Source organism: Centroberyx affinis, unplaced genomic scaffold (assembly GCF_046629955.1).
Source record: "Centroberyx affinis isolate AG114_WGS23_722 - 3 ecotype Tasmania unplaced genomic scaffold, CSIRO-AGI_Caff_v1 ptg003168l_1, whole genome shotgun sequence".
Taxonomy (NCBI): domain Eukaryota; kingdom Metazoa; phylum Chordata; class Actinopteri; order Beryciformes; family Berycidae; genus Centroberyx; species Centroberyx affinis.
The window spans coordinates 118,972-263,150 of NW_027281221.1; the positions used below are offsets into that span (position 1 = coordinate 118,972).

Here is a 144,179-nt window from a genome sequence, read left to right on the forward strand (position 1 = left end):
TGTTGGGTGTCAGACTTTACTGTACATGCAGCATCGATGTCTCTTTGTCAGCTACATACATTTAAGCTTTGATGTTTCACTGACGTGATTCATTGATGTTCCCATCCTGTTTCAGTTTGATTGATGGTAATTTATTGGACCAAAAATGATGCTTTTTTTAACCTCTATGACAATACATTGACTCTATTTACTCTCTATTTGTTTGTCTGTTGCCAATGCCAATTATAAGGGTGATTCACCAGTTTCAATTTTGCTTTGACTGTACAGAAACGTTATGCATTATTGAGTATATATAACAGACCAAAGAAACCCAATTTATAATCCCAAATCTTCCTCTGTTTTTGATTGAACAAGGTATACAGTATTGCAAGAAAGGAAAAAGGCAATTCACCAAAGTTTTCTTTTTCATTCCTAATTGCCTACCGTTAAAAGCATGCTGTAAACCCCCATGGATGTATCAATAAAATTACAGATGAGTTACGCAGGCAGCTGCTCTTGCAGACTTTTGTTGTTGGACTTGAATAGGTTTTATGCAGTAAAACCATATAACAAAGCTTCTGCTGTGTTCCTAGTTTTGCAGAAGTCTTAGATTGCATATAAAAATAATTCCATGGGCATAAATTCAAAGTTAAACATCCCTGAAGAGCCTACTAACTACAAATTTCCAATAACATGTGATAGAAGAACAACAATTTCCAAGGTTAAAGTTTGCTGCATTATTGGTGCTTGTTGTTATGAGAGGAATTGTTTGGTAAATTATAATTTTGTTCCATTTTCAGCCATCAGAAGGTGCAAAGAATGGTTCGGTAAAAAGTAGTTTGAAAGATTAGTTTTGTGTTACATGCCTGTTAACATTTTTTAGGCTACTGTGGCTGTTACAACACTAGTGAAGGACAGTTGCTGGATAAATACAGAAAGGGGGGCTTGTTTGATGGCTACCACTGTGCATATTTTTGTAAATAGACAATATTTTCCAATATGCAACACATGTTTGACTTGCAGAAAAAAACTGTTACATGGCTTTAATCTATTACCTTTCGTATATACTATGCACCATGCTTCAAACTATGTACTTTGTTGTCATATTTTGACATGTTGCTAATGCAACTGTTACTGAACTACAGCCTTAGGCTATCACCCACACAAGAGCAATTAAAAGTTATTTTTTTAAACAATGTTTCCATTGTCTTTGACAGTCAGACCTTACAGTGAATTTCTACAACTATAAATGATGGCTGGCTGAGTGACGGTGGGTTCTTTAAATTTGAGAAGTTTGAAGCAGATTAAGACATCAACTGACACACACACACACGCACCTACACACACACACACACACACACACACACACACACACAGTGCTACTCCATTAGGGATGTGATGGGCTAACTGTGAAAACTTGCGTGTTTGTCCCCTGTCGTTACTTAGAGGCAGAGCGCAACACTAGACAGACCTTGTTAGCTCCCCTTGCCTGGAGGTATTGATTTGATTTTACCTCTGGGGTCTCCCCCTCCTCTGCTCACAGCTCTTGTAGAGAGTAACCAGCTAGCCTAGCGCTGAAGGAGCTCTTGTAGTAAGTGATGTAGAAATTGTATAATGGAGAGAGTTTAATGAAGGCTCCCCACTGGGGTTCTCAGGCTAACGTCACTTAATTAAACAGACAGGGTGAGAGTGTCCACAGAGACAAAAGGAAATACAGGCAGAGAAATATGACAAACTGTAGGAGCTGTATGGGCAAAGGATCTGAAGTTCAGGAAGGATGCAGGTTAATGTACTGCTATTAAGTTACTTTCCAAAATATTTTGGGTGGAGAATACTCCACATTGTACTTCAAGCTGGTGAGTGCATACAAGACACAGTTAGTTTTAAACTAAGCATAACTTATATAAATATAGAGATAAATATAGACACTCTCCTACTACTCACAGTGCAAAAATATGTTGACACCAGGCTCTGCAGTAAAACTTTTCACTTTTCATGAGGGATTCTTCCAAATTTTTGGAAATCCCCATTCCATCCCCATTCACACACCCACCAATTTATTTTTTTCTAAGAAAATAATTAGAATTTATTCATGCAGTGAAGAAGTATCTTCAAGACAGGAAATGTGCAGTATTTATACTGGTAATTGGTCTTTCATATTGACTTTTGTGAAGTTGTGGGAGGCAGAGATTACAGGCTTAGCGAGGTCTCAAACCTTTCCAGGAGCACAGGGGATTACGAGGCAAAGATTCAGTCTTGTCTGAAATAAAAAATCACCTCCATACTTCCCATTTTTAAAGATCTTCAGAGTAAAATTCATTCCACTGTGGTTTCACTGGGCTTAATGAACGACCTGCACAGCAGCGTGGAACTGCCCTTCAATGATGTCAACCAAGTCTCAAATAATTGATGGTGGTCTAAAGCAATTTGATTGAAAGAACACAACCTTATAAGCACAAGCCAAACAACTGATAGTCTAATAAGAGGTTAAGTGAACCCAGAGGCGTCACTAGAGCCTGGGGGTCTCAGTTAATCTGATACGCGCCCGTGATATGAGTCTTACTGGTTAGATTGGAATTAATGTGATTTTCACCTCACACTCCACAGTGTAGTGTCGTTGTCACTCTGCACTGGCACACTTCAGAAAAGATGAAGGACAGCAGCAACAATGGAAGTCATCTTTATCTGCAGATGAAGCCTCAATCAACCTCCACTGCAGATATTCCTTAAAACTGACGTTTCATTTTCACCAACTCCCGTGATTTACTGTGTCACTGTGTGATGTAATTTGTTGTTTTTTATTTGCACATGCATGTGGAGGTCCGGTTATACTGATGTCAGATATGGGTCACGTTTCAAACGTGAATGAGAACAGGTAGGACGAAAAAATTGGATCTGAGCAATAAATCGGACTTGAGCATTAAGGCCTGTAATGTGAACATCTGACTGTGGTCTTGCCAATGGTGAGATGGGAGACTGACCAAAAGCTGGGTTAGAACAACTGACAACAGGCAGTGGGTCCATCCTATTACTTTACTGACCTATCATATGATCAATATTTCCACTAAAAATAACTCTGCAAAAGACTCGAAAAGAATAGACCCAGCAATTGGGCCTTTCATATACTGTGAACTATTAATGCTTACACCTACAGTTTGTTTTCTTTGGTTTGAACCATAATTGAAAAGTTTACTTTGTGACATTTTTGTATGTGGTTTGTTTAGGTTCATGGCACTGGCGAGTTTAGACTCTTTTTAGGGGTGCTCAAGCACACCTAAATTTCATCTCAGCACCCCTAAAAAATAATAATAATTAAGCCCGACGGACCCGCCGGTACCGGGTCCACGGCGCAGTCCGTGTTTGACGAGCTCTTGCAAGCTCAGTTTTTAAGCTAGAGCGGAGCTTCATATTAGCGGAAACTAGACATCCAGACGAATAAGTAGGTACCAGCCATGTTATGCTAGCTCCAAACATAGCTCCAAAGTCGGCAAAGTTTTTGACAAAGGTAAATGGGCATGACTATTTTCCAGTCGTGGAAAGTAACTAAGTACATTTACTCAAGTACTGTACTTAAGTACAATTTTGAGATACTTTGTTGATACTTGTTACTTGAGTATTTCCATTTGATGCTACTTTATACTTCCACTCCACTACATTTCAGAGGGAAATATTGTACTTTCTACTCCACTAGATTTATTTGACAGCTTTAGTTACTTTTCAGATGGAGATTTGACACAATGGATAATATAACAAGCTTTTAAAATACAACACATTGTTAAAAATTAAACCAATGGTTTCCAACCTTTTTGGCTTTTGACGTCTTACAAAAAGCAGTATGTAGTCGGGTCACATTTCAGATGTCTATGAGTTGTTAACAGCTCCACCAAATAGTGATTTTTCCCTCTAAACCTCACATGGTTTCATTTCAATAAATGTTCAAATGATCCAATATTTCAGCAAAAATCAAAGATTAGAGAAAAAACTGAAAACAGATTTGTGTATCAGAACTTTGTTTTTTCTTCTTTCCTCTCCCATTAATCATCTCACGACCCCTCAGATTTATCTGGTGACCCTTTGGAGGGGCCCGACCCCTAGGTTGGGAACCACTGGACTAAACTAGCTAACTGTATATAAAGTAGTTCAAACTAGCTCCACCTCCAGCAGCTACAACAGTAACATGCTGCTTACACACTGATGCTTCAGTATTAATAATCTAATTATGTCATATATAATAAAATATCAGTCAGAGGGACCAAACCACTACTTTTACTTTAATACTTTAACTACATTTTGCTGCTAATACTTATGTACTTTTACTTCAGTAGGATTTTTCATGCAGGACTTTTACTTGTAATGGAGTATTTTTACATTGCTGTATTGGTACTTTTACTTAAGTAAAGGATCAGAGTACTTCCTCCACCACTGCTATTTTCAAACGGGTCCCTTAACATCTCACATCAAGATATCTGAATGAAATTGGGCTCATTAGAACCGAAAGAGTCTTAGCTTTACAGCCATGTCTGACATATGTCAGCTACATAGGGTATATGAGCTCCAGGGTCCTAAAGACACAGTGTTGTGCATGCAGTGAAAAGATGTTATTATTGCCTTTTTTTCTTTCCATATTTCTGCACACTGTGGTACCTAAACAGTCATGGAATTGTAGAAATTGATACAAAGCTGAGACATCCAAAGAGCCCAATTGCATTCATGTGTGATGAAATATGGCCTCATAGTAACCATTTCAATGTGATGACAGCATTTTTTAAAACTTGACCTTACTGTATAAAATTACCTATTGTGAGCTCTAGGATAATCACAGCCTCATGAAACTCTAGACCCAGAATCTAGACACCTAGACCATTCAGAAAATGCATGGGATGTCCAGGAACATTGAAGATAAGTGGGTTTTTCTGAGCCATTTTCAGAAAATAGTGCTTGTCATCCAATCGTCAAAATTGTCAAAATCGCACAAATCTCAAATTTTCAAAAGTTATTGATACTGCATCACAGCATTAAGTTTTCGAAAGTGTTTTTCAAGGTCATGAGGTCTTCAGGTGGTCTTTTGGGGAGATTTTAACTGATGCACTTTATTATTTTAGTTAAAGTAGTCACAATGTTTCTTATTCTGATAGAATTGGGCTTTATGGTATATTTACAGTACATTTATGGACAGTGAATTGAAGCATTGGAACAAACCCTCACTCATTGGAAATGTCTGTTTTTCCATAGATGGATATATGAGAAAACAGCCAGGTTCAGGTGAGAGAGTAAGGTCAAAATGACGTTACCTGACTGCATTGCCCACAGCAACCCAATATTCAATTAGAATAATGTTATAAATTGATATGGACCAATTTATACCTCTTATTAGATTATAAATACTCTGTTTGGTTGTTATATTTGCCTTTTGGTTGACAGCACAAAGAGGGAGAGAGGAGGATAGAGAAGGAGAGAGAGCAGGATGGAGTCGGCACAGAGAGAGAGAGAGAGAGCAAGAACCAGGTGAGAAAGTGGAGAGGTAGTCAAGACCACATAGTTATAATGCCAAGGCAGCTTCTGTTTTGCCCACATTCATTTATTGCTTGATGATATGGTGGACTGTCCCCATGTGGTTCAGAGACTGAAACAATGTTTTGTACATTTTCCTCATATCTGCTTTGCTATAACTTGATCTTTTACCTACTTTGGAAAGTTCTGGTCATTATGATTGAGTCTTTGCCTCAGGTTTTATTAACTAACTGAGGGTCCTCTCTAAAACAGATGTATTATATTGAAATCTGTGATTGTTCATTCTGAACCATTATTATTATACACTATAGACCAACCAACTAATTAGGTTGCTTCTGAAGGTAACATTGTGTACCTAATTGAATTGAGGTTTGCCAAAGTGAAAGGGGTTGAACACTTTTGCAAACAGCATATTCAATTTTCATTCTTCATTCAATCTTCATTTTCATTTTCTTAAAAAATATTCTGTGGTGTAAAACATTTACAGTAAGTATGTTTGTTGTTGGCTTTCAGTTAGTCATGTTTTATGTGCTGTGTTCAGAGGACTCACCTCAAACTGAAACATTAGAATGTAAATTGATAACCTACAGTTCTGTGTACTTACTGTAAATGTATTGCATTTAATTACCACCTATGATTCATAACAATACACATACTTTATTTGATTATAAGGGGGAAAAACATCATTCAACACATTATTTATTTAAGTTAGCAGGTATTTATAACTCCCTCCACTTATTTAAGACATTTAGCATTTTAATAGGCTTTTAACAATGGCAGGAGGGGCACAATACACAAGTAAAATTTACTTTCATGAATTGTTGCATTTTTTACTGACAGAATTAGACCATGTTGTGTACACCATCACTGATGAATACAAATCCAACAAAACAATAGCACAATGATTTATGATGAAGAATTCATTTTATGGGACCAGTATGAGCTACTGTACATGTGCGCTGTCCAAAGATTAACCATCTCTTCTATTCATCTAGTAAATTAAAAGACAGTGCTTAAATCCAAAACTAAATCAATGTACTCTTACACATTACACACAATACACATCTACTAGGTCCCTTAGATCCTCTGACTCAAACCTCTTGATTGTTCCTAAGGTCAGAACTAAAAGGCGCGGAGAGGCAGCCTTTGTTAATTACGCCCCAAAACTCTGGAGCAGTCTGCCTGAAAGTCTTAGGGGCTTTACATCTGTTGACACTTTCAAACGAAATCTTAAGATACATCTTTTTACCATTGCTTTCTCCTGAAATGTTTTTTACCTGATGGTTGTTTTATTTTGTCTTATCCTGCTTTTTAATTTAATTTAATTTAAAAAAAAATTGTTTTCCTTTTTTTTCCTTGTTTTTATTATTTTATCATAAATGTTATGATTATCTGCTTTTATGTTAAGCACTTTGTGTTGCATTTTATGCATGAATTGTGCTATATAAATAAAGTTTATTATTTATTATTATTATTATTATTATTATTATTACAGCATAATCAATAAAGTCATGCACACAACAAGACCACAAACACACATAAAAGTTTGACGGTGCATTTACTTTGAAAATCCCTGGGGCTAGTGAAGCGTTAACAGTTATGAATTATGTTCATTATTTAGGCTATTTGTTTATTTATTTAGTTTAGCTCTCCTTCAATTGACCGCTGCAGCCAACATGCTTCAAATCACGCAACTTTTACTTTGAAGGCGAGCTGTCTCTGTTTCCTGCTCTCAACTTCCTTGTTCAATTTTCATACAAGTTGGATAATGGAACAAGCTGACGCTTGGCGCGCTGAATTGCATTGCACGTCTTAGGACAATGAAATTAGGAAATACCCCGAAAAATGCAATTTTTCATTATACAACGTGAACAACTGCAAATGAATTATACTTCATGCACGGACCAATCACACATATTCCATTTTCATAATCAGGTTTTGAGGAAGTATTTCAGTGGTGTAGCCTAATCAGTATATTTGACTCGAAGTCAGTGCATCTACTGCAGAAGATGACGATAACATAAAGCTCGAAACCTCAATTATACCAGACAATGCCAGAAAGCAGGTCATGTACTGAACAGGATATGCAGATGAAATAATATACAATTTGAGTTGTTCACATGCTGAGTAGGAGGGTGATGGTACTCGCATTCAACAGTAAAATTGCTGGGCTGCTCAGGTAGCCGGACTTGCCCACTTAAAATCAGTGAATTGTGATGATATACTGCCTTTATCTTTACTGCATGCACAAACAACGCAGCAATCATTTTAGATATCGATACATTTTGCAGCATAATATGTTTTGTTTTCAATCCTATTTTACTTTGAGGGTAAAGACAAGTAACATGAGACTCACACCTTAGTCATCTACTGAACATACGACTCCTTTGCCTCAAAGGTCAAATGTAGATGTTCCCTAATACTGTAGTGGCTTTCTATAAAAATAGAAAAGTGCACATTTTTCAATAGACTTTAGTCAGTCCAGATATTCAGTGCTCAGTTCATAGTGTATAACATCGCCCAGGATCCCTCAAAATGACTATTTTGTATGTAATCATACTGCCCATACTGATGATAAAATCAGCCAGCTTAAATCAAGAGCTTATTAATTATAGTTTCTTGTGGAAGTACGGTGCTGTGTTAGATGGACAAATGTCACAAGGAGACTCAGATCCAGCGGAAGCTCTTTTGTACTGTGCAGTTATCACTCTGACATGGTAACCTTCTGCAGCTCACCACCCAGGGCCTGCTGCCCACAGACAGTGATTCATACTTGGCTGTTTCATCACTCACCATGTCCAAAAGCAACACTGTGTGTGGACCCACACTGTCACAGGAAATATCATGTGAAAGGAGAAGAGAGGGAGAAGGCAGGAATACTATTGTGCCCTTAATGCATTTCTTTGATAAGACAAGAAAAAAAAAAAAACTCCACAAATGCATTCCACGTCCCCGTAGGAACTGCTTAAAATTCAAAACAAGAGGACAAAAATAAGTTGAAAAGGGGTGAAGAGGAAAAACGCATAACCCAGGGTCAGAGACAGAAGACAGAGGTTTGTCCTCAAAGTCATTAATTGCCTATGTGGATGACTGGAACCTTCAAACACCCACCTCCTCTTCTTCCTCCCCTTGTCCCTTCTCGTTCTCACCCCTCCTTCCCTGAACGCTTTTAGCCAAAGGTTTGGCTAGAATCTAAAACTATTACAGCTGCGCGGCTTCAGTGACTAGCCAGACTAAAAAGAAGTGACAACACTGTCTCAAGGGAAGGTTGACAACAGAGGACAAAGAGAGAGAAAGGGAAAGAGAGAAAGAGTGTGTGTGAGAGAGAGAGAGAGAGAGAGAGAGTGGGAGAGAGAGAGAGAGAGAGACAGTGAGAGATAGAGAAAGAGCAGGAAAGCAGATGGAATGAGGCAACGGAAAAAGGGATCAAAGCTACATGAGAGAAGACTGCAGAAGCTAAGTGGAGGAGAAACAAAGATGGAAGTAGTAAATGAGGGACAGAGTCAGGAGTAGAGTAAGAGGGAGGGAGAACAGGCTAAGCAGAGACCTGTAACAGACTGAGAAGACTGCCAAATGGATGGTCACCTGCAAAAAAAAAAAGCTGATGAGATCTCCCTCATTTTGTCTCTATTCCCTCCATGTGATCGAGAGAGATAATTGGTACATCTCACCACTATCCCTGACAGCCTTTCAGGCCTCCCACCAGATTGCGAAAACGTATTCAAGTTATTAACTTTAAACCCAAATGTCAGAGTGTCTGTGAGCCCCGCTTTAGGAACATGCAACTCCCCTTTCCAAAAATCATTACAAACCTTACATACAAATGTTATTGCTCAAAGATGTGTCCAGATCAAAGTGCGTAGTGGTCTAGGAATTCTGTGGTGAGAAAACACTGATCTGATTTAGAGCTGTATTTTATGCACACATTCAGCCTTTTCTACAATAAATTGGTCTCCACTTAACTGTTTTTTCATCCTCACTTTCAGCATTGATGCAACTGTGCTGCATTTGACTGATGTTCTTTCACCAGCAAATTTCTGAAAAAGAGCTATGGTTCTTGTGTATTGTGAAACCTGTTTCTTTGAACCCTTTTCATAGTGACTATTGCTACAGATTGATTCTTGTATAGTGTGCAATTTATTTCTTTGACCCCTGTTCATCGTGACTATTGCTTTGATACATAGATTATCATACTGAGTTGTTCAGAGATCACTGGCTGTATTAAATGGAGAAGTATCAGTGCCTTGAAAATCTACAATTACTGTAATCTCCTTGATGTCTATGCATCATTTATTGGGTACTTGTGACAGAGTACCTCTATGAGAGCTGTGGTGTGTGTGTTCGTCAGCGCTGGCAGAGTCTGTGGGTGCATCTGTGTGAGGATGTACACACAGGATTAGTCCCAATGAGATGCTAGATTGCATTGAGATTGGACATGTGAGCATTTGATTATTATTGTTGCTCTATGCCACTCCAATAACGCATACCCTCCGAGCACCTATAAAGCGCTAGTGCACTTGAAAAATAACACACACTCCTGCACACTCGCACACACACACACACACACACATGCATGCATGCACGCCACCACGCAAACATGTTCACAAAGATCCCTGTACACGCATGGGCACACGCATCCAGACACACCGCTGGTTTGCTCGCCCTGCAGAGTAGCAGAGAGCTGATTACCATTGTCAGAGGACCGCAGACTCAACATTTTGTCACTTCCACAGTTAGTGCAGCTCTATTGGGCACTATGGATACTGGTTGTACTGTACTCTACCTGCTGTAAGCACATAAACTCAGAATGAATCTCACACTGAAAGAAACCAAAGGCTATATGGTCAACAACAGCAACAAACACAACAACAGAATTACCGAGCCAAACCACCCAAACCACACACAGGTTGTGCACACACATATACAGTACACACACAGAAAAAAAAAAAGTGCACTCGCGCTCCCTGTCTGAGACACATTCACCACAGTTACAACTGTAACACTGTGTACTGTATATGTGTATTGTTTGTATTTACATGCATGCACTGATTAATGTACATGACCTTGCCCTACAGACCGTAATTACAACAAAGATTAATGTAACCCACGGAAAAGACATATACAGTCTCAGGATGGATGACTTGAATCCTATCAATCATTCTTGAAAGCTGCGTGAAGGAGGAAGAGGTGTGTGAGATTGGCAGACAGCTAACCATGAAATTCACTTTCACTGACGTTTAGAGGGATGCGTTTTTCCAGAGGGATTGGAATGAAACCCTTACACTCACACATAAAGTATGTATGTGTGTATGTGTATGGAGAGAGGAGTGGGGATGCACAGACTTTTTCTCTCTTGTAATCCCTGTTTACAACAATTAATCAAGCACTGACTTCAACTTGGCATGAGTGCAATTTTACCCAAACAAATTTTCCTGTAATGCAATTTTGAGTGGATATTGTATTTACTATAAGAGCATGGATATGATCCACAGATCAAAACTGACATGTTGCCTACTCACACAGTTGCCCTGCATCATACATTAGAGCTAACCAATGTATTACTTTGTATGTCAGGTGAACAAAATGCAAATCTGACCCTTAGCATATTATGCCTCTCCACTATTTGACTCGGCAAATGGAAACATACTGCACTACTTACACTACTAATGAGTAAAATGTCTCACTGGCTCGTGGCAAACCTCAAGGCGGTAGATACACACTATGCTGTGGTAATAACAAGCCTTACAAAAGTCCATATCAAAACTTTTTTCTTTTTTTCTTTTATTCCCAATTAGGATATGTTTCCCGTTCCACCATAATGACTGTTGACACCCATTGCCTGAATCTGTGGCCCTTTCTCCTCTGCCAGGATGTTGGGGCATTTGCTGGTGTATATGGATATGTTTAGTAAATTATATGGATTTTCGTGGATATCTTCTGTGGGGGCCTGAGGGGTTCTGGTCCATCAGCCTGACTGGCGGTCAGAGAGAGGAGGAGTGGATCGGGTCACTGGCAGCCTGGAAGTAAACAGGGGATGTATCAGCGAGAGAGAACGAAAACAAAACTACCATGATAGGAGTGTGTTCAGTCAGTGATGGAGTTCGAGAAAGACAGAGAGTCGGAGAGAGAGAGAGAGTAATGATGTTAATACAACTGCTCTCTCACCCAATTCTGGATCCCCTGCAGCATGAATTAACATTTTATATTCAGAGCAGAATGTGAGCCGCTCTGGCTCCGCTGAGGGCTCAGTGAACTCTCATAAACTTGGCAAGCTCTGTAGGCTCCTACACTGGCATTTATAATTAGCCATCCACATCCACATACGGCCTGTGGGAGATATACTATACATTTTATAATTATTATAAACACAACAGAATCTACAGTGTCACCTCTAGTGCTAAATGTAAACAGCACTTTTTTTTTCCATGGGAAGACTTGACTATGATGTGTGATTGGCTTTGATGTAAAGAACTGCAAAAAAACTGTTCTGTTGAAACATACAGCATAATTGTTCATAATGTTTTGCTCAAAGTAGTAATCAACAAGAACTTCTTCAACGCTCACAGCAATAACAGTATGGTACAGAAATATCAACTCAGTAATGTGTCAGATTATATCAAATCAAACCATTTCATCTCAAAATACAGTACAAGCAGGGGCTTTTTTATTTCATTTAATTTTCATACAGCTAATTAGCGCTACAGTAGATTGTTTATATTACTCTATGATGGAGTTTATATTTTAAACATTGGTGCCGTTCTTTGCAACTGTGTCTGAAAAAATTATAGAAAATGATAAATGTTATTCATGTTGTTCTTTGCATTTGGTAACAGATTTCCCACAGGCTCCTTTTTATATCTTGCTCAGCCATACAGAATCATTAGCCATAATTATCATTTCTAGCATGTTACTTCTTTTGACTTATTAACTGATAAATGGACTTAATGGCTGTGTGTGCATGTGTGTATGTGCATGCAGATGTGCATACACGTGGGATCCTGCATACACATGAATACATGAATACATGCCTTCCTCTGTTTGTCTGAGCATGTGTCTAAGGTCGAGGTTGCAGTGGCTTTGTTCTGCTGAGCACTCTGCACAGGGCAGGGGGTGCAGAGGCTACGAAAGGGTGCGCTCCCCGATGGCATCCTTGCAGGGAAGGACTTAATGACACGCTCAATATCGCAAACAATGTCATTAGGAACAAACAAGGCCTGCCTCGCCCCTCATTGATGGGGAAGATAATTGTGGCCCAATTTGCATGAGAATTGCTGTTGAACCGATTGGGGTCTTGAGTAAATAAGCATGTGCATAATACCTCAGATGCGTAATTAAAGGTGAAGAGTTGCTGGTAATTAACCAATGACCTTAATAAATGCCAGTCAAAATGTTATCTTCTGATAACAGGGCAAAAGGGACAGAAGTGGAAGGCGGGAGTGAGAGAAAACAACAGAATCTACTACAGTACCTCCCTGCACTTTCTTGTTAGGAATTACATTACTCCCATATTCAATGATTAATACTATCATTGCTTGGCAGTAAAAAATATTTTAGTCCAGCGGCTTTCATGAATGCAGTTGAAATTCATGTTGGAATAGTAACCTCTGGAATACACATTTTGTGTCACCGCAAAGTAATGCAATTACAATCCATTATCGCCCAACAGGTCTCTGGGTTTGGGGGTCAACACGGGTTTGATCAAATTATCCGTAAAAAAAAACAGTGGAGCCCCTAGGTTTTTACCTCTGTTCAATTTCATGAACTCACCTTAATTGATTCAGGACTGCCTCTGCCCAGTTGGCGTCAATCCATCACCAGTGCTGCCTGTGTGGAATATAATACAGCCACCAGCCAGGCAGGCAGCATACCTGCTTCTGCTCCCTCTCCTCCACCCTCCTCCCCATGTCATTCCCTGTTTGAAAGACAGATTATATTGGCCCCCTCTCAACACACAAAACCCCACATCCCTCTGCCGTATCATAACAAGCTGTAAATGAACTCCTATAATGCTGCCGTCAACTGAGGAGCAAACCAGCAGTGGGCATGAGCACGTCCTTTCTCTTTTTTTACTTCTTATCTTTTTTCTACTTTTCTACTCCTTATGGGCCAGCAGTTGGATTTACTGTTTTAATAAAACTGCTGTAATTCTTCCTCCTCTATATCCTCCGAACCTTATATTTATGGTACTCTGAATTATTCCACCAAACATTGTGCCAGTAAGGCCAGAGTTATAGGGACATCACCTTGCATCACCACAGATGTATCCGCGCAATGAAAAATGACCACGGCCCCCGCGGTACAGTATGGCTCTGCCAGTTGGATAAACTATCGAAGGGGCTGACAGAGCAGAGAGAGCAGGAGGCTCCTTTTTTGCTTATTGCCGTACATGCTACATTCAGACATCAGTCATTGCTGCTGTAGATTTCCCGCTTCCAAAGACAGCAACAGGTCCTCAATCACAATAAATGCCCATAGCAGGTACTCCCGCACAGGCTCATCTCAAAAGTCAAGCGTGTTCTACTTCTCGTCAGCCCCAACAGGCCCTTTAAATCAAACCAAGTCAAGCAGAATAGTTTTGTTTCCGATTAAGTCACTGTCAAAATTCTAGACATCAGGAGCCCAAGGAGAAAGACATACGTTTTTAGAGGAATTTTCATGCATTTTTTTCTGCTGCAGTGAAATCCCAGACGTGGAGGGCTATTCCACATATCCTCTTTGATGTCAGTGTTTTTGACATGCACAATAAAATAAAAATGAGAGCTATTTATATAGTTACATGGTATCTTGTGGCGGAAACCTGCCTTGCCGACCACTAAAATCTGCTTTAGTACGATGTATTATACCTAAATCAGCTTTCCTAGCTGTTTTTATACAGTATAAACAACAAGATATAGGAGGAAGATAATTTAATTTGCGGAAACTATCCATTCAGTCCTGTGTCTTGTCATCACTATTTTTTTTAATACATTGTCACTGTTCGTTTCGATTTGCAAAAAAAGCAAAAAAGAAGTTAACCTTGCATTTTCTCCCGTACTCTGACTGCATTAATATTTTTCAGTCATGCACATATCCTTATGAATTATGAGGGTTTACGGCAGTTACAGTACTTCACTGAGCAAAGAGAAATTCGACACTATGTGAATATAATGAATGTAATCAAGGGGCATATGCAGAAGACGACACACCATAAGAACTGTACATGATGTTCCGAATCCACCTCTAAGCTGTTCGACATGCAGATGATCTGGAGCTACACGGGCCGGCAGAATGACCAGACAGCTGGCGGTTCTCTGTTCCCCCCGTGAACCGTTTCCGTCTCATCTTCCCTGGCTGTGGCATTTCTCCCAGCTGCTGCTCCTAACTCACTCCATCGTAATGCTAGACATGTCAATCAGAGCTCTGAGACAGAACACTCATCTCCCAAAGAGATTATATGTCATCAGAGGATGGAGGAACTTGCAAATCCCCCTTTCCTTTCCCCGCTCCTGTCGAGGGCTCCAGGAGTAGCCCATCTCCTTCTCGGTGATTAAAGTGGGAGATTGAGTGTGTTTGCTCAGTACGGGGAGAGGCTTATTACAATGCACTAGCATGTTGTTGGAAATAGCCCTGGCCAGGAGCTCTAATCCAGAATGTGCTTAATGAGGGGCCACCCAGCCTCTTCATGGGCCCAAGTAGTCGGTCAGACCTGGAGGGGAGAGAGAGAGAGAGAGGAAGGGAGAGAGAGAGAGAGAGAGAGAGAGAGAGAGAGAGAGAGAGAGAAGAGAGTGGAAAAGAGAGAAACAGGTTTCTCCGCCAACATATCAGTCTTCACAGTGATTGAAAAATTATAATAATAGAGCTCACCGGTGATATGTCTGCCTCTCTGTGTTGCACTGCCAGTGCTTTAACGAGACTCATATCAGACAGTTGGTGAAGGGAGAAAATGAGAAAGTATGGAGCGTGTTAAAAGAATGTGCCAGCAACTTATAAACAAAGATGACTGGCTTTGAGAAGGCCTGATGAGATGTTACGGTGATAATGTGATAACTGGAGAACCGATAAGTGTATCTTCTGTGTCAAGTACAACAGATGAAGTGGCTCTTTTAATTTCTTTATACTTCCTTTATACTTCCTTAAAAGACACTTTTGGATCCTTGACGCTCTAGCACAGTGGTTCTCAATCGTTTTGGCTCATGTTCCCATAAAACAAAGCAACATCCACTCGCAATCCCAGTCACAAGCGTGCATGCAGAGTTCAACCAAAGAATGATTTTCCCTTTTCAGGTTGTTTCATTTGATTCATTATCAGAGGAGGCCTCCAGGCTAAAAACTATTCAGTATTTCACAAAAAAAAAGGCAAAAATTTGACAAAATCAGAAAAGGACATGTTAATAAATTTGTATAGTAGAAATATGCTTTTTTCCTATCCCATAAATCATCTTGTAACCCCCCAAAATTATCCAGCAACACCCTGGGGAGTCCCGACCCCAACGTTGAGAACCACTGCTCTAGTGTGCAATACAGTACATGGCATTTCGAAAAAGGAGCAAATTATATTGATTCAAGTCCAGTGGCACTAACAGTAATGCAAAATGCTCTCAATGACTCTAGAGAACAGCTGATAAGTGCAGACATCTGTAATGAGAACCTCTGATCTTGCTCTTTTCTTTCTTATTGCTTTCCACCTTTGTTGTTGTGTTGTTGCTGTGAGCTTCATGTTGATGGCCACAACCAGCTCACTGCTGGCCACACCCATACAACACTCACCCACAGAAACTGGTATACGTCCCAAAAACATCCCCAAAATCATTGAAAAGACAATTTCAGGCAAATACACAGTCGCAGACAGACAAAGACTGATAATGACTAATATATCCCTTTTTTTTTTGTTATGTTATATGTAAAAAAAATTGCATATCGTAGCTTTACATTGCTGGAAATAAAATAATTGAAGCAGACTAAAGATAATTGGACAGTATGCTGTATTGTGCAATGTGATCGAACAAGACATAACAAGGAACTCATCATTATTACAATCCGTGTTGGGAAGGTTACATTCACAATTTAATAATTTACATATTCCTGATTATTGGCTTACTGCAATCAAAAAAATCATGCAATGCAAAACATCCATAGGAACAATTTATTTCATTATTTCAGTTTACATACTGTAATTTCATCATTATTTCAAGGTGTGATAAAATGTGTTTGTGTAACTTCCGTGTAATTGTGTAATTGTGTAAATGCCGTAACCCCCTCAAACATGTTTCTGCACAAGCCACCACCTATTTTGTAAATGTATCCATAACCTGATTACAGTGTATTTTACAGGAAAGCTTTTCAGCACAAAACATGATCACTGCATTATAATATCTATGCCTGTAAATTGTACACAGCAGAATAACATTGTCAGAAAACAAAAATGGAGTCAATTTGAAGAGATTCCACGTCCGAGTGAGTCCCAAGCTTCCGATGTTACATGAGACTGTCCGTGGAACAATAGCCTGATACATAATTGAAAGAAAATTAGTTTTTCTCCTCCTTGTTTTCTCAATACATCTTCCCGGAGGAGGGTCTCCATACATATCTCTCGCTCCCTTGTTTTTTGGGGGTCTTTTCAATTAATTTACTTAATATATTTTCATCCCCTGGATTTCTATCTAGTCAAAAGGAACTGCCTCGTTGTCGCTAGGAGACCAGCTCTATTATGAGAGTCATTCATCCTTGCTGCGCTCTCTTGGGTCAGTATGTGACTGGAGTACTGTGCACATAGCTTGTTGTGCAGTGAAATACAACTTGTCCTTTTCAAGTCCCAAATTAGCCAAACAATTACTCACACAACAAACAGTGTTTAGAACTAAATTAGAAAAGTCAGAGAGAAAAACACTATTGCAACTTATTTCAGGAAAGAGTGGAATGTAAACATTAAAGGCGCTGTGTGTATTTTAACCAGTAATCATTACCACATTAATTCTGAGACAATAATTACCGTAAACAAACGAGAACAGTGGCAGCCTCTAGCGGCCTCTATACTGCGTTTTACATTGTGTGCCAGCTGGTAGAAGTTTGAGGGAAAACTGCTGGTTGCTTTTGGAGATTGCTTTATGGCATGAAACAGGAGGAGGGAACCTGCTCTTCTTGTGCAAATGGAGTGAAAGCTTTCAGAGTTTCAACATCAAATACCCAAAGGTAAACAGGTAGCACACACAGATCTTCAGGACAAAGTTGACTAATCTCAATTTCACCAGTTCATTTTGGCCATGTCAACATGCATGATAACGTTTCTCGCAATATAGCGACTGAAAGGCCTATGAAAAATGTTTATCCTCTTCAGTATAATGAAAGGGAAAACATGCACATGGAGCAATGGCAGGAGGGGTGAGGGGGGACAAGTATCAACGTTGCCTTTGGGAAATGTTTTGACAAACACTAATAATACCACTGGAATGAGGTACAGGATACCAATCATCTCCACCATGGTTTTTATTTGTTTACTTATTTGTTTAGCTTATTTGTTGTATTTGTTGTTGTTGTAACTATACAAAGGTATCACAATTAATTTGACAATAATATACTGATTGTTAAATGTGCTTCATGTAGCACCTATAAGTGTGACAAGGCAGTTTGCCGATTAAAACAAAGAAAAAGACAGATTGTCAATGTCAATACAGAGCCAGAATTTCTTGCAAAGCACAATATACAATGTCTGTATCTGATTAGTCAGACACATTCTAACCATACGCATAATTCCCAGGAAGAGTCATGCTTCATCTGGTGGTTGCTGAAGGAGCATAATGAGAAATCTTGTTTACGAATGTGTTACAAACTTTTTGAGTCATAGAACACGCATGGCCAAACACTGCAGATCTGAAAACTTTATCAACACCATAACATCAAACAACATCTCATCAACCAGAAACTTCCCCCTTCTATGACCTCTTTAGAGACCCATTCCACAGTATAACAGAGTGCTTTTCAGAAATTGAGTGAAATTAGCTCTGCACCACAGAACCATAAAAACACAGAGAGGGAGGGAGGGATGGAGAGGCTGGTGGCCGGACGCCAGGTGAAGCTCTCCTGAGAAGGACTATGGGCACGGTGGCAGCAAGATCCGGCCAAAGAGCTTTGTTGTGATAAATCAGATTCACAACCCTATTTTTACTCGTCTATAAATCTCATTGGAAAAAAGCCAGAGAGCCAAGGAGCCATGGAGGCCTCGTATAGGCAGGAAATGAGCAAGTTACTTCCCTGTGCTGCGTTGGTTGAACACGCTCTAATGACCATTATTTATTTCTGCTGTCGCCCTGGTCCCAGATACTAATCTACAGCAGATCTATCCACCAAAATGAGAGGATCATTAGGGGAAGGAGTGATGGAGAGAAAGAGAAACAGAGAGGAGAGAGAGAGGAAGGGAAGAGAGAGGAGAGGCAATTACCTTGCTTTGTTAATTGCACTTATTTGCACTTATCATGGCAATTATGGGCCCTTGTGAATGCAAATGCAACAGTGGTGATTCTGAATGCTGGAGGTAATTTTTTGGTGTTCTGTTGTGGTAAAGATAGATTAGGCAATATTTTATATACCAGGGGATGCAATGCAATTATTCAAAGGATTTAATCTTGGCTATACCTTGGTTGTCATACTGCAATGAATTCCTGCTCTGCAGCAGATGATACCATCAGCAAACCATAAAGAAAGCCATTCACATTATAAAGCAACAGCTTCCCTTACAGTTTATGAGAACAGTAGTAAACTAGTGATGTATTGTCAGTGCATAAGTGGTCAGTAGACTACAAAGAATATAATTATAAGTAACATTTACAGAGCTCAAAGCGTGTTAGACTGAAAATCATAGGCCTCGGTTACTAGACTGTATGATATACAGAGAGACAGTTGATTATGATCATATATCTCTCCAGCAAGACATACTGTATGTGCTTCACCAGGCTAGATACGTGCATGCCGCGTTTCCCGATAGGTTGTAATAGGGTCATGTTAAATTAATGAAATGATATGGAGATGCTGGCTAATGAACCAAACATTTTATGGTAATGATTCCTCCTTGTCCATAATTTAACAGACCCCTCTGCTTTGACAAGCATGTTATCGATTCCCTATGCTGAATCTATGAGGTCCACTCAGTCTGAGTCAGGGTCTGTTCCCTGACATCTCTATCATGCGTCTCAATTCAGAACTGATCTGATCAACACAGATGGTGTCTTTACATCATATTACTGCATCTTACTGAACATTGATGCACATATTCGATTTTTACCTTTTTTGCAGACATCCGCTTCTTTTTTTTCTCTCTGGACATGGCAAGCTTAATGATCTGTTTATCCTTTTTAGCAGAGCATGGCGAGAATCATCTCACTCACACTTGCAGCTGGCTTTAATAAAAATTAATGATGTACAGACACTGATAATTAATTGTGTGGCAAATCTTTCTATCTCCTTTCCCGGACTGCCAGCTTACTCAGCAAAGGGCAAATATATACTGGCTGTGTGTATAATGAGTGTCTTATTTAATACAGGCTGGATTGAGGAGCACAAATAAAACATGTTAGTTCCAGATGTGTTTTTGATCCAACACAAGGAAGGGAGCAGTTAACATTTGGTCTTAGAATTTAAGAAAATAACATTCTGATAGTATTTTTAGAATCATACACAAAGCAAATTCTATGTTAAAAAGAATTAAAGAAAAAAAAAAAGATTTGTGTATCCTGAGCACCTTGCAAGACGTTATCTGAAGAGCAGTAAAATATTCTATTCATTATACTGGATTTGACCGCTGCCATTGGAACCGTGCCCTGCTGCTGGCTGTCGTCCCATCCCTTTATTATTCTCATTTCTCCCACAGCTTCAATGAAGGAAAACATACTTGTAAGACACAGACTGATCTAACTTTAATTTCACAATTCTGCATAAAGGTTGAAAGGGATAGATTAGATGTTTTCAAGAAGCCAGTTTGATTTATCATGATGTGAAAGAGTCCTTACAGTCATTATAGTAGAGATATTAGGAGCAGACGTTACATTGCTTAGCTGGGTCTACTCTTCTCTGAAAAATCATATGAAATTTAATTTCAAAATGAGATATCCACCATTTGAAGCACCTATAGGTAACACCTATTTTTATGAAATCAGCACAAAATGACATATAATAATGATTATTTTTGAAGGATAGTAGGTAACGTCCTACTATCCTTTTGACCCAACATTCATATCACTAAACTTATCATACCACTAAAATTAAAAAAAATTGTCTTTGTTGGGTAAATCAGTGATCACTCACCACAGTGTCCAGTAACTTTTGGAGCTAACATTTGAATACAGTTTTTGGCTTTTGCCTGTTGTTAAATTTTAAATAAAAAGTGCTCTCTTGTAACTTGAATTCTGCTGCACATAATGATGAATTACAAACCTGATCTGTTGTATAAGTGAGTAAGTCTTGAATTAACACAGAGTACCTGACTCTATACACAAAATAGCACTGACAACAGGTAGGTTCTAGGGTGGCATTTCTATTAAAAATGTGTATTAATTATTCTTAGCCAAAAAGTTAACTTTGGATACTACGTATACCCAAATGTATGGGTATGGGACAATGTACTGTGTGTTCATAAGACTTATTCACTTATACAACAGCTCAGGTTTGTAATTCATCATGATGTGCAGCAGAATTCAAATTACAAGACAGCACTTTTGTCTCTTTTTAATTCTAAGTGGGCGAAACATTTCCTGCTCAAGTGTCACACCACAGTTTCTGCTACTTGGGGAGCAGCAGTGTCTCTTAAGAGGTGGTACAAAAATGACAAAATGACAAAATTGTTACAGTAATTCTTACCATTTCACAGTCTGTTCACAGACACAACCGAATATGTAAATATAGACATAGCTAACATCACGATAGGTTAACAAAAATACAAAATAGATATTTAGATTTGTTTTACAGATGATCTGAAAATATATGATATATGGAATCAACTTGCACAGGTTTTGCCAGCTTCTGTATGAATCCATACTGTTCTCTCTAGTTCAGACTGCCGCTGACCCTGAGGCTTTGTCAGGCTGTACAAAAGTCAAACAAGCTCACAATAGCTACCGATACAGGATTTATAACATACATTTGATTCATAGAGGCCCTAACCTCTCAGGAAGCAGAAGACTGCACTTCTGCAAATGGGACTAGAAATCCCTGAGCAGAAAAGGTTGTCAAGTGAGAAGCAAGAAACGCGAGTCTGTAAGGTTTCTATCTGAAGCTGAAGCCACAAACACACAGCATGTGCCCCAGTCTGACGGGTCACTTGAATCGCATAGGTCGAAATGCCAAAACTAACCTCATATCAGTGACATTATGAAAACAGTTCCAAACAATTCAGCACAAGAGTGACAATATGGTGAGATAGATAGATAGACAGATAGACAGATAGATAGATAGATAGATAGATGCAGACAAATTCATGAAATAAATAATGTCAGATGCAAGTCTGCACTTATATCCAATTTACTAACTCATTATACACTAAAATACAAATCCTCCCACCGTCAATAGGATGTTGTTGGACCTCTCTTTGATGTATCACCAATGACATCCTCATTATTTTTCATACAAAAAGAGAATAGATCAAACAATGGAGAAAGAGGGATCGTACGGACATATGAGGATGAGTAATAACCTTGCCAGTGGCATTCACTGTCTGTGTGTGTGTGTGTGTGTGCGTGTGTGTGTGTGCGTGTGTGTGTGTGTGTGTGTGTGTGTGTGTCAGGGTAGGCATTTGGTTGGCGTGGGCATGGACTGGCTTGCTGAGACAGCTTGTACACACCCCAGCGTCTGTCCGGCCCCATACGGACACACTTAGACATTCTCTCACACACACACACACACACACACACACATTAAAACGTGCACACACACATGGCAAGGGTCCATGTGGAGAGAAACTGCAACCTTCCCACCATGGGGTCTGGCCTGTTGCCTTCATATCACTTAGCAAACTGCTTGATTGTGAACTCTGTGGTAATATTAATTACATTTGTCAAGGGTGTAGGGAGAAAATAACAGCAATTTAGAGCAAACTCCAGTGGCAAACATAGGGCTGTGTGTGTGTGTGTGTGTGTGTGTGTGTGTGTGTGTGTGTGTGTGTGTGTGTGTGTGTGTGTGTGTGGTGTGGTCTGCATGAAAAGAACATCAAAGCAATCTTTGGCTTTTCAAAAAAAAAAATCTACTTTTCACGAGAACTTTGGCATGGTAAATGGGAAAGTAAGCTTGAAAAAAAAAAAAAAAAATCATGTTTCATCCCATATATTGCTTTTGAAATATTTCTTGTCATGCTGGAGCAGCTGTATGAGTGGATCTGAGTACAGTATTATTTAAAATGTAAGATTTTAATAATTTTAATAATTTTAATAATTTTTATCATTATTTCCACATCAAAATTTCATAGACTTGAACTAAGTAGAACCTGCTATCTCGCTGTAAATATTACATGAGCCAGGTCATTGAGAAAGTAATTGGCTTTTAGAGTTGGCTGATACTGCTCCGCTATCTCCGCTGAGATTTATAATGTTGACTTACTGTACAAGACAGAGAGGATAATCACTGAGACAGTTTATCCCAAAGCTCCATCTGTCTCTCACCCCCCGACACTGGGCAAGGAGTGCAATTGTTTTAGGGCAAAACAGGTGTCAGCCTAAATCAACTTGGAATGCTTCATGGATGGAAGAGTGGGCAAAAAGAAAACGGGGGGGGTTTGATCTATTGAAATAAGGTCCAGGGAGAATCTAATGCTTCATTCCAAATGCATTTCTTTGTGTGTCCTTTTCATCTTTTTCTGCTTTATCTCTCCCTCTCTCTCTCTCTCTCTCTCAGTGTGTCTCTCTCACTTGCTCTCTTCAGGTTTTAGCTGAAATTAAATTGATTTACATAATGAAAGGAGATCAAATTTACTGTACAGGAGAAAAATAGAAATAAAAAGGACTTTCCTCTGAGGGCGGTTGGGGTATGAGCCACAAGAGGAAGAGAGAGGTGAAAGAAAGAAACAATAAAATGCAATTATACAGCCTCAATAAACCCATAATTCCAGCACATACAAATACCAAGATAGGCGGTTCACATTATTTCATTCGACAAAGCCATAAAGGCTCATTCAAAGCCGCACCGAGCCTTACAACACCACAATTTGTCTAATCGTTGGTGTTGAAAAAGTGAAATTACAATGTCGCTAACCCCAGTGACAGCCCCCACCTCCTAGGTGTTATTACTAATTACATTTCTATTATCATGCTAATGTCTGGCAAGCTTCGACAAAGAATCTCATCTAATTATTCTGTTATTTGTTATATCTCTGTTCCGGGTCCCATTCTGAGATGGGGGATCGCTTTTGATTCCGATACATCTGGGTCTAGTTCTCCAAAATGTTGCTCCAGATACGGGAGAGACGGGGAAGTGGGTAATGAATAAATGTGCTTTAGTGAATTCAGTCGAGGAAGTTAAATTCGTTTTGTTATAGGATATGAACTCTCTCTGCAGGATGTGTCACACACAGTGTAGGATCATTTCTGATTCTTATAAACATTGGCGTTGTATTACTCGAGTATTTGGTTGTGATCAGACCTCAAACAAAGACTATTGGAATTGGGCTATTGGAAGTTAATACAAAATACATTAATCAGATCATCAATGCAGAAGATCTGACAAATATATCAGAGATGTGTATGAGAAGAATTGTAATTATGACTTTTAGAAGAGAGACAATTATTTTTTTAATCCAATTTTGAATGGTTATCATTATAGATGCAAGGGCATTCCCTTTTCACTGCAAATGGAAAGACACTAATTCTGAAACAAAATTGCAGAAATTATGCTGTTGGCTTCAATTCATTCCAATAATTACTGGAGATATCTCAATCGAGTATTTTGCTCCATGCACAAACTTGTGAAGCAAAAAAAGCAGGGATTGAGCTGTAGGTGGCTGATCAATTCCTGCTGCAGGAATCAACGGATAGCGCACACAGTTCGTAGGTCATATTCTACATGAACAGTATCAGACTGCCATTTTGTTTCTCTATACTGTCTGTGAAATCCCCTTCAACTCACCACTCAACGAGAGAAGACATGAAAGCGTCTCGGAGGATTCCCGTCTACAGACCTGCTGCAGTTTCTCTCCATCAGGGTCTCTCCTCTCTGCTGCTGTGCAGTTAATAATGTATGAGGGCTAAGTCTTCACTTCTTCCTCTCTCCATGGCTGAAATGTCAGAGGTGAGTAGAGAGGAGGTGTGAACAGGGAACTTCCATATATATCACACCATTTGAAGCAGCGTTGCAAACTTCATAACCCCCCCCCCACACACACACACACACACACACACACATACAGTATATGCAAATGAGATAAGAGTTTTGTTCCATTCGTTCCAAAATTAGATATCCACCATTTCAAACAAATTACACCCACTCTCCCATGTAGACTGCTGGCAAAGTTAAGCACATTATGGGGTTATTGAAGTTAGAGGTAATCTTAATTCATTTGCTTATAAGATAGTTCATTTTTTGACTGAATAATTCATGTTTTTCCAAATATTTCAAATATATAAGTTTTTCCAAAATGGATGTACATGTATAGCATTTTGGAATGAAATCCATCATATGTATACTTAATGTATACATCACTTCCACCACGAGTCTGATTGATAGGCTCAGAGATGGCCTTGACATATCGCGTAGTCATGGCTCCCTGTCTACTCCCATAATTCCATCTGCTTCCACTCCAGTTACTTCTGTGTGCCCATTATGGATGTACACTCACTGTGCCATATCCATCAGATTCTTCCTCCCATCCCAAAAATGAGAAAAGTCTATTATATTACTGTTTATTTTAATTAAAACAGCATTTGGCCACTGGAGTGACTACGCCTGGATTAGCTTGTCTGTAATTAATGCAGGCACATATGATTTCTAATCAAAGAGTGAGGATATGTCAGATCATGACTCTCTTGAGTTCAAAGTGGTCAAGAAGCCTCTTCAGACAAACCCAGGCCAGGTCATTCAAGATGGCCTCATACAGCTTGTGCTCACAAAAAGCAATGAATTCTAACAGCAGTGATGACATTTCTATCCATTTACTAAGCCATGGCAATTTTTAGACAACACATTGCACATTTATGTGCAACACAAAAGTAGTCCAGGTAGTCCAGAGCATCTTTCAACCTCAGTCTTTCCACAATGTATATACATCAACCTTTCTTTATCTTCACAGCATCTGTTGTGCCAAATGCAATTTTATTGCCAATTTGTTTAGGCCTGAGTGTGAAAACGATGTGTTGGCAAGCATATCCATTTGGCAGTACAAGCCCGTTTATCACTAATCGGTTATTATTCACTGGAGTATCTCTAGCATTGTGATGGCATATTGAATGCCAGCTCGAATGATTGGTCATTGTTGTTTGGTAGCTCAGCTCTGAAGGACAACTCTAAATATTTGAATAGTCAATCATGAGGGAAAGAGCATAAAAGCTCATTCCATACTCCTCCACAAGGTGCATCATAACCTAAAAGTTGAGTCCAACACAACAAAACAAGATAATTTAGAGAGTGATTTGTCAGAAAGAAGTGACATGCACGACACACTTTTAGAAACAGAATAAGACAGCTTTACTCCTGTCCTCGACAGGTTTGGTACTCTGTCAACTCCAAGCTGAATTACGATCTCCATTTAGAGGACAATTGATCGAACCAAGGCAAGCCAATGTGGTGGATAGTGGGAGAGCACTTCTGCATGCAGGCTGCACCCTTGATATATGCTCTATCTGTGTCTGCCTACTATGACATAGGGGCTAATACAGTATGGCTTGAGGCTAGAAAGGCTCCTTTTACCTCCCTGTGTGAAAATAAGCTCATGCTTATAACACATCCCAGTGGAGCGATCAGCTGCCTGGACACCCATTAATTCCACCATGAATCTTGAATGTGAACGCTACTGATGAAGTGATGCATTTTCCCTAGGCAATACCACCTAGACAACTTTTGACAGGTAAGTATGAACCTATATGTCTCCTTGACTAAGCCTTCTCAAGGTGTTGGTTAAATGGCTGGATTAAGAGTTGGTATCAGTATGCGCCTTGTGTTGCAGGCAGATTATGCAGGACAAGACCTCCTAACTGCTGCATGGTGCTTGAAGGGCAAACAAAACTACCTCTGTCTTTTGTTGCATGCACATATGATGACATCAAAAAGGAATGTCTATGGCTTTTCGAATGTGGCTTTTTTATTTTTCATTTTTGTAAAGGCTGGTGCCTCGAGGGAGCTCCTGCTAAGTGACAGCTGAAATTTCCTAAAACATTCAGAATAGATGGGATGACGGCTGATGTCAGCTCAGATGGAGCGATGGCCTTAGGGGGGGGAGGCATCATCTAACAGCTCTGGTGGAGCCCAAGATAGTGCAAGCCCACAGAAATAGGGTCTCAAGGGCATCTACAAAGAGACATGCGAGTGGATCAAGCTACCTTTCAACTGTGTAAACTAGCTAGTTAGATTGTCAGCTTTTCTCCTCAGCAGAGCGAGGGATTTTGCTGGTTTGCCAGAAATGAGGAAGAGAAAATGTGAGGAGAGAAGGCGGGCTGCATGCACCTTACAGCTGAAAAAAAAAAGGCCCACAGCGTTAAATGGAGAGGTTTGTTGTTCTGTAACCAAGAGGTCCAGCTTGAATTTCATGTTCAAAATCAATGCTATTCAACATGTAATACATTTTTGTTATGTTGTTATCACAGTATGGTAACAGAAACCAGGAAGGAAAAGATTAATTTCTCATTAAAATCCCTGACAAATATTAATATACCACAATAAATATGAAGAAATCTTGATCTTACTGTCATATTTATACTACCAGTGTGTTCTGTGCCATCATTAGACACCAGTTTTTATAGATTTTATTTCACTTTTCTTTTTTCCCCCGTTTTCAGTGAACATCCCAGTAAACATCTCTGCTGCAGGCAAACACCTCTATAGGGTTTTTATTTATTTTATTTTATTTTATTTTTTACTTTGGGTGTCAGGGGTGGGGGTGTGAAACAGATCATCCTTTCATCTCTCCTATTAGAATTTTTCAATGTGAAGATTGAAGTTGAAAAAGCTCTCTCTCTCTCTCTCTCTCTCTCTCTCTCTCTCTCTCTCTCTCTCTCTCTCTCCCTCTCTCTCTCTCTCTCCTGGTCTCTCTATCTCTCACACATGATGAGCTATGAAATAAGAACAGCATGGAGCAAATAATGTACTTCACAGTCCAGACAAAAGCTGCAGGTCGAAAGACTGCACTAATGCTCTCTACATTGTACATCGGGGGCTTGGTGTTGCACAGATGTCCTTCTTTATTTAAAGTGACAGAGATGCTGTAGAGGCAGACTCAAACCTAGTAACAGAGAGACAGCGTCAAATCAATTGTCTGTTACGTGGCCAATGTGCAATGAGTTATAGAGGAGTCAACATTGACCTCTAAATGTGGTCTAGACATTTTACTTGAGTGCTACAAAAGCAAGAGCAGAGGTCCAGCCATGAATGAACAATCTGAATCTCTCCATCCAAATATAAGAGGGTCCCAGGTTGGATCCCTTAGAGTGATGTTGAACTTTGGTAGTACCTTGGGTTGTGTAGCTTCCCGGACATGATATAAACCACAAAATCGGAGATTATCTGTGTTCTAGATAGGTAGAGATGATTGTATAATTGTGTTTTTTCTCTCTCCACTGACTGACATTATATGGCGAAACAGGTCTCAAAATCATACTTCTAGCACACAAACTAATGCGAACAAAGCAGATTCTGACAATATACAACAAAAATAATCATTCTGCACATTCTTCTTATTTTTTTTTAAGTGAATCACTTTCGTTATGTTTTTGAACCAACAAATGTAACACCAAAATCCGGTCTGAAGAATTTCAGTGTTACACTTGTTCAAATTGAAAGGTTTAATAACATAAATAAAGTGATTTGTTTATGTACTGTGATTTCAGACCTGTTTCGCCATATTTAGATACTGTATTTGCTCAAGGTAGGCCGCTTTGTATAGTTTTATACTATATACTATGTTTTATACTTTATCTTTTATTATACAAACTGATTTTTATTTATGTGATAAATGCTGGTCTTTTTATTGATGTATTAATGTGAAAAATGCTGATTTATTGATGTGATATCTATGTTGATAGGCTAATGTGTTGATTGACAATTGTCCTGCACCTGTTGTCAATGACGACTTAACCTATAAGTAGCCTACAAGTGGTACAATTTCCATGTTTGATGCTTTGAAAAAGGTCTATATGACCGAAATGTTACAATAAATTGAGATTTGCAAGTAGATGGTGTGTGTGAGCCTCATATACTTATCATGTCCAGAAAGCTTCACAACCCAAGGTACTACCAAAGGTCAACATCACTTAAAATTATTTCCTTGTCACCAAACCCCTTAATTGAAGTGCTCGGAAATTCCTAGATAAAATCTTTCTATCATTTTTTAATTTCCATTTTTTTGCCTTAGATCTCCTCCTTACATTCTCTACTGTAGAGAGATGATTTTAACCTTGGGAGAGTAGCTGCAGAGGTAAGGAGGGTTTTGCAGGCCTTACATGTTCAGAAACCTGTACAAAACCTGTTTGGCCACAGAGCAGCTGTCATATATCCCGTCTGTTGTGCCATCATTTCCCATGTAGTAATAGGAGGTTGGAGGAAGCGGAGGAGGTGGAGAATAAAGCTCACAAAATATTTGTTTTCCATGTTTCCTGTAAGAGACAATTCAATCTAGAGCAGGCTTGTATGGCCACCAAACATTCGTGTAAGTGGCCTTATTGACAATGTCAAGAACCTCTCTACGAACCTGATATCTAAAAGGACTACTACAGTAAAGAAAGTTCAGACATTCAAACACAAAGTCGTTATGGTATATGCTCCAATCCACAATGTAACATCAATCATGCTGCTCTATACATGTGAATTGTGTAGGTGTTAGATTTCAGGCACACTTGTCAGTCAAACTAACGACGAAGAAGTAAAAATACCATTTGCGTCTGTATCACGTTTGGAAAACAGAACCTTACATTCATCCATGTCTGAACATTTTTTTATTTTTTGATGTTGAATCCAGTTTTGATGAGAGTTGTGCAGCCTTGCTTCCTTCAGCTGAGACACATTTGTAAAATCAGACCTTTTTTTATCATTTAGTAATTTGAAGAAAGTGGTTCATGCTTTTATTTCTCCACGTTTAGGCTCTTCCGTGTAACTCTCTTTATTCTGGTATCAATCAAAAGTCTATTTCAGGTCTCCAGCTTGTACAAAACGCAGTAACTTGGATTTTAACTGGTACAAACAGGCAAAATCACATCACTCCATTTCTGGCATCTGTTCGCTGTTTGCCTACTAGGTTTAGATTTGATTTTAAGATTTTACTGATCACTTTTAAAGCACAGTTAGGTCTGGCCCCAGGCTATATCGCAGTCATGTTAATCCTCTATGAGCCGGTGTGCAGCCTCTGATCCTCAGGCAGGGCCCTTCTGGCTGTTCCAAAATCTATAGGCGTAAAACTAGGGCTGGCCGAGCTTTTGCCATCAGGACCCCGAGGCTTTGGACGAGCTGCTGGAGGAGCTCAGGCTGGAAGAATCAGTGTCATCTTTTAAATCACTTCTTAAAAACTATTTTTATAGACTTGCTTTTATGTGACGTCTTTATCAGATTAATTTTTTTATCATATTCTATCTTGTGGTGCCTTTATTTACATTTTATCTTGTTTTTACTTTTATAATTATGCTGTTCTATTTCATTTGATTAAGCACTTTGAAAACTGTGTTTAAAAAAACGTTTTATACAAATAACGTTAAATATATATTTATTATATGTTACATTTAATAGTGTATATGAACTAATATTCTCACGCCAAAATCAAGTACTGTCACAGAATATAGAATAAACATTATCCTTAGTATTCATGCTTTGAGTGAAGTGCTTCTCTGTTTTGTGGAAAAAGGAAAAAAAAAAAAACATTCACTCAATACTCTTCCTGAGTGCAATTTCTGTACAGACTCAATGGCCATCAAACAGTAATAGTCATCTCACTTTATAAATTCAGCTTGTCAGAGAACTAGATTTGCATTTGTTGTGGCAAAATCTGATTTGCTTATGCAGTGTGCTTTAAGTAAATGGATTTGTTGTTCCCCTGGTGAAGGTGAAAGCTTTGTGTTTGAGCATGTCTGAAAACTAAATAACTAATGCTATTCAGCCATTAGGCTATATGTGATTGATATTTTCTGCAGTGTACATTCATATTTCCCCCAATGTTTAATCAATTGTCATTATCCAGCCAAGTACAGAGAGAGGAGAAGGGGATATTTAATGTGCAGACGGCTATCCCCCCAGAGAACTGTCAATCACCAAACATCTATCTGCATAACAAATGAAGGGCCTCGCGTTGCCCTTGGAGTTGGGGGGAGAATGTTCTGATTTATGGCAAGACATTAATATGTTCACATGTACAGGCTATCACTGAGGAATGGTTTTTGCTCTGACAATAAAGGAAGATGAATAAAGGCTCGTTTGCAGGGAAAAGAGGAGTGGAGTGACCAAGGGAGCTTTCTCCCCTGAAGAGGTATTTACTCTTTAACCTCAACTTTCATAGGATTAGCCACACAGGTCCATCTTGATGACATCTTCTTGATCAGGACTTCTTTAAAGATGCGCGCGCACACACACACACACACACACACACACACACACACACACACACACACACTCCGAACCCTCCTTGTATGCCCGGGACTATGGAGCTCTTGTTGACGTACATTCATGTATGCATCCAGGCCATCACATTCGTTTGTCAATTAGCAAACATGGGTTAAGGCCATGATTAATAATAGACAGCCAGGCATCCTGTACTGTGACTTTGCTTCTCAAATCACTCCTTACCATAGATATACAACTGAATACATACACTGTAGCAGTATGGGGAAATACAGTATAATAATAGAGTACATATGGATGAATGCAGTTCTGAAAAGTACGATTCAAACTATCAAATCAAGTCATATGTTCAAACTTCAGCTTAACTTAATTTCACTTAACGTTTCCCCTTTCCCCTAGTGGCCTTGAGGATAAGAAAAACGTCATCCATATATGTGGTGAATTATACAGATGTTTTAGCCTATTCAAATTTCCTTGTCAGCTAGCATGACATATTTGAAACCTTGTCTTGTTCATTCATTTAAAATTTAGTGTTGCGGTGTGTGTTAACTCCTGCGCAGTGTTAACTCCTTCACCTGTATAGATAGGAATAGACAGCTCAAAGGGTTAGTGCTTCTTTAAGTTGCTGTCACACATTTCAACTACCCAACAGAACACTATGGCCAATATTCATAAAACTCAGCAATAACAGCGTTGTGCAGCACAAAAGCTGCGGCGCAGTAATTTAAGGTGATTCATAAAGTTACCATGGTGATGGCTACCGCTGCAGAGACACTACTGTGGCATTATTGTCCATGGTGGCCCAGGTGAAAGCCAATGAAAATCAATATGTAAATGAAGTGCTGAATATTAAACACCCCCTGATTAACCATGCACATGCACAGGCATAATGGATCACAAACTAGATATGTCAGAAAGGCAAAGAAAGACATTCTCAGAATATGTTATATATTAAGAGAAGAAGTTGTCATTTCTTTTTTTTTTTTATCAACCACTAACACCTGTCTCCAAGGACAGCAGTGGAACTATACCGCCTTGCCAGGGCAAATAGTAGTTTTTGCGCAGCGGTATGTTTTTATGAACCACTTACAGGACATGCAAATAATCAGAAGCGGGCGCTGGTGCCAAAATAGTGCAAGCGTTAAAACTGAGGCGGTAAACTCTGTTTATGAATAGGCAAAATGCCGCCTGCCACGCTCTTTCCCACTGCTGCGTCGTTAACCCTGCTGGTGAGTTTTATGAATATGGGCCTATGTGTGGTGAAACCTTCTTTTTGTATGGCAGTGGTGCATTTTTGTCTTTCAAACACAATCCAATGATGCCTCTCAGGAGGCAATCAGCTGATAAAATACTACTGACCAACAAAAACAAACAAGCTGACATTTTCTTTGAAACCCAATCCGCAAGCAAACGAATGTGAATCCCAGCCAGTGTCTGACTGGCCATTTTAGCAGCAGACCATAAAGATGAAAGCGACTTCATATGCCTCAGTATCCTCTGGTGGCTAGGACAATTACAGTCGTTTGGCAGGAGGCAGTCAGAAGGGACTCAAACTGAGAGGATCTTCTTTGTTTGGTTCTGGCCTGTCACATGGTCTGTTTGTTTCAGTCTAGGCCTATTCTCCGACGCTACCCCTGGTGTAAACACGAGCTAGCTACACAATTATTCATAATTCAAGAGACATCCTCAGCAAACAAGTGGCAAACAATAATTAGGAATACAGACGTTCTATTTACTTTATCACTGTGGTCTGATTTACTCTGTTACTGAGTAATTTAGTTTACTGCAGGCAGCGAGAAATAGGCTTTTTACCAAAAAAACTTAAATATTTATTGATTTGAATTTTTTAATTTTCCATACATTTGCAAGTTAAGGTCAACATTGAATAGGTTGTGGATGTTGGGTGGAAGTGACCAGTCCACTTATCATCTGTTACCCCTGTACCTCTCCCTCATCATCCGACAGAACCGTCTCTTTTGTCACAAGCTTCCCCCCTCTCCACCCTGACAAAATATCAAAAACAAAATCAAATGTCTCAGGATAGAAAATGAATTGAACGAATTGTACACATTCACACACAAATCTGGAATGAACATCGGTTCCTGGTGGGACAAAGCTGGCCACCAGCCAACTCCATGAAACAGTCATTTTGTTTAGTCTTAAATCACTCGTGCGGTTTGTGCCTTATTGCCTTATAATTGGCTGTGGAGAGCATAAGAAAGGAAATTGTTAACACACAACTGTTCTCAGGATGTGACCTCCAAAAACCCCTTTATAAATCAGCAAAATACAGGAAAAGTATGTCAGTCCGACCACTCTTAGACTAAATTGGCACCTCTTTTCTCTCTCTTTCTCTCCATCTGTTCTCTCTTTGTATTTTTCTTTGCTTTTCGTCGACCAGTCTTAAGTTGGTTATTTTACAAAAGTGTTCATAGAAAATAAATACAAATATTTCCAAGACTGTAATTTGATGTGACCCAAATATCACCTTTGTGTGTTGTCTAGAGTCCTCTGCCCCCCACAGTCCTCCATTCATCCTCAATCTCTTTCATTTCCATGTTCACTCTCACTCCGTTTTTATTGTCCTCCTCCCCTCACTTTTTTTTTTAGCACTTCAGTAAAGTCCAATGTTGCAATTACTATAGTGATCATGGTGTAAATAAATAAATAAATACATAGAAATGAATAAATACATAAATATTTCCTCATTAAATAAATACATATTTTTCAGATAGTTTGCCTTGGCATGGTAAAACCCTAACCTCCCCCTGCTGGGTTCTGCAGTGTTGATACTTTGAACTCTGAAAACAGTCTCACAGCTAAAAAAAAAATGTTCTCATCTATGATTTGAGAGAGAGCAAATCCTGCCTTGAGACATACTGTATTTAAATGGTAATGTTGCTGCCTATAGTGGGCCAGCAGTATCCTCCTGCGAGATTTACTCCCAAGGTTTGCTTGTTAAGGGAATGGTGATTCTTTCCTGTTTCTCATATCATGACCAGAGCTTTCATGCTGAAGTTTGAAAACTCAAGAACTCTCACAAAAACCGAACATGTGAACACAAAAGTTGTTTTTTTTTAAGTAGAAAGTTGAGTTCAAAGTCTGACACTGGGATTTTTTTTTTTCAGAAAGAGAAAGAGGTGGTTCTCTGTCCTTAAGGAGTACACAGTGCTGACTCTGATGATCTCAATCGAGTGCCAGAGGGTGAGAAGAGGAGGCAGAGGAGGAGATGGAGGAGGAGGAGGAGGAGGACAGAGGGGAGTTTAAAGGTCTCTGTAGACGAGCTGTGCTAGGACCCCTCCTCCTCAGGGTTTCCTGGAGCGTAGTAACCCGCCAGCTGCCTGAAACGTGGTCCCCAGTCGCTGAGGTAGGAGAAATCCTGCTCGGATGTGGTGGACAGCGTGTGGATGGAGCTGAGCGAAAGCGCTGGTGAACTGGTGCCCTCAAAGGCGTACGTCTGGAAGGAGTCATAGGGTGGCACCGACAGGTCCGCGTCGGCCTGCTCCACCTTCTTATGGATGTAGCCTTTGAATAGGGAGAAGTCTGCTGCTGCCCCGCCTCCCTCCGCGCCACCCACCCGGCTAGCCTGTATCCACTGGGGCAGTGAGCGGATCTCCGGGCCAGAGTCGGAGCTCTTGGCCTCGGGGAAGTCATAGAGGTTCCTCAGGGCGCTCATGTCGTACGCCTGAGTGTCCTGCTCCCCTCCACCCTCGTCATTGTACTTGATGACGTTGTCCCTCATGTCCTCCTCATCCTCCGCCATCCTCTGGCCCTTCCTGTGGCGTTTGAGGGTCAGGATCAGCAGAACGAGGACTGATGGAGAGACAGAAAGAGAGAGAGAGAGACGAATAAGATCATTGCACAGAGATGTCAAACGTGGATAGGTTAATGTAAAGAGTTTACAAAAGAAACCTTGATACTCTTAGTGCTTATGTTGGGGGAAAAAAGAAGAAGAAATTCAGGGCACTCTCCTCTGTATGAAGTTAAAGAGCCTTTATTATCCTCGGCTATTTCATGTTAAAATGTTAGAAAACGCACCAGCGCATTGCGGCCCCACCCGGTTTTCTTCAGGGTGCAAACAACAATGAAACATACCAACATGAGCAACCCTCCTAAGTGCTTGTTGGGACCAACATGCTGCACATACATGTATGTACAGCATAGGACAAAGACCACTGGATGAATTCATCAAAGTTGTTGAATCAGATCAGTGTGAGCAGATGACAAACGGGTTCACAGCTAAGGGATTTGAACTGTTTTGAAATCCTTGACTTTAACAAGGTCTGGAGCTGCATCGTGGATATGGATTAAGAGTTGTCAGGCTGAAAGTTTAAAGAGCTTGAATGCAAGAAAGGAATTCCACTTCACCGCGCTAAAAGTAACGGAAATAATGACATGCCTTCCACAAAGACTTGTTCAAGAGTTGGAATGTGCAAATTGTATTGATGCACATACTGTCTAAACTTACATTTCTGGAGGCTATAATCACATATTTTCCACAACAAAGTTTCCAACTATCCAGCTCATGTAAGTTTTGTAACTTTGATTCCACCTCTAAGGACAAAGACACAGCAGGGAAAGATAATATATTATCAAGTTTTATATTTCAAATGCATGAGCATTGATTTTCCACAATTCTGATTGCCTTGCCCAGAAATATGATTCAAAAGGCTTAATGGAGTCCAATTTGTATATCAATACTTATCCAAGTCCTATGCAAGTAAAACTTTGAGGTTACATCACTACTGAACACCAGAGGCATGCAACCACCTACAATGGAGAAAGAAATGGCCAGGAAAATTAAGTCTGGATTAAAAAGGAAAAACAATTGAGATGGATCACGTAATAGACTAATGAGACGAGAGGAAAACAAAGGCTGTATGCATCTAGATAAATCAATGAGGCTTTAATCTCAGCTTAGTTATTTTAATTACTGCCTACATTTGTGATTAGACAAGTCTCACTTAGTTCAGACATCCACCCCCTGACTTCATCATTCCTCCTCAGGCTGCTCCAATTCCCTCTGAAACTTCAACAAGATCTGTCTGAGACTTGCAACCACATCAAATGTCACTTTCGGTGATGATAATAAAAACATATTACAGCCAATTATGACTGAATTATGTACACTGAGGAAGATGAGAAAGATAATACGCAATTCTGTTTACTATAGTGTGAAGGATAAACGGCAATCAAGAATCATTTTGATCAACTACTGAATAAGCAAAGAAGAAAGTGGACTGGGATAGATGTATAAAACATACATTATTTAGTCAGTAAATTGTTGCTGTCATGTGACAGCAACAATACTCCAATACTCATAACTCCAATTTTGGGGGTTTTCATGTTTCACTTCAACTGAAAAAAGCTGCTCTATGGGATGAGGCAATTCTACAACCCTTGGGTTGATGAAACCTTTTCAAAACCAATTAAATGAACTCAACAATGTATGGTGGTCAGGCTAAAAACAAGCTAAGAACAAGGGTGTTTTTCTTAGTTGTTGAAATGTTGAGATTTTGGAGATACATGGTTTTCCCCAGTGATATGGTAAAAATACGAACATGTAACAAAAATAATAGCTGACTGCTATTATCATAATATTATTGTCACTTATAAGATAGAGTAAAACTTCATTTCATCATTTACACCACAGTTTTGGAGCAGTTGGGGATTCCCTGCTCAAGAATCAAACCAGTTTCCTTCTAGCTGCAAACATACTTCTCTACCCATTATACCCCATGATACTGTGTCATGACTGGTTTGAATGCTTTATGCTCTTTTGAATTATGTGATCACAGCCAGCATGGGGGTATTTCACATCTTCGCTACTCTATGATGAGTAATTGTTCATGGTTCATTGTTCAGAGGCAGAATGGTTATTCTGCCTCTTCCAATTTGCAGTATCAACTGAATTGGTAGTAATAGGTGTGGTATGGTATGCTATGTGGTATGGTACATGTGCACACATTCTTTTGCACAATTCTACAAAAATACATGTGGAGGATTATTGATTTGTGGATCTGTCTGATTAGAAATGACATTGTCCTCAGATGAAGAGATGGACAGATGAGTAAATTTGCACTGAGTTGCTGAAGTGAAGTTAAAGTGTTGATCTGCTTCCTGGCTACAGAATGTAATTACTGTATTTAACTGAGGAGAGGTCCGGCCTGGATATATGCACATCCTTCATTTTTACTGAGAATCCCCACTTCTGTCGTTCTCTTTTCAGCAGGGACAATGAGCAAATACAACAAAGGGATGTCAGTGAAGGGACATTTAGATAGATCATTAACCAGTAGGCACCATGCATCTTCTGGAACAGATAGCCTGTTGCCTAAAACAAATGCCTAGAAGCCCACAATACTAAAAAGACCATCTATTATGGGGACTGTGCTGTCTAGGATGGCACAGAATGTTTGATGTTCTAAACCCACATGAGTACACCCATACATTGTGAAAATGAAATATGGCCAGATCCTTTAACACTCAAACTAGATGGATGGTAGTAGTTTATGTGCTGTGTACAGGAAATTCACATATTTTAAAGCAGTAGTATGCTTAGCATGAAACAAAGCCTACATACAAATCCATCCTCTTCCAAAGTGACCTTTGATGTCAGGGTTTGACTCTAAAACACTGTTTCACCTTCGTTTTTCCTCTCTTGTCCTTTCTTTTCCTATTTGTGCGCAAAGCACAAAGAGCAATAGTTACAAGCATATTAATCTCTACAAATGACAGGTCCCGGTAATTGTCTTCATTTGGTGTAAAAGGCCTGAAATATAACTTGCGGAGAGCTCTGTGCGTTGCTTGCCTGAAGAGCTGTGCTTGAGCGGAGAGAGAGCCTTGCTGATCTTCTATGGGGCTTTTATGCAATTTCTCCGACTGATAATGTCCAATCTCTCCTCTTACATTGTTTGGTGAGCTCCATTGGGAAACCAGCATCCGTAGCCATTGTGTTCATTCTTCTCCTCCATGAATGGGGCAAGTTAATTGCTACGGGGTTGAGGAAACAGTCTTGGTTTGTGGTAAACTCCTGCGCACACCTCCATGCATGCAAAGCAAGCACTAAGACAATTACTCTCAATTCACACTAATGAGGAGAGTAATGGGAGGTGGAAACCTTGATGTTGTGAACTCTTTCGTACATACAGATCAGCTACTTCTTGTATAAATAGTATGTTGTGTCCAATTTATGATGTAGAACAGTAATCTAATCGTAGGTGGAGTAAAGTCTCTTTGGGTTACGGTTGGCATTTCAGTAGGATTTTAGAATGTTGTTGTTTTGTTTTTGTTTTCTTGCTTTTAGTCTTGGGAAGTTTGTTATAAGTAATTTAATGCCATCTTGTAACCTTTTAAGCACTTTAGTTTGACTCAAAGACCATCAGATAACTTAACTTCTGACAAACGCTCCCTCACTGATACCATGCTAGTGTCACTACCTGTTACGCATATAAAGACTTGAACTGTAAGCCATGGAAAACCCACTTAGCTTGGCAATAGGCACACCCTGCAGCACCACATACAGAATCCACCTTTGTAGCAACCATATGTACCTGTGTACAGCTACATCCTACACATACAAAGCTGGTCCCCATGTGTACAGATGTTTCGATAAGCGTTCCTGACAAGACGGTTAATTTACCCTTGGGCTGCGCTGGTTGCCCCAGCCCAGGAGTTCATCACAGCAGATGGGAGGTAATTGGAACGGATGCGTGCAGATGCTGCGATGCAGTGGAATGGATTCATCACACCAGGCCTATAAATGAACTGATGGAGGGACTGTTTGTTTGTAGGGTAATTAGGCAGAAATTTGTTTTCATTTTTCTCATCATCCAACAATTGATGTAATAGGGGTGGTCCAGCCTCTAGAGAGAGAAAGGGCTGGCTGGCTGGTTAGCGAGTCGGTGTGTGTGTGTGCATGTGTGTGTGTGTGTGTGTGTGTGTGTGTGTGTGGTGGTGGTGGTGGTGGGGTGCTCCCTCATTACTCACAATAAATGTACTGTATGGAGAGAGAATCGATTGCTTTGTAGTTATCGGGTGAGAAGTGCTTTGTTTGTATGTGTGCGTGTGGATGTGTGCCAATGTTGCACGAGCAGACATAAACCACAAACATATATGTGTACATAAGTAAAGAGGGAACAGGGAAGCATCGGGCAATGTGCCGTCGATATCGTTGCTGCCACATGCCTCGCTCCAGTCTGTTTCCTCTATTAACACCACAAGATAGCTGTTAACACACTGCTCGTCCCCCTGGTCCCAGCCCCTGCAGCTCAGAGATATTACTGTCCACATGATGACTGGCACAACCCGGGTGCTCCTACTTAGCCTGTCCTTCAATGCTTTGACGAGGTGCTTTCCGTCCATTTTCTACCAATCAATATCAATCACTCAAATCGGTATTGACTTCTTAGCACCAATTAATGTCACTGACATCACTGGAATCAAAATGGGTCAAACATCACATCATACCACAATAGGTGAAAAAGGGGACTGTTCTGTTTTCCATCAAATCACCAAGACTGCGATGAGAAAATCACACTTCAGGCATTTGTACCATGCAACACATTCTTCTTTGTACACAGCATCTTACGGGAAAGTTTAAAGGCCAGAGAAATGTCTTCAACTCAGGTTTGCATGGATATGTCATCTTGCCCAGAACACCAAAACCACAATACTCTGTGAACACAGTTTTTTATAGCCAGCGGTTGCCTTCCTCAGATTTGTACATAGCATTTTTGGTGAGGCTTTTAAAATCGAGATGAATAAATGATGCTCTGCTTTTGGAGTTCACCCCAGTATATGTTTTGGTTAATGGAGACACAGCTTTAACGACCCTTATTATAAAAGCTCTTAAAAGAAATAGATAGCAATGTTATTCAAAGTTAAAGCCGCCTGGTGTCAGATCATCCATCATTCACTGCCTGAACAATGCGAAACGTGTAAGAGACGTGAGCGGGGGAGACAAAACATCGTGACAGCGTTGTCGTTTCTATCACTGAGGAGTGGGATGCTAAGACGTACAGCGTGGGGAGAGCGAGAAGCCAACTCATAAAACTTTCAGAGATGACAATACCAACCCTCTTTGGTCTACTCTTCCTCTGGGATGGCGTGCGTGTGCATGTGTGTGTATGTTTGGGTGTGCATGTGTGTAAGTGTATGTGCATGCGAGGTGTGTGTGTTTAAGTATCAGAGAATGTCTGGAAAGCCTTGTCTATTTACAGCCTGCTGTTCCAGAGGGATACAAGTGCTGAGGCAGCTCCTTTCCCTGTTTGCTCCCCGCCCCCCCAACTTCCCTCCCATTCATTCCATCTCCTTCAGTGTTCCATGGAGCAAAGTGGCTTGATATCATTCATAAACCCAACCATCATCTGTACCTCTGCTTGAACAAAAGCTTTCTCCTCATAAAAGCAACAACAAAGTGTCCAGCAGGAAAGTCACTCACGAAGGCAAGATGAAATATTGATCTCCTTTTTATGTCATTCGTCCTTGTTTTTCTGCCACTGCACATGTGATTTCAATCTTGAAATATAGATAACTTCCAAAAGTGGTCAGTCCATTAAAGGAAACATGCTTGGTTGCATGATTTGCTGAGCGGAAGAGATGGAGTCATGTGTTTTGATGCAGTTTACAGTCTACACGTGCTGTAGTATATTGCCTTGGATTTTCAGTGCTACAGTCCCCTGCTGAACGTGATGCTCTTGATGTTGCTGCTGTAGTGATTGAACTTGGCAATGACCCTAAAAAAGGCAAATGACTCATATATTTATCCGTCTGTCCATCCATCCAAACACTTACCTATGAGGATGAGCATGCAGACCAGTAGTGCTATAAGTGCCCCGGGGCTGAGAGCAGCACTCATCACATACGCTGTAGCGTTGCAGGATTGGATGGCTCCGTCTGTGTCGCAAAAGAAAAACAAGCATTCACTGTAGAGATTCAGCAACAGTTATGGATTGATTCCACGGTCAAGGATTAAGCATGGCTCTGTTTATTTTTTAACATTATATATGATATTTTTTCCCCAGCTGAAATCTCTGTTAAGGGGACCATTTGTCTGCAAGATCGTGCGATAAAAAAAGCTGATAAGGAATGCAGACAAACAATGGCATGCAGACGCCCTTTATACTGCTACTGCTGCTGCTTCTGATGATGGAGACAATGATGATAATTGTGATAATAATGATGTTAGTAATGACATAGCTCTTTGCTCTCACCTGTGTCGCAGCCACAGACGTGGATGGTCAGGGTGCCTGTGGAGCTGAGGGAGGGAGGCCCACTGTCAACCACCAGGATAGGCAGGAAGTAGACATTCTGCTCGTGGCGGTTAAAACCTGACCGCTGGGTCCGGATACCAGCTGTGTTGTCTGGGTGGGTAGGTTGGGAGGTCAGAGAGAGAGAGAGAGAGAGAGACAGAGAATGAGAATGAGAGAGAATGAGAGATGAAGCAGTGGAGGATTTTAAGAACAAAACCTCTTTCTCTACTCACAGACCTAGTTTCTATAAAGCGGCATTACTGATGAAACTCAGTCCAGTGAGTGCTGGTTATTACCCTCCTCTGTTCTCATTTGAACTCAGTGTGTTGATGAAGTGTAGCCCTAGTTTGGCACTACTAGAATGTCAGAAGAAATCACGTTGTCAACAACTGGATACTTGACAAGGTGAGAAAATGCTTTCCATTTGATTAAAATATAATAATGAAAGTAAGTCTTCAAGTAATGATCAGTGCTCAAGTGATAAACAAGGAGCCAGGCAGAAAAATGCCATCCTCAGTATACATAGTCTGAATAAATCATCTACCATAATGCACAATTCAAGGACTCTGGAACAAGGGTGTCAGAATTGTCAAGTTAAACTTGGGGTTGAATAAATCCAACAGCAAAGTGAATTGCCTGCACGCCATTAACATTTATCATGTTTTTTTTAGGCAAATAAAACCAGGGGAGAAAATGAGTGAGAGAGCCACTGTTTGAAATTAAACTCCACCGGTGTATGTATGCACTCTCTATGGGAGACAGAGACAAATGTAACACAGCATACGGGAGGAGGCTTTGACAAATATAGTTGGAGTAGCATAGACTTGCATGTAGGATACCAAGCAATCCATCTCCTAGAACATATATCACCGTCATCCATGTCGCCCTAGTGCTTCTCTGGCACATGTAGCACAATCTTCGTATTACCATTTATGTACGGGAACGTTACGCCCCTGAGTTTGTCCTTTTGACTTTTACACAGTATCCACTTCCATGCCTGTCTGCTTCAGAAAAAGATTCCCTCCAAGTCATATGGATGAATACAGATTAAGACATTTGGTGTAACTATTTTTGAGCAGACACCACTGAACTTAAGAATGCACCCATACACAAAGTTTTCTAAGAACAACCTGAAGACCAAGATCCCATGATGAATTAAGCACAATCAATAGTGTGACTGATGTAGCCTATGACTTAACACTCTAAATAAACCAAATGGTGTAGTTCAAGTAATGTGCTTTAAAGGTAAAAAAAAAAAAGGTCCTTTTTACACAGAGAAAAATCTCTTTTTACATATGCTTGGAATAAGACTAATTATAAAGTATTTCTTAAAGTCTTTCTTAATTATTTTTAGTTTGTTTATTTCACATGACTCACTCTTGGCTGACAAGACTCACCCACACTTCCTTTTAAGGATGAAGTGTGATGTTCTCAAGGCAACTGAATGACAATTTGTCATGTAAAAGCAAAGTTTCTCAGTAAAGGTGAGGTTTGCTTTACAGACTTACAGCAACAAATTTAAAGAGTTTAGCAACATGCCGAAAAATTTCTTTTCATTGTTGTGTGTCAAGGCTTGGAGAGAGAATGCAATGTGAGGCTGTGATGGAGAAAAGAAGTGACAGATTGAAAGTGACAGTTTGACAAATGTGTCCATGAAAAGAGACAGTAGAGTGGAAAAAAGTGGGGTGGGAGGATAAAAGGTCTGTGTGGGGTTCTGTTTGTCTTTCGACGAAATATATACCACTGGGTCTGCAGTAGTGTGAGTGTGTGTGCATGCGCGTGTGTGTGTGTTTGCGTGTGTGTGTGCAAGTGTGTGCATGTGGATGCAGAGCATGTGCATGTAAGCATGCATATAATATACGTGAGTATTTGTCATTTTCTTAAACACACACACCCATCCTTCCACGCGCCTATCTGTGCACACATACACATACACACACACCCATACCCACACCCACACACGCGCACACACACACACACACACAAAGAAACAGCCTGACAGAGATGATGAGGATAGAGAGTGAGGCGTGGAGACAGGGCATCTTCTACATTGTGTGTGAGTGTGGCTGACTGATTGGGTGGTTTGAGGAGTTAGCCTATGAATGATGGCCCATGTGTTCCGGTGGCAGAAACCCACGTGAGTGCAGCAGGAGCTGACCATCTGCGTGAGCTTGCAGTGTGTGTATGTATGCGTGTACGTGTGTGTATGTGCAGGAGAGAGAGAGAGAGAGAGAGAGAGAGAGAGAGAGAGAGAGAGAATCCTCTTTTCATACTTAGTTCTGCATAACTGTTTGCATGTGTGTGTGTGTGTGTGTGTGTATATGTGTGTGTACACTGCACAGTGCCAACGCTATCGTGTGGATGCATGCACATGCATGTGAGTGACCTCACTGCCTCTGCACAGTGACATTTCCCTAGCTCGGGCTGCTCCCCTGACATTTTCCTGGTGTCAGATCAATCTTGATTTAGCCAGATGTCACATTCACTTAGGTACACATCTCCAAAAGAGGGATCTGCAAGCATCTAATCCTGCTTGGCTCTGTGGGGGCAGCGTTTGCAAAAACACGGACAAGCATGAAAAAGTTGATCTCCAAAGCAAAGCGAAATCATCACTGGGGAGCGTGGCGGTCCTTATGTTGCCTTACATAATGCAGTTACATTTAAATGGTGTCTTTATACAGCATGCTAAATTCATGATGACACTTGAGGCAATTATGCAAGTTGTTGACATTCCATTAAAATGGAATGGGGAACAGAATATGTGCTAAACAAAGTACTTAAAGAAATAGGCCTACACATATTTCAAGGCTAATGACATTCATATAAAATTTGTATTACTCTAAAAAAATAAACTCTGTGTGGAGTTGCCGTTCAGACAGCAGAAGGAAACACGCTTTCGGTGTATAGATAAATAAAAACAAAAAACAAGATACAATTTGTACAAAACCTCCTTTTAACATGATACGGAGTCTCAGACATGGGTCAAATAATAGTTGCAAATAATACTTTGTATTTATATAACCTTGCTTAGAGGGCCAGAACAGGTGAGGTTAATTCTATCAGGGCAATCCTGATAGTGTCAGGTAAATGGCCAGTCACATTCACTTTCAAATTACTCTCCTGTGCTTGTCAAATTTAGATATTGTCCTATCTCTACCCATCCAGCACCTGAGTAGGATAAATAATCCATGAACATCAGTGCGAGTATTTGGTCTATGGAGTCCATACTACTCTTAAATTAAACCAATATCCCTTTAAGCCAGGTCTACATTTGCAGAATGCCCTCGAGAATTTCACATAACTCTCACATTGCCAATCACTGGGGGGAAATAATTGTGAGATAATATCCTTCACCTGAACCTTTCAATCTTTTTGATTTTCATTATGATGTTGAAGGTTTGGCAGTGAAAAACAATGGTGCCGCGCCTGTGCACATTTCAAATGCAAATCTAGGCTCACTCCCTGCTAATATATCCCAGACCACAGAAATCAAATTATGCTGGTCATCTGCTTTATTTCTTACATATTCCTCTATACCTATGACCCCAATCTATAGCGCCGGTGACCCTTGCCCTCTCACCTTTGACGTCCCAAAGAGTAAAGTGTCGATTGCTGGAGGCTTCAGGGGCCAGGGTGAAGTAGAAGCGATGTCCAGACTGGGGCTCATCTCTATCCACCACACTGATGGTGTGAATTAGCTGTAGAAAGAGAAGGAACCCAAGGAGAAAAAGGGAAAGGAACAAGAAAAGAAGAGTTAGGGCTTTAACAAAGATATGATTTCCTCTAAGATCCTTTCAGTGGCTATAGCAAAAAAAATCCACCAAAATAAGCATTTTTTCAGGCATAGACACTTAACATATCAAATGCCTCTTTCACGTTACGGGGTGGGTGGGGGAGGTGGGGTGGGGTTGGGGGCGAGGGGGCTGGGTGGGGCCTGGGGGATGGTGGGGGCTGCTTGGATGCAACTGACTCAAACGCTTCCCATAAAACTGCAGTTTAAAAGGGCTACAGTCTCAAAGAGGAAAAGTGTCCATTGTATCTAGTTTTTCTTTCTGCATAATGTTCACAGAGCAGTGAAAAAAGGAAAAACAGTCTTTTCAACGTTAGAGTGCAAAACTATCATAAAATGGCTCACTGAAGAGGTGGGGAGAACAGAAAAGGACTGAGATATTCTGTGAGAGCTGCCATATTTGCTTTACAGCAGAAAAGAAGACACAGTGATTGAGCAAAGGTGCAAAATTTGTATTTAAAGCAATAATGGTGATCCACATTCAAAGAGAAAACTCAACTGTGATCCAATTTGGCGAACTCTGTGTGGACACAATAAGGTGAGATAGGATTCACTGTGAGCTGAACAGACATCAAACACTTCCCAGAGATCCTTTCACGTTACCACAGGCCTCTCAGTGACAATTCATCCCCTCATCCTATTACTCTTCAGCTAGCATCAAACCACAAGCTGATAAATGAAATTTTCACATCAGTTGGCTCTGATTCCTCTGACCGCACAGAACATATGAGTCCACATATTTGTTATTATTTCAATTATTTCTTTAACCTTAATTTAACCTTACATGGGCTGCATTTTTGTGATGGTGGATGATGGGGCATTTTTGTTGGGTACACAGGTTTTTTTCTCATCTGTTTGGTGAGAAATAGTGGGAGGAGAGGCGCAGTAGGTTGTGTGTCAATAAAAATCAAGCAGTGCAGTTCAGTTTTGGTGTCAGGGATAATGTGGTTTTGCGCTTGTGTCACCTGGCACAGTCATGTTCCGTGTTTTTTTCGTGGCTTTACCAAGTGATGCACTCATGAACAGATCCTACTCAAAAACATACTCAGCTTGACTTTGATATGAATCTGTCAAGCAGGAAAAAATAAGAAACAACATTTTTCGTTCTAACAATACTCTGTGGTGTAACCATGACGCACGTGACAGAGTGGGGATTGTGGAGGCGGCTGCATCCTCTATAGATGTCAGGGACTGTCAGTGAGCCTTCTGTAGCCAAACTGTCCCTGAGGTTCCCCGCCAACTTCTATTTGGCTCATTAATATCATTGAACCGTTTCCTACATTGAGCAACGGCTGTGCTAGGACCAGAGCAACACGGTAACCAAAAGTGTTTTCTCCTCCCACACTAATTTAATTTAAGGTGCCGTATATTTGCTTGTACTGATTCTGCATCTCTTGTACAAGGACATCAGTGCTGTGTCACAGAGCGCACTGCTTTTAAAGGGAAGGAAAAGAGGAGAGTTGATTGGTCATCATTGGGCCCCTAACGCCCCTAACATACCCACTGATAATGTATTCTTCCTAATCCCACCCTGTTTCCAAGTGTGCTGCAGTTGTGCCGTGCGTCTCTGGCCACAAAGTTACCAAAAATCAGAAACCACACCCTCTGCACTTCCACCATGTTCCTTTGATTACGCTTTTTGCGGAGCGCCATTGATTCACAAAAATAGAGACCACACTGAGGTAAAGAATCTCCTTTTCAAGGGAGCTCTCGTCCAGAGAAAATTTACATGTAAAGGAAACGTAAAAAGGCAAAATTTACTACTTGTGCTCAAAAGGCAGCAGCCCAATAGCAGACCGGCAGGATCATGGGCCAAGTTAGAAACAGATGAGTCCACTTTGTCGAAGACCAGGAAAAGAGACAATACATTGAGGCAGGCAATCTCCCCAAAATCCACTGCTGGCTTTTCTCATTACTGTAGAGCCTTGTCAGAGGGCTCACAGAATTCATTTTGGTTTTGGAAGTCAGCAAAATACTAATGAGATTTTTTAACTGAATCTCCCAAGCAATGTTCTTTTTCCTGTTGTTAAGGTAGACAAGTTTTATCTTGCAGAAAGTCTGACTGAATTTTCGGGATACCTCTTTCTCTCTCTCTCTGCTAAACACACACACACATACACACACACACACACGCGCACACACACACCTACACACACAAACACAAACACACACACACACACACATACGAGGCACTGTTAGAAATCTGTAGAAACACACATGACAAACAACACCCAGAACTACTATTAACTGAGGCACTTCTCAAGATGATTAAAGCTGGATGTTCGATGGACATAATTTCCTTTGTCTGGTCTCACAAAAGCTTGGTATCGGATAAGAACTAAGGAAATACATCAAACTATTACTGGGCTGTTACAGTAGCTGTCTCCTCTTTAAGGGGCATGGCCTTTTTGAAATGCTAAACATAGCTTTGTTTACCAGAGTGATCCCTTCCCTCTGTCTATCTTTTCTCCTCCACCTCTCTGCCTCTTCTGCCTGCTCTCTCTATTCGTCACTGTGAGCCCCTCTTTCCGCCTTCCTTTGTCCTTTGCATTTATCTCCTCTAGAGTATCTCACTCTCTCATACCTTACCTTTCCAGAAAAATCTGTCCCTCATTCATCACTCGGCTGCAAATTGATTATTCAAACAATACATACGCATGGAATACTGTAGATATACAGCACACCTTTCTTGTACATAAAAAATATTTGTTTTATGGTGTGAATTTAAGCTCATGTTGCCTGTCTGTGCTAGACAGCCTCATTCATTTACAGCATTGCACACAAATCTGAATTATGAGCATAAGCCGAGGCTATGCATTACTGTGACTAAGCTACTGTTGAGCGCACTTCCGGGCCACAATTGTACCTTCAGCATACACAGCTCCTCATCACTGACGTAATCATCACAGACACAGAACAGGCTTAGTCATACCCACTGCTCAGTGTGGCTGTTTGGGCCTATGTGACCTGCTGTGTAATTACAAAAACGCTAGGGAACAATTTCAGGGTAAATTACACACCTTTTCCTTATTGCTCTGCAAAATCTGCACTTGAGAAACATGAGGAAATGAATTAGGAACTATTCCCGGTATTCCTCTGAAGGAGTTTAGAAGCCAAAGAATTAATAATATGCCGACTCAGCCATAGTCTGGATTGTGTCACGCAGTAGTTTCCATGTGTTTTTGTAAGAAAAAAAAAGCTTTTCTTTTTTTTCTTTTTTTTTGGATACATTACATTGTGTTGACGACAGACAGCCCTTGAAGAAATACAATCACACTCTATTACTGCTGTGTTGCAAATGTGTCAAAATGGATCTTCTCATGCTTCTTTTGTATGTTAATCAGAGTCAAAGTCAAATGACTAATCATGAATGAATAAAATGAATAAAAGGGAGTGATTGAGCTCACTCACCTCCGCTGTCTGTAGAGCCACTATATATAGTTCTCATTTTACAGAACTGAATATACTTTTTTGTTTTGTTTGGAAAGAGAAAGATAAGGAGGGTAGAGGCTAAATAAACTGTGTAGGAGCTAACAAACTCTCACTAAATAGTTATACTTCAAAGAAATACTGTATATACGTTCTTTTTAGAATTCAGTTATTTTGGACTGCATCTTGGTGCTTCCTGTACATGTCTGCGCATGCACACACACACACACGCACACACACCTACACACACACACACACACACACACACACACACACGCACACGCACACACACACACACACACACACACACACACACACACACACACACAGACAAAGCCGAGACAAGACATATAATGATGTAAACCACCTGCGGTGCGAAAGACAACTTCTCCTCCTCCCTAGCATACCACGTATTCAGTCAATCCACAGTGATATATTAAAAATACAGCTGAGTGTGCTGTATGCCAAAACAGCCAAGGCCCGACTGTATCTCCTCTCCACTCTTTGAACTAAGCCCTCTCCTGTTTTTTTTTCAGTCTGAAGGTAAAAGAGTAATGAGGAGAGAGGACACACTATAAACACCAGCTTTATTATCAGTCGAGGGATGAATCTACTCCTTTCTTTGAAGAAATATGAACGGCAGCGAGGATGTAGCGAGCAAGTCTTGATCTGCGTTCTGTGACTGTGCCCTCAGCAGGGAAACTCTCAGGCGGCGTCTCAGGGCGAGCGCAAACCACTGAGGGAGAGAAAGAGAGTGAAGCAAGAGAGGGAAATGAGAGAGGAGTGTGTGGGAGTTTATCGAGCAGCTAGCGAAGCTCCCTCAAGCACAATCACCTAATTAGATTTCTATCTAATGGTCCCCTTGTCTGACCCCCTTAAATCTCTAGCATCTCTGGAAAGCTGGAAGGGGAGACTTTCCCAAAAGTAGCCCATCTGCGGAAGAGGTGTTTGGCGGGTCAAGGTCGTGAGAGGGTGGCTGCTTTCTCTTTCGCAGCAGAAATCAACCACTTCACGAGGGTGGCGGGGAAGTTAAAAAAAACAGAACTCTTTAAAATGAGCTGAGAGAAGCTCGTCTCTAAAGCCACAAACACTGAAAGCATCACCAGTTTGACTTGGCAGCGTCAACTGAGGACCAGCAGGGATATTTATCTGGTTCTGGAGCCGTAGTGCAAAAGAAAAAAAAAAAAAAGGGGGCAATATTCTCAACTTATATTGTAATTATCTAAATAGGCATGTCTCTGTTATAATGCATATTTTTTTGATAAATTTCTAATTTGCAGTCATATATTACAGTGTGTTTTTGGATTTTTTAATTAGCACCCATAGCCAGCTCATCAAGTCGCCTAGTTTGTAAAGTCTTATTTAATAAAGAGACTGTATACCAGTTTATAGAATTTATATCACAATAAAATATATTACCCATAGCGGTGGCAAAGTGCAAATGGGAGATTTGCAGTACATCAGCGTCAAACGAGGTGCGTCAAATGATATGCGTCAAAAGTTGCATCCAGTGCATTTGGGCCTTCAGATTAAGCCATAAAAATGAATGCGAACAGGATTAAATGTTGAAAAATATTGGTGGAATAATTCAAGTCTGAGAAGAGCTCAAAAATGGAAGCACTGTTGGAGTGCCTGTATTCATCTACTTGTTTGTCTGTCTGATTCAGCATTAACATTGGAGAGACAAAAGGAAAGGGCATTTTGGTGACTAGAACAGATGAGTCACTCAGTCAGTCTCCTACACAACTCATCAAATATTGTCTGGCAAAACTGTGAGTCTGTCTGGGTTTAATGCCTCGGTTGTGTTGGCTCGCTCCAGTGTGTGCCTGTGCGCGCGTGCGTGCGTGTGTGTGTGTGTGTGTGTGTGTGTGTGTGTGTGTATGTGTGTGTTGGGGGGGCATGCACTTGTTTGTGTGAGTGTCTGTATGTGTGTATGCATGTGCATGGGGTGAGTAAGCGTGTTTATGTGTGTGTGTTTCAGACAGGCCTAACATTTAGCCATTTCAAATGGACTCCCAGGGGTTGGAGGTGGGTGGGGGGGTGGGGGTGGGGTGTCCAGGCTGAGGTGATCTGTCGCAGTGACCCACTCGGCCAGCTGTGAGACGGCACGGCAGAGCTGACAGGCCTCCGTTACCCCGGGCCATACTTAGTATTTGGCTTCCCACCCAGCCCTTTTTTCTGCACACACGGCACTATATGATATCTGTCCCTCCGCATCCAGTCAGATAAATACCACGGGGTGGGCGAGGAATGGGCTGAGAGGCTGAGATTGTGTTCACGTGTCTGTCAGAGAGGTGCAGCATATAGGAAAAATGGGCCAATCAGGACATGGATGCAGAACGACAGAAATCAAGAAGGGATTTGAGAGATTGCAAAGCTTGTGAACTATAATGATGTACAATAGTATAACTGGGGCCATGATTTGCGTTATTTTTGACATATCCAATACACAACTAAATGGTGGCAGTTAAGCTGAATTGCATCTGAAAACCTTTAAGGCGCAATCAGGAATTTGAGCATAGCTGTCCCTATGATGCCAGATCGCTCCGCTGCTGGTTTTGTATATGTAAATTAAATTGGAATAATACATTTTTACATTTGCATTTTATGCATTTACCTAACGCTGTTATCCAGAGTGACTTACAATAAATGCAATGGCAGAATATGTTAAAATCTTTAAATGTCCAACATTTTTTCTCGAACTGACAAAAGCCTTGATATAACGACAAAGATTGCATGACAGCTAAACATTATTTTTAAACTGTAGATGATTTCCTTAAATGTGTATGGTCTGTACACACTAGAATATGAAAGCTGTGGAAAGATAATTTTCCATTAACAATTCTACCCTTCAAGATAGATAGATAGATAAATAGATAGATAGATAGATAGATAGATAGGTAGATAAACCTGTAATTAATGCGCAAAAATAGATTAGGTGGGTGTTTGGCATACACCCACCTATTTGAGCATTAATGCATGGTTGTGCACATGTACTGTATGCTATCAGGTGTATATCCAAACTGCATTTTACCTCCTGCACTCTTTATTTTATTTCATTTTATCTCTCTATCTCTTTCTGTCTTTAAGTCACTCTGCTTTTCTTTTTTCTCCATCTCTAAAGGTCGACCTGCATGAGACCCCTAAAAGGCCCCCGTAAATAAAAGGTGAGAAGCTATTTGCCACTTTGTGTCATGCCCCTGGCTTGAACTGTGTCCCCGAGCCAAAGCTGCTTAGCCTGTGTCACCCGTTTTTTATTTACTTCTCAGCCACCCCCCCTCCCTCCCACCACATGCACTCTGCCTCTAAACACAAACAAAATACGTTGTGTTGCCAACTCTCAAATGGGATCAAACCCAACCACAGTTAAAAGGCTTAGGCTAATCTGATTTTCTCTGTGGTTCCACCAAAAACTAGACCTGAGCCAGGAAGCTGACACTCCATGAGCGAGACTGGCTGATAACACACAGCACACAACAGGAGACAATGGAGAGCTCCTCATTAGCTTGGAAAATGGGGGTTGATCTGACATATGTTAGAGTTTGACAGTGATCGGTGTGTGTTTGCGTGCGTGCATGAACACATATGTATGTATGTGTGTTTGCACGCATGTTTGCTTTTGTATGTCTGTGTTTGTGATGTATTTTGTGCAAAACAGAGCACGAGTGAGCTTGGTGTGAGGACAAAGCTGAAACTATAACCACAGAAAAAAAAGCCCTATGTAGTTTTCTCTGTGTCTTGAGATGATATATCCACACAAAACCAGCAACACTATATCAACATCAACCTCCACAGCTGTGGGTAAGAAAAGCACTATAGAGAGCCACCACATAACAAATAAACAACACCTCAGGAGTCGCTCAGACACACACACACACACACACACACACACACACACACACACACAAAACTGTTCATTAAGGGCTACTTCAATGGAGGAAAAAAACAAAAAACTTATATATATGCCTTGTTGCATCACTGACAGCTTGATTGAACGATTTAGGTATAAAATAAATTAGTGTTTGCTTATAATTAGCTATAATCAAGTACTGCTATCAATCATGTGATACTGATAATCCCCAGCGGGTGGGTTTTGGCTGATTTGCAATGGCAACATGGAACAGACAACCACTCTACTGTGTGATGTTTTGAATCTTGAGCCAAGCAATTTGACAGTTGATTCATTCGAAAAATAACAGGTGTTGGGTTGGGCTCTAATTAATTCTGCCACTGTAGGGGGCCTTTAAAGAAGGTGAAAAATGCTAGACATTTAACAAAGCAGTAATAGCCCTCTCTAACTTCACATTTTGTATTCATAGAGGCCAGACCAAGTGAGCAAAGTGCATGTTCTCTGGGTAGAGAAGCACATGCACAGGGCAAAATAGGGCAGCTAGCCAATGTTTGACTTCTATGCCAGGTGAAAGAAAAATGGAGGTAATTATGCCTATTTCCGAGAGCCGTTGCCCTGTCCAAGTTTCCAAATTGATTAACAGCATTCTGGGGAACTGAAACAAAATTGAAGCTCATTTTACACGCAAACATCTGCTGGCTGTTGCTTATACCTCTAGGCTCCTCCTATGGCAGTTTCATTTACTGAATAAATAAGTGCATTCTGGGAAGCAGTAGACATCAAAACACTTCAGCATATCAGACTATAGCCCTCAGCTGCTTGATATTATGAAGTTGACCCTGGCCTTTATATTCTATGGTAAGAGGACACCTTGGAAAAGCATGCAATAGTAGAGAGCCGTGTTTTACTTATGTCTATGGATTTCATAGCAATATCTATGCTTGAATAATTATGCTGCCTATTGAAATATCTTGCTTGTTGAAATTAATGTAGTTGTGCCTAGATCGTGTCATTGTGTTGCATCAATTGGATGAACAGAGAATGTGCAACAATAGGTAATGAATTTCACATGCAACCAAATCAAATGATGCTTGCTAATGGAAGGGCAAATCTCTGCAATAGTTTATTTGATAGAGAATCAAAGTAGGCAATGGGCCAACTGTAAATTTAAGTAATTGGCTGTTTTATATTAGTGATCAATGTACTGTCTTGTCTGACTGATGAAATAGGGCTCCGTTATTACATAGTGCATTCATTTGTATTTTATAAATCAACAGGTCAATATGCACGCACAGTGAATCCAAAATTGGTTCCAAAATACTAAAAGAAAATGATAGGCCACACAGCTTCCTCACTTATGCTGCTTTGAAGTGCTCCTTTTTCTGAGTCAGGAAGTCAGAAATATGACTTGACACGTATTCAAGTGCTTTGGTTGGAAATAATGGCAAAATCGACCCCATAACAAAAGCAGTATTTTTGTGGCTGTTTTAGTTCAGGAACCAAGTGGCACAGAGCTACTTCCTGCTGCAGAGGCAGAGTAAGGAGAAGTAAATGTGCATCAGGCATGATAATGATGTTTTAAGTAATTTATCAGCCAAAAGTTGCATTTGTGCAGTACTAATTATTTAATCAGTATGTAATCATTATTTATTCAAAGAAAGCCAAATAATAACATAAAACATTACTTTTACTATCAATTGTTGACATGGCTTCAATGCTCTAACCCTAACATCTCTGCAAGATATACAGTATATTACTGGGAAATTTCCACTTCCCAGTAATATTTACCACTTTATTGGGTCATTAATCTGTGCTCGTGATTACCATATTTCCATATATTGAAATGCAGCCTTTAGCTTGCTGGCTTGCCTGGGTAATGTTACAGGTGTAGCATTTTTGCTTAGTTAAAAATAATTTCAGAACACATTGTGCACAATGTGAACAACTTCCAGAATGTCAAACAGGGCTATAAATTGTGACAAAAGTGTTGTGACACTTGTTTTAAAAATCTTTTTCCAAGCTTATGGCCAATATGGATTATTATTAACCTGACAAATAATTATAAACTGGACATAGATTATTTTTTACCTGTGACAGTTTGCTGCTCTGTGTTTATTACATTTGGACAATGTGTGTATAGACTGTATTTGTGCCAAAGTAAAATGCATTTAGTTCTGGCTAAAACATCAGGTTACTGCAATTTGAACTCTAGTTAAGAGTACTAGCTTGAACGCGTGATTTGACCATACTGCACAGACAGTTTCCAAAGAACTTTTTTCCAAACAACTATCAAGAGAGACCAGGGCAAAGTGACAGCAGTTCAGATTTTCTTATGAATCAACATTTCAGAAAGTGGTAATACTGGAAAAAAGCGTGGCAAAATGTGACTAAAGAAACACTCTGGAGTCCTACTGGTATTAAGCTGACTTCTGGCAGCAAGGCAACTTTTTTTCATATAGCACTGTTTATGCGGCTGTGCGTCATTAACTAATCTTTTATTGGTCTCTTTCTATTGGAAGAATCTATCTCATCAAGCGCCAACGCATCTATATGGCATTTATATGAGTAATTCATTAATGAATTGATTCGCTGATTCATTTTTCCCTCCGGGTTTGAATCCATCAATAGAAAGGCTCTATCCCTGCTATAAAAAGTAGAACATACAGCTCTGAGGCACCAGGGCGGACACGGCAAATCCCTGGACCCAAATTATTGTTTTTTTTCACACCTCTCATTTCATTTTTTCAAAGGTAAAGATGCAGTGACTGACAACAAACAACAACAACTACTGAAAACCAGTTGTTGTTATATTATTCTGAAAAAAACATGGAGGAGAAAATTGTTTCTCACATGCCCCCCTGCGGTTACCCCTGGGGCTGAAAATGAACGTTAGAAAGCCTCTGACCCAAGGCTAACACATTTTCATTCAATCTCAGCAGTCAACTCCAACAGAACTCCCCAGAACAACACACAAAAAGAGACTGCAAGGAATAGAGAAAAAAAAAAAAAAATCACAGGTTGTATCTGAGATACAAAGAGAGCCAGAACAAATGAGAAGAGATAGATAGATAGATAGATAGATAGATAGACAGATAGACTGATAGATAGATAGATAGATAGATAGCAAAACTGATACAACTTCATATTCTCCTTTACAATATGTACCTTCAAATGACATCTCTCTCTTCCTTTGGACCATAATTACAGTGTGAAATATTTAACTGCATTTCTCTCTAATGAGAGCATTAAAGAACCTTTTCTTTTACAATGCTGGGAGCCAGCAATGATCTTTTGCTGGAAGACTAATCGTCTCTATGTGATTAGGAGTTGAAGGTTAATGTGGGCTCTTGCAGATGGAAGAGGGAGCGAGGTGGGAGTGAGCGAGATCAGACCAGACAATGTTCTAGAGAGGCGCAGGCGGGCCGTGTTGCAGAGGCACAGAGGGGCTATAAGTGGTTAAGAGTCTGTGGATCAAGGGGAGGGGAGGCCTCAGCCTCATTACACATGTAAATGCAGCTTCCAGCATGGAGGCCCACTTTAAAGCCTTGCTTTTTTAATTATTCCTTTGCTCTGCACATGATAATTGGGTCCAACTGAGCCCAGGGCCTGTTGACTGGGTAAGGAGAATAAAATACCCTAATGACTCTGTCCATTTTTAATGGTGATCAGTGGGAGGATCTGGTCTCGTATTGGATTGGAAACCACCATGGTATTGACTGTCTTGATTTTCCAGACAGCCTCCCACTGTTTGAATAGTGTTGGGTAATGGTGCACATAAAAGTCTAGAATTTAATTTTGCTCGTAGCTGTTGTTCCTTAGTTACACCAACTGTTCTCTTAGAGTTCACGACCTTGTGGTTTATGAATTTATAATTCAATCTGCAGTAATTATTGTATCACTGTATGCCTGATATGGTATAACAAAAAGGAAGTACAGAACCATCCCAGGTAGAACTAAATTTGTGTATACTGTAATTGTAGCCTATGTAACAGATGAAAGACTTGATGTCTTGCATGGCAAGCCCCTTGTGAAATGGCATGCAGAAAACCTTTTATCCTGAATCCATTCTTTAGTTTAACCAAACACATTGCTGACTTCTACAAAAATCCAACATTGAAATCAGCGAAGTATTCATCCAGCTGACTTTTAATCTGCATCCAGCATGAAGAAACAGAGAAAATCCATCTTTGGAAAAAATTTAGTTTCTTTCTGGCACCAACACTCTTTGGCAAATTGTACCTGTGTCCAAAAGCTGAGTTTATAAATTGCCTTTGGGACAAAGAGTCAGATATATCATGCTGTCCAATTGAAAATGGTCCAAACCAGAAATACAGCAATAATGAAACAGTTCTGACAAGAGAAGAAGGTGATTGGCTAGGGCAATAAGAAGAAAATAAACAAAAAAGAATAACAATGACAAGGTGATTGCTGGTTGTTCTACACAGATTTCAAGACCCCTCATGCTGCATGTACCCAAAGATTTCCTTGCACCTAATGGAATCAAATGTTGTTGTGTAAATCAAAGATAATGGGAAAAGAAGATACTAGTCCAGCCTACAGAAACCCTTTTATGGGCAGAAATATGTGTCACTAGAAACTGAAATTGAATTATTTATATTTGAATTTGTATTGTTAAACTTGAATAACTGCACTGAAAAACTGAATCTGAATAGCATAATTTGAAATTGAATTTATTAGTTTGAAACTGAATTCCAATAAACTTGAAACTGAATGTAATATTATGAAATTCAATTAATTTGCTCTGAAACTGTATTCAGTTCTCACAATTCAATTCAGTTCTTGCAATTCAATTTCAGTTTACTGAGACACACATCCTGGTCGTTGAGGAAGAGCAATCGAGTGCAGATTCACAGAACTCCTTTTCACGTTTTTGGCCCGAAAATTCCAGATCCCTTCAGTTCTCTGGACATGATACTCCGAGCTGAACAGCATCAGTTTTCAGCATGTCGAAGCATGACCAAAGGCTCGATTCACAGGTTTGTATAAACATATAATATATATAAGAAGAAGCTTTATGTATACAAGTGATAGCATAACTGTAGCTGTTGCCTCTCACAGAAACAAGGACGCAATTTGTGATAAGCTGCAACCAGCTTGGCCAGCCAAGATGTTTGGAGGGGAAATCCAGATCAGGTGGGGGGCGAGGGGCTAATAAAAGAATCTCCTATTCTCCTAGCCACCAAGCATTCTGCTTGATATTTGCCAACAAACTACATACATTCTCTCTCTCTCACACACAACAACAACACACACACATACAGTAAACTTAGATGTGATCAGATTTAGTAATTCTGATTTTATATTATGAAAAACGTACCTGACCAGGCTTGGCATCTTCGCATATAGAGGCTTCGTACGGTGTGGCCAGTTCAGGAGGGTTGTCATTTACATCCAGGATACGAATACTCACTGCTGAATGGGATGCCATGGTGTGGTTATCTGCAGGAGAAAAAGAAAGAAAACTTGTCTGCCAACTCTGTCTAGATACATTTTTATATGTTTTTGCTGCCAAGAACTATAAACCGACTTCCCAAAAAATCCATGAAAAACACAGCAGTGCCATTAAAACCAAGATTTGTTTTTAGAAAATGCAAGAGTTGACCACCATTATACCATGTTTTTATTGATGGCCATATCACACTAATGCATTTTGACATAAGCCTTCATCAGAATACATAGGTCCAATTAAGGAAAATATACTGTGTATATATACAGTATATACATTTATATACATGTATAGTTGTAAATGTTACTATCTGTCATGGTGTCATTTCACTGGTTTTTAATACTGCTACTTCATCTATAGCCACAATCACTACTATCACTGCATCACAGTACATACTCATTACACATTCATGAGAATAAACTGATTTTCACACAGTGTAAGGTGCCACACACTATCAAGCTATTTCCCTAGTGAGCCACAAAGAAGTTTGAAAGGTAAATGGTGTAAAGCAGACAGGACTGAGGGTCCTGATGGGATTTAATCTTTCACTGTGATATGAATGTTTCTGACTTTCAACTTCAATAAAATAACTATATAAGGACATTAAGGTATGGAAAACACTGAGTCACATGAGCCTCATATACTGGTATAAATTGCTCTAAAACAAGCCAGGGAAGTAAACTACTGAAATTGTCAATTTCAGTCCTCCAAGATGGTTCTTTTTGGTTATAACATGAGAAATAAAGGCTCATTTCACCATTCAGATGGATGTAATTTTCCACAATGAAGCAGACAGTTGCTTTGGCGATGTGGCTAAGTGCTGGAGGGTTTTAATCTAATGCCTCCTCAAATTACCCCCATTACCTGAATAACACTTCCTGGCACCAGTGAGTGACATGAAAATGGCACCAAAGAACCCATTTTCATTCCCAGGTCCTCACTATCCAATAATGAGGACTGTAGTATTGCTGTTTAATAGTTTGAGTGCAACAGGCACGTCTTGGTAAGATGATAATGACAAATAAATGCATTTGATAATATTGCAAATGTCATGCTGTAATTTAGTTCTTCATGTCATTTTTAACTAGATAAAACAAGTGGAATAATACCACACCAGACTCTCAAGACACTTTTCTTAATGGGCCAGAATGTAAACGTGGGAGGGAAGAAGATTATATAATTAGTACAATCAAAACCCACTTCAAATTAGCTCTACTTCTCCTTGAATCTTAATTCCCATTCTTAATCATATGATAATGTCTGAAGGAGTTTCCATTTTGCTCGTGAAACACCATGTATAGTACGGCAGGGAGCCTGGGGCCCCTAGTGAGAGAGAGAGAGAGAGAGAGAGAGAGAGAGAGAGAGAGAGAGAGAGAGAGAGAGAGAGAGAGAAAGAGAGAGAGAGAGAGAGAGAGCTCTTTCTCCTCTTTAAATGAGTGATCCAGTTACCTCAAGTGTTGGTTCCGTTATCCTGGTTAATTAGAGTACACAGCTTATAAATAAAACAGTATACATTCAACAGCTGTCGCCACCCAGTTAATGCACTTCACGCATTTTGAGTGCCACTTCACACAGAGAGAATAACAACATGCATCCATTGACATTTACCCAATACATACTATGCAATGTGTGTTTTCAACCTTAGGCAGTCTGGTCTGACTGACTCCAAAATACAGGCTGATACTAAAGAGACAAAACCAAAAAAACCGACACCAGAAAAACTGATCGCCAGAGAGACAAACACACAGAGAGACAGACAGACAGACAGACAGGCAAACCCAAGTGACAAAAAGACAGGCCAACAGACAGACAGAGGTTGATAACAGCCAGCCAGACAAAAGACTACTATCCAGCCAAACTGACACTAGAACACCAGACTGACCGAGAGTCCAGCTGACCATACGACAGATAGAACCATTGACAGCTGGCATACAAGTAGAGCAATAGACAGATTAAAAAAAAGACAGAAAAGACAGGCTGACCAGAGACAGCCAGACAAACCAATAATCGACAGACCAATGCGGGCAGATTCTCAAACACTCTCTCTCTCTATCTCGCTACAAAGTCCTGCCCAGCAGTGGCACAGCAGCTAATGAGAATGCTGGTCTCAACTAATAGCATAATCCTCACATCAATGCAGGGTTTTAATTGACTGCTTTTTGCCTGTGCAGCAAGAATATAAATGGACAGAGAGCTCCACCAGCTCTAGATATCTCCTCTCTTCTTCCTCATCTTCTAATTTAGTCCTCATATTATACTGCTGGCCCGGCCGCGCCGGAATGAAAACCAGCAATCATCAGATGTTATACATTTTACATTTCAATTCCCAGAATCGAAAACAGATGAAACAATATGGGAATGCACCCCCCCCTCCTCCTCCTCCCCAATACCCTCCCCAATCCCCTACTCGCTCCTTGGGGAAAGAGAGTTATCCAGTGAGACAGTTTCATTCAGCTGGCACAAGCGGCGCTGTTCTAAATCTGTCTTCAGATACAGAGGAAGAATAAAAGGATTTCAACAGATTATTGGCATGCTCTACATCTGTTCGACACTCACCAGCTGTTGGGAATCTTTCATAACCACGGTACAGTAGATCTCTCAGGCATTGAATTATCCTGACATAACTTCAGGGAAGACAGACAGAGAATGTGTGTGTGTGTGCATGTGTGCGTATCCGTGCATGAGCGCATGCATGCATGTGTGTGGGTGTGTGTCAGGGGTGTCATACCGCTTGTGACCAAATGGTTCAGCTTCTTTGCCGGAGGAAACAGTTTGTTTTAAAATGTCACTTTTGTCAGGAGGGAAATGAGGGTATGAATGTACTCTACTCTGTCTGCTTCTGGTCTCTCAACTGAGCCAGAGGCCCAGCAATGCGGGCACAGAGGTTACAAAGTATTACAATCATTTTTCTTCAGTGGTATAGTTTCAGTATTGCACAGACTCGCCAGTGTCCAGCCAGAATCTCTTAATTCCAATTTTGCTTTTTCGTTTGCTATGAAACTGACAGCTGAAAATGTCCCCCATATGTACAGTAGAGAACATTTCATGGTACTTTGAACACAGTAAAAACAGCAGTATACTGGAAAATGTGCCAAAGTGCATGGTTCTCAGTGGGAAGATAAACATTTATCTATACTTATGTTTTTTGGGGGCATATAAAAGGTTCACACAGGACACTGACAGATTAGAAATTAATTCAGATAAGATGCAATTTTTGATCCCCAAAATTGGGCCTTTACACCAACAAAGAATAGAAGCGTAGGTTGGAGAACAGAGTATAAAAAAAGGTAACGAAGAATAAAATAAAATATAAATTAAATAAAATTATATTAACAATAAAAATTCTTTCTCCACAATGGAAAAACAATACTTGCACTAGCACCATAGACTCAAAGACATTATGGGTGTAAACATGTATAGATGTCACACCCCCCACAAATGACAGAGTCCCCCTCTGGGCCAATCAATGTAATTTTAAAATCTGCAATTTTGACACAGTGGTGAGACACACCATTTCCTCAAGTTTCATCAAAATCCAATCAGTGGGTGATTGAGACATTGTGTGTGACACATGGATGAACAAGCAAACAATGTAGTTCCCCCCCTTGGGCTAATCAGTGTATTTGCTGGAAAGCAGTGGTGGGATGCATGATTTCCCCAAGTCTCGGTCAGTGGTGTCTTGAGATATCGCGTTCGATGTACGGATGACCGAGCAAACAAACAAACAAAACTGAAAGAGTCCAATCTTCCTCCTCCTCCTCAGCAACTACGCTGACAGTAAGGACATGTGAGTGATTACGTAATGACGGACGGCCCAGCAGAACGCATCAGCCAGGTCACCAGCTCTGCTCCGTCATTACACATCACTGTGTTTCCCCATCCATGTAAACAGACTCCCTCCACATTAGAATAGCATTACCACATTCATTCAAACACAGCCCTCTTCCCCGTCTGTGATCCTCACAAAATTCTTAAACACAAATCATCCCCTGTTCTGTGCTTTGTATAACAAATTTTATTTCTCATTTTGACTCTTCCCCACTTTAATGGCAGCCATGTATTGTTCTTTGCAAATGGGACCTGTCCTGCTCTCTTGATCCATTCTCCTTTCACATTTCTCCAACTTTGATTAAAAAGAGTCACTTATCTCCTTTCACGACATTGCAACAAGTCTGTGTGTGATTCATTTGGAGGCGGAGAGAAAAAAAAAATGTTCAAACACAGTAATAATCAAACAGTCTGCCTTTGTTTGCCAGGCAGCGAGGGAGAAAAGTTGCGCTGTAGAAAATGTCTCTTCCCTGCAACACTGCAACAGATAAAGACTTTCCAACTACTTCGGTATCTTTTTGCCCTCGGGGCGATGCTCTTTTTTCCACCTACCTGTCTGGGTAAAAAAGCAGTTTTGCAATGTGATATCATACTTGCTATCAGTTCTCGAAAATTATATGTCACTCTAACTTGCCCGATATGTTTCTATGGTGACAGAAGTCTGTTGGGTAGTAGGAGTACCCTGGCTAGTGACAGTGCAGTTAAATGCTACTCCTGGTACTCAGGAGGTTCTCTGTTCTCTGGCAGGGAGAGAAGTACTGTACAGAAGAGAGGCTGTTCCCTGCTCTTCAGCGACAATGTCTGCAGGAAGAGATGCTTGCAGTTGTTACTTTTAATTGGGTGAATTGTAGGACATGTTCCCTGTGTGCATGTAGGTGTGCAAGTGTGTACAGTATGACTGTGTGTGTGTTTGAGTGGTGGGATATCAGCGTGAATGTACGGTGCAGTCTGCCTGTACTTGTACTTGAACTAATACCTCTTTACTTTGTCCCTAGAGACGAATGCACTGATTGACATTTGGCATTTTTTCTTGCGGTTGCGTAGTCTGGGTCAATCCTAGGGCACAGACACCAAGCACTGTCATAAAGTCGTCATCACTTGTCCAATGCTGATACAGTAGCAACACAGTAGTTCAAAGGTCAGTAATGGACTGGGGGAATAATTAAGGATTGTGCCACAGAGCCCTGTAGTTTTAACAATGTCCTCAGACAAGTTGACCTTGTGCCTCTTCAGCTTTAATTAGCTGAGAGACCCAACAAAAAAAGTAGAACAAAACCATTATGGAGAAAATGAAGCCCTTTTTCCTCAAAATATTCTAGTTAGCTGCTTTGCTATTTGTCTCCCTCCCTCTTTCCCTGTCCATTTTTCTCTCTCCCTTTTTTTTCTTTCCGTTTCCTGTCTCTCTGTCTACAGCTCTCTACTTATAGCACAATCAGGACTCAATGAGCTAACAGGCGATAAAGGAACATTCTGGATGGGAATTCTGATGGGCTTGACCACTGACTCTGTTTGTCTGGGCGTTTCCTTGTAAGGCAATGTGAGAGGCTTTATCTGTCAAGTGCAGGCATGTGTTTATGTCTGATATTGGATGGGCTGCGGCTGCTTTAAATGTTCAATTAACATTAAAATGCGCCTATGACATAATGCCAAGCACAAAGAGGCAGAGCACAAAAGCATACAAATTGCCCTAAGAATTACAGTCTCAGAATATGGCCAAAGACTCCAAAACTCCAATTTAGTCTAAATGTTTGTGCTGGGGGAGATTGCTTGGTAGTCAATGTATGTAGTATTGATTATCGGAGAAATCCCAATCTTAGGCTATGGAGGAGGAGAACAAAGATCTCAAGACACTTGTAAACCAGCATTGTTGATGCGCAATAGCACGCTGTTTTCTTCCCTCTCATCTTGTGTGGGCAGCTTGATATTACTAGCCACATGCAGAATGCAATCTCTTCTGCCTTCAATACAGTCCCAAAATCACTTCATCTGTGTGAGATTGAAAAAAGTGGGGAATACCAGGCCTCCTATTTTCTCAAGTTTACTTCTAATGGTATAGTAATAACTTCTCAGCTTCTCTAAGTTATTACATTCTTCATTTTCTTTGCTATGACAAAGGCACCCAGCGAGATGAAATAATGTAAGATGTACTCTTCCTTCATTTCCAATGATGTGTTTGTCAGCTGTAAGACGTGAGATGAAATGATTTTCTTCCGTCTCGTATCAGAAAGATGACGGTGCATTGATGCCTGCCATCGAATACTACCAAAATAGTTCCTGATGTCCCTGATGTAGCACTAATGCATGCTACAGCACCTAAACCTCCACCTCACACAAATGCATACTATTATTATATAGTATATATTATATATTATATGCAGGATATTGTAAATGTGTCATTACTGCTGATGAGATGGCGTGTCATCATCCTATAGTACTTATTATATCATATTGGAATGGGCATGCATACAGTGAGTGTTCTTGGAGGATAAAGTTGTTTATGATAAAATCCTTTGACCATTCTAGTGATTATATTACAATTCTCCCCTATTTCCTGTCCTTCTCAAAGCTAAAAGCTTGGTGCTGAAAATCTGCCAAAAAGCTTTGGTAGCCAATGATCAGAAGCAGTTTGAGGTTGTCTGTCGCCCCTTATCTCCCCTGATGGGAGCCAGAAAGTGTTGGACAGCTGATTCAAAATGTACAATTGCCATCATTGGCAGTCACTTAGTTCTAGACAGAGCTTTTTTGACTTTACTAAATTAGGTTGTAACTAGTTTGAACAAAGCCAAGTGTTCTCTTGGAGTGCAAACTAAATTGCACCTCATCTAAGCTTTGTAGTGGTTTCTGTAATTTTCCCTTCAAGTGATATGAGCCAGAAGAACATATGTCTGCTACATTAAACTTGATTATTTGTTCAGTTCAAATGCTGTCAGCTGTCCAGGTGGTCAATGAATAGGTTGTTAATTGTTTGCCTTAACACTTACTTTTGGAATTGGCTTTTTCAAATTACAATTTACAATTTACAATTACAATTTACAATTTCACATTTGGCAGACGCTTTTATCCAAAGCGACTTACACATGACATTTTCATACAACACAAGCAAGGTTCTAGTTAGGAGAGCGCAACGAGAGTAAGTGCTATATAGCTAAGTTCTGGTCCAACAGGACATAGGTGCTACGAGGCAGTGCTATAAAGCTAAGTTCTGGTCCAACAGGACATAGGTGCTACGAGGCAGTGCTACAAGGCAGTGCTATGAGGCAATACATTGAGTGCATAGAAGCAAATTTTTTTTTTTTTTTTTTTTGTTTGGTTACCCGGGCCATTAGGTGAGAAGGTATTCACTAAAGAGCTGGGTCTTTAGCCTTTTCTTAAGGATTGAGAGGGACTCTGTGGATCGAATGGAGTTTGGTAACTCGTTTGGTAAACACTTTTTCATTGCATAACCTCTGTAAAAAAGCTGCAATTTTGCAATAGCTGGTAAATGGGCTTCACATGTGCCTACAAAGGACCATAGTAGAGTAGACAGCCAGAGTGTTGATAGGTTCTTATCTTAAAGCGCCCCTCCAGGGACCTCACACAGTTTGAAAATGTTCAAAAAAGCCTTTAAAACCAATCATTTTGATTCAGATTGTGACTAGTGAAGACAATCATACATTACTTGTTGAAATGGATTTTACAGAGAATGGGCTGACCACTCCATTTAAAAGGGGAAATAACACCACACTCTTCCCTGCGGTAAAGAAAACAGACAATTTCCTTATGTGATAAGCTCAATACAATGTACCTGCTTCTACTGCCTTCACAGTGATGTTGTGCCAGCCTGCGGTCTCTCGGTCCAAGATCTTGCCCAGAGTGATGGCACCGGAGTCAGGATCAATATAGAAGATCATCTCTTGGTCCGTGGTCCGATCAATGGAGAACCTGCAACAAGAGACAGTAAGAAATAGACAGAGATGGGGGGAAAAAAAGAGAGAGAGGGGGGGCTGAGTATCTCAGAAGACTCAAACAATTAAGCAGGAATTCCAATTTTGAGGCATCTACTGTAGGTCTTTGTTTTTTTTTTTTTGTTTGTTTTGTTTTATTGTTTTTTTCTTCACTGCTGGCTAGCACGGCAAGGACCGGGCTCTCTGAGGGTGTGGAGAGTTGACATCGGGTTACACTAAGCAATAGCAACTTATACCGAAGAGAAAAAAGGGTGAAAGTAATTATGTGTTAAAAGGCATTTATTGGAAACTTGTCACAGAGCCTGTAACCCTAATAGCCCTGTGTCCCCAAAATGGACACTGCTATAGAGTAACTCTTTTCCCATTCACAGTAAGAAAACAAACATTAAATTTTCATCATGCACTCTGGCAAAACCACAAATACATCTTCACTTCTTTGGGGTGGAAAAGGTGCTCCCAAAAGAGTGGCGAGTCAACAAAAATCTGCTAAAAGTTTTCTTCCTTTTTTTTTTTCTTTTCTTTTCCCCATCATTCCAGCTGACTCACTTGTGCCCACATAAACCATAATAAAATACCATGGGCATCATCAGCTCTTAACACCTCTCTCCCAAAGACCCTGGGCAGCATTCTCCCAGGTCACGTGTGAGAATGAGGGTCACACGTTATAGGTAAAAAAAGAGAATGGTAAAGGAATCGTATGCTGCACTGCTGTGGCGGAGAGAAGAGTACACAGGTTAAATGGGTTTCACCGTGCCAAAATCTAGTTTATATTTGAAGAGTTCTATTCCAAGAAGCTGTACATCCATTTTTGGAAGAAAATTAGTTCATCATATAGTTCATCAGTCCTCAATGTCGCAGATCCATTCTGTAAAAGTGTTATCAATTTGATAACAAGGAATTTATTGCTTACTGTCATTTGTTGTTGTTTATCAGGCATTGAGTAAAGTGCCACTTTTTTCAAATGGTGATATCTCTCATTTTGGAATGGAACTCTTCATTTTCTCTTGTGCAATAGCATAGTAGAAGTTCTGATTCTTTCTTAACTCCACGAGGACCAAAAATTGTCATACTATGTATTAGTTATTGTCTAACTTGGCATGCATCATATGCCTTCAAGATAATTTGCTTATATTACGATTTTGTCTGTTCAACAAATACCAATGAAAATCAAGTCTTGCAATTACGACAGCGCTACACCAGCGTACCAGAACCACTCAGTGTTCAGGAGGCTATTATATATGTCAACAATGTTTTCCATACTCAAGTTGTACATTTCCACACAGGCAGTCACATAAAACTCATGCATGTGTACGTGAGTTCATGCATTTGTGTGTGTATGCCCCCCTTACATCTAGCATTAACATGCATTTGGATTGTGTTTAGATATGATTTGCCAGGATTGCATTTACACCTGGCATTAACATGCATCTGCAGGATACACATTATAATTGGATTTCTGTATCCTTTGCCAAAATGCAGATTACTGAATGTAATATTTACATCCTTTGAAATTAACACAAAACACCTTGTCTTGCTTGTTCCTCATCCAAAAGTGTCAGAATCTGAGTATGTTTGTATCTGAGCTGTCTGCCACCTGTTTGATTTGAATGAATTTCCTGGTTGGATCTGTAAACATATTTCTGTTTTAGTTGCTATATGTGGATTGGAGACTCATTAAATTTACAGCTTGTTATTGTGGCCAAATGCATCTCTGACCAACTACAGAGGTGGTTTCGGTAATCAGATCTTTAGTGCATCTTGGGTGCATTTATGTCAGGATTTTATGCATTCTTGCACTACAATTACAGTCTGATCACTCAGGATGCATGATAATGCCACATCTAAAGGGGGTATGTTAATGCCAGAGGCCATGATGGGCAGTACAGGCTGCTAGCTGGCTAGTTCTGCCAAGTAAATGGCTCCTGGCCAATCTCCTTCCCTCTCTCCCTGTCTCTCCCTGTCTCTCCCTGTCTCTTTCTCTCTCTCTCTCTCTCTCTCTCTCTCTCTCTCTCACACACACACAGAGCCGCTCAGCTCCAGGCTGCCAAGGCACTGGTGAACGACAGCACTGCCACTGTGTTGTACTTTATTACACCTGGAGCTCTTTGAGCCTCATGCATTTTTAATAGAAGTAATTTGCACAGGCCCTGTGTGTGCGAGTGTATACTGTGTCAGTGAGACACAGTATACACAGTGAGAGTCTTAGCCTTTATCTACATTCCCCTCTCACACTACAATTGTTCATCCGAGGACATATGAGCCACAGACCTTGGTGCAGGAGATTATTTGATAATATCATTTTTATCATAAACGATGATCTGAGAGAAGAAAGAGACCCACTTTTTACTGCTCGCTTGCCTACTCCCTTTGCTAAATTACTGTTGCTCTTTTGCTCCATTTCCAAGAGGAATTGTTTGGAAAAAACAAGTTTTGTTGTCTTTACACGTGTCAGAAATAACAAGGACTGGTCTCACAGCTACTATGTTAGGAGACATTAGAGTTTTATTTTACACAATATTAATGCTGTTCCATTGTATTACATTCAACAGTTTTCAGTATGCACTAGAGATGCAGGATAAGTGAATTAAGAGGGTTTGTCTACAGTGGTTACCAATGTTGCAGTGCTGCAGCACCCTGTCCAACCCATTGATATGAGGTACTTAAAAAAAAAATAAAAAGCTTATTTTTTAGTTTATCCATGTTTAGTTATGAGGCTGTATCTTTCCCAAGAACACTTTATTGCTTACCTTTTTTTGTTGAAATTCAAGATTTTGCCAAGCTACTTATTATTCTGAAATCATATCATTCTGATGCTTTGCATGTTTGGCTGAATGGAAAATAAATAATAAATAGTTTTTTTTTAACATCTCTAACACAGCCAAGAGGTTTGCATTCAAGGGAAATGTAATGTAATTACTAATACCAAAACATACATGTAAGACAATACAACCTCAATAATACTCATAGATCAATAACTATAGAATGGAATGTTTGTACTGTATGAGGCATTGCAAGTCAGTACACACCACACACAAGAACATACAGTACTGCACTGGGTCAGGCATAACTCTGATCCATTGTTGTAGTAAAAAATGTAGATGTAGATGAAGAAATGTATTTTGGTGGAGAGCTGCACTAAGGAAACTAACAAACCCATGTCAGAGCAACCTGGCCATAATCTCATTCTAAACCATCAATTCCACAACAAACAATTTCAGTCTGATATATGCCAGTGACTATGATAATGTTGATATCACTGCACCTTAATAACAATAGAATAGATTACAGACAGGGTCCCATCTCAGTGATTTCATTATAAGTCTAATGATGTATTTCACCAGTCTAATGCATTTTTATTTTGAGGACCTTTGAAGGTTTGAGGTCCCCTAGCTGCCATACCTGAGAGGTTTATTCTTCACATCTGGATCCTTGGCAGTGACGACGCCAACCAGCGCTCCTACTTTGGCATCCTCCTGCACCTCCATGATAGCGCCCTCTGCTGGCTGAAAGATGGGCGGCTCGTCTATGTCCGACACGCTCACCCGAACAATGGTTTGGTCTCGGAAGGTGCCCAGGTCCACAAAGCGAGGGGTCAACATGCTTATTTACTGCCTCCACCACTACGTTGTGTGTGTGTCTGCTCTCGAAGTCCAGCGGCTGAAGGAGAGGAGAGGAAGTTTCCAGATGAATCCTATTTCATTCCAACATGAACTAACTAAGTTGGACCTAAGAAGGCCCGACATGTTGAATTCATCGCCAATGCTTGTCACCAAAAGTTAAAGTAACCCTACCTTCTTAATGGAGACGACAGCTTCCTGCGTCTCTACATCGGTGGTGACCTTGAAGAGCTCGCCTCCCTCTTTGATCAGGTAGCTCATGTCTGTGTTGTCTCCCATGTCTGCATCCGTGGCAATGACACGGCCCACTGAGGTCCCCACAGTCGCCCCCTCTGACACAGAAAACTGGTACATCTCTGGTGCGTGGAGGAGGTGCGTGGATGGAGAAAGCAAGGAGACAGACGACAAAAGAAACAGGGGGAAAAGAGGTTAGAAGGACGAGAATGAGAAAGGGGGGAGAAGGAGGGAGAAAGAGAAGGGAATGGGGCAGAGGAAGAAGGATGAGAAGAGAATAGTGGGGGAGGATGGATGGACGTAGGTGTAAAAAGGAGGGCGAGGGGTGTTGGGAGGAGAGAAATAGATTCAGTTGGAGGAGGGTGAGGAAGATAGGAATGGATAGAGAACACGAGGCAAAGAGACAGTTGGGGAAGTAGGAGGAGAAAACAGAGAGGAGGGAAAGATGACAGGAATGAGAGAGAGTAAAGTAGAAGGTAAAAAGAAGAGAAGATTGGTAAAGAGAAAATGAGAGTGGGATGGGAAGATAAAAGAAAAGCATGAGCAAAGGACTGTGGGCAGTGATTGTCAGGATCTTTTGTCAATACACAATAATTTGCTCTGTTCTGAACACACTGCTATGTTTTGCCATCCTGAACTGCATTAATAGCTGACATTGACCTACACTGTTAGGATTTATCCCCTTTCCTGGCTATATTGTAGCTTGAAGCCAAGTGGAGCACATGTACAATATGCAAATGACTCTGACATGTGCAGACACATGCTGTCTATCTTAATCTAAAATTATATTATGAAGGACAAAAAACTCTGCTAATAAAACTTTCAGAGGTGCCAACAATTTGAAAACAGCAGTGTGTTTATGTACATGTCATCCTCCTTTGCATATTGTTTATGAAGCTGCATTCCAAGCTCTATCTGTACCCAAGACCATACAATGCAGAGATACAGTAATCCTATAGGGTTTATCCCTCTGACTGGGTAAATAAGATTTACTGAGATGAAAAAGGGATTTATACAGAAATAAGAAAAGATGTGTGGAGACATATCAAATACAATCAACCAGACTGTCAGAAGCTATTCCCCCAACTGTAACAAAAGTAATGGTGTTATGGTGTTACTCTAAAAACAAGGAGAAATAAAGAGATGGGGAAATGAAAGAAAGAAGGGAAAACACTGTTTTATTCATAAGCAAGAGGTTATTTAGTGGACTAGCAGGTACCATGTTAATGTGCATGTGATTGAGAAGAACACCACCGTGGGTGTTAATGAAAGATGACTTTCAAAAGGTGCCAGACCTGGAGTGCACTCACACTTTTCACTGGGCTACCTCTGTTTGTGCATAATGTAATAAAATAAACCAGACTCTACAGCTGTGTTTGCCTTGAAAAGGTTATCTTTCAACTGAAGTGTGTGTGTGTGTGTGTGTGTCTGTGTGTGTGTGTGGTGTGTGTGTGTGTGTGTGTGTGTGTGTGTGTGTGTGTGAGAGAGAGAGAGAGAGAGAGAGAGAGACCAAGAGAAAGAGCAAAAATGGAAGAGATTATTGTAAGGGAAGTTAAGAGAAAGAGAGCCAAGGAGAGAGTGAGAGTGAAAATAAACAAAAAGTTTCAGTAGGGGAAAAATATTCCTTTATTGTGGATCACTTCTAAAGATTCTGAGCTTTTCATTGCAATACATTTTTTCACTCCACTTTTCATAGTCTATCTGTGGCCCATTATTCCCCCATGTGTGCACTGAGAGACTGACAGTATATTTGGCACGTTAGATGTTCTTTAACTCACCATCATAAATCCATACCGTTACAATGAGGGTAAAATCAGCCATATTGATTCAGTCCTCTCTTGAGCCTCACTTATAAAGTGTGGAGACATGCACAGTGGAAAGCATCAGTTCTCCACACTTGATAACCTACTTTGTTAAGGGTTGAGCGTTTGACCAGCACATGAATCTAAGTAAGGTGATTTTCTCTCACAAGTGTATAGGCCACTCAGCATGGCGGCTGATGCTGCCATTGCTGATTGGTGTCAGCGCCCTGCAGGATGAAAATGATACTCTCTCTCTCTGTCTTTCGCTCTTTCTCAATATTTCTGTGCCTTTCTCTCACTTTGCTCACTTCCTTTCTCTCTTCTCTCTCACTGTCCTTGCTGACTCTTGGCTCAGTTTCTCTCGCTGTATTTCCCTCTCTTTCTCTCTGTGCCCTGTCTTTCTCTTTCTGTCTAAAATAGAGGAAAGTGCAGGAGACACTCACTCTGTGGAAAGCGCGGTGGGTTGTCATTAACATCAGTGATCACTATGGTCACCGTGGTGGAGCCGGAGAGGCCGCCCATTTGTCCTGCCATGTCGGTTGCCTTGACGACCAACTCATAACGATCCTGCGTCTCGCGGTCCAAATCTGCTACTGCCGTCATGATGATCCCTGATGATTGAGGGATGGAGGAGGGATTGAGAGAGAGAGAGGGGAGGGGTGGGATGGGGGTGAGTAAGTGAGGCCAATGGAAAGGTCACATTAGTGGTTAGCACTTCTGCAATAACCAACTACATTTCCCCTCCCATTTTGAATATCAACTTCAGTTAAGCGCTGTATTATGGAGGCACAAGTGCAGCGCATTCCATTTCACCTCCTCAGACAGGCCGGATGGAAGAGATTGTGTCATATTCGCGCCTCTGCGCTTATACCATTATATGGCTCAGCTGTATTAAAATGAATAATATATAGGGGCAGAATGAAGGCATGCCTCAGCCTAACTGAACAGCATGACAACTCTTCCATGGTGGAAGCCAAGCCTGTGTCAGACTGCACTCCCAGTCTGAGAAGTGGATTTGCGAAGAGCAAGTGAGGGAGTTAGAGAGAGCGAGAGAGTAAGAGAGTAAGAGAGTGAGAAAGAGTTAGAAAGAGAGACAGAGGGAGAGAGAAGCAAAACAGTTGCAATGGCTTCATTTAGTCCACAGTGCACTTTCTGTTGCATTTTAAGAGGCTCTCTGCTCAGTTCAAAACAGGCCCTTGACTGAGTTAAACCATGCTAGTCTTCCAGTTCAAAGAACTGCATCTATAACATGTGAAAGACCAATAGTTTACTTTAATTTGAAAATGGAAAATGTCCCATGCATTCACTGTGGATGGACGTCACAATTTGGTCATCATGACCAGTATTTGTAAGAACAACTTTCAGGTCAGGTTACTATAACCTATCACAGACAGTCTGACCAGTGTAAGATACTGTGAAAAAGTGTAAGATACTGTGAGGATAATGTCTTACCAGATGTAATTTCAGTACCATATTCTTGTTCATTTTTCGGTGCAAGACATATTATTTTGTTCATGAAATGTTCTTTAAATAAAAGAAAATGGCAGTGTTCCATGAGCCAGTTCTGCATGTTCTCTCTCTCTTTCTACCTCTCTCTCACAAACACACACATGTTCCTTCTTCCGTGGTTTAAAATAGAGTTTCTCCTTGCTGGCCCAGCAGTAACAGCAACAGTAGCTTGCTGGTTTACTGTGCGGTAGTAATATAATTCTACTTCTCCCCTTGGGATTTTCCACATCAGAATCTATTGCTGCATTTCCTAGGCTGCGCATGCTGTCTCACTCCCAAAGGTTTGCATTGTGTTGGATACACAACTCACTGATTCCAGTCACATTTAGCTCCAGGTAGCTCCGGGCCATGTTTGAGAGTAGCCAAAATACATGCAGCACTGGAGTTAAGGAAGGAGGCAGATGACATGCTCCTCTTTCATCCACCAAAGGGCTGGGGGGATGCATCTAAATTCAGCTTTTTAAAAAAAAATACTAACCCTCCCTGCTTTCAATAAGATTTGATTCAACACATTTGTATGTAAAATTCCTTAAGTGAATTTGCATTTATTAGATGCCCTCTGTGTTGACTGCCAGAACAAAAAAAATAAATATAAAAAAATAACAGTACATAGCACTGGGGAAGGCATTGCGGATGTCACCTGACCAAAACCCTGTCTGTTAATGAACTCAAAAAATTATTGATCATTTTTTCTGTGGTCAAACACCAACCAATTATTAGTAAAACAAATACCTTCTTAACCTCAGGAGTTTAGAGTCTTTGAACATGGCTATTGGCATTCAACCTGAAGCTGTTTTTGTTCTTCAATTAATCATTGAATGACTTGTTGCTGTTGAGATGATGAGCTTTTTCCTTTGCAGTTAACTTAGCTAAAGATGTATACTGTGAAGTATGGAATTACCTAGTTGTGCACTATATCATTATTAAAATCCACGAGTGAGGAACGTTTCCATAAGAAACTGCTCAGCTTCACAGACTTGGTGAACAAAAGACAAGGACATTACAGCACACAAGACAAAAACATAGCGGACAATATAGTATTATGAGAGAAAACAAGCACAGATCCTGTACACCCACAGCACGTGTGTTCAATTCAATTCAATTCAATTCAATTCAATGTGATGTATTGAATGTGATGCTCAGCTAGCGCGACACGGTTATCAGTTCAATTACCTAATTCCACTAACATTATTTAAATACCACAAGGTGATATGTTGCTAATACATACTGCTAATATTAGCAGCATGCAATATAATCTTCTTAAACCTTTAGGAAAACTTTTAACATAAGCTTTCTTTTTTCTGAATTGATCTCTTTATTTTGTTTTAATGTTGTAATGTTTTCGCTTTTAACTGTATCTTGCATGTAGTTATACCCTTATAAGCCTGTTTCTCTCCAAGTTCCTGTTGATTGTTTTTTTTGTTTGTTTCCTGAATTGTGTTCATTTATTTATTTATTTATTTATTTATTCATCTGTACTGGGATGCATGATACATTGATATTAACGTCACAAACACTATGAATTGTGGGCAAGTTCCTCAGAAAGGTCTGCAGATGTGCGGACTCCCAGAAAGGCCACATATACAGTAGGCGTCAAAAAGCCTGCATCAGAGCCCTGATGCACTTGCTGCTTTTTCACTGGGACAGCCCTAAACCCTCACGGACTTAGCGGGAACGCATCTCAGAGGCCGTAAGTGCGGACAATGGGATTTGGCCACTGTCTGCCTGACCTGAATATGCCTCTTGATACCCTTGGCTGTGCAGTGAGGAGATCAAAACACAATATCGAAAGCAACCAAGATAAATAACATCATACTACAGGCCTGGAATTAAGTCATTTTTAGGGCAAGGCCACTTTGGCCTTTGATAAATACAAATTTATTCTGGCATCGCGGCCAAAATGTAGGGCACCAAGGCCAAAACCAATGGTTGTTAAAATGCTTTTTTCAGTCCTTTTTCCTCAACAAAATAAATATCCTAATAGAAAAGTGCTGTGAGATGTCTCAGACTGCACCACCACGGCACTGGCCATTTGGCTGTGGTATAATTCCTGCCCTGATACTATAAAGCAAGGAATCTCTGTCTGTATGAGTGTCCTTCGCATATCTCGAGAACCGTTCGTCCGATCTACTTCACACTTGGCGGGTGTATTGCTGGGGACCTAAGGTGTAGTGGTGGTAGGTATTAATGGTGTCTGATATCAGTATAATTTAGCTCCAATGAGAATTAAGAACGGGGCACCAGATAACAGACAGCATCAACAGGTCTCATCTGAAGGAGTGAGTTCTCGGGCATGTTTGAATTTAAACCCACACAATGAGCACAGGAGGTGACTTTATGCAAAATAATATATTTATTACTAAACTAAAGCACACTCAATAATCAGGTAAATACAAGTGAATATAGTACATGTGACAAAGTGGGTATGACCGCTTCATTTGTCACTGTTTCACAGTATTTCTTTATTCATAACTTAAGCCCATCAATACATCTCTATATGTCTGTTAATTATATCATGTATGGAGTCGACCGGTAATTTCACTGAGTAATGTAAACGCACATAACTATCCCAGGTCTGTTTGTATTTAGCGTTATAATTTGTTGAGATTTCCACATTCCATATTTTCAGTTTAACACAATAATCACAGACAATAATCACAACAGTGTTGCTATTTCATTTACCTTTATTGTTGTTTCAGTTATAGGATTTTCAGAATTGTAGCCTATAGTTACCTTTTCTTTGTTCACAAACTCTTACCTGCCGCGGGAATCGACTGTTTGGGAGGGGGCCTCCCTGCAGTTGAGTGTAATATGTGGTCAATTACGTCAGCGATGATGTCATGGCCTATTCCATGTCGGAGGGGGGGTTTTACTGTGCTAAAGTGTATTGTTCTTTTGCTGTGGGAGATCGCGGCTATTTACTGTATGTGTTTGGTGATGCATTCAGGTACAGTCAGAAAATGGAATTCTGTCAAAATGATACTGTGGTTAATAATATGTAAAAGCTATGCAGGTAATAGCTTATAATATGTCTCACCCCTGTAGTGACATTGGTGAAGGCCAGGGGATGTGTCTTGGAAATTGATGGCTGTATTTAAACATTTGTTCTGAGGCAGCTGAAAAGGAAGGTCAGGCAGTGCAGATGCCAGTGCACGTGCTGTTATTTTGATTTGGTATGAGTTGAGTTATCCTCTGTTCTGTAATCTTCAGTTATTTTTAATTTTTGTTTTTTTTTTGGGTTGCACTGTAAATAAATGTCCACCTGTGGGACCTTCAAATCGCCTTCTGAGTCCGCCTCCTACTTCACTAAAGGCCCTCAGGCTACAGCTATCTCACAGTACAGTATATAAAAGTGGTATACCTATGAATTCTGATGAATCAATGGCAATAGGAATAGATGATCATGTGAATATGCAATATTGATAATTAAACCAACATTTCAGCAGACACAATCATGGAAGATGAGCAGTGGAAGACATGAGTCAGCAACGATAGCAATAAAGGGGCGACAGTATAACTATCTGGAAAACTTAAATGAATCCTTGAATAACTGAATGGTTACTATAACTACAGGGAGCCGTAATAAAGTGTGTGCTATGTGTATGAAGTGTGAATGTAATGGATTAGCTATGTGTGATGTACATATGACACCAGTGGAGGTCTGGAGGGAGATGAAGCACGCTGAGGCCGGGAGTCTGTGAGGAGTCTCGGCTCAACGAGGTGCTGGAGGATGAAGATCTGACGTCTGTTCAGTTGATCTCAGCAGGCCGCAGCAGAGTGAAGCACGCAGGCTGCTGGGCAGGGCTGTGGGTCTCTCAAGGCTAACGCCGACCCACAGATGATTCTTCAGAGTTAAACTCAGCAGGATAGCGGATAGCGAGGTCGTAGCAGGCAGGACACACAGACACACATGCTGGCGTGTGTGTGTATTTGTCAGGCAGATAGGCAGGCAACAAGGCTCTCTTCACTGTTTCGGGTGAAACAGGCTTTCTACTTGGCTTGTGATGATGATGCAGTTGAGTCTGTCTTTGGAGACACACTTTGGAACAAAGTTGTTGTCAGACTCCGTTAGCACACGTGTCGCGGCCACGTAAAGTGAAATGAAATGAATGAGTGAAATCCCCATTGGAAATGTGTGTATTTGGGTTTGTTGTGATCATTTGAGGGGTGTGTGCGTGGGCTGGCATGTCTAGTGTTACGGCTCATTACATATGCATGAAACCCTAATTTTGGTTCCCAGATCTAAGAATGATTGACCGTCATAACATTAACATTATTAAACTCAGCACAAATTCCTGAACACTTTAATATCAAACATGGCTATCTAAGCCCCATGTAAAGATAAATAAATTTAATAATGCAAATAACTATTATATAAAACATCACAGTTACACATAAAATTAGACATATACATTAGAGTCCACCACAATGTGATACCCAAGGTTTCATGAGTCTGTATCTTTGGATACATTCCAATGTGTCTCCTTTCAGACTCTGTCTCTTTGGGGATTAACAAAGACAGGGCTGAGTGTTGGAGTTTTATAGTTATTTACCAGGTCTGTTCCTTGAAACCAGCTTTTAGGGGTGGAAATGAGGTAATTTACGTTGAGGTCAGTGCCCTTTCCTTTCGATCTCACAGTCTTCCCCCACCATACTGATCTGTTATCAGGGAGGAGGCTCACACAAAATGCACAGGGCCTTTCCAGATGTGAGATGACAATGCGCGACACAGCGCTCTGTGCAGCAGCGGGGCTCAAAGCAAGCGACTGATAGCCTACGCCTATTGTGTGTTTTTTTTTGCGAATGGGCACTGCACTAGGGGTGGCTGTGGCTCAGGAGGTAGAGCGGGTCATCCACTAATCAGAAGGTCGGTGGTTCGATCCCCGGCTCCTCCCGTCCGCATGTCAAAGTGTCCTTGGGCAAGATCCTGAACCCCAAATTGCTCCTGATGGTTGTGCCAGCACCCTGCGTGGTAGCTTGCCGCCATCGGTGTGTGAATGGGTGAATGTAGGCATATTGTAAAGCCTTTTGGATAAAAGCGCTATATAAATGCAGTCCATCCATTTACTAGTAATACAAAATAGTAATAGTACTATAATGAACATTTGTCATTGCTCTTCCTATATTGTTATTCTCTAATTATTGGTATAAAGAGTGTTCTTTTGTAGTCTATATGGCTTTGTAGGTTCTAGGATGAAAGTACATTACATTTACATGAATCCACATGTGAGTTCAACATGTGAATGCATAAACCTCCGTAAACGTAATCATATATGGGAATCTATCAATAACAATAAAAGCCCATGCATCAAATCTCAGAGACCCATTTAAATAATTGAGACAACAAATTACATTATTTCTGTTGAACTTTACTAGAAGCAATTCTTTTTTTCCAAGATATAGTGGTGTTATATGCTCAAAAATAACTTAATGACAATGGTGTTTGTTTATTTATTTTGTTTGTTTTTGTGTGTTTTGTGTTTGAAAAATAAAAATCACAAGTAGTATAATGCTTAAGTATATAAATTATAATTCAGCAGGGCATTATGAGTGCTGAGATCTCCCCATTGAAGTGCAAAATAATTTATGCGTAGGTTGATTATTATTATCCTTTAATGACAACCAATCTTATACCTCTATCCAGAAAGAAGTCACCACAGTAGCAAAATAAATGCATGTCTTCTTCCTCCTCATGACAAAATCTGCAGCTGGGCACACTTTTGGTATTGCAAGTGTGTAGATTTTGTAGCAAAAATTGGCACATTGTAACATATTATATACAGTATGTTTCCCATAAAGGAAGAGGAAAGGTTAATTGTATGTATTTATGCCTTGTATATCCATTTTTTTTTTTATATTAAACATGTTCAAATTTAGTATATTTCCATTTGCATCAACAGTGTCATCTAGAATAAACATGTTTGACAAAAAAAGAGTTCCAGAAGAGAGGTCTTCCCCCTATAACAATATTGCTGTCAAGCCATAGCAATTGCTGGGAAATGTCTGTTAGTGATATAGATGGGTAAATCATGCTATGATTTCATCTTGGGAAAAAAGGCGGATGCATCATGCAATAATAATAACTGCTCTAGTTGCATAGATAAATAATTTCCCAGCTGAAAGAAAGCATATAAGTTATTTGCTAATACTGTATCCATTCAAGGGTCAATCATTTTGTTGTAAAGCAATTGTTGTAAATGTTTGGAACCCAGGATGCTTTCACTGCCTTGTGCAATGCTTTAAACTTTAGCAGTTTTAAAACACCATCACCATACGAGTTGTGTATATACAGCATGTTTGTCTATTTTTTTCAGGTTTGTAATTCCAGATGTATGTAAATATTTGATGCTCATAGACTTTAAAGAAGCTATCATCAGGGGAGACAGACATATAGACAGACACATGTCTGAGAGACATATGGTAATAAATGAACTGTGGCAACACTAGTTAATGAGACGATTTTATCAGTCTTACTAAGTTTATTTTAAGCTTTTTTCATCATTTGGTTTCAAACAGATGACAGAAAAATACATCTAATTCTTTGGTAAATGCAGTTACGGTTTTAGTTTGTGGACTAAGGTAAAAAGTGCCATCATCAGCATCCAAAAAATTCTATCTATATTATGAATGTCTATTCTTTTTATTTTTGGGTTATGTTGTATCGTGATAGCAAGCATTTCAATGACAAGGATGAATGAGTATGCTGATGGGAAGAAACTTTATAACTCCTTGAGAAAGTGTAAAACTATTGGATATGTGTCCATAATTTATAACTTTACGTAGGGAATCATGGATCCGTTTGTCAGGAATTCACCAAAATTTCTACATCACAAAACACAATTATCTCAAGAAGACACTGGATATTATCACCTACAGTTCTACCATATAGTACCATATATAGTTCTATAATTGGCTCAATTTTTCTCCATGCCACATTCATGTGGCTTTGGCACTGAGTATAATATGACTAACCCTTTGTTGATACAATCAATCAGCATTCTTTACTACATAGTGTCTTTTGTCTCTAAGCAGTAGACTTAATTAAATTATTAAAAATGACTGGCCATCCCATTCATGTTTCCATTTATCCTCATCATAGTAGAATGGGTTTCTTGTAAATAAATGTCAATTTATTTTTTTTATCTCTCTCAAAACACAGACCTTCTCAGCTAATATGGAGAAAATAAGATTATAGGCTATATTTCCTTAACATTAAGCCATAAAAGAAAAAAAGAAAAATCAATCTGTACATAACGAATAAGCCAATAACAACGTTTAGAGGTCAGCAAAGATGCAACTTTGTAATTAAAAAAGTCCCAGTATTTGTTGCAATCATTATTTGCAAAAGTGAAATAAAGCTGTCCAATATAGTAATGCTCATAATGAAAAAACACAAAACAAATACAATACAGCAAAAGCGTTTGACCATTACCTCATGGAGTGGTGGGTTAATGTAAGTCTGTTCGTGGGTTATCTGTCAATCAACAAACACTGTGGTAGGTATGGAAAATCAATATTTTGAGCTTATATTTCATAAAAAGTAGGCAATTTATCATAGAGCTTTCTGTCGATATATAATTTATCAACTGTTAGACTTAGTTTTTCTTGTATTCTTTGCCAATGGGGGAAGATTTTGTTACATCTTTCCAAAATCTAAGATGAGAAATGATCAAGGGTTTCCCTGCCAGCCGCTTTCCTCTCTTTCTGTTTGAAATGTTCTAACTTGACCACTATTGCTCTTCCATCGTCTATATCTGTTCCATCTCCACCATTTGATGCACCCGCTGAAAGGTGATGTTTTGGACAGTTTCCTTATTCAGTGACAAGAAAGGACCTAACAAGTGCTCTCCACATTCTCATTCTGTTTTTGTGATTATAGTCTGTAATCCTCACATTGTCCCTCATGGACCTTGTTGTCAGTTCTGGCTTATTTTTTTTTTTTTGGAAGACAATTTGCAGCGGTGATGGCATTTACTGATGACTTAAGTTGTTTAACTTTTCCTTTCAGCAGCTCTGCCTCCCCATGAGGCTGTTGTAATAAAGTCGTTGAGAATACAGCAGTAAATTTTAGCTCCTTGACATATCTTTGTGAATCATCCAAAATGTCAAGCTTTTCCAGCTTTTTATTTATAGCCTAATGTACATCCATTCTCTTTGCGCAAAGCTCAGGTAATTGCAGTTGGGCTAGTGAATTATCAGGTGAACTATCCAGGTCCCATATAGGTCGTTTTGAAGGTTGATCAGAGGACATTACCTGTAAATCATTGGAGTTGTTCAAATACTAGTTGGATACTTCAGCGTCCAGGTTGTTTGAATCACCTGGTGTAGATCAGTCTACAGGTAGTTCAGTGTCCTCAATGCACGTCTTTTTAGATTAAGATTCAGTTGAGTTTTTGGACAAAAAATGGCTCTACTTATTTAGATATTCAAAAAACACAAAGCACAGTGTCAGCTATTTAGACCAATATTGTATTACTGCTATTTAGACCTTTGTAAAAAAAAAAATCTATCACTCCCAATTTGGAAGATAATTTATTAGTAGAATAATGATTTGAAATTATTATTATAATTTAGATTAATTTCACTGATGGTTAATACAGTTTGATTTTTGAACAGTGGGTATCTTTAGTGTTGCATTATTTTCTTTTAAAAATATTTACAACAAATACAAGGCATAGGAATAGCTCTTGTCGTTTTGAGTGGCTCCTTTGGGGTCTTATAAGTTGAAAGTGGTATCTTGATCTATTTTAGAACAGAAAAAGGAAATGTTCCTGCTGAAGGTCTCATATAGCCGCACCTTTGACTCAGCTACTCAAAAACACCTTCAGACAATTCCAGCATGGCTGAAAAGACTAAAAAAGACAGTGACTTGCTGTTCAGTTTGTTGTCAGGGTGACTGAGGGTGATATTAATGAGGCGGATTTCACAGCTGTTCTGTCTCCTCTCCATGTTGACCTTCTTGACTCGCACCTATTAGGCTGGCCCATCCGCCTACGAAACGGGGAAGGGGGCGGGTGGGATGGGGGTCGTGAGACAGAAGCTGGAACGAACCTTCCAGTCTCCTGGCTAGCCCCACCAAGGCAGAGCCATTTATCATCCAGGCACCCGGGCCGACCAAATCAAAGTGGTGGAGACCAAAAAAGGAATCATTAAAAGTTTAGTGCTTTTCCCAGGGGGCCATTTGCAGGCAACACCAATGCTAGGCTACGCCTGAGAGACCGCGGTTCAGGCCATATCCCTCCTATCCCCCAGACCAGCAGGGAATTCTCCAATATATGTTGAGTGGGGAGAGAGAGAGAATCTGCATCTGGTGGAATAGGCAGTATGACCCTCTAGAGATTTAACTGTCCTTGTTATGAGCATATTTGTGAAAATTAATAATGAGTTTAAATATTTGTTGACGCTAGTAAATAGCACACAAAGTGCAAAAGTAACTGCATTTGCGATCAAACCTATGGTGCTTTACAGTGCCGAAGTCCCCCTGAACAAGGCATTTAACCCTTATTAATGGATATTAATGTGTGTATGTGGGTGGATGTATGTGGCATGGCAATGTCCACAATCTTTTGGTTAGTTGTGTGTATATTGTCCCTGTACTCACTGTCAGTGCGGAATACCATAATGAAGCTAAGACAGGAAACATTGGGAGAAAGGGAGAGATAAAGAGAGTATAGCTGCAAGCAGCCTTTAGCAGGGCCCGAGCTCATGGACCAAACACACATGTGTTGATGCCTGAATTATCACAATTTGCAAAATTGGCAATTTGCTTCGCAGAAACATTACAGAGCATGACAAAATGTGATCTGACACACTTTTGACAAGTTTGATTGCTCTAGCGTTTAGGTTTGTTACAATTTTTACCTGATGGTGGTGCTATGAAGCACAACCATATGTGGTCTGACACACCTGGGACACATTCCAAACATTTGTGTGTCTGGTTGCTCTAGCTTTAAGCATATAAAAATTCGGCCTCACTTCCTGCTTGTACATCTTCGCCGTCAACTTTGTGTGTCACAGTCAAACACTTTGGAATTTCAAAAGTCTATGTAATAGCTGTAATGTAGGAAGATCAAATATGCTCTGAGTAGGGAATCTGAGAAAAATTCTGAGAAATCTGAGAAAAAAAAAAAAAAAAAAAAGAAGCAGAAGAAAAATCCAACAAAAACATTAATGCTGAGTAGGTGGCCTTGATCTATCTTACCTGTGTGTCTGTCTACAGTGAAAAACTTCTCTCCATCCAGCACGCTGTACACCACTCTGGCACTGCTGCCGTATGTAGGGTCGTCAGCATCCGACGCAGTGACCTTCATCACGGACGTTCCTGTTGAAAGCAAGAACATCATGTCAGAGAGAGAATAAACTTCTGAGCCTGACCACTGGGAAAACTTCAGACAAGTGCTGGAATCCCACAACGTGAGGTAGAATCGAACAGAAAGAGGAACAGTTTGTGTATGAAGGGAAAGGCGAATGTGAGGAAGTGGGTGTTTGGAGTTTTTGTGAGTGTGTGTGTGTGCACATTCATGCATACTTGTCTGTGATTATACTTGGGAGAGGGAGGTTAATACATTAGGGTACCACCGCACTGAAGAACTATTTCATCTCTATGTACATAATTTTCCAAACAAATTTTTTGATGTTTCAAATTACCTTTCCACTACGCCATTGCACACAGTTGTTCTGCCTCTCATAGGCACACAAGCTGTGCTCAGGAGATGAAAGGGAACATGAAGTCATTTAACATCTCTATCTTCAAAGACTGATTAAAGCGCATGAAATCTACAACAACAAACAATTATTGGTGATCACTGGCACTTAGGGAGGGAATAAAATCATTTCCACGGGAAGCCTTAAATTCAGGATTTGTGGGCAGCAATATTTGTTAAGTCATTATTCCCCACCCAGTGTTCTGTGTTATTTGTCAACAGTGTGCATAGGCAAGCCTCTGGCACCCAATACGCAGGCACATCTTTCTATTTAGTTACACATTTTAGTTAAAGCTCAGCCTAAAGCCCATGAGGCTTAATGGCTCTACATTTTCGGGGTAAGAACCAACCACAGACTAGCCTTTTAGCATCTGAGCATGTTCTTTTTTTCCCTTTCTATAAATAATTACACCTTATAGTGAAAGGGAGAAGGGAAAAAAGAAAGGAAGAAACAGAAAGATTCCTGGCTGCAAAGGGTCCTCAAGGACGAGGAGTCAGTCTTTGTCTGCGTCCCCCCAGCCAAGGCTATAGGTAATTACTGACAGCTGGTGTTGTCCACCAAAGGTCACCGCTGTAGCCTTTCTCAGAGCCCTGTCATGCTACTGTCCAGCCACATAATGGCCGTATGCTAATGATGCTAATTAGCGGGAAGTGTCAGAGCACTGTTTGTTTCCTGTCATCCAATGGAGCTCCCAAGGGGGACAGGGAGGGAGAGGGCAGTGGATTATCATTAAAGCCACCCGGCCATTACCACAGACAGCTCAGATCACTATCCCGCTGCTGTCGCCAATAGCACCCTTTTTGTTCCTCCTGGATCTTGCTGGGAGCTGCCTTGTTTGCATGCTAACATAGCTAGCAGATGATGCAGTACTCTCCTTGGCCTATGATGCTAGTGAAGCTAATTGAGGATTAGCTTTTATGCAGCTGTTCTGAACTAGCAATGGGGCAAGTATCAGAGTATCGAAGCAGTGTGTGATGTTCCATGCGGTGAAACAAAAGCAAGTGTGCTAAGAAATAAGTGAACAATTTCTGAATGTTTCCATGTCCAATAGCACAGTTATCACATCATGGATTCTGTTTTCAGCAACCTTGTGTAGCTCTCAGTTAAATCTTGATAGTGCAAAATGTAAACTCCCGCTGGATTCAAAGCAGTGCATATAGCTAGGTTAGAATGAGTTTTTAATGTACGCTCAGTGTTGTATAATACAGTCATTATCTCATCCAAATATGCAAAAGTACACACCTGCCTGATCCTTAGAAGATCAAGATACGCTGCATCCCAGTTGGAAGATCAGTGAGATACCGGTCTTATCGTATTGAAAACAGAAGGCCATATAGGGGCTAGCTGTTTTCATTACTGGGGACAGGCAGGGGTTTGCTAATTCTGCCTACCTGGTTGGCCCTACCGCTGTGGGTCCAACAAAGCCATTTCCTTCCATGGGATTACTCCCTTATCTTAATTTTCCCCAGGTACCAATCAGCTTGACGTTCAGCTGTTTCTGGGTACTGGCTGGCAGCGACGTCAGACGGCTTGGAAGAACTATATAAATGCAAATGCTATTTTATTGTGTTTATATTAAAAAGAGAAAGGAAGCAGTGACTTTGGTGCTTGGGCTCTTATTAAAGCCCTGGCTGTTTCAGTGGGAGAAGTCATTACTTATCTGTTGGCGTAGTTGGCGTCTCTCTTAAGCAGATTCTTCCGGTGATGGACTTGTGGGAATTCAATAAAAATTATTGACTTTCCCAGATTGGAAAACGTAATGCATATTGCTGTAATGGGAGAAGTATGTCTAATAAAGAAAAGCTCACAAAATTAATTATCTAAAGTTGTTTTTCTCTTGCTAAATAAAACCTGAATCACAAATTACTCTCAGATGAGACAGTAGGCATGGCAGCAATTATTTTGTTGTTTGCTATAATGATAAACAGCATATTTATTTATTTTTTCTTTTCTGAACAAATAGATATTTTTCTTTATAACATTTCTTGCAGTGAACAAACTTTCTCGGATGACTAACAATCCAGGCATCCTCTGCCTCAAGTAACCCTATTTTGGGTGAAGCTGATAAAAAGCTCTCTCCATAAAATATGCATCCATGTATATCTTTAAATCATTGATCTTCTAGGAGAGGAAAACAATATCAAAAGAAAATATTAATTACTGTGCTAATTTTCAGTGTAATAATTGTATGTTGCAAATTAGATCCCCCACAACTATGCTTGTCACTGCAAACTATCATATTAGAGTGTCCATAATATTAAACCATGAAGTGTGAAATAAGCATCTTTCAGTGAGTGCAAGCTTTGATGAACACAGAAGTGCATTCAAGAGACCAACTGTCTTTGTCAGTGTTGCTTCCAGTCCGTTGCCTCACCATGGAGGCCTAGACTGGGCTGCATGATCTAACTAGGAAGTGGCTTAGTTATTCCTTTAATCCTCGACTGGAGCAAAATTCCTGGAAGATAATGAAAAGCTGAATGAGAGGGAAAGCAGCTGGTTATTACACATTATTTTCCATTTCTATTTAACAATTGTTTTTTCTATTCGTATTTGTTTGCAGTTATTATGTTAACTCCTCTTTGTGGCACTTAAATAGAGCTGCAACGATTAATTGATTAATCGATTAGTTGTCAACTATTAAATTAATCGCCATCTATTTTGATAATCGATTAATCGGTTTGAGTAATTTTTTAAGAAAAATAAGTCAAAATTCTCTGATTCCAGCTTCTTAAATGTGAATATTTTCTGGTTTCTTTACTCCTCTATGACAGTAAACTGAATATCTTTTGGTTGTGGACAAAACAAGACATTTGAGGACGTCATCTTGGGCTTTGGGAAACACTGATCCACATTTTTCACCATTTTCTGACATTTTATAGACCAAACAACTAATCGATTAATCGAGAAAATAATCGACAGATTAATCGACAATGAAAATAATCGTTAGTTGCAGCCCTACACTTAAAATTAGCCATCAATCTCACTAGGAAGGACAGTGGTGAATAAACTACCAATAAAAGTTTTGATGCCTATTACAATGTTTTTATGCCTATTCCTTAGTGGTAAGCTTAATATACTTCTTACATTGCAGTGTCATGGAATTATTAGGTAAGAAGACGGTTACAGTCTTTCTCAAACATAGTCATACAGTAGCCTGTGTTGCAAAGTAAGTTTGAGCGACGCATAATTTCCCTTGAAGGCAGCCATAACCATCACAGAATACTAATGTATCAGTATGTATTGGAACAGAGAAAATAAACAAATTATATTCTGATGAAAACTAATCCTGGGGCCATTTCCTGTGGAATGGAGTAAGGGGGGTTGCTTTTGGGCTGTGGGGGGTAGGGTGGGGGGCGATGGCTATATATTTGCCCCTACTGGGTTAGATTTATGCATGAGTTGGGTTTAATGGTATCAACACAGGCTGTCGGAATGGCTTCCCACACCATTTCAGCACTCTGGGAGAGATGGTTCAATTACCGAGAGGGGAGCCGGAGGAGTGCGCCACGTGTGAGACACTAGACTGACAGCTATTTAAGAGGCAGCCTCGTAAAAGAGATTTGTGCCCATCTCGGCTGGCGCAGCGCTGGAGCTGGCTTCGGTGGAAGGGTCTAACGGCTGCAGCAGTGAGCTTCTCTCCCGCTCCGACCCGCCCTAATCTGCAGGACTGAGTACTCCCCGCCCGCATTATGGATCATTTAGTAAAGCCATAAAAGCTGAGGTGTTTTCACATGAAAAGTTATTTCTTCACTACTTCCACTGTGATTCATTCCTCTCTCGTCCACGTAAATGCCCCAGGAGAGAGAGGTGGGGAGGGAGAGAGGGAGAGATAGAGGGAGAGAGAGTAAAGTATAAAAGGGAGAAAAATCTGCCATGTCATAAAAGCCAATGGCCTGCTTACTGAGATCTTCTACGAGATCTCTACAAGGATTTAGGGATATTTTCCATCTGCCCGACAGAGAGCATAAATCTAATCTTTATCAGCCGTTTAACCTGTGTTTTTTAATAGATTGGATCATTGTTTGTTTTGTAGACAACATTGTGGAGCAGTGTGGCATGTCAACTTTAAACCTCAACTATACTTTCAAGCAACTGGCTGGTCCAGAAACCCTCCCGGCTATTGTCACTCCAATCATGAAAAAGTGAAAAGCTTAATCAACTTCACCAATGCCCATCTCCATCTCACACTCAGATATAGATGCACACATTCTCTCTCTCTCTCTCTCTCTCTCTCTCTCTCTCTCACACACACACACACACACAAACCCAAATACACAGACACACACACACACACACACACACACACACACACACACACACACACACACACACACACAGACTTCAGATGCGTCAGAATCAATGATGTCCAGCGCCATTGTTGACTGTATAACGGTGGATGTTACTGGTCACATAAATAAAGGTGGTTGGCAGGGTGTATTGATTGTAAGATGCTCCTGCCTTGTCACATTCCTCTCTCTTGTGATCCTGCTGCTCCAAATGTCTCACCTACAGTTAGCATGACAGGCCAGGACTGTCCTAATGGTGACTTCAGCAATTTGCAGCCTCCTGGGCAACCTCCCTGGACCACAGCAGCATGAAGGGTGATCCAAGTGGGCTCAGGATGTGAGACATTATATTACACATAGTCAGAGAGGGAAAAGTATCTCTCTGTAAAGATAATACGCACTATGCAGAGAGGGAGAGAGAGAGAGAGGAGAAAAAAAGGGCAGGAGACAGGCAGAGAGAAACAAAGAGAGAGAGGAAATGTGTTGCTTGTTGTGAAGGTTTTGTTGATCTGTGCACCCCTACCTCAAGGTTTTATTCCATTGTGCCATAACTTTATTCATATATGTACCTCCAAGCCGGCTCCTTTAAGCTATTGTTTTACAAAGGCAAGCCATGTTCCAAATGTGGGTAGTTCCCTTGCCAAGATGATAGCAGGCAAAATCACTTTTGCGTCTCAAGAAAAAAACATTTTGAAAATGTGGGTCACACAAAATGGACTCTTTATACAGCTTTGCTACAAATGCAGAGAGGATGTGTTTTGTTTTCCCTGTCAGTTATTTTGTGTATTTTGTGTGTAAGCCTTACATCTACATTATGGGCTTTATTTTTGTGATGGCGCATGGCGGATGGCGGGGCTTTGCACCGGCGAAGTGGGATTTTTGTTGGGCACACAGGTATTCTTCTTGGCTACAGCCGTTTGCTGACTTGTCATGAACAGTGGGAGGAGAGGTGCAGTAGGGGGTGTGTCAGTAACAATCAAGCAGCACAGTGCAATTATGGGTATTTGCACTTGTGTTGCCCACCTTCTCAGACCATGTCAAGGATGATATGTAGATCATATGTTGGCTTCCTGTAGTTAAACTGTCCCTGCAGTTCACCACCAATTTATGTTTGGCTCTTTGCCTATTATCGTTGAACCGTTTCCTACATTGGGCAAAAGTTCTCCTAGAACCACAGCAACACATATTAATGAAATGTACTATATCCTCACAAGCTAATTTAACATCACCTGCCGCCAGCGGCTTATTTAAGGTGATTCTGCTCCTTCCACACAAGGACATCACTTTCCTCTTGGGAGAAGAGGAACCGCTCCGGACTGTTCTCTTCCAGCACAAAATTGTCAGCGCACTGTGGTAGAGAGCACACTGCTTTTAAAGGGAAGGAAAAGAGGTGATTTGATTGGACATGCTTGAAGGATCATAAAAATCAATCAATTCATGATTTAATTGGTCATGAAAATCAACAATTGATCCAAAAAAAAGTTAAATTAAGTATAAAGACAGGATTCGATTTACTGTAACAACCAAGCTGGGGTGCCATGACATTTACAGAGATAACATGCCCAGAACTACACAAGACAGCCTCTGAAGCTGCTATTATTTGTTTAGTAGATAAAAGTGTACAATATTGGTCATCTTAAAACTGGCTCTGTGCTTATCTCTCTTTTGTTCTGTGGTCTTTATGGCCTGTCAATTTCTGCAACTTTACTTCAGGTATTAGATTGTGTCTTTGATAGATAATAGGATAGCAGTCAGTTTAAAACCACTATCATGCAACTTTCTACTCTGTCCGTTGTTCTTTGTGCCTTGTAAATCTTGTGACCTTAGTTTGTGTCATTAGTAGATAATAGCGCAGGATAGTGGCCAGCTTAAAGTGTGTTATCACACTACTTTTTGCTTGTCTGTTGTTCTGTGGGCTCTGTGCCTTGTCAGTCAGTGTTAGCTGCATCAGGTAGAGGTTAAGAGGCTATGGCGCAGACGTCGTGTCCTGCCACGTCTCTGCCACTCGGGGGTCCTGAGGTCCTCACTAATGGAACCACATCAATCACAGGATTAGCTCAGCGGAAACTTTTTACCCCGCTGTGATTCCTCCACTGAGCTGCCCCTCCACCCCCCACCTCCCCTCCCTCGCTGTCCCCTGACCCTTGAGTGGCAGGAAGGAAGTCTGCCTCAGTGACTGACTGAGCTCAAACCCAATGAACTGTGCTACTTTCTTAGTCAGCTGACATTAAGACTTAGAAATGAACAGAGTGAGGAATGCCTTATAGCATGCATGTTGTAACATAGTGTGTAATACTGATTTCAAATTGGAAAACAGCTGTCTTCATTACTTAAATATTAGCTAGGTGTGTGGTGCAAAGGCATTAGCTTTGGCTACAAACCTTTCAATAATGTGTCCAAACCACATGTCTTTGACATTATGTCTAATAGCACAATGTATCCATTACTTGTTTATAAGACACTGAATTGTACCATATAATAGTGTGGTGTGTTGTAGAAAATGGCAGTATACTATTTTGGCAATGCCCATTGTTAGATAACTTTTGGAAATACATTTTTACCACTGTGAACAAAGTATTAGATGTTGAATTAGTATGAGACCCTCTGATAGCAATTCTTGGGATGAAACTGGATGTAATTCACAGTAGGAAAAGGATGTATCTCTTACAGATATTAGCAGCAAAGAAAGCAATTACAATAAGATGGCTTAAAAAAGGACCTCCCCACCTATGATGAGGTGGTTAACAATTCTAAGAACCATTTATACAATGGAAAAAAATACATATATGCTAAGATTACAGAGGGACATTTTTATAGAAAGATGGACACCACTAATGGAGGCCATGGGGGAACATTGGGATTGATAACGGAACGAAGATATACTTAGTAAGGAACTGGACTGCAGGTGATGCTCTGAGGTAGTCTACTGTGTCTTCTTTAAAGTGAGACAAAATAAACAAGTAATTTTTTTTTATTTTTTTTATAAATAATATGGATATTTTCCTATGTATATTGGACTGAATATGTGTGTCTATGTAAGGTGAACTTGTATATAACCCATGTTTAGTTTTGTTTTGATACGTTTGTGTTATTTACGTTGGTTATTTTTTCATTATTTCAATTTGTTTTGATTTATTTTTATACATATTTTCATGTTGAAGTGTTCGGATATATAAAGCTCTACAAAAATTGTAACCCCTTGTAAAACTGTCAACCTATGTTGAAATATTTTTTAATGTAAAAGGGGATGTGAGAAATAATCAAATAAAAAAAAAATAAGTTTAAAAAGAAAACGGCAATATACTGGTTTGACATTATTTTTTGCCGTGGGTTTTAATTTTTTTTTAGGCTGAACTCAAAGCTAAATATTTAAACCCTTGCTTTGGCTTGGCAAAACCAAAGGGAAGAGAGATGGATCCAATTCAAATATTAATGATAAGGCTTTCCAAAACATAAACAAAAGCCCAACTCTGATCCCACTTAAGCTGCCTCTCAATCTGTTATTCACAAATCAGCACCATGGAGACACCATTGTTGATATGGAAAAAGGAAATTCAAGGTCCACATGCCTATGATCAGGTCTATGAGTTCTATGAAAGACACACTGCCTCAGGCAGTGCAAAAATAGGAGAGAAATATACTTATTCCTTCTCCACTTAATGCTACATTCACAGTCATCTCTTGCCTTAACAGAAATGTCCATTATAGTTCTATAAATAAATATGCATACTGAACCTCAAAATCTGCCTACCTATCTGACTTGATAACAGTACATGCGCATATATGTAATTCTTTTAATTAAAGTGGGTTTGCCAGTCTTGAGTGCACCATTTTTAAGACATACCCTTCTCAGTCACCTCTGAAGCATTTCTAAGCCTTGCTGTGAGCAAATATTCAACCCCTTCCCAGGTTTTGAGCTTCTTCTCCTCCAAGCATGTTTACGCATTACCTACTTTTAAGTGGAATCAATTAATGTTATTCAGACTTCCAGGAGGCCACAGGGCTTTGCCAAAGCTGAATTAGAAGTATTTTAAAAGGGAAGGATCCGCATTTTAAATGGACAGACCAGTGCCTCTAACATCAGCTCACAAATGGACAAAGGCAACATTAGCTTTTAACATGGCAGGTGATTTACATTAATGCAGGGTCCATTTCTATTTGTAAAATAAAGAGGATGACGAACCATAAAGAGAAGGATGATGACCTGTTGGATTTTAAGCGAGCAACCATTAATCAAATAGTCCTGTAATGCAAAGTATTTAATGTTAGAGTACAATACATCTCTGTCTCCTGTTAGCTATTATCCAAAATGTTGGCATGAAACAAGAGCCTCCTGGCCTTATCTGCCTACAGGGTTGCGGATGACTAAGTTAAGCATTTTAACAGGTGTCTACCAAGGCAATATGTAAGAGGCTTTTTAACAGGTACCAACCATGCTCCTCCAGCCAGTCAACAAGTAGTTAATAACTACTTCTAACTACTATTTTTTTTTTTTTACAATAGCAATAAAAGCACTAAGTGCAAAATGTATTAATAAAAAATACAACATGAAAAGTGATTGGAGTAGAGAGTAGCACTCTCCACTACCAGTAAAATTTCATCGGCCATAATAAAGTCCATTATTCTTGATTTAATGACTTCTAGAATAAGGACAAAAAGAGTTTACTTTGATTTTTACACCTGTTTTTTTGTCAATCAACACAAGGTAACAGAAATTGTCTTTCCACATATTACATACACACACATAGCCTCCAATACGGGGCGTACACTACATGACGATTTAGCTGTCCCAGACAAGTCTTTGAGGTCTTAGACAAAATTCCCATGTTGGTGCTGACATGGTGTGTGCTGCCATCACTGAAGCTAGTTAAGTTCGAGCAGGTCAGTGAGACAGTCTGACAGTCTTTGCGCCGTCTCAGACATCCAGACATTTTCAAATGTCTTGATTGACTTGATTTTGTCAGGACAAATTCTGCAATGCCATTCTCTCCTCCAAATGTGGTGCCTTTCTTTTTTTCTTTTTCTGCAGTGCTATAAGTGCTGAAAGTTGCTCTTCCTTCTCAAGACTCATTTTAGCACAAAAATGTGAAAACACATTTGACGTTTTTAGGAGTCCAAGCACCGCAGCTGCGGAGATGTGGGCATGGCCTATTTTTCAAAAATGGCCATAACTTATGAATGTTTTATGCTATCTTAACCAAATTTGGTGAACATGTCTAGGTAGAATTGCTAACCTAACATGGGAAGTTTAGTGGCATTTAGCCAATAGGTGGCGCTATTGCAATATTCTAACTTTAAATGGCCATAACTCACTGGCTTTTAGTCCCGTTCAGTTGATACATCGCACACATCTTGGCAAAAACGCAGAAAAAGTAACTGCAATGATGAGCGTACAGTACTGAGCATACAGTAGATCACAATGTCTAGCTGCAAATACTTTGATAAATTGGACTGTCTTAAAAGCTGTCCCTTTGTTTTGCTTCCCCTCTCTGAAACACCAACACCAGTGGTCCAGTGGTTAAGGCACAGGTCTGCAATGCACAAGATTGTGAGTTCAAATTCTGTGGTTAACATTGTCCCCTCACAGCAAGAAGGTTTTGCATTTCTCCCTACATTTGTAGTAGACAGGTGCAAATGAGCAAGCAGAAAATTATATTACAGCCTACCATTTTGACAAAATGAGCTCAATATAATTATAAAGTTTTTTCACTGCGTCCTTTGTTCAAGCAGATTCCATAACATTGGCAAAATGTATTCTTGGACATTAAGAACACCAAAGATGTCTAAAATGCATCAGCTTTAAAGCCAAGCACTCGTAAAGTCATGCTGTGAGAAAGGTGTCACTCCCTCAGGGTGTCACTCAGTGGTGTCACTTACTGGCTCAGTGTTTATGTCAACTGCCATCGGAGGCAAGGGTTGTGAGTTCAAATCCCAGGTGGTGCAACAAAAATACTGATGTTGTCCACCTCCATTGTACCTTGAGGTTCTCAAATGACAAATAGTTGGAGAGTGACTTTGTGAACATGAAATATTTGAGATTCAACGTCCAAATGAGTTCTATGTCATTGTAGTGCTAATGAGCATGAAAAGGTGCCTATATTCCCATAAAATGAACGCCACTGTGTCCAAGTCAGCCTTATTGCCAAGGATAGGACACTTGGTCACATGACGGCACTATTCTCTGCAAGCTCACAATAATATCATTAATACTATGGTCAACTAATCATAATGTCTTAGGTTTCTCATCTTTGGACAAATAAGCATATTGTGCTCGGACCCTGCTCATTGCCGCATGCGGCTATATTTTCTTTTTTTGTTTTTGTTTTTTAATCGAGACAGCAGGGTATCGAGGTCCACTGTGACTAAATCCAAGTAAAGAATCTTTTCATGTGTGACCCCCCCGTCTGTGCCTCATCATCTAGTGTATGCACCACTATGCCGGTGAGACAAGAAACTAGAGGGAATAAGGTTGTTTAATGTGAGTTGTAGGAAGGCTTTTCACAGTGTATCACAGTGGCTTGCAGTGCAACGTCCCTTGAGCAGTTTGTTCAATGCTTTGACAAGGGCACATTAGCCAAGCACTGAAGATGTAATAACAATCACCCTCCAGTCACATGCTAATAGCAATAATACACCCTCCTGTTGGTGTCGATAATCGAACCAGCAGCCTTTCAGTCATCACTGAGGCTCTCTACCTTTCGGCCACCTGGCTGTCCCAATTTGCTTCAACTAAACTACAAGTTACAGACTTTTGAACCTCTATAATACAGTATATATGTAGAAGTCTGATACATGTTGATTTGCACTCCAAATAATACAAGCAAGCCCAAAGCAATATCAGTCAACCAGACTCATATCTGATTGTTCCATTCAGGCTGGGATGTCCCCTACTACCTTCACAGTGCATCGATCCATCTTTCATAGTCTTTATCATCATGAGTCAGAAGACACTCTGTTCTGCAGAGTGACTCCATCCATGTTCTCTGCTCTGTCGCAACATAAAGACATGCACGGTTCTCAGAGCAACATTCAATCACCCTTGCCCTGCAAATTTGATTTAAGACAGCAATTTCATTAGCTGCGCATTTTTCACAGGACAACACTGAATTGAGGCCCTCAGACTTCATCATCCTCTTTGCCACTCCTGGTTTATTTTCCCTCTACTCTTGTTTTTAGAGTTAACCAAGCCTGAACAACAAACAGACTTTGAATGATATGTAAACAAATGTTATTTTTGGTAGCGGACGCCAAGTAGACAGACAGGCAGGCAGGCGTGCAGCCCGGGTCTCTGCCAGCAGAAGGGGGGCTAGGATGGGGATTGTAAGCTATGACGGAGCCGTGCACTGGAGGACATGACAGGAGTGATAAGTAAAAATGAATATGCCTCAGGCAGCTGACTACTGATTACTTTCCTACTATAATGGCCTAGCGTTTTTCAACGCAGTTGGCTACAGTGTATGGTCAGCTATAAAACAGCACACTGAGCATACCACTGGTGTGGCTAATGCTTGCAACCTGCTTCCTTCACAGTATAAAAGGCAGCTATGCTTCAGATCACTGGCTTCTCACATTTTGTCCCATTAGGCCCTGTATAATCATTATGCAACTCCATGACACTGATTGGATCTCCCACACAGAGTGCAATAGCACTATAGTACATAGGCAATTGAATAAATGCTGATTTAAGCCTGTCAGTGTAATTCTGATAAATGCTATTAATACTGCGTGAATAGTGTAATTTAAAGTATGGAAACTATGGATATCATTAAGTCCCACTTAGACATGATTTTAATGACAGCTCAATGATAACACCATAAATTGTGAAATTGGCAGCTAAAGTTTGAATATAATCATTATGAAAGCTTTGGCTGTCTTTAAGTTTTACCATATGTAAGACTTAAAAACACTGTTTGAGGCACGATGCCTCATACACACATGCCACAGGGATTGAATGCCAAAGACACAAAAGGTTAATCATGTCTCTATTTTTCATATTACAGAATGGTCCATTTCAATATATTCAACTGACAATGAACAGAATACTCCTCTAACAACCACTTCTATTTAAAATTGATTCACTCACCAGTTGTATGCTACATACGCTATTAATAATACAGTACTATTTAAAGACCAGTAACCTTCCCCACCAATGTGAGTGTGAGCCAACCTCTCCTTGCCACCAGTACTGCACCAGACAGGCAGGCGGAGGGCGATGTGCAGCAGCAACCCAGGAGCGGGTGAGTGACATGTGGCCGTCAGGCTGGTCTGTCTAGCTCCTCTTTTCCTTTCAGTCCCTTCAGTTTATCATGGTACTTGTGACCTTATCACCACGCATGCCAACACAATGTTGGCCTTAGCTGTTGTTCAACAGGAGAGCAAATAGCAGCGGAAAAAAACGAAACAGGGACATCGGAGGAGAATGCTTGACTAAGCAGTAGCTGTTATCTCATTAGAGCTAGTGCTCCACAACGATGTTTAAAACATGAACTGCACACTCATTTAGGACGTAATTTGACTGTGAGGTGGGATAGGGGTGAACAAGGGGGGGCAGCCAAAGAGGAAGGGTCGTGATCATTAAGATTACATTAACTAACATTAACTAAGCATGATCTCCATGGCTCGTTCTCTTTCTTTCTTGAGGAGATAATGGCTCTCCACCTCCCTAGGCTTTGCATCTTTTTCTTCTACTCTGCATTTTTCTGCATTTCTGTTCTCTTTATCTTTCTCCTCTTCTGGCTACCTTTCTCTCTCTCTCTCTCACTCTCTCTCTCTCTCTCTCTCTCTCTCACACACACGCACACAATTCAGTTTTAGAAAGCACTGTAGGCAGAAATGCCCATGGTTTGGATCATGCTGAGGAGGCAGGAATTAATTCCAATCAGGCTTGAACAGGGAAGAGCCATTCCATTTTGCCCCACTCCTGAAGTCTCTCACACAAAAGACTCTCTCCCCCCACCCCACGTATGCACATACACAACCACACACACATACACACACACACACACACACAAACCAAACACAAATATAAGAATGCACAGACAAATTTCTGAGCACACATGGCATTGTGTAGTTGCTTGACAGAATAGAGAAGAGGTCAGAATTTTCTGCACGCCGCTTCAATACGACTGTGGCCGAGCCATTAATACCATGCTAATGAAGCCACTGACACCATCATTCACACACTCACCTGTCTTTCCCATTTTACTGAGAATTTTCACCAGTTATGAGGCAGTAGACTACTGTTGCTCAGTCAAAACATGTTTGTCAAGATTAAAGCCTTAAACAGAATATGCTGCCCTCATCATCATGTACCCTTTTTGAAGCACCTCTCCTCTGCTGCCCCTCCCCCACCGGCACCCCCACCCCCACCCCACCCCCTGCCTCCAGTGACGCAACCACAAAGCTCATCAGCGAGTAGTGCAATTGAATGAAGCCCCGTGGCTCCCTCATTTTTCTCCTCTACCTTTACTTTTTTTTCCCCCATCTCTCATTTCCTTCTTACCTATAGGCTATAACTCAGACACAGCCAATGTATAGGGAGTCTCTAGAAACTTCCATGCCACCCTTCTATTTCCCTCTCATGCATTCACAGAGAATTCAGTGTCTGCCCATCCATTTTCCGACTCCTTTTTCCATCTCAACAATGGGGGAGAATTTTAACATATTGCTCTCTTTTGCACTTTTTTCTCCTCCCTTGCAGGACAGGACAAAACACAATGGTATGGGCCTCACTAATGCTTTATGAAAATAACTGATGATTTTGTGTGTCCACCTTTGGGCTCAAAGCCTGGAACAGCTGTCCTGGGTGTCCCTATGTGACTGCACCTCTCCCCTTACCTATGGGCGACAACTCTGCCACACTGCCGATATAGGGCCCCTCCAAGAACTTGGGTTCGCTGTCGTTGATGTCCTGGACCTTGATGACAAACTCAGACTCTGGCTCCAGAGGATCATTGGAGAGCCGGTGCCGGGCCTGGGCCCGCAGCGTGTAAAAGGCCTTCTCTTCACGGTCCAGTTTCTCCGTGGCATGGATGTCTCCCGTCAGTTCGTCGATGATGAAGATGGTGCCCGCCCCCTCGCCAGAGATAGTGTACTTGATGTTGCCCTCACCCATGTCAGAGTCTGTGTGGATCTGTAATACAATGATAGAAAATCTTCAGTTTGTATGTTTAAATGTTTAGATGTTACATTAGCTGATTTCATTGATTAAAATCAAGTATTATTATACAATAGAAACAATAGAGGGCAGGCTAAGAACTAGAGACCAGAAGATGGACTCTTCAAAGAAGTGAAAAGTTTTAACATTGTTAATGGCATTTTCTAACTACATTCATTTGAAGCACTATCAATACTAATGGTTTGTGCAATTGATCATTTTCAGAAAATGGCATTTGGGCATCACACATGGCCAAAATCAGTGCATTTCTCCTCCCCATTTCCTCCAGGAAAATGCAGCTTTTCGCAGCTCCCTATATGCCAGCCATCATCGCTGCAGTGAATAAAGACACCACAGTTCAAATGGTGATTTACACCGTCTCCACACAGCATGCCCTTCACAGGGTGTGACGCCCAAATTAGGTGATCAAAGTCATTTCTAAGATTGTTAAAGGTAGGGACGTATAGGTGCCGGGGTTGAAAAGTGAACTTAAAAAAGCCGTTATAAATCAGAGCTATAGTTCTCCCTTAATGTGATGAGAAGACATTCCAGAAGCAGCAATGGGAGCAGCATCGGTTCCCATTCCCAACCTCCCCTTTGGCTCTTTGGTGAGCACACAGGGCCTTCTCTCTCTCTCTCTCTCTGTCTCGCTCTCTCTCCCTCTCTCACCTTCTATCTGAAATTATAATTCAGAGCTGTCTCTGCACTATAACTGTGGTTCAATCTACTGAGCAGACCAGGGGAGAGGGGAAATCGCCCCAGCCTCCCTGGTTAATATTTTATAAAGGCTTAATTAAATACAGGCTTCTATCGTCCTCGCGGGGGTTTTCATTAAGTATTTGTCGTAAAACCACAGAATAATGCAAGCCCATGCCTTGATATTGCTTCCCTTATCCTATTTCCCCTCCCTTTTTATCTATCTTTCTTTGCCTTTTCTCTCCATTTTGAATCATCCCCAAGACAAATACATGAGCAGTCAGAGAAAATATACACTTTGGCGGTATCAATATTTCAGTGATAATAAAAGAAGTTTCATTGGTCCAAACTGAGAGCGAGAGAGTTATCCAATAAAAGTGTACGTACAGATGTGCCACTGGATATGAATTGTTCTCTGGGATACTGTGCCTGTCAGCCTCTCGTACTTTCACTCTATTTCCAAATTAGATTCTTAAGTCAAAAACTAGCTTTTATATGAAATGTGTCATCATGTGTCAATTCAATTAGACATATGCAGGCACCATGCATACAGTACATACCTACATGTTCGCGGGCGCACACACACTCAAACACACACACACACACACACACACGCACACACACACACACACACACACATATACACGCTCAGCGAGTTCCATCATTCTGCTGGGATGATGCTATTTCTCTTCCCTCAGGCTGGATATACCCATCTGTCTGTCAGTCTATCCTCATCGGAGTGATTCAGGTTGGCAGCTTCAAAAACACACACACTACGCTTAGCGAAGTTGTTCTCTTCAAACTAAAGGTCAGGGCCAGGGCTTCACTTGCTTAGCAAAAAATAAACATTTGCAGTGCAAACATGCCCTGTATGTGTGTGTGTGTGTGTGTGTGTGTGTGTGTGTGTGTGTGCATGTAGGCTATGTATACGTGTATGCATGTATAAGTGTATGGATATGTACATTCATTTATTTTGTTCTAGGTGCACAATGGGAGCAGCACCTTCACTACATTAAAAGGCAAAAAAAGTTGTCAACATACAAGTATGTATTACTCGATTGACCATCACACAATAATAAAAGAGTAAAAAAAAACCTCAACCAAATGTGTAAGTTGAACAAAGGAGATCAGAAAGAACTAAATCAGAAAGTGTGACTCAGAGAATAGTATCTGCTTCACTGGTCAGATCTGCCATGCACCTTTCATTCTTTCACCTTTTTCACCTTTCGTTCATTTTTGAATTTGTATTTTAGAACATGCAATGTTTGGTCAACAGCGAAATACAGAAATGTGATGGTGATAAAACATTTGACCTCCCCAGTACTTGACCTCAAAGAGAGCCAAGACTCTGACATTGAATACATACACATGTGCAGACACACAAACACACCATGAATGTACACATGCGCACAGACACTATAGTATATACAGTATGTGCAAGAACGCACACAATTTCATCACAAATATGCATGTAAGTATTCATAATAGGTGCACTGCCATTACTGATCTTCACATACAATAGAAAAGGGTTCACATACAATAGAATACAAAGGGATGCAATTGTCATTGCTCATAGTTAGGGCAATCCATATTTGAGCTAACAACAAACAAACATACTTTTAGGAAGTTTAATTTTTTTTTGAGTACATTGACTTTGGAAATTAGAGTCAAGAGATGTGTCAAAAATGTCATGTGACAGTCTACTGACATGATGTCATCACATATGCCATTGTTTCAACACCAGGGACTTTTATTAAACCAATTAATAAAATTACCTAAAAATTCCTTCAACAATACATATTTGTCTATATAGCTTAGTAGTTGTGACGAGTTAACGGCTGGCTTTGAGTTAAACTTACTGCAAGCACTAGTTAGCAATGCCTTGGGGTTTACAGTGCAGAGCTGCAGGGTGACTCAAGGCAGAGCGATGTTGTTGATGCCCTGTCAGGTTCGGCTTAAAGTCATAACAAAGTGTCCAGCTGTCACTGTGGGCGAACCTGCTGAAGGGCATCACACATGACTCACATGCAGTGATGGAAAGTTTCCTTCTTCTTTGGAGTCAGCTCTTTCGAGTTTGTGCAGTAGAAATAAATATTTTAATTTATTAGAGAGTGGTTCATGATAAATCAGTATTGGAAAGGCGCTGACTTTAGAAATGCAAAAATTCTGCAGGACCTGCAAGTCACACGTGCTTTATTGAAAATTAATCGCACATGCAATTAAAAATGTTTATAGGCTTCTCACCTCTTGCCAGTGTACTGTGTAACAACTTGTATTACTTGAGACATGCAGAAATACATAAAGACACACTTACACACACGTTTTCTTACATAAAGACACAATCACACACACGTTTTCTTTACAGAACAGAACAGAATAACAAGACATTTGTGAACAAGGATTTCTTCTTTTTTTTTATTTTCAGTGGCGATAGAATGTGGGCTACATTGAATCCTTGGGTTTATCGCGGGTTTCAAAGCAAGAGCAAATTGGCCGTCTTATATTTAAGTCTGTGTAATCAGGAATATCCCTGCCACATTTCACCACTGCTTGTCAAGCTCTCTGATCTTAACAGCTTCAAAGTGTTAACAAGGTGACTGTATCAGAGGCAGCATACGTGAAGAGAGTTATAGGGAATGAACGGCACAGGCCAAGGGAGACAGGCCCAGAGAGGAGGGGGAGAGTGAATGGCAATAAAGTGAGGCCAGAGAGAGAGAGAAGAAAGTCAGAGGAAGAAGAGAGATTAAGATAAAGGGGGGGTGCGAGCAGAGACAGATGGAACCTCAGACGGGGGAAAAGATGGAAGACAGAAGGAAAGAAATATAAGCGCCGAGGAAGGCAGAGAAGAGAGCGACGTAACGAGGTAATAACATTATTTAAAAGATGACAAAGCAGAGTAACCCAAATTCCGTCTCATCTTCCCAGGAGGAAATGTGGTTCCCTGAAACACCATGTCCAACAGCCTCACAGTTCCTCCGTTTCTGATCCTCCCTTCCTGCCTTCTTAAGCTGCTTTGTTCCTCTTTGATGACAGCCGAGTGATGTTACAATTGGACCAAGATTTGACTAATTATAGCTTGGATCACTATGGTGAGAACAATTGCTTAAATAGGCATACATGTGCGTGTGTGAGTGTGTGTGTGTGTGTGAGCGTGTGCGTCTGTCTGTCTGTTTGCGTTGTCGAACACCCGTCAGACACAAACACAAGTATGCACCCGCACACACAGAATTAGCATCATGCCTTCAAGCACTCAGTTATCACATATGACTGAAGAAACACTGTCCATGCACTAGAGAGAGATGCAACTGTTGAATAAGGTCCAACAATTGTCTCCGGTTTGGGACAAGTTTAACAAATTCTTATTTATTTCTTCCATCAAACAACCACTGCTGTTTGTCACAGGCACCTTAGAAAACAAGACAGACAAAAAATAGGAAACTAAATATTGTTTTTACACTCTATGAGGTACTAAAAACGTCCTCAAAATGTCCAACCTACAGCAAAGCTGTAACAACTGTAGTCGGAGCCACGACATATGATGACTTGTATATCAAATTCATATTCTTCAGAAGGATATAGACATTCTGTTAAAGAAAAAGATGAGGCCGTGTCATTATAGCATAATTGTAAGGTTATGGGCAGGGTTGGGTAGGTTAATTTACTAAATACTGTATATTCTATTACAGTTACTGCTTACCTCATCAAAATTGTAATCAGTAGCATATTCTCATTACTTTTAGTTACTTTGCCATATCTGAGGTATAAAAATGCTAACCGATGAGGAGAAAGTTAAAATTACAATCCTCATTTAATTTATTTGAGGATTGCATACAAAAATTGTATGAAGATGTAGAACACCTGCCACTAAATGGCCTTCTGAGTTTCTTGCTTTCGTTTTAACAGCCAAAGCCATGCTGACAGGATTTGAAACTGTACAAGCTAGACTGAATAGCAATCTTGTAAAATAATTCATGCTCCCCTTGTTTGGTCCACTAGTAAATATAGGCCAGCCACTACAAATTCATCCTACAACACACATCATCATTTAGTTTATACTAGAGCAAAGAGAATATAGCTAACTACACTAGCAAATTAACTTTTAATTTAGCTTGTGCAATTCCTATCAAGCAGGGCTACTACAATGCTGTAGCGCTTTAAGTTAGACAGCTAGACGAGGCTATTCGCTCTTCTTATGCATCACTACCTTTTCAATTACACCTGCATGACCATCACATTTTATCTGATACCATGACGCTTTACTGTCTGTCTGCACAGCTTCCCTCTGCTGAAGCAGCAAAAGTCAAACCACTCAGCCAATCACATAAGTGAATGAAAGGGAGGCGGGAGCAAAGTGATCAAAAATGCTCCGAAAATACACACTCTCCCTGCAGTTAGAAGTGTTACAATCTCGGAACCCATCGTCTATCCGTTTTACGACAGATTAGACTCTGGGGGCGACGGCTAATATTTCGGGGTTTCCGGTGTAGCCAGCGGACATCCGGGCCAAGACTTCCTCTTCTGTGCGTTTCTCCACACAATACACAAACATCGATACTTTTTGTAGGTGTTTTAGGTCCAGACAACATTTCGGCTAATCTCTATAAACAGATATCTGCATATGAGACGTCGTCTCTCAACTCCATTCTCGCGTCTCAAGTTGCTAATCGGACTGTAAATAATGACCGGCGCACAGAAGAGGAAGTCTTGGCCCGGATGTCCGCTGGCTACACCAAGGCTACACCGGAAACCCTGAAATATTAGCCGTCGCCCCCAGAGTCTAATCTGTCGTCAGACGGATAGACGATGGGTTCCGAGATTGGAAGTGTTATGACTCTGGTCATCTGTGTTGTTTGTGTGGGTTAACAGCTCTCTTCTCTCCTCCTCAATGTGTGCATTCCAGTGTATGCATTCAGAGTGCATGTGTGTGTGATGAGATTCAGGTGTTGGTGTTCTCCTGGATTGGTTTAGGGGATGGGATTGCTACTGGCTGATTGGCTAACGTGGATGATTTAAACCAGCTGATGCCAACCCCCCCCCCCCCTTTTTTTTTTTGCTCCCTCCCATTTCCAACAATGGAGGCTGCCCTGCTGAACCTTTGAGCTGTGTGTTTTTGTAGCTGGTAGTATTGTGAGCAGGCTTAACTTAGTGGGTTCAGCTGTAGAAATCTCTGGTAAGATGTGTTTAGATAATTTGTAAACCTGTAGATCTGTATTTATTATGCACTGTGAATATTCTGCACTAAAGTAGCAGTTAGTAGGAGTGAGAAGCCCTTTCTTTTTGTAAATCATTGTTCTCCTGTTTTTGTTTAAACTTTATTTCTTTTGTTAGGGAAGTTTAGGGTTTGGAATTAGAATTACTCTGTTATTTTGGGCATTGCTCAGCTCTGAAGCTTAAAAAATAAAAACTGCTACATTGTGAACTTTGGTTGTGGTGCGGCTGACCATTCTTGGGAGTGGGAAGAGCGGGGGCTCTGAAGGTGTTGTGTCCTGGTTTCCCTTAGACCAGTGGCGTAACAGAAGTCTGCAGTACAGTGCAGTCTTCCCCTTGTGTTGTCACCTTGCCGGGGTGGGGAGGCTTGTGTGCCTCCGTGACTCTGAAGGCTATACCGGCGGTGTGATAGATAGTCTACTTGGGCCCAAAACGAAGGTCCGCCTAGGAACATGGAATGTCCGCACCATGTATGAGACATCCAAACTAGCCCAAGTCATCAGTGAGATGAAAAGGTACAGGCTGGATATTTTAGGAATTAGTTAATGTCGATGGACTGGTTCTGGACGCCAAACAACCAGCGACGGATCAGTTATCCTCTACTCAGGGCAGGAAGACAAGCACATACACGGCGTGGCTCTCATAGTCTCCAAAGAAAAGGCAAAAACCTTGGTAGAATGGGAAGCTGTAAGTGACAGAATGATCAGAGCTCGCTTTAATTCCAAACATTGCAAAATGACCATCATACAATGCTATGCACCAACAAATGAAGCTGAGAAAGAGGACAAGAATGACTGGTATGAAGAGATACAATGAGAGAGAAGAGATACAATGTCTCCAAGGTCCCTCAACACGATATGTTACTGATCTGATATGAACGCCAAGGTTGGAGCCGATAATGACAACTGTGACAGAGCTATAGGGAGCCATGGCTGTGGTGTGAGGAACAACAATGGTGAGCGCCTTGTTGACTTCTGCCTTGAGAACAACTGCGTAGTTGGTGGTACCATCTTCCCACATAAGAACATCCACAAACTCACTTGGAGGTCACCTGATGGTCTTACAACTAACCAGATTGACCACATCTTAATCAACGGGAAGTGGTGCAGGTCTCTCCAAGATGTTAGAGTTTGTCGTTGTGTGGATGCCAACAGTGACCACTATCTGGTAACAGCTAACATCAGGCTGGAACTCCGCAAAGTAAAACAGCAGGGTCAGTGCATTGTTTTATGTGTAGAGTCATTTCATTTATTTTCTGATCTTTAAATTTGGCTTATATAGCTTTTTCTTGTCGATACTGTGTGATTTCAAATTGTCTTTTAATTGTTGTTGTTTTTGTGTGGACCCCAGGAAGACTAGCAACCACTTTGTGGAAGCTAATGGGGATCCAAATAAAGAATAAAGAATGTGCTTAAATTCAACACTACATGCACCAATCACTGTGGATGGTAACTCTCTCGATTATGTCGAGGAGTTTACATATTTGGAATGTCTGCTCAGTAAGGACAATGCATGCAGCAAAGACATCAACATAAGGCTCGGGGAAGCTCGCAGTGCTTTTGCAAGCTCAGAATGCTGGCGAGTGGTTGAGAGTGACATGAAAAAGATCAATGCATTCCACAATGGATGTCTCCGGAAGATATGTCACATCTTTTGGCCAGAAAAGATCTCCAATGAGGACCTGTACAAAAACACAAACTGTCACAATGTGGTGCTGGAAATTAAACATGGGTGGCTCAAATGACATGTCCTCAGAATGGACCAGGACCGCATTCCTAAAATAGCCTTGAGATGGACTCCACCTGGAAAGAGGAAACAAGGGAGGCCAAAAACAACCTGGCGGAGAACTGTGACCTCGGAACTGAAAATGGCTAACCTAACTTGGGGCGAGGCACAACATGCTGCACAGGATAGGACCAGATGGAAGCAGATCGTCGCAGCCTTATGTTCCACAGGGAACGAAGAGGATTAAGTAAGTGAGTGTATATATGGCTGTCGGAACTGACGTCCGGTAACTTACCAACTACACCACTCGGCTGCTCCAAACATCAGACCATGTGCGTCCATGAAGAAAACGTGAGTAGCTTGTTCTTCTTAGGGTATTAAGCCCTCACTACCATTGTAATATCACTGCTGCATGGAACGCTGCATAATTCCAACCAGGGAAGAGGGATTGTTAGAGTAAATATTTGACCGCAAGGTCCGACAGCCAGCTTCCTTTTTTTTTTTTTTTTTAATTTATTTATTTGATTACAACAAGTATACATACAACAACAATATCAACAAGTTCTCAACACTTTGTGTATACAACTTGATCACAATCACACAATTACAAACACGCCAGGGGGACTAAAGGTTCATAATAAAGACAAAAATCAAGAAACAGTTAAATAAATATCTTGTAAAGCTTAAAGTGGTTATACGTTTTCACAGCTTTTTTATTTATACATTCGGATATTATATATGTTGCTTAAGAATTTGGATCTGTGAATATAAAATTTGGTCAAAATAATAAGCAAATTAATTAAATAGAACTGCAAGCAGAGATTCCTGTCATATTCAGTGAATCCAAACAATACATTTTTCCAAAGTAAAGTGAGGATAGATATGATCAGCAATAAATTGTGACAGTTTACTCCACAGTTGTTTTGTGTGTGGACAAGACCAGAATAAATGTACCAGCGTTTCTCTGAGCTCCCCACAAAAGGTACAACTTACATCAATGTCTTTCTTAAGTTTCTGCAAATAATAATTAGTTGGATAAAACCTGTGAAGCATTTTAAAGGATATCTCTTTTACTTTGTTAGTAAAAAAAACTTATGTGGCAATAGCCAAACTTTTTCCCAACAAATATCTCCAACAAATGTGGACCAATATGACAAGGCAGAAGGTGTACTCATGATGTATTGTTGAAAAAGTTGACGGATTGCCTTATTTTTATCCTTAGTGTGCCCTGAAAAACAAGTTTTCCCAACAGTTGTTTCAGATACATCTAACATTATGGGGTGATTGCCATTTCCCTTAAAACCTTTAAAAAGCGCAATAATACCCGAGGGGACAGCATCAAAGACAATTGAGAAATCCTTTGGTGAAACAGGGATTCCATAGTGTTGAATAAATTCGACATAACTGTAAAATTGACCATGTTGGTTGAATAACTGACTTAATAAAATACTATTACTAAACCACTGTTGAAAAAAAAAAAGATTTTATTTTTATACAAAATATATCTATTATTCCAGATAAAAAACCTGTGAGGAGTGAAGTTATGTATGTAAATTAAATTCTGTGCCAGTAGCATTTGTTTATGGAATGAAGAAAGTTTGAGGGGAATTTCATCAACATTATAAGTGCATATTAACAAAAACTTAAGACCACCAACTGAAGAGAAGACATAGTGGGGAATAAAATTCCATAAGGTCGGACACTTGAAGTAATGCCTGATCCACATGGTAGAAAAAAAAAACTTCATGTGACAATCCTTGCGAATGGATTTGTAAACTGTGCGAACGGATTTGTAAACCGTTTCCGTTCGCACAGTTTACAAATCCATTCGCAAGGATTGTGAATCCGAGGGCATGGTTTAGAAATCCGTATGCACAGTTTACAAATCCGTTCGCACGGATTTACACGTCGAGTTTTTTTTCTACCATATGACCGCAGAGGGGCTCCGTAAGCTGCACTTTAGAAGATCAGCAAAGTTACTTGGTGAAAAACTTTAAATTATAAATGAAAAGTATACAAAATAAAGAAGTCCGACAAATTCTCTAGATTATGTAGTTCTTTAGATTGTTGGTCAGCAAATATAATCTTTATAGGACAGATCATATATCCAACAAAAGAGTTCTCCGTGCAGCAAAAAATAATGGAAATAAAAATAATGAATGTATAGAAAATGAGAAGGATAAAGTGATCTTAGGCCTCCCAGTGATGCAGTGTCAATCATGTTATAAAAAATTAATACTAGTGAGCCAAGAGACTAAACCTGGTTGCATGACATAAAGAGCCTCGGTTAAATTTCCATTTCACAATTACCTCAAGTAATTTCCTGCCAATTGATGAAGGCCTGTGCTCCAACATAGTAAGCAGGCTTTCCCTCACTTCGTGCCTTCTTTACCATAGGCCACATCTTCAATCTGGCCTCCCTGACAGGTTGAGAAAGATCCTCAGCAAAGCGGAGCTTGTTATCACGCATGAAGGGATGGTGTTTTGCAGATTTCCAAATAGCATCTCTGTAGGATCTCAGAGAGAATCGGATGATGATTGCTCTTGGTTTGGCGCTGGTTTGTGCTGGTTTCCCTAGGCGATGTGCAATGTTGATAGCATCCGGAAGCTTGTCCTTTTCCTCTGGAAGAATGTTCTGACAGACCTCTATGACTTTTCTCCTCACATTTTCGGTTGAGCTTTTGGCGACGCCAGAGCTTCAGATTCCACCTTCTTGAGTAGGACTCCAACTCGCACACACGCGTTTGAAGTGTGGCCACTTTGTGTTCTTCCTCTTTAAGACGAGCACCGACATTCTCCATTTTCTTCTGTGTGTCCTTTATTTCACTGCAAGTCCAATGTTTTCTTCAACCCTTCTCTTTTCAGTGAGTTTTTGTCAATTTTCTCAGAGTTTTCACTCACCAACTTTTCAATAGTCAGCTCGCTCATTTATGAGTTGGGAGAGAGTGGAGATGACAACGTTATCTTGGGATGTGGATTCATGCACCGTCCCATAAAGAGCTTTTTTTGCAGCTGGGGATTTACACGGAGTTACAGGTAGCGAAGGAAAATCTTCTTCTGACATGGAGACCGCTACTGTTGGTATGGTGTTAGCGTAATCATGGCACAAGGATATTAGAGCATTACCTGGTTGGGCTTCAGGTGTGTGGTTTTTGCTCTTTTGCATTCTTTTTCTTTTGCGACTCGACATTAGGTTGCTTTCAACTGTTACAGAAGTGAGTCCAACCGTCACAAAAGTTAGTCAAATGAGGACTTCATCGTTTTTCACCGTTTAAAACTTTCTTTGTGCAGGAGCTCAGCAATATCGACCTTACTCGGTAGCCATCTTGGAACCTCCCCTGACAGCCAGCTTCCTCCGATGCACCCGGGAAGGTCCGATGACGTCATTCTGCATAATAATTAGCCATGTGCTTCTGTTTGTTTGAGAAACGATGGAAGACTTAGTGTGAACAATTGACAGATAAAGAAAGATAAATTTGACTCAGAGTAGATTAATTTCATTATGATTATTATTTGGAATGTTTGTGTAAATTATAGTTAACCTAGTTGTTAACTTGTTACACATAATAATCATCTGAGGACAAAGGATGTGATTTATTTCATAAACAGAAAAGGTAAATGAATAATAATAGTAAGGCAGGTTGCTTATTGTGAACAACCAAACTACTCAACCATTGTAAAATATGCCTACCTTATTGTGATGAGACCTGTGATTTGGAAAAGTCTCTCACTAAGCTGTGATATTAATTACCTCCGCCAAGGAGGTTATGTTTTTGGTGGCATTTGTTTGTCTGTTAGCAGGATTACGGAAAAACTACTGGCCCGATTTTCATGAAACTTCGTGGAAGGGTGTAGCATGGGCCAAGGAAGAACCCATTAAATTTTAGAGCGGATCTGACTCACGAACAAGCAATAATAGCACAAACCTTGGCGGAGGTCTGCGCTCTCCGAGTGCCCTTCTAGTTTATTATTATTTCACTTTTTATAAAGACAACTGCATTTTTTACCAGCTTTCGTGGGCTTGATGGGTATGTGTTGCGGGCACCAAAATGTCACGTGCACGTACTCACGAACCATTGGGCTACGAGTCTAGATGCTACTAACAAGCAAGCCAGCTAATGTTACTGAGAGGTCTCCTGCTTTTGCTTACAGATATACGCAATGTCTGTGCAACTGATGGTGCGTTGGTAATTTAATTTCACCTCACTTGAAAGCTAAAAAACATGGTGTTTAACACAAATTATGTCAATGAACTGCCAAAATACAATGGTTGTTCATTCTGTCGCTTTTTTTTTCTTGAGCCCCTGCCCCCCAAACATTATAATCTCATATGAGCAACAAGTCTGAAACGCAGACTGCGTGTTGTGTACACAAATTAGATTCTGTTTTTCCACCATGACTTTGATAATGTGAATGTAGCACAAATTGGACACGCCATTTTCACCTGTTACATAACGTGAAAGGGTTAGCTAAGGGTTAAGTTTAGGCAAGAAACTACTAAGCAGGATTTCCCCCCTTAAAATAGCATAAACTCATCCAAAATGTATACTACTCTGTCATTACTAATGGCCCACTGGTAATTTGTGACGGTGTCTGTTTCTGCAGAGACCCTGCCTTCTGCCTGGATTTTCTTATTTCTTAAAGTTTGGACATTTCTGAGCATCAAGCTTTTGGCAGCGTGTGTCCGCCTGCAACCAAATCTACTACTGAATCATTTTACATCTAAAAGCCATGTTGACTATGGTAGCGATCCTGAACTCTAAAACAGAGAGTTCTGGACAGAGCTAGTGTGTCATGAGCTAGCAGCTACCGTTGTTAGCGTAGCTTCATTGTAGTAGAAAAGCTGATATAGCTAGCTAAGCTAACCGGCACTTACCTGTCCAGCAGAAAACATGGCAACTCTGCGTTGCTCTTCATCCCCATCCTGTCCTTCAATACTTGCCAACGGTTGAAAGCCAACCCCAGATTCACTTTCGTTTTGGAATGAGCCTCGTCTGCTTGGCGTTTTGCTTGCTGTACTTTTTTTTTCTTTTACTGTTTTTTTACCATTCTGGCAACCACAGGGAAGAGGGGTAAACTTGTGTTTACAAGCCACAAGCAGCAAAATCCTACTCAGTATGCCTTTAAGGTTATGGGTAAGGTTAGGCAACTAAAACTTTATTTAAAGTTAAGTCAAGTTTAAGGAACTAAAACAATTTGGTTAAGCTTATGGAAGGGCTTTGGTCATGGTTAAATAAGAAAACCTTTAGAAAAACTTCACTCACAGTAAAAATCTTCTTGATATATTTTATTTTTGGGAATTGAACCCAGAGAGTCAGAGTTGAAAGCAAATGCATACACCCAAAGCAAATGCATACACCCATCCACCATCCTGATGCCACACCCTTACTTTCCACCACATTATTTCAATGTCAGACTGTCTGTTTGAGACTGTCCTCCCCCAAAAAACGACCCCATAGGTCGTTTGTTCCTACCCTCTAATATGACCCACAGGAGCGTTTCCTAAATTAGCGCCCCTACCGGTGGCAGGAGATGGCTACGTTGGTCTGCATCCACGTCACGTGACTGTCAAGTTTCTCTCTGCAGTGGAAAATGCAAAATTTTATGATAGTTTCGGCATTAACATGCGTTTTGATAACATTTCTAGCGAGAAATGTGCATTTTATTTTCATAATCTTCGTTCAGTGAATGTATATGATGTTTAGTTTGTTAGTTATTATGAAGATTCATTCAGGCTTTCTATGGTTGCTATGGACGCTGCTATGGCTGTGTTCGACTCCTGTTTTGGGTTGTCTGCCATCAGTGGGTTTCATTCCATTTCAAACTGCCGCCGGTCGGCCGCAACCCAAATCCAAACGCCACTATCTCTGTTAAGAAAAGGCGTTTTATAGCCTGTGATTGTAAAATGTGAAGTTGCTCATTTAATTATATATTTCCAAGAATATATGGCTGAGGATAGTTAATATGAAATCATCTTTCTTAAAACTTACTCTTCCTCAATTGATATTGAGCCATGTCATCCAATAAAGCACTCCAGCGTTTTCACATCCCTCATTTAATCCCTGCACTTTGGGTTACTTTGATCACTTTGATATATTTCATCAAACTGGACTTTAGATTTTGCATTGCATTCAACCTCTACTGTTACATAATTTAATTATTTATGCACATGTCAAACTAATTTTTGCTCTTGTCACCTTCATATATTTCATACACTTCATTTCTTTGTCCATAGCACAGCCCATTTCCTTTGTACAGTCAATATTTCATTTCAGGTTTTATATCCTATTTCAAAACGATTACTACTCCATTCTGTAAATAGATTTTAAAATTTCAATTTAATTTTAATATTACTTTGTTTATTTCATTATTATTATTATTATTATTATTACCTTCCTTTTGTCTATTTTTATTCTTCTGTGTTGCGTTTTTTGGGAGCAAACGCCAAGACACATTCTTTGTATGCTTGCATTGGCTAATAAAACAGATTCTGATTGAATGGGCTATGTCATGCTGACATAAAATCCCAAAACCAAGAATCATAAAGATACAAAAAAATCTCCAGGGTTGTGTAAATAGTAGCCTATGGTCTTTTCAGCCCTAACCCTAACCCTAACCCAAGCACTTCAGGCCTTCCTCCAAGCCTGTAGTAATGCCCTAGATTGTCAGCAGTATTGTAATCTCTGAAAGTGACTCATTTTGGTCACTATTTCCCCTAAAAAAGAAAGAAAGAAAGAAAGAAAGAAAGAAACAAACAAAAAGCTTCATTTTATATTGGGCCTTCAAAGTGCTCTCTGAAACTAGGCCTGGGATGGCTTGTGTCCCTGAAATGAGAAAATTAAAACTTTGTAGTAGAGCTAAACCAAATACATCGTTGGAAAGGTCTCGACCTGGAGAGTAACATATGTCAGTATAAAGATTCTACATGGTTGTTTTAGTTTAAAAGGTGGGGAAGCAGTTTGCTGTTGCCTGTTGACCGTCCTTCACATGAGCCAGAGCCAATGACAAAAATGCGCTCTGACAGGAACCGAACTTATGATCATATGGTGTTATCAGATAACATCCGATAACACAAATAACATAACAGCTCAGATAACTACACAACACAAAGACAATGATTCAAACAACATGCAACTGCATAGCAACCACCATAGCAACCATAGAAAGCCTGAATGAATCTTCGTAATAACTAACAAACTAAACATCATATACATTCACTGAACAAAGATTATGAACTTTACAGTCACGTGACGTGGACACAGACCAACATAGCCATCTCCTGCCGCCGGTAGGGGCGCTAATTTAGGAAACGTTCCTGTGGGTCGTATTAGAGGATAGGAACAAACAACCTATGTGTTCGTATGGGTTGGTGGACTTGTTGGTCTGTTTCTAGTCATGCCTCCTTCATGTAATCCTTTCGTGGTGGGGAAATATGTTTCTCTCACTTTTTGTGCACGGAGCACGTTTTTGCATTTGAAGACATTGTGCTCATTTTCACGCAATTTCACGAGATCAGGCTGCCACCAAAATGTTAGTCCATGGCCCTGAGTAAGGACATGCACAAACACATCAATAGAGGGCAGAGTTGGAAGAACACAAAAAAAACACTACAAAGAGAGTACACAAAGCCATTGAACCGCACAATATGCTTTCTCTCACATAAAAAAAATATGTGAGAGGGCATGTATTGCAATTGTACATGCAGCACACATGGTCACAGTCACACGTACACACACACACGCACAGACACACAAAATGAATTAAATTCAGAGGGCTTTTGTCAGAACAGAAGAGGAAGAAACATGGTCATTTTTATGCCTTGGGCTCAACAGCAGCCCTGTCTCTTTCAAAAGTACATTTATGTGTATTTCTATACATTCGTCGCAATGCATATTTAAAAAGTAGATGATTATAAAAATATGTAGTTGTTGGATCATTTAAGTCCACAAGGATTCATTATCCAAATGTACCGCACAAAGCTGCCAGTTTATTGCCATGCGAGTGACCATTTTATTGGTAAATCATATTTCATTAGCAGAGTAATGGCAGCCAGAGTGTGAGACAGACAGGCTTGGCAAATTTGCTGAGTTGGAGTAAAGTAATAATATGAAAAAAGCTTGCTGTAAATGGCCAGCACTGGTACAGAGGCATAACGCCTGTATGTAATCATCTTTTGCTCGAATTAAAGTCTTGATACCAAAATTCCAGCAGAGTCAATGTTTGTGGTGTGTGTGTGTGTGCGGGTGTGTGTGTGAGAGAGAGAGCGAGGGAAAGAGACAGATAGACAGGCATACACACACACACATACACACCATTAATAGCATTAATAGTCTTGGCCCGTGGCCTGGTCGCATGGAGGGCAATAACTCTGGGTAATTTTATTAATACAATCATCTCTCTTCTCCCTCCTGCTGTGTTCCTCCCCCCCAGCCCCCCCACCCAACCCTTTTATCAGTTCACTGCTTTCCCTGGCACACTCTCCTGTAATGAATCACAAGTAGATGCACAAAGTCCCCCTCTCTCTCTCTGTGACTCTCCCATTCTCTTTCTCTGTCTCTTTCTCCCTTCTTTCTTTCTCCCCCCCATCTCTCACTTGTCTCTATCTTTTACTCTGTCTCTCTCTTCTACTCTATCACTCTCTATCTCTCTGTGTCTCTGTCAGCAGACTGATAGTCCTGCCTTCTGGCCATGGTGTTGGCCTCGTGTCTCCCCAGTAGGAATGCAGTACAATGGCAGACAAAAAATGGCCAGGGGGCAATTATAACACCCAGCCCTGCTGCGAAGAACAGCAACGTTCATTTGTAACAATGGAGAGATCAATATATGCATAAGTGTTAGCCGTCTATTTGCCAAGTCTAAATGAATAGAAACAAGACGATCACATGACTGATGTGTGACTCATCTTTGAATCTCATGCTGTCGGCATCAATATTCCATCTTTTCATATCACATCGTATGTAAGCCAATCGAATCGTACATGCTGTCCACTCTCATCAACTCATTGAGGTTCGTTAGAAGCAGCCGATGAATGAGATGTGAATGTGGAGAGAAAAAAAGAAGGTGAAAATGTTCCCCATCGTAAACACGGGACCAAGCCATTAAAAACATCTAATTGACATCTATTCATTACTGACATCTATTCATTATCTATCATTTCATTAGAAAATTTGATTTAATAATCACACTTCCACTGTCCACTCGGAGGGTTAGTGTCCAGTCAATGCCCTAAACATCAAGACCGTGCCTAGATACGATTTTTTTTTTCCCATTGTATCCACATTTTAAATAAAAATAAATAAATAGTGATACCTATCCAAAATTAGTGCAAGCACACAATGAACCTTTGGATACTTAATCCTCTATATTTGAGATACTACAAATATATATAACATACTACAAAAATGATACATAGCAATAAAAGGACCAGTAGCAGGCTCCTCTTAACTTAGTGGTTCTCAACCTTGCACTTTTTTTAGTCTGTTGGAGTTAAGAACCAGGGAAGAACCATACTGCAGTGCAGTGGTTCTCAATCCTGGTCCTTAGAGTCCAGAGTGCTGCTGGTTTTCCATCCTACCAGGTATTTAATTGCATTCACCTGGTGTCCCAGGAGGAAATCAGTCCCTGATTTGAGAGAATGAAAACTAGCATGGCTCTGGGTGCTGAGGATACATACAGACTCAATAATGTTTCTGCAGTTTCTGCAGAATTAAGAACTATACAATTATATATAATTAATTTGGAACTATAAGAACTATATGTGGTTCTAAATAGAACAAGATACCTCAAGAACAAGTTTGATCTGTGGTTCTATGTAGAACAAGTTAGTTCTATGCATGAATATAATACTAGATTAGTCAAATCATCTTTGAAGAATCATTTGGTTCTACATGGGAGCACTAATGGTTCTTCAAATAGCAGTGAAGAACAATTTAAATCTTCAGCTGTCTTTTTCAAAAAGCAGTGGTTCAATAAAACACCATTTAATCAGAAAAGTATTTACAACATAAAAATCACATTAAAATGGAATATCTTACCTTTCCTACATATAGTGGTTCTGTGCCCGTGTACTCCTCCACCACAAAGAACTGGTTCCAGACCCATCCTCTCTTAACCCGCTCATGGGGCATGAGCCCTTGTTGCTGACTCCCTCCTGAGGCCGAGCCACTAGTCCTTGAGTCCTCACAGCAGCCAAAACTACAGCAGCTAAGAAGACCCAGTGCTGTTAACACTGTCCAAGCTCTTGCTCTCCAATATGGAGCCATTTTGAAGGAAAAACAAAATTAAGAAATCCGGCCTGGCTCTACATGTAATGTAGGAGGCTATGCAAAGAGACAGGAAGAGTCTTTAGGTAATAGTTTTATGTCAAATAAAAAGGTACAACTCCACCTGGGCAAACTTCAAAGGTCTTTGTTGGAGAACTTGGAAGTTAATCCACAGGATTCCGCAGCATTCTAAAGTCTTAAGTGGTTTTGTTGAATACAGGGCAGGACATGAAGCTCCATGAGCATATCGGATTTAGAACAGCTGCACAGGTTTTATCTCTGCTGTAACTTGGTCAGTCATTCTGAGCCTATTATAGTATCTGCAACACCGCCTGACAGAGCTTCTGATATTCCCCTAAAATGGGAACTAAGGTAGAGCTGAAGCAGAGAAAATATGGAAATCTCTTTGAAGCTGAAGTTTCTGAAGGGAAAAAAAACAACAGTTTTTAATAGATAATCAGTTCCATGTGGTCAAAAGTAATTTCATTGTTTACTGCAGAAACAAATGGAACAAGGGAATGCAATGCCATGGAGAAACACCCTCCTGAACAGTGACAGTTTTCATCCATTATTGGCTACGTCTTCTTATTGTCATTCAATCCTTTAGATCTCACTGTATGCCATTTTGTCAAAGGCAATCAGATCTCACAGGAATCCTTTGATGTCAATCCCAAAGGTTAGTTTGGCTCCTTTAATGTGTGAGGTGGTTTAGCATCAAGCTGTCCATTCAGGTGTACCTATAACGAGCTGGTATGCAATAAAACTCTCCTTCTCTCCCAGTGCCTTAGAAAGCCACGGCCAGGTTTGCCTCCTGGAGTAGAATCCTTGAATTATTGGTGATGCTGATTGGTCTTCGGGGGCAGTATCCTCCAGAATACTCCATCGGTTTGGAAAGTTCACTGTTGAAAAGTCCTATGGTATTTTTTGAGCCATGATGACAACCCCATCAGTGATTCATAGGCCGGAAAAGGTCAAACCTGTAAGACAGAAAAGGAAATTGCTGTTATTGTAACTGCCGTATTTCCTATAGAATGACTTTTGCCTGAGTTTAAGGGAGAAGGTCATCATTTTCTCATCCTGATGCTTTTAAAGGCAAGCTGAGCATCACACACATTCAGTTTTCGGAATGATATTTTGCTCCTACATTTTTTGTAAACGTACACATTGCCCCATATGCACTGTCACTGGTGTTTCCTGTAATGTGCACACTGCAGAATTCATTGTGTTATTTGTTCATCGTACCTCAGTGTACCCATAAACTCCAATAAATAACTAAAGGGAGAAAAAATATCCTCTTCCACCACCTGTCTGTTCATCCTGTCTGTTTTTTTTTTTTTTTTTACACCTCTCTGTGTTCTGAACCACAAAAACCATAATGTGTTGGGTTTGTTAGGATTATCTGGAGGAAACTGTTTTCCACCAGCGATTGTTGTGCTCAGCAAGAATTCTAACAATGAGCTGTGAGCAGGAGAGCGATGGCAGAGCATTGAAAGGAGGACAGGGAACCAGGTGCGTGGAAAATAGGGAAAAGAGAGAGAGAAAGAAAGGGGGGGAGAGAGAGAGAGAGGGAGAAAGAGGTTGTTGTTCATCACACACCGGGCCCACAGCATCTGTCTGCCGTTCGTCCGGCTGACAGAGCGGCCCTAACCCCAGCCAGCTGATTAATTGCATGAGGGAGCACTAATTGGATAAAAGTATTAATCAATTAATTCTATCCAATGAGGCAACAACCCTCTAATACTTCAAACAAACACTGGAGAGTAGTAGAGGGAGCAGATACGGTCCAGGGCTGCTGTGAAACATGCACAGAGGTTAGAGAGAGAGAGAGAGAGAGAGAGCGCTAGAGACAGAGAGAGAGAGAGGGGGAGAGAGAAAGGGAGAGGAAGAGAGAATTTGAATGATGATGAGAAAGATGAAAAATTGACAATGAAAGAGAGAATGGAAAAATGAGATAATGAGAGAAGGAGGGAAAAAGATTGTGTTTTGTGTGTAGGTGTGTGTGTGTGTGTGTGTGCTGTAGGTGTAGTAGTGAGTGTGGGTGATTAATGGTCTCTTTGAAACATAGAGAACAGGGAAAAAAACAAAAACAAACAAACAATAACATTTAGTATGTCTGTGGCCTTACAGACCCCAAGAATGGGAGATTGCAACACCAGTCGAAGAAAAGCTCCTCAGGCCAGCAGGTGGTTTAACCTATTGTGTTTCTGCCGGCGAGGAGAGGATTTCTAATCTCGCTCCTCCTGCCCGGTAGCAAGCCTGGAGCTTCCGGAAATAATTCCTCCTCAGACTGTTGGTCAAGGCAATGTCCGTGGTATTGGAAACCAACTGCTCCGGGGTGTCCAATCTCAGGAGCAAACAGCTTAAGAGCAACTGGCTTAAACCCCTTGGTTTATAGTTGGTGTTAATGGAGGACCTCTGTACTATGATGATGTGTATGCACTACATGTATGACATTATAAAAATGCAGCAACTCCCATATTGTATATTCAGTCTGTCAATGCATTGATATATGTTGCTTTATTGATATAAAGCAACATTATCCACTTCTAAAGTTTTAGCCATTGTAGATGGTTCTTGCTCTGACTCTATACTGTATTAGAACTGCAAGATTTTCCAAGTGCTTCCACTTGAGTGGTGAAGCACCATTGAGTAGCCATGCAGCAAAATAGTGGAAATTGTATGATGGCTACCTCTGCAGAACTATAAGGAGTGACATTTTCCTTCAGAACAGATCCCTCTAATGGCATGCCATTTGTGCTTTAAGTTCTTTGAGTCGCGAAAGCTGTGGCCTTTGTGCTGTTTGCACAAAAACAATTGGTTATTTATAACATCAATGTGGAACCTTAGGTCTCGAAGAAATGAATCAGTCACTGAATGAATGAATTAAGTCTGTGATTGTAAAAGGTTATGGCATGGGTGACATTTTGCAGAGGAGCTGACAAGGTCTTACTTTGCTTAACTCACATATCACAGTGCAACATCTCTTTCATGTAATAAGACATAAGAACTACAATATAACAAACAAAACAGTAAGCTTCCCCCAAACCAAATCGTAAGTACATGAGAGCTATAGTTCTTTTTTGAAGGGCTCTGTGGCAAGAAAAGATAATGATTAAATGGAAAGACAAGGTAAAATCCAAGTTGATAAGCTAAAAAGCAGTGAATTCCTTCTTGCATTTGAATGACAGTCCATCAAGAAAGAAAAATCATCTGAAGTTCCATGCTTGACTTGAATTGATCAAAAATGTTTCTTTTCATGTTTCCAATTAGATATGTTCGTGCTATAGAGCGACAACTTCAAAGAAATAAAAACATGCTGTTTATTCCTCTCTGCCTCAAAGGCAAACAGCATTGGGAGGATAAAATTAATTCATTTTTGCCCATCTAGACTTTCCCTGTTCCCTTACAGTAGATAACTTAACAGTGCACCAGGCAGCTTGTATATGTTTAATTAGAAACCATTTGTATCAAACATTTTTCTGCGAACACGAACAGCTCTGAAGTTGCTATGCAAACTGAAACATTTGCTGAGCACCAACTGCTTGGTATTTAAAAACAAAATCCGCACTCCTCCAATGAATCTCCTTCTCCGTCTGTTCTGCCTCCTCACTTAGGGAATTTCATTAAGTGTGTACACATTTACTCACAATTAGGTCTAAAAGTAGGAGACTCTAATGAGTTGGGGAGAGATTGGGAGAGAAAAAGAGAGAGAGAGTGAGGGTGGGGGCAGTCTGGTTTCACTCTAAGTTGGCTGCCACTCCATTGGAGTCAGAAGCCATCACTAGCAGAGGCAAATTAGTAGCATGTCAATTAATACCCTTTCTTTCCCAGCACTGGCCAGCAAGACTTGCTATTTGATGATGAAAACATGGCAGACACCTCTCTCACCCTCTCCCTTTCTCTCACCACCACCACCACTCCCCCCTCCCCTCGTTCTCCTAACCAAAAGCTATTGGCAAGCACTGTGCAGTCATTCGTGACCTATTAGAGTGTTGGATTGATTCTAGAGCATGGCTGCAGCCTCTCATCAGTGGGCATGCCCAGAGCAGGCCCTTTGACAGCTGGCAGTGGACAGACAAGAGCCAGGCAAGACTGATCACTGCAAACTGATAGGCGTGGGGCCAATGGCCAGCAGACAGCCCTCTCCGTCTCCTACACGCACTCACAGGCACGCAGGCAGCAATACACGCACATGAACACACAATGTAACACTGTGTGTATGTAATGATGCACAGATACATATGTGACCAAATGTCATGCACCCAGGCTCTACAGGAGAACAATTTTACATCCGATCAAGTTGCACCTTTTGGATTCAGTAATTAATCATTTAAAGAAAATAATTTGCTGACCCCTATTCTGTAAAGCTGAAAAACATCAAAAATCTTAAAGGGAATATCAAAAATGCATGAAAAGCAAAAGCAATATCTTCCATGATGTTCCCTATTTTTCTATGTTGTGTCACACATGCACTTTGGCACAATCTAATGCACAGAAGCACGAAGCATGAAGCAGTGAGATATAGATGCAGCCTGGAGCCAATTTTTGTCATTACTTTGGTGTTCTTGCAGCCATTCCAGGGTTTAACAATAATGATTACCCGGTGACACGGGGCCAGTGACACGGGGCCAGACGCCGATGCACCAGTTGAGTGGTCAGTCAGTGGCCCATTTGGGTCAGTCTCCAAAAAAAGTTTCTGGTCTTGCTATTTTCCACCGCGTGATAAGCCTGTTATCATTGCCTCTCTGCTCTGCCGTTGGCCCACTGTCCTCTCTGTTGTGCTTTCCCTGACCAATCAGATTGGACGCCACTTCAGAGAGTTGTGTGGAGTACACATGGTGAGGAGTACTTTGAATTACAAAGCGAAAAGTAAACATCCGCTTCTTTCCTCATGGAAGCGACTCTTACCTTGGGTTGAAAATGATGAATCAATTCCTGCAATGTTTTGTACCATTTGTCAGCAATTTCAGATTGAAGCGGATAAAGCTGGCTCATTTTTAAAGGCACCGACAATTACCACCAACACACACTCGATGCCTGCGACAAGAGCTGGCAGCACCTAGCTTGTATGCTGGCAAAGCATGTAGCTGACAACCCCACATCATGTCCCATTAATGTTTTGGCAAGACAGATGAGAGGAGAGACTTACTGGCCTTATAAAATTGTGTTTTTTCCATGTTACTGATGCAATGCTACATTTACAGAGCAGTTTCTTTCAGTTGGTTAAAATTCATACATTTCCACTTTATTCACAATCAGCCATTTACTTTTTTGTAATTTATTTTTAAATTATTTTGCTGTTGTATATTATGAATACTTTATAGTAATAAATGACTTAAATTTATGACAAGAGTGGTTATTTCCTTTCTTTCCCTTCTGGACCAGTGAAAACATACTAGGGGCAAGTACTACTCTGTCCTAAAGGCCTGGTATGTAAAGCTGATGTCATTCTGCAAATCAGAAGTAATGCAACAGTAGCATCATAGCATCAGCATAGTGAAATATAAATTTCCAAATACGATCCAATCTGTATATTAGTGGTAAACATGAAACTTAGATTTGCATTAGTGTGTGTTGGATCTGGCCAAAAATTTAACATTCTACTGCTGTTGAAACTTTCCCCTAACTGGACCCCTAGTATAATCAGAGAGTGAATCCCTGCAAATACACACACGCGCATACACACACACGCATAGGCACACGCACGCTCGCACACATACAACACTTTGGCACAAACAAATGCAAAACAATGCATGCAAACATAAGCACATAAACATTTGTATTCATGAACACACATACATACAGATACACACACCGTAATCCCTCCATCACCCATCCTGCCATTAGTTCTCTGTCTCACTCTTCATCTCTCACCTTCTTTCGCCATGTAATTCTCTATTCTATTCACCTCTCGACCCTCTCTCTCTTTCTCTCTCTCTCTCTCTCTCTCTCTATCTATCTCTCTATATCAGCAAACCCTAAAACCTCTTGCCTTCCACTCTCCTCGTTCCCACTGCCTGTCACTTAGTTTTTTTGCCTTTTCTTTTGTCTTCTACTCACTATTTTCTCCATCACCCTGCCTTTACACCTTTTCTATCATCCCTTGCACCTTTGTCTCTTCCATCTTTCTCACTCATTTCTTATTTGTTCCCTGCTGTCACTTTTTTTATTTGTTCTTTTTGTCTTTTTTCTGCCTGTTGTCTACTTAACAGTCTCTGCATTGCTCCCCATGCAGCTTTTCTCCCTGCCTGTCCTTATTCCCAACTCTTTGCTATTTATCTATCTTTCCTTTCTTTTCTTTCTTTCATCTTTCCACCGCCACCCCGTTTTACATTTGCACATTTTCACACATTTTCTCAGGACAGAGTTTTATATTTCGCTGGCCTCTATATTTGGATCAAAATAATGATCACGCTCCATTTAAATGCACAAACTTGCACAATCTCACTCACCCCCTGTCCCTCTCTATCTCTCTCTGTCTCTCTCTCTCTATCGCTCTCTCTCACACAGACACACACACACACACACACACACACACAGTGTGACAGCTTGGTTGAGCCTAGTATCACTGGGGAATATCTCTGCATCTCTCTCTAATAACAACTTCTCATTTCAGGGGCCACAGTGAAAAAAACAGCACAAGTGATTACTATCTGAGGGAAAGGAGTTTATATTTGGAAGTTAATAGCCTGAGGTTAACACATGGCCACATCTTCTCCCCACGGCCCCACTCCCTCCCCACAGTATATCTCTGCCTCGGATTGATGTGTGCACTGATTTTGCATTTACTCAACACTGTCCCTGTGCAGACACATGGGCATGCACAGATAGACCAACACACACACACACACACACACACACACACAGATAGGGAGACAGGCTGACTCCATCTTCCATCGCCAGAATCTCCCCATCAGATGGATGAAAGCTGCCATCAAAGCTGGGCCCAGGAGGAGTTCAGACAGTCTGCTTATTCGAGTGAACCCGACACCAGAGTCCAATCCCCTCTGCCATGCTTATTAAATAGCCTATTTTGTCATCTCCAATCCCAATTTGTCACAGTCGCTTGGCTCAGGCGGCCCTGTGCCATGTCACAGAAGGAGAAAAAAAATAAAACCGAGGCAAAAAAAAAACAAAAAAAAAACACGCTTGTTTTCTGTAAAGTGTTTATGTGGCAGTGTTAAAGTTTTAATGGGCCGTTTGCTGCGAGACTGACAGACAAAAAGAAATAAAAAATGTCCGCTTTGGAGTACAGTAGGATTGCCGTGAAAACAAGCATGCCAACACATGGGGATTGTGCAACTATTTCAGAAATTGGCAGAAAATGTCTTGATGCTTGCTATTCAGGCAAACATTCAATAATCACAAATATATCTATATAGATTCCTGTGTGCTGTGTGTCTCAGCTGTTCATAGCCTGCACTGGCATAATGCTTTCTAAGTAAATGCGATCATCTGATATGTGAAGAATGTCATTATTTGCTTCGAAAGAGAATCTTAGGCTTATATAGACACAGATAAAGTAATATTGTGTTGGATAACACAATCATGTATACACAAAGTCTATAATGTTGTGTATTAAGGTGTCCAATCAAACTCTGAACAAAGCATCCACATACCGTAATGGGTTTTTACTACTATAATTGCCCAAACATCAATTCCAGCTGCCCACAACATCTAATCCTCCATTCTAACCACCTTTGTACAAACATCCAACACGTTTCATCCATTTGAATTAATCAATCTCCCTGTAGCTGAACAAGGATCCAGACTCCACACTGTTATACTGCCAAACTTCCCGTACTCTAGCAGCAAGCTAGCTGGAGCTCGCTTGTTATTGTTTGGGCCTCTCTCTCCCCTACTGGACTCTATATTCTGAATCCAAAACCTCATGTTGTATTGGCAAGTCAATGATATGCAGCGGAGCGTGACTGGGGAGAACAAAATCTGCATTGACACAGGGAACTGTCTAGAGAATGGGTGCTGCCTTGCATTAGGCTGCTGTGTTTGCTTATGGGTTATAATGAGAGGTGACATATTGTCAGTGCCTTGCTAAAGCTGGTCTCCTAATTACACTAATTGCTGCTTTTCCGCCCCCGTCCCTCGCTCTCTTTCTTTCTCTTCAACCCTCCTCCCCCCTCCGCCCCCCGTTCCCTCTCTCCCATGCCAATAACTGCTGCTACTCTTCAAAACTCCAAAGCATCCGCCCACAAACCAAGATGAGCCTTCACCCTCTCTCTCTCTCTCTCTCTCTCTCTCTAGCTCTCTCTTTAATTCCATCAATTTTTAATTCATTTTTTTAAGAACTACCCCTATTCCATTCTGTTTTCACCGTCTCTCTCGCTTTTCTTTCCCCATTGGACCAGCCCCTGTGTCCATACATGCCACAGCGTCCACTACTGCGGCACGGGCGCACACATGCCTGGTCTGCCAGCTGCACAATTACTAAATCGCTCATCTCACGGGTGGCTGGTGCGCTGTATCCCTAGCTTTGGCCAAAAGAGAGAGGGAGAGAGGGAGAGAGAGAGAGATAAAGAGAGAGTGAGTGAGAGAGAGAGAGAAAATAGAGGTAGAATATGAATGAGAGAAAAAAAAGAAAGAGCAATGGGATCTGGAGGGATAGGCTTGACTATGAGCCGCAGCCAAGAGCTGGCCCCACTGTGTGTGTGTGTGTGTGTGTGTGTGTGTGTGTGTGTGTGTGTGTGTGTGTGTGTGTGTGTTCACTTAAGCATGTGTGTTTGCGTGCATGTGTGCTGGCTGTTGTGCATGCATGCGTGTAAATGTGATTTTATGTGTGTGTCCATGTTGGTGTATGTATGTGTGTGTGTGTGTGCGTGTGCGTGTGTGTGTGTGTAAAAGACAGGTGACGGCCAAGGTAGTTGACAGCTGTCAGTGCACATGGGCCCAGGACGGTAGAAAAGCACTGGTATCTGTCAACACACTGTTCTGACTCTGCCCCTTCGCTCCAGGCCCACTCTACTTAGGGCTCTCTTAGGACAACTGAGAACCACTGGTGTCTCTCAGTACAGCTGCAGCCAATGCAAATGCAAAACTAAGTGGGGTGGATGGACTGGCATAATGTCAACAAGTTCAGCATGTTGCAGTATGACAGGTTTCTTTGCCCTTTCTATCAAAGGAGGCATGATGCATCATCGGTCAGCATAGTGTCTAAGGTGGAAGGGTTCACAACATACATTGAGTTGTGCACTAGCCTCAGGTTAACTTGGCATGGACTCACGATACCATCTGCCTATAAACTAGTCTAATCTGCCATGGGCTGCTATGTCCTGTGCTCTGTTCCGGTGTGTAAAGCCATGATATACAGGGAAAAAATGCAGCAATGTAGATGGGCAGATGGGCAATTTTGTCAACAACAACCACACACATTTTTTCTGAGTGTATTTGTTCATCAAATAGATAGGTAGAGAGACTGATAGATTGATAGGTACTTAGTCATCCCAGAGGTAAATTCAACATAGCAATATACTCTCCATATTGCTCTTTTTCCAAATTGTCAATCCCTGTCCCTATTGCCAATTAGAATTGCCTACATGTGTCATCTGCACATGATATCTTTAACATGAAGTTTGTGGCAGTCTCAGTGTGTTGATGAACCAAAGGGATGGGGAGGAGGAGAGGATCGGGGCTATTGCTGCTGCTTTCCAATAATTATTGTCTCACTCACAGCTAAACAAGGAAGTTGCAGTAAGAAGCAATGATTTGGCAGCAGGAGTTTTGGGAGACCCAAGCCCTGCCCAGCAGCTGCAGTGGCTGACAGGATAATGTAGTGAATGTCAGTGAGAGGGTGATGTGCACCATGTTTCCTATCCACCACGAGCCACAGCAGCCATCTCTATGGAGATGCTCTGTTATGTACAATTAGGGATCTCACTCAGGCACTGCCATGACTGCTTGTTGTGTAGCAACACCAATGACAAATATAGAAAGAAAAGACAGACAGATAGACAAAACATTACAGAAGGTAGAAAGACACACACAAAAACTGACACGTTGTGAAAATCGAACACAGATCGAACAAGGTCTAACACCGGCTTTTGTGTTGGCCTGTGACTTCTGTCAAGTTAATCTTTTCATTGCAACCACAATGCTAGAGTTGTTCACTACGGCCAAACTTTCTATTATTTGTCCTTGATGACTAATGACTTTGGAAAGGACAAGTCTGGATTTGAACCCACAACCTTCTAGTGAGGAGAAACTAACTAAATTGATCAATTTATCAAACTATTTGCAGCTGCACATTTCCATCTACTGTGCGCTCAGTTTTCAAGATATCATTATAATTTTTGGGCTGTTTACTAACTAAGGTGTGACAATTTCAAAAATCATGTTGTTTTTTTACCTGTAACGTACGGTTTAGGAGGACAACAATCTGGGATCACAGTCAGTTTTTGCTATAAACAGAGGGGGCGACTTCAGAATCAGGGGTAGGTACCAGGGTACGAAAGATTTATCTCACTTCCGCCGACATGTGCAGAACATTGCAGGTCGCTAGAACATAAGGCTGATTTTTAATGAATTTTTGAAGTTGTGATCCTACTATAAAATGAGGAAAACTCTGCTCCTCAATGGGTTGGCCAATCAATCTGAAACTGCACATGGGCATTGAGCATTGGCATAGGCAGGGACTGACGAAGGTGATTTTTCCATTTTCCGTTTACGCTGTTTATGCGTATTTTTGGCAAGTCTGCGTGGAGTTGTGGTGTTGCATCCGGGTATGGACTAGTACCAATGAAGATTTGGTTATTATGCAATAAACCACGCCCACTTTCATTTATAATGACCAAATTTCATGGCTAGATATGATCCTAGCACATGTGTAACAATTTTCATAAAAATCTATGCAGTCAATTATGAGATATAAACTTTTTGCATTTGTAGCACCCACTAGTGGTACAGCTCAAAATGCTTTTGTAGGTGTCTTGAAGCAACACTTTTCAACATGTGTTTCAAATTTTGGCTTGATTAGATGAACGGTTAATGCGTTATGGCCAATTTAGTGTTATGGCGTGTTTCATTAAAAGATCATTGGTCGATAAAAGCCAAACCATTTGACCATTTCAATAACCTTTATGCAACTTTGAAAGAGGACTCTCCCAAGATTCTCCACACCAAGTTTCATGTGAATTGGATGATAGGCCTATGAGGAGTTGCGAAAAAAGTGTTTCTTAAATAATTCAAAATGGCGGACAATGCAATATAGTTGACACTGAAAGTGATATATGGGTTGGACTTGGCACTTTCCAAAGAATCTATGAACACAAGAATTTTCAGTCTACAACACGGTTCAGAAGTTATTGGCCAAAACGTAAAGTTCCTTGTTATGGCGCCACCATCGGGCCAATATCAATGGGCTGCCTTGCCTAAGTAGTGGGGGGCCATAGGACCCCACCTGCCAAATATGGTTGTTGTAGAACTTACGGTTTCTGAGCTGCAGATCCTTTTAGGGGAGAAAAAGAAAGAGAGAAAGAATTCCAGCAAAAACAACAGGGTTCCAGCACTACATGCTTGGACCCCTAATAAATAGAGAGCTAATCAATATTTAGAGGCATCTGTTTTGAAAAATCTCTCAGAACAAAGCTCATCGATGGGCTTAATAGCTGTTAGCTCAGCTGCTGTCAGTACATTGCCCTGCCAGCTGAACCGTGTCTTATTTAAGGATCTGTATGTTTCACAGGCAATTGGGGCAGAAACTGTAAAACCATGCTGGGAGAAAAGTGTACCAATAAAGGAAACATTAGCATTAAAGAAGAGATACACTTAATTAAAGCTTTCCAAGCACATGCATTGACACTTAAAGGAAGAGTTCAACAGAGACAGTGCATTGAACCTGCAAGAGCGAATGCATATCAAAAAGAGCAGGCTATTAATTTAGTGGAGAGCATAACATTATCGAAGGAGAAAGAAAACAAATCATGGGCAAAACATTCAGCACAGATACACCTCAAAAGTGTAAAACCGGTTTGTTTGTTTGCTCTGGATTTCTTCAAGTTCCTCTCAGACCATGCTGCTAATGTTTTGTTTTCATTATTGAAATAACTCATATTTGAGTAATCCCATAATCCGTTTCATGATTTCTGTTCCTCTCCCTCTCACCTTTTCTCTCTGCTCTGCGTGTGTGTGTGTGTGTGTGTGTGTTTGCATGTGTTTATCTTTTTACTCTCTCTCACTTTGATCGCACTTGGGCTGTTTTGTTGATAATCATGTTACATACAATCTCTAATCCTTTAATATATTCAGACTAATAAACATTTCACGAGGACTTCGGAGGCACTAGCATGTTTATTTTATTTGTCTTTCTCTTTATCACTGAATCCAGGGATAAAATACCCTGAGACAACAACCAATCTCAAACCTCAAAGCAAGGAGCAAATATGTACAATGCTACAACGAGGCAAATACTGTACAAAGCTTTGTCTCTGTTGTGTACTCAGGCATCTTCTGCCAGCGCAACCAAAAATAATCATCTGTGCCAGAGCTCGCAGCAAGGCAGTCCCTCAGTCAGCGTGTTCAATCGGATAAACAACCATAACCAATAACTGACAATGAGCGGTTGCACTCGTGCGTGCGAAAACACAAGCGGAGACGCTGAATGTCTTTTGACTGCTTCTCAGAGAAACACCTTGGTGCCCATTTGACCACTTCATCACCAATCCAAATACAGACTGTTTCTCTCCCACTCCCTCCATCTCTCCGTTTCCCCCCTCTGTCCCCCTATTGTACCACCTACTCTGCTTCTCAGTGTAGTTCATTTTCCCAGTGTCAGCCTCACAGCTGGAATGCTTTCACTAGGTGGCTATACATCCCGGGCCCCTGTGCTATGCAGCGCACTCAGCCATAAGATTCCCATTAGGCCAGATCGTGGTCAGACAGGGCCAGGCCTGACTGTGTGTTTCTACTCACCCCCCTCGACCCTGTGATGTTTTAGTGTGTGTGCGTGTGTATGTATGTGTGTGTGTATGCGCGTGTATGTGAAATTGTGTGTGAAGACCTCCCCGAATGCCTCTCTCCCTATAAGTCCTTGGGCTCAGCACTAGCCCAGCCAAGGCTGGGCAATCATTATAGTCCAAAATAAAAACACCAGCAAAGAAGAATAATGGGTGCACTATGGTGAGGTTATTGCTGTGGATGTCGCTAGATCGGGCCACACACACACACACACACACACACACACACACTTGCACTCACAATCACACAAATACACAATACATGCATTTCTGTCGGCACACTGAGCCATCATTAGAGGCATGCTAGATGACATCTGTGTTGTTGTGCTTGGGGAACACAATAGGAAATGACACCCTTGTTTTCACATTAAGGGAGATGAACATGGTATTTGTGGAAAGGTCAACCTCCAAGCCTGAGGACAGCTTCTATAACTGGAGTAATTATTATGTAGCTGCTCAAGAGTTAGAGGGGAACTTTGTGTCAATCGTTGACAGAGTGAGAACACACAGGCTATTTGAGTTGTCATCTATTGGTTCACAAATATCACATGGGTATTTGATCAACGGCAAGCTTGTGTTTAAAGTCCTATAGAATGACATGAGGTGAAAGAAACAAGTGGCTAATAGCGGAAATCCCTCGTCCTGCATCTGTCCAGCATAGCATAGGTTTGGGTGTATTCTTCAAACAGGGGAATATGAATGAAATACGGTGCGTACTAAAGAGGTGCAGCACAATCTGTTTTGGAGAATGTGAAGCTGGGAATATAGAGCACACAGAATCAGGCAACGGCAACTGATTTCACATAATAGCCACTTCACAGGACACGCCTCCTCATCAGCTCAGTGAGAGCCTTTTCCCAAATCAATAGTTGGCTGAATATTCCTTTTCCTGGGTACACACACATGTATCTCTCTCTCTCTCTCTCTCTCTCTCTCTCTCTCTCTCTCTCTCTCTCTCTCTCTCTCTCTCTCTGTTGCTATAGTGCACGAACACACACACACTATTATCTGCAAAACACACCTTTAAAAGTGTTCTGAATTTTAGAACAGCTTTTCTGAAGCCCTATAAATATTTTAAGTTGTTCCCCAATTTATAACAACCTTCTAAGGAAATGATGAGATCCACAGAGCGATATCAGGACAAGCACTGAGGTAGCAAGGGGGGAAACACGCTAGTTATCTACCCGCTCGTAGATAAACAGAGCAAACATCCTCGGATAAATACATAGATCACACCCCAAAACTGAACTCTGCTGGAGAGGGTCATTACTGCACCCATTTGTTTTCTACGCCAAACCTCTTCTGGGTTAGAGGAACCAGAGTTGACAGTTTATGGGGCGAGAAGTCATATAAAACGAATTGCCTCGGCATCAGATACAAGCGATTTTTCTCTCCATGCCGAGCAGCAAAACAAATAGGATGACATGGAGAAGGTTTCCGTCCTTTTAGCTTTATATCCCCTGAGCCACGTGTTTGTATTAGAAACGACTGGGCACTGCAGATGGATTTTCTGTCAGACATATGCGTGTGTGTGTGTGCTCGTGCTGTGTCTAGCGGTACATACATGTGAACTGTGATTACCATGACCTCTGGATTTCACAGCCCAGAGAAAGAGAAAGAGACCAGGAGATACATGGTTGTATTGTTGCTAAAAAGCAGCTCTTCATTTGTCAAGGCCTTCCTGTTACGGCCCTGGCCGTACCCCCAGAAGATTCTGTAGTGTTTCCTTGTGTTTCCCATTCCATGGGTGCATCCCAAGTCTCTTAAATTGCATCCACGTTTCCCTCACTTGCGTCTTTTCCTTGCGTCTTAGTCCCTCCCACCGAGGATGCATGGAGAGACGCAAGGAAACCATGCGAGGAGAGAGGAAACAAGGAAATATGTTTTTAGAGAAATGAGACGTCCTTTCCTCTGAAGCGTCATGTGAAGCGACGTCCGTTTCTGCATGACAAAACGGGTTGTGGTTAAATAAACGTAATTTAGGTTCCCCATGTTCTTGCATTAATGTTATATATCAAAAAGCATAAAATAACGGGCATTTACACTTGTACTGTTTCTCCGCCATCTCGTTCAAATTTGCCAGATGTAGGGGCGGAGAATTTACGTCATGGCGTTCAGCTGAAAGTCTTCCGGGAAGGCTGCTCTCATGTATCCTCACTCATAGCTCCTCAGAGATCACTCCTCGATCTTTGATCCTCGATCCTCGGAGCAGAAATAAGAGCTTTGGGACGACCTTCAAAATGACGGACCAGAACGACTTCCGGTTCAAGCGAGGATCGAGGAGTGAGGAAATATCAAATAAGAGACTTGGGATGCACCCCATGTGTTCCTAGTGCTCCCCTGTCTGTCTCTCTCTTGGTCTCCTTTTTTGTTTGTGTGTGTATTGGCGTGGGCGTGGTCTCCCTTCCTCGTTCTCCTGGCTCCTGGCTCTGCTCATCCTGCACACCTGTCTGCAATTGGCTCATCACCTCTCCCAGTCTGCTCACCTGCCTACAGTATATCTACCCCGGCTCTTCAACCACTCATTGCCAGATTGTTGTTTCGACCTCTGTGGTAGTTAAGCTCCAAGGCCAAAATAGTTGAACTTCTAGTGACTTTGTTTCTTTGTGTTCCCTGTTGATAACCAGCCTTTCTTGTGTCCCAGGATCACCACCCACCTGCCTGTCTCCCTGCCTGCCTGCCTGCTAGCAACCACCCAGCCTCCAAGCTACACCTGCCTGCCACGCTTCCACTCATCCCACACTCACGCCAAGTCCCGCTACTTCCTTACAATAAACCTTTTTCTTACCAACACCACCCTGTCCATGTCCTGCGCTTGGGTCCCACCCATGTGTTCGGTAACACTTCCGTGTTTCTGTCATTTTATTGGCAGGAAGCTACAGATGGTACACTCCTGTCTGTGGGAGGCCTTTGTATTCTTGGGTTGATCAAAGAGATGTGAATTGTGGTGGTAACAAGTGCAATAGCTATGCCTAGTAGTTGGAGTATTTACATGGACATCAGCATTAATTTTTCAGTTACGCTTAGATTAAACAAATCCTTGGTGTTTACATAACCCACAAAGGCTGAATAAAATTCCCAAGTGTAATATGTAGTTATTTTCCTTTCTATAGTTTGTTTGCTACAGTGTTTTTGTTCTCCAAACAGCTTCTGTCTGTTCCAGGGATCTTCTTTTACTCATCATAAAACCAGCCTCTCTTGGCCCCCCTTGCATTGGCAGCGAGTAATTCTGCTGCCTGGACGTATTTTCTCTGTCAGACACTGTCCCCCTGTATGATTGACAGGCTCATTACCCTATCCCCATTACGATATTGCCTAATCAATCTATTCATTGTATTCTCCTCGAGGCAGAAAAGGCAATCTTTCGCATGAAAATGACCAGGCCACTGGAGGAATGATTCCAAGGAGAGGAGGGGGAGTGCTGTGTTTCAATTTGAGGCTGAGCGAAGAGTGGAGTTTACTGCGTAATTGATCAATATCAATGTCAAGAGAAGCTCCAAGAAACTTTCCTTATCTGTCCAATCTAAACTGAAAGTACAGTGCGTGTCCAAGATCGACCATAATTGTAATATTATAAATAGGACTGAGTATCCATGTAGACACTATCGGGAACTACTAGTGTGTGTTTCTGTAACATGACACTATAACAATCTAATAACACTTATCAGAGAAGGACATACTGTCCAAAAAGCATTGTCAGCAGTCATGGTATCTACCATTGCATTTGTGGTAATTACCATTACCCTACTTTTTACCATTAGATATCAGGCTTCACCAGAGATGTGGGTTTGGGGTTCAGTTATTGACTGATATCAGACAGAATTGTCAACTCGTTACACTCCATTTCCATCTTCAGTCTGACATTGCCTCCACTCTAACCGATTTCTGTGGGGGAGGGGGATTCAATTTTCCCTAACCAATCACTAGAGACCAACGTATCCGCCTGAATCTAACGTCATTTTAAGTCAACACTGATGCGTAGCCATGACAACACCAGAGACGGTTCAGAAAGTATAGAGCATCTTTGACAACACAGAGCAAATTAAAAACAAAGTACGACGACTTATAATCGATTTAGAACAGCCTCGATAGCAGCGTCTATCTTGTCTATAGTGGTCGCCATTGTTGTTATTACTCCTCCTTGGTTTAGGCACACAGCGTGACAACGCTTGACAACAGCTTGATAACGGTGTTAGTCCCGCCTGTGGCGCTGATTGGCTAATCGTTAGTCCCCCCCGGCGCTCATTGGACCAATCACTTTTTCAACCGGAAGAAACCGGTGTTTCATGTCACGATGCCAGACCAGAATCAGTCAACTCGGTGGATTGGGCGGATTCAAAGGTCTGGACCCAGGCAAGTCAGTTACTCTTTAAAAATAAAAGTAGATCCGGGCTACGGTCGAAAAAAATATGTCCTAACTCCTATTCCTAATCACTTTCCCTTGACCTCGTTGGAAAACGTCATGAGGTCAAGGAAAGATGTGAAGGAGAATTCATAAGGGCTTAGGAAAAGACAACCGCGGTGCTAAGAGAATCCGACTGCACTTACACTAGGCTACGTAATTATGCGACGGCGGGTGTTAATGACGTGGGTCTGCCGTGGTGAAACTACAATGTTCCAAAGATGGACTACTAAAAGCGCATCTTAGATACTTCGCCCCGTGCGTTCTTACCGTGTTGTTTCATGCAGGCTATATAAACGTGGACAACCCGGTGAAAAATATTGCTTCATTGCCAAGGTTGGAATTGAAATAAAAAAGGAATATAGGCTACCAGTCACAAAAGTGAAACAAAGTGGTTGTCACATTCAGAATGGTTGCTCACGCTCACCCTTCTGTCCACTCATATTTATCAACATGAATCCCAATTAGTATGATTGTATGAAAATAATTGTTAAATTCATGCAAGATAGGCATAACATGTTAGGCCTACAAATCTACTACTGCACATATCATCATTCTTAATTTTCAAACGTGGTGTGTCGCTTTAAATGTTGCTGCCGCAAGGAATTGTGGGACGGCATTATCTCCTTTCCTTTCGTAAAGGATGGTCCAGTGTATCCTATGCAAAAGGAGCTAAGTAAGGAAGCATTGAAGCACCTTTCCTTAGCATTTAGAGAATTTGAACAGCTCTTATCATGGCTGCCACTTAGATACTTCCACACAGTAGTGGGATCTGTTGTTGAATCTGTTCACCAATGTGTTAAATGTAGGTTTTCAGGCTATTTTCATGGCCTCATTCAAATTAATGGGAAGTAAAAATCTGAACACTACAAACTCGTCCCAGCTGCATCTGATCTTATGGTTTTCATGGCGGTCAAGTGCCGAATAACCCCCATGTTAAAACTAAGCAGAATATTGCTTTAACCAACTCATTCACTGAAGACCTTTACAGCCTTGTAATGAGGGTAATGAGGCTTCTCTCTGTCAATCCTTAAGTAAAACACTTATATTGAACCACAAAACCAAAGAGCCAAAGTTCACCGAGTCTACAATCCCCGAGTCAAGGAAATGACTGCAGCCCTGCACTGCAGTGTCCTGCTCTCCACTGTGGGCTAAATCATACCTTTGAACATGAGAAGCCCGCTCACTCACTCCCTGCTGAGGTTGTTGCTGGGCTATCAACACACTACAGGGAGAGAGTGAATTCTCAGCATTATGAACAGTATCATTAGGGTGGCATTGCAGCTATTATTACCCCCATAAACAAAATAATGTCCATCAGAAGTCAATCAGAATCACGGCATGTGGCCAGAAGTGGACTGGCTTTAAATTTGGTCGCGTGGACTTTCATCAGCTGGGTAAAAATACAACATTTCACTGGTGTGGACAATGTGGTGAAAACAGAACACTGTTTTACAGATGCACCCATGATGGGATGAGACCCACTTTTTTACAGTATAAGTGTAAAAAAAAACACAGACTACACTTTTGCTCTGCCCCTGAGGAATTGTTTGAAAACTTCAAATGTTGTTCTCTTTGCAGCCTTCAGAAAATGCAAGAAATGGTCTTGCAACCGGACATGGGAGATATGAGATATGGGTTTTAAGGTACAATATCCTTATCCTGAGATACTACATTTTGAGAAAGAATAGGCTGCAGTAGAGCTTACAATATAAATGGAGGAAACATGCAGAATAGATGCATGATGAGCAACTTTGAGGATGGCTTCCGCTTCATAACTTTATTTGTGAGAGGTGTAGAGGAGAAATTCTAATTAGAAACTGTTTAAATCATAGTATACTTGTCTTCATTATAGTGGGACTACAAATATTAAAATATAATCCAGCACAATTTCCATACTGATACCCTGAAATGAGCACAATGTAACTGAATTAAGATGTGATGCTAGAGTTATTGAATGTGAAAACAAAAGGTCAAGTTCTATATATGGCACTAAATTAGTCATCTATCTGAAACCTCTTTAATATGGAGCTTACAAAGCCAAACTATTCCCTTTGGACATAATAAAAAGATTAGGATTTTACTCAAATAATCAGTTGTTAATTGCTTTGACTATCCAGCCACCAATGCTACTGACCTCTCTAGCTATTTTCTATGTATCCCTAAAAAGGGAAATACCACTCATTTTTAAAAATTCATCTATGTGATTCCTATAACCAGGTAAATGTTGATCAATATTTATGAACATGAACAGCTCTCTCCCAAAGGTAGAAACAAGAAGTTAGACTCTAATCTGTGATGTTAGATGTACAGCCTGGAGCTTCCACATTAACAATGAATGGAAGACTGGCTATGTGAACACACATAATGTTTCTTTGAGCTGTTAGCCGTTCTGGACTCGAGTACATAGATCCAATTAATCAACCATGTTAAGCTTACTCTTCCACACCTTTTTCCACTTGATGATGCAATGTAGCTGTACTGTATAGTCCTGTGGCACCACAGGCTGTGAGACAAACTGTTCTCTCATTTTTTGGCTCTAGAGGACAGCAGTGGATTCTCACTAACACAAACACAACTCTCTTAAGACGTACAACAAGCATATTTTGAATACTGAAATCCAGCGCTTACCCCCTTTTAATTTTCAAGGACAAACTCAAAAAATTGCTAAATGCTTAACATGTAAATTACCATAATAATTATAGCTCTATTGACCCTGCTGTCAATATATCATTATTATTACTACTATTATTATCATTGTTGTATTGTTGTTGTATATATATCATTATATGGCCCATGTATGTGTGTATATGTATGTATGTATCTTGTAACCCGGCGCAAAGACAGCATCTCATGTTGATAGTATATAATATATATATATATATATATATATATATATATAGATCTAGTTTACTCAGTTTTGTATATGCATAGTTGTCTACATAGCCTACTGCAGATTGCACAGGCACATTCTTTCTTTCCCAGTCTCTGCCAGGACTGGTTTTTATCTCTGTTTATTCCTGTTGGTTTTAGTCTCTTATCGTGCTTTTTCATAACTTTTTATTTGTACCTTTCTATCCTGTAATGTACACCTTGGAAGCTACTGTACACCAGAATTTCCTTCGGGATCAATAAAGTATCTATCTATCTATCTATCTATCTATCTATCTATCTATCTATCTATCTGTTTTCACAACTAGGTGATAAATAGTACTGAAAGGTACACACCCCTCTTTCTGATGAAGGTGAGGTAAGCTAAGGAAAATCTTTACAGACTTTTATAAGCCTCTAGTTGACTTCTAATGGATATTCTCATATTGGAGGAAAACATATAGGAAAATGTTGCCGACAGTTTAAGCAGACATATCCCCAAGCGACTTTGTGCACCCGTAGTAATTCTTTGAGCATTTACACTAAAATGAGGCTTATTTTATGCTATTTTTGTACGTATTTGTGAAGTTCGGGAATAGAAAATGTGCCTCTATCCACATATAATCAGCACCCAGCTCTGCCAGGGAACAGTGTGAAAAATTGTTACCTGCGGCCCGCTTAGTGATAGTACATCTGTGAACAGTTTTTCCAGAGTTCCAGCTGGGTTCTCGACAAGAGTGAAATTTTCTATATTGTGCACGGGCAGTTGAGCACACCCCCAAGCCTTTTCTTTCAGTGCTGTGTGCACTCAGTGGCATATTACCAATAACCCTAATTTGAATTCGGCATTTCAAACTGATGTGGATTTTCAGAGTCGGTATGAGGAGATGATTTGATGTGAAAGCTTTGAAGTCAGTGCCCCGTTTAGTATTTCTGAGCATTTATAGGGAAATTTTGAAACCCTCAAACCCCAACGCTGACAGCTATGAATGACTTGTCCAAGTTTTAGACATCATTTTGGTTTGGCACACCCAGTTTGTCCTCATGATAGAAACTGATTAGAACTTGAGTGTCTGTGTAAGATGCATTATGAGATACAAAGGAATTACATTAAGGCTATTGAGTGAACACTCTGGAGCTCTAACATTAATATCTTATTGAATGCATTCAATAGAAAATGGCTGGACACATTAGCTGCATTTTTCACTTGTGTTCATAGACAACATAACAATAATTACATGCCATCCTGAAATGAGAAACTAAGAGAAACAAAGGGAGAGAGATGGAGAGAGATAGAAATAGAGAGATTTTAGGGAAGCAAAGAGTGAAAAGCTAATGAGACTTGAATTAAGAAGAGGGTGCTGGAAAAGTATAGCCTACACCATACTCCCACGTCAAGGAGAGGACAATTATAGTGTGCATCTGTGTCAGCTTTCAAACTCCACTTCCTTTCATTTGTCTTAATTACCAGGAAAATATTCTCTCCTCTTCTGCTTCATTAGCTACTTTGTTGAGCGTTGAGTGATGTCAAAGTGATGATGGAGGGACAGGGCAGTGAAGCGAGAGGGGTAAAATGATAGCGCCAAGAGCCCTTGTCTTTAGTCTGAGATCATATTAGGTCCCTTAAGAAGGCCTCCTGAGTGCCGCCAGCCTCTATAACTCAACCGACAGCTCTGACAACCGAATGACTATAGATTACGGTTTTGATGGGTGACCCACTACTGTCTGGCAAAGTTAAAGGGATGCCATGGCATTATGAATTTTAGTAGGTTATCTCTCCTCACCAGGCACGTCTCCCATTGTAGAAAAAAAGTCTTTATATTGGTACTTACCCTTTGTTTTCAATGAGGAATACTAACAAACACACACACACACACACACACTCACAATCATGATTGCCTTGTAAGGATTGATATTCAAAATGTCTACTGTATCCCATTAAGAAACAAGAGAGCTGGCCAGCAATCAAAAAGGCTATCAAAAACAAGTGCATTCAGGAAGGAAAATAACTGTTTTAGTTCATCAATGCTGCTTGTCTAAAAATACAAAGCTTTATCTTTTCTCAAACCCCACAGGGATTCTGACTATTTTCTTCAATTTGGGAAAATCTTGTTAAGTCGGCCACCCCTGGAATCTGTTCACTTATGTCTTCTTCTCTTTCTCTCTCTCACTGTTGCTTTCTTTCCCACTGTATCTCTCGCTTTGTGACTTCCTTTCTTTCTTTCTTTCTCTTCCCTCTCTCTGTCTCTCTCTCTCTCTCTCTCTCCCTCCCTCCAATGCCTTCCCAAACGGTGCAGTGAAATTGTTATTCCCAAGTCATTATCTTATTTGTGCGTCTCCACTCAGCTGTAAATCCTCTAGGTATTCCTCTGTATTCTCTATTAACTCCACTGCAGTCAAGCTTCGCCTGCCAATCACAAAACATTGCTGTGGGAGAAAGAGGAATAGAGACAAAGGAAGAGAGAGAGAGAGAGAGCGAGAGACAGAGAGAGAGAAGCAGAGGTAGAGACAGAGAAAGATGGACAAGGAGAAAGTGTTACAGTAGCAGAGAAACAGTGAGACAGAGAAGATTGGTCTGAGTTACAGTGTTGACGTGACTGAAATAGAAAAAAAAAATATGCAAGACAAAGAGAGAAGGAAGGAGAATGAGAGATACCAAGAAGAAGAAAAGTCTTCTAGGGCTAATAGGGGCTACAGGGCCAAGCGAGAGTCCAGATGAGAGGTCAGGAACTTAAGTTTGCTGGCTGCTATGGAAACGACTGGAACGGGAGATAACTCCATTCCTCTTCGTCCTCCCTTAGATAAGACTCGGCTTGCTGGAAATGCACAGAATATTCTGCACTAATTGGATCTTTGGTAAATTCTGGCATTAGAGTGCCTGGGAGATGGTTAGGGGCTCAAACACTAAGACTGTGTGGGTGTGGGGTGTATGAACTGGATATCTGGGAGCAGTGCATTGGTAGCTGCCGTTTATCAACCTTGCATATGTCACGGTGTGTGTGTGTGTGTGTGTGTGTGTATGGGAGGCAGTTATCTGAATTGCCTCTACTGTAAGATGCTACCCGAAGTAAAGAAGCTCCTGTTTGGGGATATACATATCCTGGTGCCACATTAAAATATGTAGAGTGTAGATAACATAAGATAACGCACATTCACAGTCATTTCAGCAAAAAGTTAATGCAATAAAACATCTGCCAGTAACCCTCTTTGAACTTTGATTTGAACAGACAGCCGACACAGTGTGCCAGTCTCCTGGATTATGTGAGACACATGCAGGCATTTGCAAATGAACTCACAAGCTCTAACACACACACACACACACACACACACACACACACACACACACACACACACACACACACACGTCATTAAAAATAAATAAACTTGCACATTGTGTTTTGTAGTCATCCTTGGGCTGCTTTCTCTAGCCATTATGTCATTATCACTCAAAGTCACTCAAATGCCTAACAAGAAAGTAGTCAAGGGCAATCTCATTCAGCGTAAGTTATATGGAACAGAGTTTTCATTTGATGATTCCATGACAACAATGCTGAACAATCTCAATAAACATCCAGCTATTTCTACACACGAAGAAGACGGACCAAGCAAAACTAGCTAACATTCGTGCGAGCTCCTCAAGAGTGTCACGGAAGCCAAACTGAAAGAATCTCTGCCCTCACTGCCAACAGGATTGCTAAATTTAGGCAACCGATTAGCACCGTAGAGAGGAGAGGATTTTGAGAACTAATGACCTACATAGAAGCAGAGTACATGGTCCCCTCTTGGAAAAGCATCACCTTGCTAGAGAAACTGCATGCTGTTTCAGTTTGGGCTGCTTTAGTGCAAACAGATAAAGCAGCAGTAACAAGGGCCCAGACCTCACTCACTGTGGAATCGTATGTGCCAGTATATAGAAAAAAATGGGAAATGAATAGCGCTGTACAAAGTCACTCAGAGGCTGAGAAACACACAACTGAAAATCTTCCTGAAGTACTTACAACAACAGCGGAGCGGTGGGGCTTACAGGGGAAAATCAGCACGTGCCCACAACAATGCCAGCAACGCCCTACTGGCCAGTACACAAGTACTGGCGTGGGATTTAAGCCTGTGCTTTGCACACATATTGCAACCAGCAATAAACAATGGCTTCAAAGTCTCTGCCATAAGCCATGTAGTTGCAGCCGCCAGCAGACTTGTATCCCACAGCAAGGCGGAGAGTCACTCCCTCAGAACTAAACAACATCAGATGAACTCTGCACTGTCTTCTCCAGTACGGCTGCACCAAGAGGAAATCACATCTGTAAAATGTTCGAGTGACTTCAGGAGCAGAGTTGGGTGATAGCGGCCATACTGTCTGACAGACAATTCACAAAATTGGCAGATGCATGTACGCTTGAGCCAACAGAAGACAGCTGGCATGTCATACAAGAGCTGATTCTGGTTCTGCAGTTGCTGTACACTACGACCCTTGTACTGTGTGCTGAGTCGGGAATCGCTGCTCACCAAATACGCTCCGGCATCAATGAGCGAGTCACACAAGGTGACAGAGTTCAAACACACCATGTCAGCTTTCTTGAAACAACAGATGGCCCCCGAGAATACGGACACGGCGCAGAGGGTGTCGCCCCGTTTCTTTGCCTAGCGACGTAAACCTGTGCAATTCACATCTGAAGAGGAAAATGTGTTTCTATAGGAACAATATCACTTTAGTCCTAAAAAAATATTTAATTATTTGTCTACATGTCACCAATAGCAAAGAAAGCTTTACAGAATATTACAGTGAGTCTATATTTGGCCTTATGTTTAGAATGCCTGCATATATTTTAGTTCTATCTTGTCCATCCCCTTGGCATTATCTACACTAATTACCCCAAGATGCAGTCAAAGAGTGAGTGGAAGCTGCTCTTAAAACTTTCACTGACACACAAATGAAAACTTATCATCATCATCTTCGTGCCACTGCCTGAGCCGCTAACCAGGAAGCAAAAACAAACAGACCAAACTGTGGGAATGGCAATATTCTTTGGAGAGGAATACTACAGCATCTAATTACAAGACTGAACTTGAGAGATGCACACAAGACCAATACATTTCACCAGATCAAGACTGGTGGAGGAAGAACAAGAACAGATAATGCAAGCTCTCCCAAGTCAGTGAGGCCTGTCCTTGCCACTTCTGTCCTCTCTGCAAGTGTGTTTTCTGCGACAGGTGTGTTTGTGAACAGCCGCTACACTCCCTCCCTTCACATTTGGATTTCTGAATAAAAAGTCAGTTTAATAAAACGTATTCCTTTTGAAGAGACTAAATTTAGGCAAAAAGCCTACACCAGTAAGAAATTCCATTAAAAAAAATGTGACAGCTTATTCATGCATCTATTTATAGTTTATTTTCTAATCATTAAGTTGCATTTTATCGGTCTGTTTTGGTTTCATAATACTGCTATTTTAATGGGGTCTGGGCTGTATGCCGATTTCCTGCTTGGGCTATAGCCTTAATCATAAACTATGTTTGTTACTGATAATATTTCATTTGCTCCTTGAATACTTGAATAAGCTTTTGAACTCTTGGGTACCTCTACAACATCTAGCCTACTGTCCGCGTGTTTTTTATTTCAACTGAGTATACCACTCCAATATTGCCTTTTCCTAAGTTGCATTTGAATAGTCCTTCACAAGGATTTTCAACTGTTTGTAGTTTGTATTTTATTTTAGGCTTATCAGTACATGGACCGCTCCGCACCATAAGGCGGATCAGCGCATCAGTGTTATCATTTTCAGCTCTGTGTAACCCTGCTGAATTTTTTATTAAATTTGTTAAGTTGTTTTCTGTGAAAAACAGTGTGGATAAATCCTTGAGTAAATATAAGATTTTGTGCAGTTAATGTTTGCTTTTTGTGTTTAATACTGTCAGTGACTCTTTTTGTTCAATCAGTTTTAGCCTTTGTAAATTCCGGGCAGGCACTGAATATTCAAATATTTGTTTACACCATGCACTGAACAGTCAAGCATGGAAAAATGAACTTGTGCACATTGCTAACACACACGCACACACACACACACACACACACACACACACACACACACACACACATTCCCTATTACCTTTCTTGTCCCTCTCCCCTCCCCCTCTTTGATGTGTCACAGTGAGTCCGGTCCGAACTGCTCTCTCTGAGTGAGGAGCTGGTACTTCTTGTTTGTTCTCCGCTTCTCTCTCAGATTGGTAAACACAACCGGTATCTGTGCTCTGCATGGGAATCAGCCGGGGCGCCTGCTCGGCCCTGTCTGCTCGGATTAATCCCTAACAGGTCAAGGTCAGACACATTACAACAATGGCAGCCCGGTAATAAGCATGTCTGAAGATTTCGCGAGCTGTAATTTAATTCCTAGAGCGTTATGCGAAGCAGTTGAGGGACAGAAAAGGAGAGAGAGAGAGAGGTAGAGAGAGAGAGAGGGGAAGACCGAGGTGAAACAACGCAGTGGCTGCATTAACGACGGTCTGCCTTTGGTCCTCGTCACTGCACTGCTAACAGTCTTCCGTCTCTAACCCCCTCCGCACATCTGAATGTGGCAATCAGCTTCATTGGAGAATTAACAAGAACATTAGAGTGGAGGACACAAGCACTCAGTGTCCTCTAAGTTTGCCGTGCCGCCTTGCCAAAATAAAGCATTAGGGCTTGTCTGATCCTACTTCAGAGAAAACCGATTTCACAGACGGCAGAGAGACAAACAGTGGGAGCAAAGCTTCAAGAAAAATTATTTTTAAACAGAGCATGATGTTGATATAACAGAAGGGGACAAGACTATGCATTTGCTGTTAGTCTTATGGGACCTCAGCTCTGCCTTATTTCTTGTTGTTCTCATGAATGGTAATGGCCTTATATATCCCGGTAGGCCAGGCTTGTTAGCAGGGATCGCTGTTGGAAATTGAAAGTCTCGAGTCAGGTTGGGTTTTTTTTTTTTTTTTTTTTTTTTTTGTGTTTGTTTGTTTGTTTGTTTGGAGGGGGCACATTGATTAGTGACGGCAGATTGGCTTTGCATCATAAATAAATTAGTCCTGTATTGTTATGCAAATCCTTTTCTCTCAATGTACCCCACATATTGGAGATCCCATATCCTTCACTGAAATACTTTACATTCAGCTTTGTTGTTCATGCTATAATTGAAAATATAGAAAAGATTTAGAGATGCTAATTTTTTTGCTAAATAATTGATGGACAGCATTAAATGTTCTCAGCCAGTCTAAACTGATGATTTTTGTGTCAAGAGACATCTCAAGTCTATTGAGACAAAATGATTCATTGGTTTCCGAACAGATGTGTTGAGTTGGAGACAGTGAGGCCCTGGAGGTGTTCAGTCGTGACGGTGGTGGAGTGTTTGTTGAATTTCTATCAAAGGCTGTGAGTAACCGGCTGCATCTAACCTCACACTGAGCTCAAATACAAGAGCCATAGAGCTTCACCTACTGATGCATGGAGGCACAAACAGACAAGTAAGTGCATGGGTGTGGCTAATTTACTCACACACCTCTCACACACAGATAAGTTCACATGTCATTTAATGAGACCATGATTCATCCGACACCCAAACACCTCAGCGAAACCCATCAACCCCTCCACCACCAAACACTAATCAAAGCATGTGGACATGTTTGAAATGTGTGAATGCGCAGCTATTTGAAACAAACAAGCAACACAATGCCAAAACACCACCACAGGACCAAGCAACAAATCAATAGATCCATACCAGTAATGATGTGTCTGAACACAGTATGTACTGCTCTCACAGGGCCAACCGAGCGTTTTATTATAAGGCCACACATGCGCCACAGCACCACCCTACCGCACATTTATCATAGAGCAATGGGAGGTTATGGACCCTGGGCTAACATAGCATTATAGATTACACATGCACACAGGCACATAGATACACACGTGCGCACGTGTGATAAACACACATGTACACATATATGCCCGCCTGCACACACACACAACATG

The 144,179-nt window shown here is 40.7% G+C and overlaps 1 protein-coding gene across 1 annotated transcript; it reads right to left on the minus strand.

The window, feature by feature from the left end:
- Positions 1-34,477: 34,477 nt before the first annotated feature.
- Positions 34,478-115,948, minus strand: LOC139659946 (cadherin-22-like). Its single transcript, XM_071537968.1, is given in 13 exon segments — positions 34,478-35,001; positions 40,984-41,085; positions 41,403-41,552; positions 45,022-45,139; positions 57,849-57,970; positions 65,590-65,726; positions 69,149-69,339; positions 69,341-69,406; positions 69,541-69,722; positions 71,846-72,013; positions 83,113-83,232; positions 97,739-98,033; positions 115,721-115,948. Coding segments are annotated over 13 exon segments (2,403 nt in total).
- Positions 115,949-144,179: the final 28,231 nt, after the last annotated feature.